The sequence below is a fragment of the Diadema antillarum genome, unplaced genomic scaffold (genome assembly GCF_040938485.1).
Source record: "Diadema antillarum isolate AM-2024a unplaced genomic scaffold, OU_Dant_1.0 scf00000065, whole genome shotgun sequence".
Lineage (NCBI taxonomy): Eukaryota > Metazoa > Echinodermata > Echinoidea > Diadematoida > Diadematidae > Diadema > Diadema antillarum.
In genome coordinates this window covers 1,010,580-1,113,521 of record NW_027270954.1, presented here as the reverse complement: position 1 = coordinate 1,113,521, position 102,942 = coordinate 1,010,580, and the positions used below count along the sequence as shown (strand labels likewise).

The window sequence follows — 102,942 nt, the reverse complement described above, 5'->3', positions numbered from 1 at the left end:
CCAGGACAGTCCTGAACGGCATGGAGTAGCAAAACACCTGAACTTTATGATACTCGTATCTTCGTCTGGAGAGAGTCTTTGGTTGAAGTATAACCTTTTTAAGCTGCTGTGGCGATTTGATTCCAGCTGAGCCTCCTATTGGAACTCCACAATATTTTGCACAATCCGCTTTCTCCATGGTTTGCCATGAATTGTTATCTATTCCCTGGGTAGGTCTCGGATGGCAATAGGTAGTTGCAATACACAGGATTGCTTCATGTGGAATGCATGTTGGGCCTCACAGTATGTCGAAGTTTTCAAGATGGTCCATGATGTCGCAGCTGTGGACTGTATACTCCAGGACCATGAGTCATTCATCGCGGTCATACTGTAACAACCCACCAGCTTTACACTGGCCAATACAAGCCCACCAGCTGGAAACTATGCAAATATTGCCCATGAGCTTGACACTTAGGCAAACCAGTCCCATAATGAGTCCGACAAATGGGGGAAAAGATCTATGAGACTTACACTGAATAGATTAAACACTCTGTATATCAGTCTCGTGGGCCTTGTTTTCCTCGAGTGTCGAGATAATGGCCATATTTGCCTATATTTGCTAGTCTACATAACTAAACTAAACATAACAGTTATATTTGAGGTCACTGCCATCACTCAAGAAACTTAAGCTTTATTTCTGAAGTAATTGACCTCTCACATTTCAGAGACCTGTTACTATAAACCAATGCTCTGTGGAATATGCATACATACTTTGATCAAAACGTCAATGCGTGATTTTTACATGATTAAGCATTTACGATTACACCAATGAAGCCAAACATCAATACAGGTAAGCCTACATATGTGACCTCAGTGACCTCTCATTATCCTGATAGGTCAAAGTTGGATATAATGCACAGGCTAATGACCAATGTTCCATGGAATGACAAGATTCTTCTATTATAGCATAAATGATTGTACATCGGGTATTACAAAGTTGACCATTGACTATACATAGAATATCAATATTCTGATATTTTGAGGTCATTGACCTGTCACCTTCCTCAGATGTCAAAGGTAGAGACACGTGAGTAATTTCTCTTGCTCTGTGGAATAGGAAAACAATTCAATTGTAATACAAATGAATATAACATCTAAATCATGTTTGTCATCAACCAATTGCACCAAATATCAATGTTCTGACATTTTGAGGTCATTGGCCTCATCATAGGTCATCTGAGGTCATCAGAGGTCAAAGGTAGAAATCTGACTCGAAAGGCTCAGTGGAACATTGAGGCAATTCCTCTTACAAAATTAGTTTTTAGTACATAATTATCGTGTTTCAGTTATGAGTGACGCATTAAAATATCAATTTTCTGCCATTTTGAGGTCATTGACCTCAGGAGGTCATCAGAGGTCAAAGATAGAAATCTGTCAGGGCTCTGTGGAATATAAGGACAATTTCACTATGACAAAAATTAAGTTTTAGTACATCATTACTGTGTTTTATCATTGACCAATGATGCAAAATATCAATTTTCTGACATTTTGAGGTCATTGACCTCTGGAGGTCATCAGAGGTCAAAAGTAGAAACCTGTCAGGGCTCTGTGGAACATAAAGACAATTTCACTGTGACAAAAATTAAGTTTTAGTACATCATACTGTGTTTATCATTAACCAATGACGCAAAATATCAATTTTCTTAGATTTTGAGGTCATTGACCTCTAGAGGTCATCAGAGGTCAATTCAGACTTACCTCCTGATCTTAAAATTAATCTTATAGCATGTACTAACAATGGTGAAAGTTTCACGCTTTAGTCAAATTTTGCACAATTCTTCGACTTATCTGCTCTACTATAAAGGGCATAAAGTTGGAGAGGTATCCTTTTTTTCAGTGATCTGAACTGCGCTGACTTGACATCAGAGGTCAACAGGTTAAAGATCAAAGATTGCGAAATCGAGCGCGCCAGCAAGCTGTGTCGATTGCAAGATGGCAGGGGAGGGAACTTTCTCTCGTTGGGAATCCCACCTCCGTGCGCTAATCCATGTCGACAGTCAGCTTAACTCTCGATTTCCTGTGAGAGGCCGTTATCTCTGAAAGTCGAGATAGGGCGTGGCATTACGTGATCGCCGAGAATTCCCAATAATCATAAGTATAATCATGATTACAATCATAATCATGATTATGATTATAATATTAGTTATAATAATAATGCTAATACAGAAAGTAATGATGAACACAACGTTGATAATGAAAATAATAATGATAATACAGTTACACTCATGAAATAAATGGTTATTATGGTAACGAGAAAGGACTGACATTGATAACTATATATCTATACGACTACATAATCATAATATTGCAGTAATACTACTTGGGAAGTCTCTTACTGTTTTATTAGAGACATCTGCCTGCTACTGATTTCTAGCTGTACCGTTGAACAAGTTTTGTCGCAAAGATGATATACGACAGAGCGTAAACTGAAGTGGTGTAAGCTGAAGATCCATCGTATTGATAAAATACTGTATCACAAACCTATTGTTCTAAAATGAGAGGCGCTTAAATCAAAACTAAAGCACGAGATAAGGATAACCAAAGTTGAGGATGAATTATAACTATCCTAGCGTAGCTCTCTGCATTTAAGTGCACGAATAAGATTTCTACTAATGAGTGTTCAATTAAAGTTCAACATCAAAAGAAATGGATAAGAGTTCTCCACTGAGAGCCCACAAAATGTGGCAATAATATAACTGAAAAGAATCCCAATTCAACTTATGCGAATGACGTATAGTGCGGCATTCAGGCTACTCTGGGTGAATATACACACCACATTAATCATTGTTAATCATAGTAGGAATTATAATCATCATGATGATAATAATCGTAATGACATTATGTTATCATTATTGTTGTTGCTAAGACGAATTATTGTTGCAAAATACAAATGTGATTAGTTAGCTCTGGAACCCACCTGATAAAAATCAAGGATAGATAAAAATAAGACAATTCAAATTGAAACTTTAATGTCTCTTTATTCGTTGTCGGATATACAATACCACAGACATATTTTTCTGTCCTACATGTCTGTCATATTATAATGTCCGCATTGTTTTGAATTACTTTGAATTTAAATTGAACAATTAAAAAAAGGTCCACTTTTTCGCATTCATTACTTGAGATATCCACAAAATACGAGCACAGCTTTTTCGAAGTTGCAATGAAAACATCTCGACGGAAGAATTTCATGAATTTGAATAACAAAGCAGTACCCGCTGCGTGTTGTAAGGATTAGAACCAGCGCTTGCTGTCGGGCGAAAGCTCGGTGATCTAGTGGAGATGACGCCTGTCCGGTGATCAGGAGGTCGTAGGTTCGAATCCTGCTTGAGTATCTACGCCCATGATTTTTTTTATCATGGCTACTACTAAAGCACTGATCAATTCAGTGCTTATTTACGTCGATGTAGGGCAATTTGTCAATCAGTTGCAATGAAAACGTCTCGACGGAAGAATTTCATGAATTTGAATAACAAAGCAGTACCCTCTGCCTGCTGTAAGGATTAGAACTAGCACTTGCTGTCTGGCGAAAGCTCGGTGATCTAGTGGAGATGACGCCTGTCCGATGATCCGGAGGTCGTAAGTTCGAATCCTGCTCGAGTATGTAAGCCCATGATTTTTTGGTTACAGCTCGTTATTCCAAAGGTTCGTTATTCCGAAGGTTCTTAGCTCCGAAGGGTTGTTATTCCGAAGATTCGTTATTCCGAAGATTCGATATTTCGAAGGTTCGTTAATCCGAAAACGTGATGAGATTTGTTTTAATCCGAAGGTTCATTAATCCGAAAATAAAATAAGGTTCGTTATTCCTAAGGTTCGTTAATCCGCAAATGAAAGAAAGCCGCCGTTCCGCAGGTTCGTTACGGACCCTACATCACTTCGGATCAACGAACCTTCGGAATAACGTACCCTATTTCATTTTCGGATAAATGAGCCTTCGGAATAGCGAACCCTACTTCATTTTCGGATTAACGAACCTTCGGAATAAAGCCACAAATGTTCGGATTAACGAACCCTTTTTCATTTTCGGATTAACGAACCTCTAGGTAGGAAATTTGTGTGTTTGGGATTAACGAACCCTCGGAATAACGAACCTTCGGAATAATGAACCTTCGGAATAACGAACAGCGCCCGATTTTTTATCATGGCTACTACTAAATCACTGATCAATTCAGTGCTTATTAACGTCGATGTAGGGCAATTTGTCAATCAGATGCAATGAAAACATATCGACGGAAGAATTTCATGAATTTGAAAAACATGAATTTGTTTCAGTACGGCTCTTTTTTCAGGCCTATATCTCGCTAATAAGATGCAATGCTTAATTGCTCACGTCACTTATGCCACTGTTCCCACTATGGTAACAAAACGTCTTTTCTTACGGTTTTTTTTTCTTTATACCCAACAAGACGATGTCATAAGTCTTTTTTTTTTTTCCAGCGTAATCTAAAAACGGGAAAAGATTTGAGTTCTACTGGACGTATGTGATCCAAGTGTCTAAATCTTATTACCTGCTGCCTGAAGTTGTAGAACTCTGAAATTCTTGTATCCAATTGATACAGCTGTGGACACGTGTGTTATACCCCGTTCCCACTGCCGATCAGATCAACTCGATCAAGCGAGATCAATCCCGAGCACCAATTTTTACCAGAGCAATTCCGACCAAATGATCGATCGTCCTTCAACACGATCCCTTCCCGACCGCTATTCGATCTTTTACGATCCACACCCGACCATTCTCGACATCTCCAGAATCTCTCCTCGACAACCACACAGATCTCTACTCGAACATCCCGATCTACACACAATCAATACACGATCACTTCACGGTCAATATTCGATTTCTACTAGACTTCTTAGACCAGGTCGACATAACTCGATCTGTGTAAGATCTTGCATCGAATGGGTCGGCAGGTTCGTACACTGATCGAGTACGGTAATAGAAGAATTGATTGCAGTTATTTGTTTGGTTATATAAGACAATTAACTCAGTACTTATGCTTGTATACTGCATGGCCCAAAAGAGTGCTATAAAACTGACTCTTAATTGCAAAAGCAAGATAGAACGAAAGAAATTATTATCTTTAGTAGTTGATAGACGAACACCTATTTTGAAACCACAATCATCAAATTCTCGTGCAGGCATTTCGATTCTACAGTAATTTTTCCTGAAAACTTGTGATTTGCATTTTTGATATTTTTGCCATCCTAGCCATTCTTGACAGAGGGACAAATTCGACAACTTTGCAAGATAAAGTTTCCGACAAAAATTGCTGCGCTGGTCTATAAATCGATGAAAAAAGACTGATCACTATTGTTTGGGAGCCACTCAAAAAGGTACAAAAATGCATTCAGTTGTATTCATTCATTTTATCCGTTTTCAGTAGCTATATTGGATGCATTAACCAGTAACCAATGACCATATTCACTCATACCCTACCCGTCGTTCCCATGATTTTCACTTAAGTAATCCGAAGCTTTAACTTGCTCAAAAGTCGATTAGACATCAAGGTCCGGATACATGGAACACTCTTCCTGAGGAGTTGCAACAGTGTGCCTCCTTGTTTTCATTTAAAGCAAACTTAAAGAAGTACATTTTATTACAGTATACTTCAAATATGAACTAAATACAAATAAATTATATAACTAATGTTGGTCTCCTGATAGCAACAGCGCATATCGTCCCCTCTTTCAGTAAACCAATTTCACTATTCTAAATTCCAGCCTATCTGCTATTGTGCACCCTCAAGCACCTGCACACACATTCACCACCACCACCACCATCACACACCAGAGTTTATTTTCCCCTGCTACCTTCGCAGCAGAATTTATATTGTTACGAATTTAGTACGTCCTTATCTTTTCCTCGGGCCGGTCATCTTTTCAAGCAATGCTTATAATGGCGGCCCTCTGCATAATCGTTTCTTAACTATAAATGTTATTCTTATCACTGCTGCATAGACATGCATACCGTATATTAAATTTCTTTCATATCGTTGTTTATGCAAGTCAAAAGACTGTGTTAAATCTATTTTACATATTTCCTACATGTTCATGATTATGTACTTATATGTATCGTGGTTTATGGAAGTCAAACGACTCTGCGTTGAATTTACTTTGTATTTCCTGCATTTTCATGACTATGAAACTTATGTATATTGATTTGCAGAAAATAAAGTATCTATCAAACAAACATTCATTATCAGTTTTATGGCTTCATTATTGCTCGGTCAAGTAGGATTATCATTGTGTCAAATAAAATTTGAAGTGTTCTTTCTATTAGATAATGCAACGATTTCATTCAGTCGCTCATATCTTTTTATATAAGAGACAGTTTTATAGCACTCTGTCTGCCGGGACACCATGACTTGTATGATATAATCTCGGAGACATGGGATGATGTATTGCTTTGCGCAGACCCAAATATTGCTTATGATACGTTTTGGAATATATTTCTTTCTTACTTTAACAAACATATCCCCGCAATTGAAAGAAAAAGTAATAGAAAAATTAAAAATCCATGGATAACAAAAGGAATTTTCCGATCAATAAAGAAAAGAAATATGTTATATAAATGCAGTTTACGGTATCCTAATAATGATAACGTTAATCGATATAAATTATATAGAAATAAATTGACACAAATTATAAGGCTTTCCCGTAGGATGTTTTATACAGAAGCCTTTCAAAATGCTACTGGAAATATGTCAGCCACTTGGAAAGTTATTAATGATGTGATTGGTAAGCAAAAGAATATGTCAACATTTCAAATTATGCGTGACGGTCAAACACTCTGTAACCCAAGGGATGTAGCATGTTGTTTCAATGAGTAGTTTGTTGCTATAGGTCCTAGTCAAGCTTCAAAAATAGATCCCACACAAACTGATTTTTCGCAGTATTTAGGTGCGTCAAATGATAATTCATTATTTTTTAAACCAACAGATTATAGTGAGATTCTTGACATTGTTCACTCATTAAAATCAAGTTATGCAACTGGTCATGATGAAATGAGTACGTATTTTTTAAAACAGATTATTGGTAGTATACTGACACCCTTAGTGTACATTTGTAATTTGTCACTCTCAACTGGTATATTTCCGAATGCATGTAAAATTGCTAAAGTTATTCCAATATATAAAAAAGATGACTCTTCTTTTGTATCAAATTACCGTCCTATTTCTATTCTTCCTAGTATTTCTAAGGTAATAGAAAGGCTTGTATATAACAGATTGTATGATTTTTTGACACAATATGATATATTTAACCAAGACCAGTATGGCTTCAGGAAATTTCATTCAACAGATATGGCACTAGCCCAATTATACGATAGAATGTCGACTGCCTTAGCTGAACAAAAACATGTAATCGGTGTTTTCATGGACCTAAGCAAGGCATTCGACACTCTTGACCATACTATCCTCATACGTAAATTGCAGTCCTATGGTGTTCGTGGCATTCCACTTGAATGGTTTAAAGATTACTTGTTAAATAGAAAGCAATATGTGTACTATGAATCTGTTAACTCTGAAGTATTACCTATACAATGTGGAGTCCCACAAGGATCCATATTGGGACCGTTATTATTTCTAGTGTATGTAAATGATATTTCAAACTCATCTAAGTCACTGCAATATATTATGTTTGCTGATGACACCAATGTATTTTGTTCCAATTCTGATTTTCATTCGCTCCTAAGAACTCTTAACACTGAATTACCGAAATTATAAGAGTAATAGATTATCACTTAATCTGAAAAAGACAAATTTTATGTATTTCTATAACAAGAAGCACAACAATGAAATGCAACATTTAAATATTATGGTGGATGGTGTATTATTGGAACAAAAAGAGAGTATTAAATTCCTCGGAATATATATAAATGAAAATATGAAATAGAATGTTCATGTACAATATATCTCTGATAAAGTATCTCGTAATGTTGGTATACTTCAAAAGTTAAAGTATTATGTCCCTCAGAATATTTTATTTATGTTATATAATTCATTGATATTATCGCACATTTCTTATTGCAACATTGTATGGGCAACATCAAAAAGCCACATTGATAGTATATTACTTTTGCAAAAGAAAGCAATACGTATATGCACCAACTCAGGTTATCGAGACCATTCAGATCCTTTATTCGCAGAATTAAGAACACTTAAGGTAAATGACATTAATTTTTTTTGCAAAACTCACTCTTTATGTTTCGCTTACATAATGGTCAGTTGCCATCTTCTTTTTACTCATTATTCCAATTAAATAAGGAAATACATTCTTATCCAACAAGACAAGCTGATAAGTTTCACTTGTATAATCCCAAAACAGTGATGGCTCTGAAATCTGTCAGACACACCGGACCCGATGTTTGGAATTCTCTTCCTTCTGAAATTCGCAGTTTAAAGTCCACGTATTCTTTTAGGAAGGCTGTAAAAACGATGTTGTTATCTGAATATCAGTAATTCCATTGTCATTGTTATATACACGAAATTCTTTTGTACAAATATCGACACAATTAATCTATTATGTAATAATGATTATGTAACCGACCATGACCTGTATCAACTGTCCACCTGTACCTCGTTGAAGAAATATTTTGTCATGTCTTGCTAATCAGTGATACAGGTGATTTTATTTTGCATAAACCTTTAGTGAAAGCAGACAAACCTCTCCCTTCCCTTTCTCCTTTCAACACAATCTCTATGCAAGTCATCCCTCCCTCCTATTCTCCTTCCGATGTACATTATAATATTATGTTATGCTACGGGGGCTGCACGCAAATCAAGCTACGCTTATGCTGTAGCCCCTCTGTATTATTCATTGTAGTATGTTTTGTTGTACTTTTGCTGTACATTGTACACAGGCAATGAACAAGAAAATACTAGGTGTTTCAAAAAACATTCCCCACTTTTGATCATAAATATTTCAAAAACTATTCATTCGATAAAACTGTCATTGATATGAGTAATAGCTGGATAGTGTACAATTTGGTTGGAGGTAATTTGCACGTGAAAGCATAAATCAGTTTCATTAAATCTAAGATTGATTTTGAAGTAAGGTTTCAGATTTTGGTCAAATTTTAACCCTCTGTACAAAAATTGAACTTCGCACAGGAACCAATGATGTGTATGTGAGTGTGTGCTGACAATGGCCCTGAACAATGGACATGCCTGAACCACCTGTTGACTAGGCGTCAGTCTGGCGCTCCCTGGCACATGAATGCTTAATCAATAATTCATGTGGATTGCCCTGGGCACTGCTAGTCTGAATTCATGCACGGTAAAGTGCTTGCAAACACCACATTTCATTCCAGCTGGCAATCATTTTCAAATTTTGCTTCTCACATATCACTAAATTTGGGATATAAATAAGCATGAATGATCAAAAGTTCCTCACTTTAATACAACTGCCTACTAATTAGATAGTCTGACAATTTTTTTTTCGATAAAAAGAGATCATTTTTGGTAAAGAGTTCAGCGGCATTTATCATTGGGGCGATTTGTTTCAGAGTAGATTTATTTAAGGCTCCATATACACAAGTGTATATAGGCCTATACTCTAATTGATTTTCTTTACTTCCTGTCACCACGTTTACGATAGAACAGAAGGTATTCCTTGTTATTTTGTTTTTCAGAAGTAGGGAGAGCACTGACGCGACTCAACGACAGTATCGACAGGCGTTTGACTTTACACAGATACTGCCAGAGGCTGAATAAAGACTAGCTGTGATAGTGGAATTTCTCATGAATGAATAATGAAGCATTCAAACCCTGGCCATTGTTCAGGACCATTGTCATGGTGTTAACCACACACTCTCATACACACCCATTGACCCCTGTGCAAAGTGAAATTTTGTACAGAGGGTTGAAAATAGAGCAAAGTCTGGAACCTAACTGTGAAATTAATCATGGATTTCATGAAACTGATTTCTGCTTTCATATTCAAACCACCTTCAACCCAATTGTACACTATTCAGCTACCACTCATATCAATGACAGTGTTATCTGATATATAGTTTTTGAAATATTAAGAATCAAAAGTGGGAAATGTTTTTTGAAACACCTAGTACTTATATATATTATCATATTTATGTTTGTACATGAATGTGTATATGTACAATGATGATACAGAAACCAATAAATCAAATCAAATAATAGGTTCGTTCACATGCATTCAATATTTGCAGTATATATAAGAACACCTCTCGGGTCTCAGGTTCGAATCCCGATGGAATCCCATTTTCTTTGCTCATTTTTTCACTAAAATATATACAGTATTCCTTCTGGTCAGTTCATTCTGTCTTTATTTGTTACATACTCAAAAAGCTGCATCGCTTCGGTGATCCCTCGCATTTATCCCAAAGTTAAATTATCCTTCGGGTTTATGCCAGGTTTAAGCGTGCGCGTGTGTGCCACACACAAACACACTGCTATACCTTCTGACCATCCGAGCATTGGGAATTAAGGTTTTTTTTTTTTTGATTTTTTTTTTGACGCTGAACTAGGGCTTTCTATAGATCAGTCGGTAGAGCACCGGGCTAGCAATCCCGAGGTTTCGGGTTCGAATCCCGATGGAATTCCATTGTCTTTGCTAATTTTTCCACTAATGATTTATATTCTTTCTGGTCAGTTTATTCTGTCTTTATTTGCTACATACTCAAAAAGCTGCATCGCTTCGGTGATCCCTCGCAATTATCCCAAAGTTGAATTATCCTTCGGGTTTATGCCAGGTTTAAGCGTGTGTGTCACACACAAACACACTGCTATATCTTCTGACCATCCGAGCATTGGGAATTAAGGGTTTTTTTTTTTGTTGTTGAACGAACACTGAACTAGGGCTTTCTATAGCTCAGTCGGTTGAGCACCGGGCTAGCAATCCCGAGGTCTCGGGTTCGAATCCCGATGGAATTCCATTGTCTTTGCTAATTTGTCCACTTATGATTTATATTCTTTCTGGTCAGTTCATTCTGTCTTTATTTGTTACATGCTCGAAAAGCTGAATTGCTCGGGTGATCCCTCGCATTTATCCCCAAGTTGAATTATCCTTCGGGTTTATGCCAGGTTTGAGTGTGCGCGTGTGTGTCACACACAAACACACTGATAGCTTCTGACCACCCGAGCATTGGGAATTAAGGGTTTCTGGGACGAGCCCTTCTTCTTCTCTTCTTGCTTATGAGGCAGCAGCAGCTAAATAATGTCCCTCAGTTGTTGTAGCCAAGTTACAGTCTGTGGAAGTAGGGTGTGTCAGGTCCATGTTGTCAGGAGGGCGGAGATCAGGGCACTCACTCAAGATGTGTTGAGCAGTCTGTTCTGGTGCACCACACTGGCAAGCTGCTGACGCGCGTAAACGATGCATGGCTGCATTGAAACGCCCAACTCCCGTTCGAATCCGATTTAGAGACACCCACTCACTCCTTAGGAGGTTTGCTCCTAGGGGGACAGATGTATTGGGCGTGACAACGAGTTGGGCAGGTCGTTGGGTGTCTTCCCAGCTTGTTCTCCATGTCTGGCAGATGTTGAAGTTTGATCCTCTCAGCGTTGCTGCATGGCGGGAGAAAGGGCGGCGAGACTTCAGTCGCTGATGCCGCTGACCCAGAGTTACAGAGCCCTCAACTACGTCGTGGAGGAGGTCGTCCGGGTTGCTGGAGGCCTTGGTGACCAGCTTATGTGTGTGATGTTCTCGGTGCACGGGGCCGGGAGCGATGCATGAGAGAACAGGCAGGAATTCTGTTGGTGTAGGCCGGAGACATCCTGTAATAAATCTCATGGTGTCATTCAGAACTGAGTCAAGTTTCTTGGTGTGAGAGCTCCTACACCACGCAGGGGAGGCGTATTCTGCGGCACTGTATACCAGTGCTAGCGCACTAGTGCGGAGAGTGGTTGCACTGGCACCCCATTTTGAGCCTGCAAGTCGGCGGAGGAGGTTGTTCCTTGAAGACACTTTTGCACTTGTGGCCTTGAGTTGTTCCTTGTAGGTCAGCTGCCTATCCAACTTCACTCCAAGGTAGGTTGGTGTAGCATTGTATGGAAGAGGTGTTCCATCAAGAATGACACTGAGCTGCCGATTAGCCTCCTTGGTGTTCAGGTGGAAGGCTCGGGACGAGCCCTAAACTAGGGCTTTTCATAGCTCAGTCGGTTGAGCACCGGGCTTGCAATCCGGAGTTCTCAGGTTCGAATCCCGATGGAATCCCATTTTCTTTGCTCATTTTTCCACTAAGATATATGTACAGTATTCTTTCTGGTCAGTTTATTCTGTATTTATTTGTTACATACTCAAAAAGCTGCATCGCTTCGGTGATCCCTCGCATTTATCCCCAACTGGAATTATCCTTCGGGTTTATGCCAGGTTAAAGTGTGCGCGTGTGTGTCACACACTACGTCGTTGACACCACGAAGTGGCACTTTGGCCAAAATCGCGTAGAAAATCAATTTTCTGTTTTCTTCATTTTTGTTATGTATTAGTTATTCTCTATCATTTCACAGAATCTCAGGTCAGAATTATGCTTATATATGCAAAAACTGGTATTTCTACAAGTGGCACAAGGCACAAAAACGCAGATCAGTAATTTCACAAAGGTGGCACTATCTTAAAATATATCGAATGTGCCGCTTCGTGGAATTAATTGCTCTGTGTGTTGGTTAGTTCACGAAGCGGCACATTACATAGACGCCCTGTGTTAAGACGTGCTACGCGCATCGTACGCGGACCACTTCCAGCCAAGCTACGATAATAATACGTCAATATCCAATGAAATACCAAGTACCATGTCATAAGAAGGTAAGAACTCTGGGTAGATTTTAGTCATCTATGATAATGGTGTTTATTTTGTCATACTTGAAATATTTGACTTGACATATATGCAACGCTATCAGAAACGTAAGATTAGAGACGTTCAAGACAAGTGTCTGATGTTCCTACTGTACAACGCAACTTTCAAGTTAACCTGGGCCCACGTACTGTGATCCCTGTATGCTATGAGTTATCAACACCCCCCCCCCCCCCCCCCCCCCGAGAAAACATATACATGTATTAAATTCACGCTTTGCCAGCATTACCATTTTTTTTTCCTGGACAAACGTCTGCCCATTTAGACTTTCCCCTTTTTATTTGCTTGTCAGTTGCGTAGAAGTAAATGTGTATGATGTTCGTGCCTGTAAAAACGTCTAGTTTGTAGGCCGAGATGAAGTATTAATACCTGTACGAGCTGTACGCTGTTATTAAGAAGGGCTCAGAGGGGTCCGTTTTATGGAGTCATTACATATTTGAATCTCTCATAGATGTGTCTTATGAGCGAAAAGTCTCTCCTTAATAGGCTTTCATGAAACGGATCACAATCTTGTAATTTACATAGACATGAAACTAATATGCCAGGGAGCAAAACATAATGTGATTATCTAGGCCTACACCCTCATTTGACCTAGTATCAAGATGTAGATAGACCCTAAAGCACGATGAAAGAAAACTCTAGACACCCATTTAAAAGGAAGCAAACAAAAAAAAAATCACAGGGCTGTTTCCTGGAAAAAGATGGATTCCTAGTGTTCAGAGAATTATGCATTCAGGTTTTCAGGGAAACATCTTCACAGTCTTGTGCTACTTCATCGTTGAATACATTTTGTGCAATTCTGGCAATGCATTTACCAATTTGAAACGTAACAGAGCAATTCAGAGTAATTTTGAAATTGTGTTTATTTTTTTTTTTGATAGAAAAGGCCCTGGATGTGTTAAGATTTCCAAGGTCACCAAGTCACATTATTCATGTAATAATTTACATGTCTGTGTTTCTGCAATTTAATTAATCCAGATACCAACAGTGCAGGGCACTTCATCTCCAGAATCACACCTCTACAGAAAGCAGTTCGGATTCAGAGGACAATGTTTTACCGCCAGTACTGTGTAACAAAAGTGTACTTCAGCAACAAGTGAAGAAATTATACATGCCAATCGTTGCAATGTTTTTCTTTTTTTTTTCTCTCGACTCTCAAGTATAAACACCCCTCCCTAACATCTTTACCACCAATGTTTGACAGTGATGTCAGGCCTTACTTAAACTCATGTGTCCATGTAATTATTTCAAATGGTCTTTAGGTTTTAGTTATCCTCTTGTCGTAAGATTGATGATGAGTGACATGTTTAGCAAACAAAAGCACATGCCTGGAGCAATGTGGTTTTCTTATTTAATTAAAAATATTCGAAGAACTATGAATCAAACAAAATTTGGTACTATGTTTCACCACTGTAAATGTGACCGTGCGTCACAAAGCGAACTAAAAGTTGCACCCCTTGATTTTACGCGAGGACTCAAAAAAAAAAAAGTAAAAATGGGTCAACCGAGTCAGTCTTGAGTTTTTCATATTTTCTGAAAGAGCAATACTTGTACATTATTCTTCAGTTTTTGGATCATAACATGAATGGGAGAGTGTATTTTCAGCAGTTTTTCTACAACCATTTTTTTTTTTTGGGGGGGGGGGGTAACTGAATGATCAGGTATGTCTTAAGGTCCTCTTTTCATTTCCTGAAATCCTTTACTCACTATTCACTTTCAAGCTTGATAACTTTTGAAAGGATAATTGTACTGCTTTGAAAATCGACAGTAATTGAGGGCAGAATGTGTTAATAGAACATGCGCAATTTCAGTTCAATCTGATAATTCCTTCATTGTTGTCCCTGTGGTTTACATCCTGCGTTTGTCCCTTTCATTGCATAGCTAGCCCGACTTGGTAAAGATTAATTGCTTGAATAGACCCTGTTCTTCAAAGCCTCTTTTCTCAGTTCAATCTTTTTTTCAGAGTGTGTGCTTTCTTTCTAGTATTTAGATAGGTTAGGGGAGACCATTTGAATTTAGTTATACATCATTTTAAAGCTCAGAGTCTGCTCTAAAAGAATCTGCCCTCAACTGAAAATCAATGTCTGGCGACTTTTTGTCGGTTTTGTGATGCAGGGTCACAATGTAATGTAGAATGCGCAACACATTACTGTTAACTCAATATTTTAAATCAGTTAGCTTAATGATAGTATCCATAATTTGTATTATATATGATATACGTTGTATATTATCTCTTGTGTATTTCAGTCAGTTAAAAAATCATTCCTTGAATCATTTCATCTTTTTGCCTTTCTTTCCACATTGAAAAATAATTCATTTGTTAAAAAAAGAAATGAAAATTCGTAAAGTGCGAATTTACTTATGCCATTCGATATACCGTTCCGTACCATTCTTATTGATTTAGTGCTTATCGATTCATATTTTGACAAACATTCTGAAACAGATATAATGAATTATTACATATCCAAGTGCACGAAGAGGGTCCGACTGATATACTGGGGAAAAAATAGAATATTTGCTAGGTAATAAGGGGCATGGTCAGTTTCTCGGAATTGTTCTGGTTTTGAGGTTGTCGTTTATATTTGACATTAAAAAAAGGGGTTGATTTATTCATTTAATTATTTAAGCTCCTGAGCCGTTATACAGCGCTCAAAGTCAGTGATCTAATTAAACGTAGAATTAGTGATCGTTGGTGCGTTTTAATGTGCTGATATGCAGGGTAATGGACGTTGGTGTTAATTAAGGGGACGCAGGTATGTGTTCCACAGAATTATTAATTTTCTTCCGCTTATCTGAATCTTAATCTGGCAGAGAGAAAAAGAAAGAAACTGTATACACTGTATTGTTATTTTAACCCGTTCCGCAGCTAGCCTTTCCTACAACGTGTGTATAGAAATATAATTATCTATGCTGTCAAATACCTTCAGAATATGATTATGTTATAACAATAAGCGGACAATGTATGTTTTGTAATACTAAATTTCGATTACATGTTTGAAATGTAAGCGCTTATTCAAGCCTGAAGTGGTATAAAAGATCATTTTCATTGCTTTATCAACTGACCATTTTTCTTTGTCAGTGAAGAACGAAATAAAATATGAAGTGTTTCAGCACTTAACAAAAAAATTGTGGGGATCGTTTTTATCATTTCTTTCGTATATTCTTTATTCAACCTTTATCATGTGGATTTGGTTTTGCTTTGCTAGTTTTTTTCTTGTTTAGACGAATGAAAGTAGTGAGTATTCTATTAGAATAATAAGTATGATAAAAAGAGACTGAATACGGGCAGTTGATGGGGTATGAGGAGGGCATGAGATTGCTTCCAGGAGAGAGAGAGAGAGAGAGAGAGAGAGAGAGAAATGTGAGAGAGAGAGGAAGTAGACTTAACTGTAAAATAAAGTCTGCATGTGAAGTTATGAGACGTTAATCATAACTGTGAGCATCGTGAAACATAGAATTAAGCAAGAAAAAAGATCAGTATACATTACAGTAAATGTACAGAAGTGAATAATTCTGATTAGGAATCAACCCCTTGTCATTATATAAACACAGAAAGCCCTGAACATAACAGCAACACTGCTTGTTTTTTATTACATGGAATTGTTCTTGTGATATATTGCCAAGAAGACATTTGGGGTTTATAATGAAATGGCGAAATTGTCTACATTTTTACTGTAAAGGCTGCACGAATGATTGCAAGTAATTTCGGAAATTGCAACACGCGCGAATACCTCATTGTTGTGAACAAGGCGCACGTACGGTACGTCGTGCGCACGTGCAATGTGCCACTTCGTGGAATTAATGAAACCTCGATTTGGGCGTGTGATTTCGTTCACGAAGCGGCACATATGATTGCAACTTTATGGTGCTAATATATTTTCTCCTCGATTTGAAAAAATCATAGTAGTCGGTGAGAAAAATACCCTTCTTGCTTTTCTGGTCAATAAACCATACATATATCCCCTAAAACCGATCGTAAGAGCAATTTCAAGATCGCATCTCAGAAAACCTCGTATTGTACTCGAGAATACACAGGACACAATGGGGCGCGGCCCAATGTGCCACTTCGTGGAAACAATCGAACCGCGGTTTACGCGCATGATTTATTCCACGAACCGGTACAATTGTTTCCTGCCTCGCCGTCGCAATATTTCACCTTCATTATTTAAAATTGGTATGTGACTGTAAAGAAGAAGTTCTCCTCTTTCCGTTCATGTACAATTTATCATGTTTAGTTACAGAAATCCACTCGATTTGACGATTTCAAAAATTGTAAAACTTTAATTGCGTTTTTCTCGAAACGCAGTATTCGTGAACCCCGCGCCAAAGTGCCACTTCGTGGTGTCAACGACGACTAACACACTGCAATAGCTTCTGACCATTCGAGCATTGAGAATTAAGGGTTTCTGGGAAGAACACTGTACTAGGTCTCTCTATAGCTCAGTCGATAGAGGCCGGGCTAGCAATCCGGAGTTCTCGGGTTCGAATCCCGATGGAATCCCATTTTCTTTGCTCATTTTCCACTGATATGATATACATGTCATGTATAAGAAGAATAGCAAATCTGCATGTAAGTTTGATGTCTCATTAAAAAAAAAAAAAATGTTACACCTCCACGCTTCGTAAGTGCATCAGATAGGTGGACTGAAATTAAATTGGTCTAAAATGAAACATAGGCCTATATGCCCATAAATGCATCATTATAGAGTTGAAAGAAATTGACTGTTCTACAACCCTAATGAGTCGTTTTCTTTGACATTATTGTTCTCATTGTTAAAAATGAAAAAGTCAATGAAAAAATATGTATGTATTCATTAATAAAGTATAGGCCCAAGAGTGTGTAAAAGAAAATATATGTATAATATCAATTTCTAAATTCATAAAGTGTGCTGATATGTGGAAGAGAGTATATTACTATTAAAATAAAGCATATATAACATTTCATATTAGCAAAAAATGATGAAAATCTTGGTTGTTTATTTTTTTTTTTGTCAACTCATCCCAGCCAATCGATATCAAGGTGGCCTTCAAGCAATGTATATACAACTCTCAATAACCAAAACCTTATCAAACGAAGCAAAAGTGTAACATCTACGTAAATAGAAGTAAAGTAAGTCACTGAGCATTTATGAATCTACGTTATACAACTCCTGTTTTAACAGGTCAGCGTAAGAAATAGATTTTACATCAACGTATCCAACTTCAACTTTGAAACACACAAGCAAGCAAAAGAATTCGAGAAACATTTCTCAGTTTATAAGTAAAGTAACTAATGTAGAAAATTTCCTTTCACGTTACAGTCATATTGCCAGTAGGTTCCTATACCGATTTTTTTATTTATTTATGTATTTTTTTTATAGTTTCAGTCGTGTTTCCTTTCTTTCTTCTGGTATTTTTGTCTGGAGAGTCTAAAACTGCCATGTCTGCTGTTTGTTGTCTTTTCTCTCTTCGTGGCCCTATTCTTTTCTTCAGCGGGCCAGGAGTGGCTGAAAATACTGACGATATTTAACTTTCTAACGTGGCCAAGGACTGCATGTAATTTCTCTTCATACCTGAACAATAAAAAATAAGTGCTAAGAAAGTACGTCTGCACATGCTGCAACCACTGTCAAAAAGTGTTCCGTATTTGATCGAGTGCCGGTCGAAGCGTAATCGAGTTTAGTCGAGTATCAATTAATAGCAGTCCTGTATCGGTCGTATAGCGGTCGAGTTATTCGTGAAACTGATGAATCCTGGATCGAGATGATCTGAAATCAATCGTGTAGCATTCGAGTATAATTCGAGATGATCGGGAACTGAGCTCGGGGGAAAATCTGTCCCGACCACACTAGATTTCTATACGATCGATTCCTGATCAGCTCGATCTCTTCTCGATCACTACCCGAGCTGTTGATGTTCGGGCTTCCTACTCGAATATTTTGGACATGTCCAAAATTATCGGGAAGGAAGCAGGAACGATGCCGATCAAGGTAGATCGACCCCGAATACCAATGCCGAGCGAGCCCGACCAGGCCAAAAAAGCTTGATCGGGATTGATCGAATTGATCTGATCGGCAGTGGGAACGCACCATTACTGTTTTTACAATTGTGATATATATACATATATATAAAATTATATATATATATATATATATATATATATATATATATCTATATATGTCCCTGGAAGATCGAAAACAATACACCTTCCTCTATCTTTATACAAGTAGTTTCCTCTTCAATCGAGGAAGCTGTGGCGTTCTACCGTTCCTTTAACGCCTCGGGTTATCCTTTTTTTTTAATTTCGCATGTCACTGTGCACAGTAGAGTTGTTTGCATAACAATCACATGATAGGATGGACCTTGTGTATTAATATGAGGATAAACACTATCGAGGAAAAAAAAATCGTTTGACTATTGGTAACGATATTTTACTGATCTTCTACTCGTGTTGACAAATATGACTGTAATCAACAATGCCGTATCATAGAATATAGCATGCTTGAATGTGCTTTGAAACAGAGCATTATGCAATGCATATTGCATCAAATACATACACACATGTGCTTCTTTGATGCACGTGTGCCTCCTTATTTAACTGTTTCTGTGTTCGTGCATGTGAAGTATCTGTCAAATACGAGTAGTCTTATAAGTATAGGCGAACAATTCATGTGTCTGGAAGTGCGATATTGCGATGTTTTAAAAAAAGAAGAAGAAGGGGAAAAAGATAACAAGAGGAGGAAACGGAGTGGAGGAAACAAGGTTTGTAAGGATAAATTTTGACGCTCACATGAGTTTATTCATCAGAGTTTTCCTAGATTCAGCCATAGAAACGCGTTCCACTTGACGTGTTATGTAGAAAAGAATGGACCCAAACCGGTTCATCTTTTCTGACATCTCCCTTACCTCTGTATCTAGCACACACACACACACACACACACACACACACACACACACACACACACAATAAATAAACCCACCTTTGATATCACAAAGTCCCTTCTTACTGCTAGGGGGTTAATTACTAATACGCACCGAACAGCTCAAAATAGTGAACCCAGCAGAGAACATGGGACATATGTCGGTGAAATTCAGTTGTTTCTTTGTTATTAATTATTTTGAAGGAAGGGGGAAGAGGATATTGCATCCAATCTGATTTGAAATTATTTAGAGTCACGAAAAAAAAGGAGTACTGAAATAATACAACGCTCATCTTTAAAAAGATAATTGTTTTAGAAAGTCCTAATCAAGGCCTGAGTAATTTGACATAAGTGCAGTAATATAAACCACAAAAGTACACGTTTTTCAATAAGCTTATATGTCTTAATTCTTGACTTTCAAGTAATTAGAGCATATTGGCATTTTCTCTTCTCGTCTTCAAGTTCGTCTTGTTAGTATTCTCACGTCTTCTTCTTTCTCTTCTTCGTCTTCTCCTGGTTTGATTACGTGATAACATCGGCACACGAAGGAGGGATGAACAAACATATTCACAATAAAAACACACATCCAAAGAATGAAAACCCTAACTTCCATCATTCCTGCAGCCCATCATTGGCTTGGTCGTGCCTCTTCCAACATTGTACATATATATGTATATATATTTCGACAGAACTGAACATCTATTCGCCCTCACATTAGCAAAAAAAAAAAAAACAACAAAACAAAACAAAAGAAACACCCCCCCACACACACAAAGGAATGGCGATGTATGTTACATCATGTTAACATGTTAGCTCACTCATTCGTCCAAATTAGGCCGTTTGACCACCCAAGATGAAATATACCTTTCATTAGAAAAGGGGACAAAATAAAATCCCCGGTACGTTTACTAATGTGCCTGCATTTGAAACATACATTCATTAATGTAATCACTGTATATTGCTGAATGATATTATTTTACAAGGCTAACTATCAACTCTTCATTCTACTTATTAGTTAGTGACAGCTTGGACAATGACATTTAATAACTATTTACGCCATTGACCTGTATGGTTTATCAAGTTACAAGCTAGTCTTTATCCAGACTTCAACTAAGGATGTTGTTCCAGTGTCCCAAAATGACCTTTTTAACAAAATTCAAGTACTGACTCAAGATCGAGACTCCGGAATCGCTGTCCGTCGTGAGTGGGAAAACAACGAAGAGCTAAACGTGGATAGCTTGGAAAGTTCAATGTCGAGGAGACAACGATGTCCTTCACAGCGGGGACGCTAGGTCGTGCTGCGGAGACGAATCCAGCCCCAGTATACCTGACTGGACGGGCCCAGCACGCATCGAGGAGAAAAGTCCTAGCACAGTGCCAGGCTGTACGAGAGACACCCGAGGTGTCTTAACCAGTGAAGGGATAAGCGTCCAAACTTGATAGTCATATGCATAGTACTCAACAGCTGTCTGGAAGAATAACCTATGTTTTAAAATTAAACAATTTACTGCCCAGACTATATACGTGTATCGGGAAACAACAGCACTGTCCCATTACATCAAACTAAATAATAACACGTTTGTTTTCCAGAGTACAACTTCCGCTAAATCATGGGTACTGTGTGTGTATTGCGAACGCACTCAAACACTGTTCTTCCTGAACTATTTGAATAAAAAATCTTTAATTTCACCCAATGTGCTTAATGCAATACGGCCTGATTTCGTAATGTGCATTGATTATAAAACCAACTCTCAAAACATCCTCATTACAGCAGATCACTACAAAGTCACAAAACGGAAAATACCTTAACCTGCAAAAACATACTTTCACATGTTACGATCAACGTTTGAAATTCATCTTATAAATTCACTCATTCATAGCACTCTTGAAAGCTACTTTCATACCGAGCTTGAATAAAAAACTAAACAAAACAGTATTTACACTCTCAAATTTTTCGATGAAAATCATATCTCCATGCCTCTCCTCCGACAAATATTGAGTAAATCACCTCCGAACAAGCTCCAGTGTGCACAGGGCATGACTTTAAGCCAAATAATACTATCAAGTACAAGTCGACTTCCCGACAAGCTTTACACTTGATTTCAGACCATTTTCCACAACTTAAAATTATAAAATGATAGAAACCTGCACACACAGTGTGGCCACGGACTCACCAGCCAAACCATCACTATGGCTACGTGGCGCCTCTGCCCTCTGGTATAATGACAGGGCGTGGCAACTTCGCTGTCTGGCCAATCTGCCTATAACATTGACTGCCAATGCGCGTATCCTCCAACTATCAGTGTGTGCTGAGAACACCAATAGCTCTCTTACACTTGTAAACAGACCATCCACTTAAGTAACTAAGTAAGTTACATATCTAAGTAACTAATTTATTCATATCTATTGGTTAATGAATGAGGAAGTTCATTTCTGCCTCTTCTTTTACTTGAGAGAACACCAGGTGTCAAAAAGAAAGCCCAATACAATGTACTTAACTAATTAATCTCCTTACTATGAATAACGACCTTTTTTGTTTTCTATTGTTGTGTGTGTGTGCAAACTTTAGCATATTGCATTATGTGATGGCAAGTATAACAAATCTCAGTAATATTATTGTTAACTCCCGAAGTCATGTAACTCCATCAGCTTCAAGAGACTGACAATAGTGACCTCAGGACACGACATAATATATGGATTTAAAACTGGATTCCACTGTAAGTACTGCCATGGCTTCCTTCTTCAGTTCCTTACTGTACTTTAAGACTGGAATGATACAACTTTATTGGTAATGAAGTACAATAAGGAACCTCTGTCATATTCTTCATTAATTTTTGTAATACCTAGTAAGAGTAGCTTAGGTTGTGTGTTGTACGTCATGCATATCTTAAGTAACAAATACTACAGAATAATAATTACAGTCCCAAAATGCCTTGATGTCATACAAGCTGAATAAACTGGACTTACAAAAAATGAATAAACGATTCAAAAATATACTTTTCCTGTTTAAAAAAAATGCATATCTTGGTCATTATACAAAAACACAAAGTGTCAAACCTTTGGTATTCCACTCTGCACAGAGAATGGACATTGTAAAAAATGATAAGGCTCTTAAGACATAAACTCATTAAACAAAACAAAACAAAACAAGCACATGATGTACGTAGACACTTTGAAACACTGTCTTCAAAATTTTTTGTTCTCACGCATCTTTCAAATATTATTTACCCTTGGCAGATGAAACAAAAACCCAACTTTAGAGCTTCAAAACAGTTATAAAATGTGAGTTAGGAATAGAAACAACCAATTAAAATGTAATCATTATTATCAATGCTGAATATTGTTAAATATACACAAAGTGAACAATAGTTGTAATAATTTGTTTTTCTAGAATAAACTATACATTTATGGCTTATTGAGAAAAATAGTGATATCTCCTTTTATTTTAGGTTTTATTGCGAAATTCTTAACTGGTACGATGTTTTGTGATACATCTGACCTATACATATTCATTAAATGTGATAACTCCAACTTATTTAATTAATCACTACACTCCAGCAAATGGTTAACAATGACCTTAACAGAGACAAAGAAATGCCCGAAACATAATGGTTTACTGTGACACAGACTCGTCTTCCAAATATCGAGTAGCCTATTGGTCAAGCCATCAGATGGCTTTTTTTGGGGGGGGGGGTAATTAAATCTTACAATTCTAATCAAGATAATAGTGACGGCCTTATAGATAACGATTTATACCAACAAACTGAGGACTTAAAAAATACTCTAAATTAGTACGAGCGAGTGAGCCGAAATTTGTATATTTCTGTGTAGGAAACATTGCACTTATCTCATAGTTCGTCTCGGTCCCGGTAGGGAGTTTTTGAAAAAAAAAAGTCCACATGATATGCTTTTTCAAGCACTTAAAAGGGGTCTTTTGAGGGTGATTTAAATGTCATAAATTTTGATAAATTTGGCAGTGAGCAAGCCGAAAATTTTTGTATTTCAGCTTACAAAACATGGAATTCTTGTCATTTTTGGGTTATTAAATCTTACAATTCTTATCAAGATATAGTGACGGCCTTATAGATAGGACCTAACAATTTATACCAACAAACTGAGGACTTCAAAAAATACTCTAAATTAGTACAAGCGAGTGAGCCGAAATTTGTATATTTCTGTGTAGAAAATATTGCACTTATCTCATAGTTCGTTGTACTTGTAAATCATACAATGCTGGCACACTGTAATATGGTGGCTTGCCCTGTATATAAAATAACAGATCATGCGCAGGGGTGTATCCAGGATTTTTTCTGGGTGGTCGTAATGAAAATTTTTGGACCTTTACCTTTGCGAGGGAGGGGAGCGACCGAGCGGGGGGAGGGTGTGGGAGGGGGGTGTCCCCCCTCCCACGGTAGGGAGTTTGTGAATTTTATATCTTAAAATGGGGCCATTTGGTGCATACAAAAGTGACTTTTTCGGCATGGCAGTGCGGCTTAGAAATACAGTATGGCATATTAAAACTAAGTTACGAAATTTACGAGGTTTTTGACAATTTGCTGGAACACCACCTAGTCACTTTTTTTTCCTGTTGTATATAGGGTAAAAAGCCCTCAAAAAACAAAAATGTCTTTCACAAAAAGTGGACCTTTTGATTTTTTTTTTTTTTTTTTGGGGGGGGGGGGGGTCGTACGACCCTCCCGACCCCCCTTGCATACACCCATGCTGCGACAATTGAATCCAAAAGCTTGCTAAAACTTACAACTCAGTGCGAGCATTTTCTGAACATGTTCGTATATATTCTATCACTCTTCTGTCGTATTTGGAGCTTTGGGAAGAAGTTGTCACTTTTTTTTTGTTCAAGCGGACCATGCTCGCAAGCGGGGGGGGGGGGGGGGGGGGGATTCGTTCGAGCCCCCTGAACCCCCCTAGTTACGGGCCTGCATCTGGAATGGCTGTTTCATTTTTGTCATTAAACATCCGCAGCTCAATATCGCTTGTCTTCTTCATCTTCTTGACGTTCCCTGACCTCGGAGTAGAGGACGAGTCATCTCTACCTCTCCTGGAGGAACAGAAAGATTATGATATTGGGTGAGAAAAAATTATCAACGTACCTCTATTTTCCACATCATTGGCAGATGAATAGACACACGGAAATAAAAGAAATGGGGTTCCGCACTACCAATGGATGTCTAATGACTAAGAAGCATATCGCATTATAGAATGGAATTTAGAATCTTTGCAATCTGATTGGTCAATTGTCATGCATTGATCTTTACTGATCCACACTTAGCCATGCGTCTGGTTAAATCTGATCGCATGGTCATGCGTCCGGTAAAATCCAAACGCATGGCTCAAGTCTTGCATGATGGGGAAAATGGTTGTATTTCATGAATTTACGGGCCCATTGTATAACACAAGTGATGCATAGGCCTATATCGTGTATAAGTGAGAATCGAATGTTCTCGTTTAACTTTGGAACAGTCTAAAATCCACTCGCTGCGCTCGTGGGTTAAAACAGTTCCAAAGTTAAACTCGCGCATCCAATTCACACCGATCCACTCTGTCCTGTGCATCATTTGTATATTATTACATGAATATCTGTCACTACCTGGACATTCGTTATGCTTGTAACTCTTGCATAACAGGAGGCAGTTTTAAGGATATTTCAGCGAATAATGATGCATGCTAATCTGCCGAATGTTTGCGGTAACTCAGAAGAAATGAACTATATAGGTGGGATGTAAAATATCCAGGGCTTCCTCTTATGCACGGATCAATGATAAAGAAACAATGCGATTATCAACAATTCGTTTGTGGTTTTGGCAAAAAACACCATATACTTAATCACTCAGGAAATAAAGAAACTAGAAATGTCGCTATGGCGACTGGTATGCCTCCGCCATAATGCATGATTCTCCTAACAGGTCTAGATAGTACATGTGGACCAAGTATGATTACCTTTTCACAAAATTGGCAAAATATTAAAATGACAAGTTTGTCACAAATGTGTTGAATGTTCACCTTCCTTGACCTAGGTTTAATTGGATGAATAGGAGAGCATGTATTTGGGATTTAAGGACTTTAACTTGACTGTGACCCATTCATACGTTTATGCATTGAGTAATTTTCAAGGTATGGAGAAAAAGTGCAATTTCTGTATTGAATAGTAAATTGTTACCATTTTTATCTGACCTTTGACCCTAAAGTTCATAAGATAATCACTGTCAGGCAGAACATGCATAAATATGTAGTACGTTTCAAGATAACTTGAGCCACTTCCGAGATATGGAGGAAAAACTTAGTTCAGCACTTTCACTTGATCTTTGACCTTTTGACCTTGGAGGCAAAAACAAAAGAAAAACTACCTTTCCAGAGAATCTCTATTAGGTTATACATGCATACACCAAGTGTACAAAAAAGATAATCCTGCTGGCATTGCATAAACATGACGGAAATAGTAATATTTTGAAGTGTTGCCCTTGACCTTTGACCCCATGAATCCTAAATTCTCTAGATAATCACTGCCAGTCAGTACTGATATACTATGTTCCATGAAGATACCTTGAACAATTTCCAAGGTACAGAGAAAAAAGGTAAAGTTTTAATATTTCTACTTGACCTTTTGACCTTTGACCTCATGACCCAAACTTTCACCAGAGAATCTTAATTGGATAATACATGTATACACTAAGTTTCAAGAGAATATCTTCAGGCATTGCATAGATATGGTGGAAATAGTGAAATTTTATGTATTTTACCTTGACCTTTTGACCTTTGACCTTGAGCATGTGCACCCAAAAGTTGATAGGCACAACTTCACCCCCTAATACACATACATGCCAAGTTTCATTAGGATACCTCAAAAGGTTTTGATAGTTACCCTGTCCACAAAATTCATTACGGACGGAAGGACGGACGGAAGGACGGACAACCCGAAAACATAATGCCTCCTGCACCACTTCGTGGCGGAGGCATAAAAAACCCCAGATAATGACAGTTTTCTCATGACAGTCGTGTATATTTGCTTGAATTACTAAGAGAAGCAATTAAATTTCAGGAATGGGGTTTATACTATCACACATGCAATTATATTACAGTGAATCAATACAAAGATATGATTCACAACTTCTCTGAGGATACGTTTTCTTTATCACACTTAAATACAAGGAGTCTGAATAAACATTTTGATGATTTAAAGCTTTTATTAGAATCTGATGAAAGTCAGCCGCTATCGGTTGTCGGATTAAGTGAGACATGGTTAACTTCCAATGCAGGAAATTCTTTTGCAATTGATGGTTATGATTTATTTGTTAACAATAGGGCCTGATAAGAATGGTGGGGGTGTTGCATTGTACATATCATGTTGCTTTGAAACTATTGTCCATGAAGGTATTTCTAGAATGGACAATACTGTTGAATCTTTGTTTATAGAAATTCTCATCCCAGGATGTAAAAATCGTATGGTAGGCATTATATACAGACCTCCTAATTCAAACGCTAATGATTTTTTAACCTATTACTCAGATTTGGCAAATTCACATGTTTTCCGAAATAAGAATTGCTTTTTACTCGGCGATTTTAATATTGATTTGCTGAAGTCTGAGTATGATAACTTTCTTCCGCTCATTTCTAAACCCACACGTATTACAGCTCGTTCTGCCACCCTCATTGATAACTTCTTTTGTAATATTCTACCACTCCCCGATTCTTTTATAATTCTTTCAGATATGACTGATCATTATCCAATAATGACTTATTTTTCTCTTAAAACACCATCTAATATTAAACCTTTTTATCTCCTTTGTTTAGTCGTAGAGTTTCACCCGAAAAGTTAGCTAGTTTTGATGTGGCTCTCGAGAATGCCGACTGGTCAAGAGTGTTTGGCAGCGATGATATCGATATATCTTTTCATAATTTCATGGAAATTTTCAATCATCATTTAAATGATGTAATTCCGAAACAAAAAAGTAGAACAGAGTATAAAAAAAAAACCACCCAGGTTACCTTGGATCTCAAGATCAATCCTTCGTTCACTTAATAGGAAAAATCGTTTGTATTATAAATATAAGCTGGAAAAAAACCGAGCGATCGAAGAATAGATATACATTATACAAAAATACTTTGACAATGATTTTACGTGCTGAAAAGAAAAGATATCATTTCAAGCAATTCTCGAGATATAAGTTTGATATGAAAAATACTTGGAAAGTTTTAAAACAGGCCATGAATGTTCCGAGTAAAAACTCTGACATTGATAAAATTAAAATGAATGATGAATTGATCAATGATCCTTCTCATATTGCAAATATTTATAATTCTTATTTTTCAAAAATCGGTGAAAATTATGCTCAAAATATTCCAGCAACAGAAACTCATTTTACTGAATTTTTAGGCCAGCGTAACTCTGATTCTATATTTTTTTACACCAACTAATAGATTTGAAATTATTAATATAGTTTCCTCTTTTGAGAACAAACGGAGTTCTGGTTATGATGAGATAGATAATTATATACTTAAGGGTATTATTTCTTCGATTGCTGATCCACTTGTTCATATAGTTAACTTGTCAATCCTTAACGGTGTATTTCCCAATAAAATGAAATTGGCTAAAGTAATCCCAATATCTAAGAAAGGCGATAAACTTGTAGTCAGTAATTATCGTCCAATTTCATTATTATCCTCACTGTCTAAGGTTTAAGAAAAACTTATTTACAAGAGAATGATCAATTTTTTAAAGGTACATGAAGTTTTTACGAACTCTCAGTTTGGTTTTCGCGAAAAACATAGTACTTCGCATGCTCTTTTACATTTCATTGATAGAGTAGTGCATGCAATTGATAATCATTCTCATTTAGTTAGTATTTTTTTGGACTTCTCCAAAGCCTTCGACACCATCAATCACGACATTTTACTTTATAAGTTATCGCATTATGGAATACGTGGGAAGGCCTTGGAGTGGTTAAAGAGTTATTTAGTTGATAGAAAACAATTTATTACAATTAAAGATAATGATTCAGTTATCAGAGAAGTCAAATGTGGCGTCCCACAGGGAAGTCTTTTAGGGCCATTACTGTTCATTACTTATATGAATGATTTTTGTCGTGCATCTGATGATCTCTCTTTTATTCATTTTGCAAATGATACAAATATATTTTTTGCCCATAATGATATTGAATTTCTCGCTCACAAAATCAACAGTGAATTGAATAAAGTGACAAACTGGGTCAGAGCTAATAAGTTATCACTCAATGCTCAAAAACGAAATGTATGATTTTTAGTAATACTGTAGACAGTTAAATACAAATATAGTTTTAGATGATTCTCATCTACAAAGAGTATCAAATATCAAATTCTTGGGGGTTATTGTAGATGATAAAATGTCCTTGAAATTACATGTTGATAATGTTTGTAACATAATATCGTGTAATATAGGTGTTATAAACAGATTGAAATTTCATATTCCACAAAAAAACATTACTTATGTCATATTCGTCGTTAATATTGCCTCATTTGAATTATGGAGTTTTAGTTTGGGGCAACACGCATCAGAATTTACTTGAAAGAGTGTCCCTCTTGCAAAAGAAAGCCCTCCGCGTTATCTGCCATTCCCCTGTACGTTCTCATACAAATACGTTGTTTGCCTCTAACAAGCTCTTAAAAATTCACGATCTGTTTTTGTATAATTTAGGGCAATTTATGTACAATTTATGTACAAGTATAGCAACAATTTGCTTCCGTCCATTTTTGATTCTATGTTCCTCAAAAATCAATCATTTCATGAATATCCCACTAGGCGTTCCAATGAATTTCACTTACCCCTTTTACGAACGATCCTTGCCAAAATACACTTATTTAGATAGGCCGAAATTATTGGAATTTTTTGAATCATGATATAAAAAACGCCCCATCCATATATTCTTTCAGGAGGAGACTGAAGTCCTTTCTATTGCAATCGTATGACTCCGCAGCACTGACCTAGCTATTTTTTTATTTTGGTCTTCTTTCTCACATACTGACTTATTAACTTTTTCTCCTCTTTGAAGAATAAATTGTAATCTTTTGGATGTCTGTTGTCATCTATGCTATTGCTTAAAGTGTCAAAGAGTTGAATTTCCTTCTGTTACTCCTGTTCATACGTCCCTCTATTTCATTGTTTTTTCTCTTTTCAGGCATTACAATATCGCTTTTTTTTTTCTCCACAACTATCATCTGTTTCTCTTGGCATGATTCTGCCGAAGATCGCTGTCTCCGTTGCGCGGTTTTTGTTTGTTTGCTGTTTTGTCTTCTGTCTGTTAGTCTCGTCTATTCCGTTTTGTTTCCGCACAGCCTTTTCCTTCAGTAGTTGTTTTGTCTAGTCATGTTTCACGCTTGTTCGCGTTTGTTAGTCTTGTCCAATCCGTTTTGTCCCGTACAGCCTTTCCTTCAGCATCTGCTTTGTTGTCTAGTCTTGTTTCATGTTTGTTCGCGTCTATGAAAGTAAGTGTATTTATCTGTGAACCTAATTCTCAGTGGGCTTCCAGATTTCTTCCTCTTCTTCCTTCTTTCCTTTTGTATTTATGATGCTCCAATTAATCTTCTCATTGATGTTTTTTTTTTTTCCCAGAGGAGACCACATTCTACAAGCTCTGTCTTTTTAGTGGGTCTCTCCATTTTTCGCCCTTTAAGCAAGGTTATACATGCACTTCATTTCGACAACTTCTGTTTCTTTTTTTCTATAATGTATAATTACTATAAGGTCCTCAATTATTGTACAGTCTTTTCATTGCATAACGTTCTGTTTACCTTATTCTCTGTTATAAAAGAAGTGTAACATATATGTTTTGTTGAAAAATGAAATAAACTTTGAATTGAATTAAGTGTCCGACCTGGTTTTGTCCGTCTTGTTGTCGGGAAACAGCAGCTGAAGATCGCTCGTCACCTTCCTGGCTTTTCCTTTCTTTGCAGTGAGGTCATAACTTCCTTTCCTGGACAAACAGGGTGGGGGTAGGGGGTATTGGACGAAAAGCTCTTATCATTATACATCACTCAAAGCCATGTAAATTGATAAACGCACGGTGCTGGAATTTGAGGATTCTTCAGAAATCTCGTTGATAACAAATATCTACGACGATAAGCATGCATGTTATATGATAACCTTGAAATTTTACCTTTGTGTTGCGAAAGTCATGGCAAACACGTTGATAGTTTTGCCGTGAATCCAAAGGAATGACGAGGATTTGTCAATGGAATCATTACGTGTATGATGACATAGACCAAACAGGAAGAGTTATGACAATTATTTTAGGTAATACTCGTAATCTCATTAATACTTAACAACTAATCTCTTTACAACACTGTGACATGGGTCAGTCAAAACATTCTGAACATACGAGTATTAGGTCTGCGACCTAGCCTACTGTAATTGATTACAGTGTATTGATGTTTGGTTTTGTTTGACGGAATGTAATTTCATTTTATCAGTCATCTTATCATACCTTGCTTCTTTCCTCATGAATACTACCACGAAACTGACAAGGATAATGAAGGCAATTATCGCAAAGACAGCTACGACGAAAATGAGAAACAGATTCGAATCATGAGAGGTTCCTCGACGGTCTGCAGAAATTGGAGTGAAAGGGGAAAAGGGGCAGTAAAGTGCATATGAGATCATACAGGATACTTACTCGACGCTCACATTATACCGCTCTTTTTGACATTCACAAATCTCTATCATCTTTATAGAATGCCCTGCGTTCGAACCTACGGATGTAAGGAACTCTACACGGGGCGTCAAGAAAAATTACATCTCAACACCAGAATAGCTATCATAATCATGTTCAATTCATAACTGCATATTATTCAAATAAAAATTGGACCTAAGATAAGGAAGCCATCTAACCTTACAGCTTTACATGGACAACAGTACAATGATAAAACACAGTATGCCTATCATTTCCTTTTCTTTCCACATACCACTGGGGCACTAAAGTCTTAAGACTGGCTGACATTACCACCTCAGTTAATCTTAACACATGGTGGGGGCCAATATCACTCGTGAAAAGATCTTAGAGATTCAAATTCCATAACTTTTCTCCTAGATTTCAAGTACATGTAATAAAAAAGAAAAAAGGTTTTACCATTTAGTTTGTATCATTTATTTCGAATACGCGTAGAAGCTATACAGTTATACTTCCAGCCCCTCACATTAAAATCTGGTCCTATGAAATTCCATTGCCAAATGAATGTGCATCATCTACTACTACTACTACTACTGCTACTATTATCATCACTACAACTACTAAAACAGTTTACACCGGAGCAGTATCAGTATCTTGCTTTAACAACAATAAACGAAAATCGAAGATGTCAGATATCCCAGAAACCATTTTACTAACTCTGACAGTCCGTGGAATTCTGTGAGCCTTCAGTCAGGGTAATGTGACCGGGCGGACAAGCAATACACTCTTCCTCTTGGTGAAGCAGTCTGTCCTGGTAGGTGTGGAGCGGACACGCCTGGCAGGATGGGCGGGGTGAATCCGTGGGGTGTAGGTACATTCCTTGACTGCATGCAACTAAATTTTTGCACAGAAAGCACATTAAAGCACCATATCATTCATGATATACAATTCATTTGTTAAATCGTAGTGGTAATTTCGCGACTACTCCGCCGCGCGAAATTTTTTTGACCGCGCCGCTCGCCGACTTTCTACTTTCAAGTCTCGCGCATCTTCTGACACCATTTTCGCGACAATCGCGCATACCGTTACGACGCTGCATAACGTTTTATACATGCCTGTTAGACCGAAAATTGCTCAAAAACGTGATTTTGTGTATAAAGTCTATGCAAATGGAGTTTTCTCTTCTTATTCATAAAGATATGATTATTTTCACTTTCATAGGCTGAAACTAATTAATTTTAGCATAATTATGCTTGAAATAGGTTCTGTTATAAATTTTGCGAGAAAAAAATGATAAAACAAAAGGTCGAAAAAACAAAGAAATACATAAGAAATTCATAAAACAATACATAAGAAATTGATTTTGATACCAATTTTTTTTTCAAGTACATCGTTAGGAATGCTACAAAGAATGTTTTCACCAAAAATTAGGATTCTAGGAGCTTTAATTTCTGATTTAGAGCAAAATGTATGATTTTATGCATATATTAGCATAATTAATTAGAATGACAAAAATTTCCATTTTTTTATGTATAGCTTGGTAAATTACGCCACAGGTAATGCACGTGCCAAATTTCATGGCGATTGCGCGATCGACGGCCGAGATCTCGGGGGGGGGGGGGTTGAATCAACCCCTCCCCGGCCACAGAACACCCAAAAAAGCCCGGCCTGGTTAGGGTTAAGGCATTATTGATATACAATTTATTTGTTAAATCGTGGAAGTATTTTTTGCTGTCCTCAGTATTCACCTGTCCTACGATCGGTTCTGAACGCAACCCTCTTTGAGTTTAATGTAGGTCACTTCAAAACTGACAACACAGTGGAACTGACCTAGATTTGGTTTGAATCAAAACTTCAATTTCACTTTTTCATACAAAACACAATACCAAAATATGTAGATACCGCTAACTAAATGAAAGACATTGAACTCCTGGTGTTTATATGTAAATATCTCGAAATCATGAAAAGAACAACAAACCGAGATAAATTATAGTACTACCACGATCACGGCAAAAAAAGTCCCCAGAAATTATTTTTCGAGAAAGTAAAGAATAAAACTTGTTGAGAGGTTGTATAGAGCGCACAGTCTGAATAATATTTCGCTTAAGATCTTAAAGTAACTATACTGTACTGTAATATGCAATTATAAAGCTGTTACACTGATCCAAAGTGTCAATATTTATGTACTACCTATCTTTTCATTGATTCTGTTAATATCTTTATGTTAACATGCTGTTGTGCACTCTGGATCTCTCTTACGCTCAGGAAAACCAAAACATTAAAAATAAAAAAAAATCCGACATTTTAAACTGGAAGATGAAAGACCAGAAATTTTTTAAACTAATTGATCGAAATACTTTCAATTGCAGTAAATTTAAAGAATACGAAAACCACTGAATATTTGACTCGTATATTCCCTAAGGGTTGATGACTAGAAACGTTAGCCGCTGTTGGAAATTCGCAGGCGGTAGTCAACTTTTTGTTATCTTGAATTTAAAAGATATAAGTCGATTCGGTGTATACCTATCTCTGCATTTAGTCTGGAGTCAAAAAACCAAACCTCCCCCCCCCCCCCAAAAAAAAAACCCTCTGACAAATGAAATGGTCAGATCAGTAAAACACAAAAAGTAAAGTGACTTGTCTCACCAACACAGTCAGTGACGTCTTCCGAACCAGATTGAAGAGTGACGTAACCCTCAGGACAACCGGTGCAACGCGCTTGCCCCGTCTCGTTCTGGTACGTGTTCCTGGGACAGGGTCGGCAAGGTGCAGCGTCCTCTACCGTCGGATTCTTTATATCATGATACATTCCCTCAGGGCAAGCCACTTTTTGGTGAATACAACAGGGAAAATGAAAAAGAAAATCAAGAAAAAAAAATGAGGACGACCTCAATAATAGTACTGATATTGTATACTTAGCGTAGTTCTTTCTTTTTAGAAAAAAAAATGTATTTGAATTTATGTCAAAATATCATCGGTCAAATTTTCTTCTTCTTTTTATTATGCTTGTCCTTTTTCGAATTATTCTTCCTGTCAGATAATCGTAACTGTCATTTTCATCATTACTGTCGTGATTATACAATTTGTCATCTGCTTCTGTTAATATACAGTTTGTTACCAATCTTCGATGCATAAGGTATTATCTTAAGATACTTTTAAAGACAAAGTGAGAGGTAGCATGTATTGAATAGTTATGAAATATTCGTACTAATACAATCGGATGACTTTGTGGACGAGAAATCGATGGTAATCATGCCGTCTGGGCAGGGAGAACATTCCGTCCGTCCCTCTTCATCCTGATAAGAGTTTGGTAGGCAAGGAATACAGTAGCTCCGCGTCTCATTCAGCACATACTGAAACGTTCCAATGGGGCACAGTGCTGAGAGAGAAAGAGAGGATGTTGATTATAATACACAACATTTGCACACTATTTGGGGGAGAGGAGGGAATGGGCACACTTGCGATAGATAAAAAATACATTCCTGAAGACAAATTTTGCTTTTTTCAGGATTTTAGTATGGTTATTTTGTTATATTACACAAAGGATTAATTCAGGTTCAACTGGTATGAGGCAGCAAGGATAGCAATGATTACAATCAATACTAGGAAAGTGGTAATAATAAAGTAGAACACAAAGAATCATAATATAGGTATGGGAGTATTTTGACATTATGTATGAAATTTATCTCCTTTCAACAATTTAATAGATCATGAATTCCTCAAGGCAGAGCTATGAATGTGTAGGAAAAGTGGCTTTCTTACTGAGAGTGGGTGTGCAGACTAAACTGAAATAATCAATGTAACGCTTATCTCATACCTAGGGAAATGTCTACGCCGTATGAGAATATCTTCGATTTGTGTCACTCCTTGCACTGTTTAATGTGCTTACATTGGATTTGTATAATCGATACTGTGTAAGAAATGAGACAAACTTTGTTGCAGACCTTACAGTCTTTACGATCAGAGTGCAACTATCTGGGAGACAACTTAATTAAAAACTTCGACATAGGTTTTGCGATGAAATTGTCAAAAAAAGTCTGCGTAGGCCCAAAATCAGAACACGTTGCCAAGGATGTCTATACAATGCAGTTTCAGCGAGATATTTACAGCAGCCACCAGTAGCAGTCTCGCCGAAGCCCTCGGGGCAGACGAGCTTGACTTGTCCCGTGACGGCGTCTGGATCAAGGGCATGCTGTCGCCCATTGATTGTCAATGTTAACGATCCGTTAGCCATGAGCGTGAGCAGACTTGAGCGCATTTTGTCGTATGTCTGCGCACCTGTTGACGGAAATTACATCGCAGTGCAAGACGATTCAACACCATTCTTCTCAAATTATTGACATGATATCTGTTTTGTTTTACCTTGAAATTTTGTTTACTGAAACATTCATGTACAAAATAAATGTCACATATGATAAAGACGATAAAGACAAATAATACAAATTTGACAGGCAGCTACGGAACATCTAAATAATATGAATACGATTCCGATTAATTTTAAAATACAAAACCTTTAGTTTTCTCAGACATATTTGTCTACTTTCTTCACTTGCTTAAAACTGGACAAAATTGGCTGAAACGTAATGATTTCTTTTTATTTCGGATAGAAAATATGATTTTAAGTATTTTGCAAACAAATAAAGCACGTTGTAACACTTCAGGTTTTCTGTAGAACCAAGTATAAAAGCACTTCTAGTAATTGGAGTTTGATTCTGTAACATAATTTCCTGAATTTGAGCAATATTTTGATATATCTTATTTTGATAGTTTGCTTTTTTTTAACGAACAATACTGTGACTACGGTGTATTTTGATTGCTTCGTCTGGGTGAATCAGAGAAAAAAAACCCAGCATGCAATGCTTAATACCCCCCCCCCTCCCCCCGCAACACCACACACACACACACACACACACACACACACGTGGGGGAAAAACAAAGTACAAAGTTTTTTTTTAAAGTCTGCCCACAAACTTCTCTTATTTCGGAGATGCTTTTAACCCATACCAGATTCCCCGGATGTTGACGAGAAATTCTTCTTGGCGACGACAGAAATCCTGACGGGTTCATCTACCACTGCTCGTTTTCTGCGATTGGCACAGTTGCTTATCTAATGAGTGTGTGTGAGGGAAAGAGGGAGATGAGGTAGAAAGAGAGAGAGAGAGAGAGAGAGAGAGAGAGAGAGAGATGGAGGGAGTATTGTCATGTTGGCTTTAATACGCAAATATACATTTACACATATTTTTGTATCACATATGATTATATATTATATACATACATATATAATGTATCATATGATTATGTAAATACATATATTATACTCTTATAGTGATATTTGCATCGATAATCAGTTCGCTTGACACCTTAACCCTTAAAGGGCCGGGGGTTGAATCAACCCCCCCCCCCTCGACGTTTTCTGCGACTATTCTGCCGCGCGAAATTTTTTGACTGCGCCGCTCGCTGAGTCTCAAGTCTCGCACATCTTGTCTTCATCTTACTTCGCGAAAATTGGACATAACGTTACGACGCTGCACGACCTATTATTCATGCTTGTCAGACCGAAAATGGCTCAAAAACGTGATTTTGTGTACAAAGTCTATGCAAATAGAGTTTTCTCACCTTATTCATAAAGATATTATTATTTTCACTTTCAATGGCTGAAATCAATTAATTTTAGCATAATTATGCTTAAAATAGGTTCTGTAATAAGTTTTGTGAACAAGAAACGAAAAAACAATAACAAAAGGTCCAAAAACAATGAAATACATAACAAATTCATAAAACAATAGAATACATAAGAAACTAACTTTGATACCAGATTTTTTTTTCAAGTACACTGTTAGGAATGCTACAAGGAATAATGTCACCAAAAACTTAGGATGCCATTAGATTTAATTTCTTAATTAGAGCAAAATTTATGATTTAACGCATATTAGTTAATATGAAATATAAACGATTAAAAAAAAATCATTTTTTTTCTTTTATAGTTTGGTAGATTACGCGACAAGTAATGTACTGTATGTGCCAAATTTCAGGGCGATTTCGCGATCGACGGCCGAGATCTCGGGGGGGGGGGGGGGGGGGGTTGAATCAACCCTCCCCCGGCCACAGAACAGACAAAAAAGCCAGGCCTGGTTATAGGATTAAACAAACATTAAAATGAGGCATTAATCTAAAATGAATAACTTACTTTATTTAGCAATCCATTAGAATATGGAGAGTGCTCTTTTTTTATTTACCTCTATATCTTCAATGTCACAGTCCAAGTTAAGGTCACAACTGAGAAGGTGCGACACATTGCGGAGAGTGGATGTGAAAGTCTGTTGCAGTTCGTCCCTGGCGGCATCCGAGGTACACGAGGTGTCGGGGTAGGTGAAAACAACCGATGCTTCCAGAGAGTTCGGAGACTCGATCTCTGCACGAGTTTCAAACACAACACAAAGTAAACTTGAGGTACAGCACTTGTTGAATATGGAAATATCCCACTTCAGAGGAACTAAAATCAAGGAGAGTTCTTGAACTGTTGCGAGGTTGCGACACGGGTCATCCATGACACTTCGGTTATACTTCGTTCCTAGTTCGGTTATGCTTCGGTTATTATGCGGTCATACTCCGACAGACCGAAGTGACATTTAAATGCAACACTGTAGTTCCCTGCTAAAAGTTACGTTGTTGTGGAATTTATGTAGGAGCGACAAGAGCTGCAGTAGTCGGCATTGGGACGCAAATCCCAATCCCCCCACCCCGCGCACATTTCGTGCAGGTTTTTCCCGTATAGGGAATCCTTCAGTCATAATAAATCTGTGATGACGATAATTTATGCTATCCACCGCATTCGTTAGAACATAATTATAAGCTTAAAATACTGACAGGTTTCAATGAAACTATAAGAAAACACCTGCAATGCCTTGCTTCCGGAGATGAAACAAGCCATTCCTTATCTCAAGACAATACACATGGCGAATGATGCGAAGTGTTTCAGTACATTAGTGAAGCACTTTGTGATGTGATCATGGCGTTTTGTTCCAAACCTAGTTACAAGCCCGTACAGAACTCACTTGGTTGAATGTTACCTCATCCTAGATGTGCTTTGGACGCCTGCGTAAAGTCTTTTGAGTATGTCTGGGGAGCAGTCATTACCATCATTATCATCAGTATTATTTTCATGATTAGGCCTAATAGTCGTTAGTAGTACTACTTCTGCACCAGAAATTACTACTAATCCCACCGCCTTTATACTACTACTACTACTACTACTGCTACGACTACTTCGACTACTACTACCACTACTACTACTACTACTACTGCTACTACTGCTGCTACTCATAACGTACTCCTGCAGGCCGGCAGGGTGCCAAGACGGTTGAAGAGACTCTGGTGACTCCAGGCAAAGTTGGTGGCGGGGCCGCACGTGTAGAATGGCTTGACAGGCTGAACAAAATCATGTTCTGAATCGTCGCATCGAATCGTACAGTTGTGTGTATTGTTATTTTTGATGCAGTGAACGCTGCCATTAACAGGAGCGATCAGAGGCGGACATCCTATATGGTGAGTAAAGAATTAGATAGTTGATAATGATCATCAAGTATTCACTTCCGAGGAGCCTGTAGCATAATACAAACTAGTGATGACAAAGTACAACATTTTTATTATATTCTCCCTGTGATCGCTGCTTTACAGCAATGAAGAAAGAATCAAATTAATCATATAACACGCGTAGGATCATTGCATTGTAACAGCCGTTGAAAAGCAAACATGCGCTCCAACGTTATTCTTACATCAACAAAGAGAGAAACGCAGTTATCTCAAAAGGAGAAATTAAGTCATGAAAGAAATCGCATCGTTCATATTACAGCAACCAGACTTTCCTGTTTTAGATGATCAACACATATCAATAATCAATTCAGTGCTTATTTACGTCGATGTAGGGCAATTTGTCAATCAGTTGCAATGAAAATATAAATATGAATTAGTTTTGAATAAAAAAATACATTAGTTTTGAATGTGAAGAAAACTCAATGTATGATTTGTACTAATAAGAAAATTGATATACTGAATTCAGCAATTCATATGAATAACAATCTTATAATTACGAGTTCATTGTCATTTCTTGGCGTCATTATTGATAATAAATTATCTTAGCATAAACATATTGATTCAGTCTGTAACAAGATTTCTTAATGTATCGGTATACAAATTACGAAATTTTCCTCACAATATTTAATGTATGATTTATAACGCTATTGTATTAAGTCAACTTCAATATGGTAACATTGCTTGGGCAAATACATCAAATTATTCTATGGTCAGACTTTTCCGTCTGCAGAAGAAAGCAGTAAGAATTATATGTCACGCCAATAATCTTGCCTCCACTAAACCTTTTTTTTAAAATGAAATGTAAGGTTTTAGATATTTTTGAATTGAACAATTACAATATTGGTGTATTTATGTGTTTATGTTTTACAAACTGCATTCCCCCAAGTCTCCCTTCCTTTTTTTTCAGTTAAATAGTGTTATTTATCGTATTGTTTGAGAAATCTTCTGAATGTTCATTTATCTCTTAATAAAACAATGTTGGTTTATATTCTGTTTTGTATAGAGGACCTTTAATTTGGAATAACTTGCCACAGCCAATTAAAATGAGTTCCATCTATAAATGTTTTTAAACGAAAATTTAAATTATTCTTATTGGAAAAAGAAAAGTAATCTACGCATTCGGGTACTACTCTGTGTTTGTATTTTTGTTGTTTTGTTTTTTTGTCTCTTTATGTGTCTGTTGTAGAACATGTATTTTCAATTACTTTGGCTTTAATATCTATGCACATTTATTTGTACGACTTAGTATGACTTTTATTATAAATGCTTTTGTTATGGTGGCAGCTGCTTATGAAACTTTGTTTTTCTTGCTGTCTCCACATTCTGTTACATTTGTATTGTCAATTTGAATTTATTTATATACCTTGTCTGAATGTTTTTATCTGTTTGAATGAAATAAACGCGAATTGAATTGCAAATTGAAAACATCTCGACGGAAGATTTTCTTGAATTTGGACATGTTAATACTTTTAGTTATTTTTGATACTTGAGTTTATCTGGGAGATTTTATATATCAAGAACTGATTATTTCACCTGGACATTCATTGGTGTTGCATTCCTCAATGGAGATGTTTGATCCTGAACATGACCTGCCGAACTCGTTTGGTGGAGGGTTGATACACTCCCGGCTCCTCTGACGCGTCCCTCCCGCACAGCTTGCCGAACAAACTCCCCACGTTGACCAGTTTCCCCAACCACCGTGCACTGCATGCCGAAAATCAATAATCAATGAAGAACTTAGTACAACGTGAATTATCTAATTAATTAACTGAACCTCCAGTGTAAAATAATTGCAAACACACCTAGGCCTATCTCAATAATTTCTCAGGAAAATTTGGATAATCAGAGTCAATTGAAATAAACATCATACTTTGATGTTTATTCATGCTTACATTTATTTATATTTATAGATCCAAGGCAATCAAATGCACTTGATGGCATGATTTGATTCGGGTATTACGCATTGTTCTGCCCAATTTACATTCTATGCTTTAGGACTTGCTTTGTATAAAAGCATGAAATCAATGTCATACACGGACCGACACATAATCGAACTGAAAATCTCAATAAATTATAGAATACATAAATTACCTATGGGGATTTCACAGAAGGTACCGACGTAGTCTTCAAAACAAGAACAGACGACCGTGCCATTGACTGAGGAACACGTCCCGCCATTTTGACAAGAATGGTCATCGCAAAGATCAGCGTGAGTCTCGCAGAGCGAACCGTTAAAACCCCGCGGGCAGATGCACTGGTAGGCATGGAGTTTGTCAAGACAGGTCCCTCCATTAAGGCAGGGCGAAGACAGGCAGTCATCGATATCTGAATAAACATATGGATGCATAAGTGGAGTATGTATTATGCACTGATCGACTGTAGCAAATAGCGTACCAAAATTTTACCATGTGTTTTTTTTTTTTTTCCACCATTGAGTTCTATACTTTGAGCACGTCTTGTTGTACGTTCTTTCTTTAGCGTAGTGCTAAGGATTCCCAAAAACAATGACGGCGTTAGGTTTAACGAGTTGTATTCCGAGTTGTTTTTACCAAGGAGGTACATTCTCTCGTACCTCCTTGGTTTTTACTCTGGAACTGATATCCAGTCTATGATTGCGGGAATCCAGGGCTTTAGATTTCTCTATGACACAATGTGAAACACTTCGGAGTGATTTAATACTGAGAAACCAAAGAACGCGTTCACAATTTTTCTTTGAGAACAAATTGCGGCAGCTGCAACAACAATAGAAAACCAAACGACAATGCAGAGCGAGTACGTGCTTGCTACTGTCATTGAACCCAACATGAAGAATACTTGGAAAAAACATGAAGAGAACTTGGACGAAACATAAGGTGAGGATAAACTCACCCGAGTTTAACTGCCTTACCATCACACTGTGAGGGTGCGTAGAATACATCTTGGTAGGCTTCATCTGTGGCTAAATCGGTCCAGGAAAGGACGTTGCCGAACACACCTGGATGACATTTCGCCTGGATTCTGGCCAACAACGAATCATCTACCAAGCCACTCCAAATATTGAAGCCTGATATCTGAATAGTCTCTGTGAGTTATTGTACAAAATTGGTTGTAGATAATTATGAGTGAGAAAAGCAAAGGCCTTAGTGACTATCACATATTTTGGATTATTATGAGATTGGCATTACAAAACAGAATTTGGTCCTAAAGTTTGACCGACTAAAGAATCTCCCCAAAAGTCATTATGTCTCATAGTTAATTGTTGCATGAAGCTCGATTCAGTCCACTTCATGAAATATATGTCGTTTGACCCTTGACCATCGACAGTTCTGCAACTCCACCCTCTGAAATTCACAACACTATCCTGATGATCTCTGAATAAAGTGTGATCATCACTTTCAAACTCCTTTTTTTTTTTAGATCGTAGATTACATTTTATATATCGACATCTACTTTGGTATGGCGGCCATTTGGTTTCGAAATTTATGATGTAATCACATCACCTTCTTATTGCCGTAATAGGAAAGCACGATCAGACCAAGTTTGAATGAATTGTCTCCACTGGTTTTCAAGTCCATTTGAAGTTTTTTCTTGAATGTTTTCTTTGATTTTTTTTTTATAGTTTAAAAGCACTGATACCTGGTACTTTTCCTGTGAATCTCGGTATGAAAACAAAACAATTGAGATAAATGTATGATGCGAATAACCAGGATAACGGATAAACGTTTGACGTCTTGCAGTAAAAGAACAGCTGATGAGGGATCCGTCAACAGAGGTAATTCAAGGTTTCAGTTGAGAAAAGGGACTCGAAATTCACAAGCTTTGGTTAATAGGACAACATGGCAGTTATTGATAGGAAACAGAATAAACGACACAAAACCGAGCACATGAATGACCCGGACATTGAAGGATTGTCTTTAGTAATATCCACAGACAGCATACCGTTAATGTTTAAACTTTCAGCTCCAATGGTGAACGCCAAAGGCTCGTTGAAATCATAACCCGTAGTTCCGAGACCCGTGGAGCTGATAGCAAGAAGTCTATCAATGTACAGGGCCCATTCCCCTGACCCGTCATACTGCAGAAGGATGGAATGCCATCGGTTGTCGCACAGAGCTGACGGTTCGCCTTCATCAATGTACCTGGTAAAGTGTATGCAAGACAAACAAACAAGTATTGTGTATTTGACTCCTCAAAACAATACATTTGAATCAATAAAATGGATAAATATATGCACACACACACACACACACACATAACATTCTTTGTAAACTTGAGACTCGAATAACGTATGTTAAGAATAGGTCAGAGATCAGATTCTCAACCTACTTTTGGACATTACCATTATGATTTACTGACTTCAGATAATTTCGTTCCAGATCGCTAAAGGAGTGGCAGCTTTGACCCCCACGCAGATATTGATTAAAGGGCTTATTTGAAACAAAACCAATTATACGTGATCTAGGTAGACGAAAGAATATTTATTCGACTTACATTGATTCAGAGGCAGTCATCTCGCAGTTGTCGTTTAAACGGAAGGTAAGATTAAGGGCACGCATCGAGAATATCTGCATGACCCGGTATTTTGAGAGGTTGACATGAATCCAAAAAGCGCTGGTGAAATTTGTTGCTCCGAGCGAATGAGTGGTCATATGATTAATAGATGGCCTACTGTTGTCCATGAGCAAGTCGTAGTTTGAAGGAATTTCTGTGGATCGGAATAAAAAAAAAAAACAGATTTGAGTGTCTTTGTCCAACGCCCATGTAGTGGCAAACATAACTCTTCACTAGCAAATAATTCATCTATGAATGCTTTCACAGTATGTTGTTCCTATAGGTATTATAACCAACACGTGACACCCAAACACTGTCTTCACGTATTTCTTCTGGAAATTCTGGATTAAGAATATTCATATGAAATTATGCTCCTGCTCGTTTCAAATCGATTGTCGTCCACACGTGGATTCCTGTGGTATTATGAAAAAAAAATCGCAAAACGCGTATTCTACATGCGAATGATGTACTGTACCTGCTGTAAGTTTACTGAGAAGCTGTCACCTCAAATCGAAAACGGGTATATGTTGCATACCTCTCTCGCATCTGTCTCCTGTATATCCGGGGAGACACATGCATGTGAACTGTCGGAAGCCGTCCACACACGTGGCGTTGTTCAGACATGGATTCGGCAAGCAAGCTGCTATCTGCTCTTCACATAACAAACCTCTGTGAAAATAACAACAGACAGAAGTTGTGAAGATTTAAATCATCCGTGCCATCGCTGTATCCACTGTCGTCACTGGTCGGTCTCTGACAAATGTTTGACACACACACACACACACACACACACACAGATATACGTGTTGCTTGCGTGTGTTGTGGTAAGTTTGTGTATCAAGTTTTGTGAATGTGAAGACTTATATCCATTATTACTATAGAAAATTGATTTATACATAGTACAGTTGGTGTATTGATAATACGATTTGACAGACAGCTACAAACAGGCTAAATAATATGAATAGGATTCCAGTTAATACTGAATGGAATAGTTTTGATTTTTGCTCATACTTCATCTATTTCTTGGCTTGTTTAAGAAATGACAAAATGAGAAAAAAAAACCTAGTGATTTTTTTTTTTGTTTCTGGTAGAAATTTTAACATGAAGCACTTCGCATTAAAAAAAAAACCGACGTTATTACATTTAAGGTTTTCTATAAAACCAAATATAAAGAAACTTACCAATTTGAATTGTGTATGTAACATGATTTCCTGCATTTGAGATATCAATTTTTTTGTGTAACATCACATTCCCAAATAATTGTGCAATTGTTTCATCTCAATGCCTGATAAAGTTGCAGAAATACAAGTTGCAAACCAGCTAAGGAGATATAGCTAAACAGAAAAGGCCATTTGATATTATTTTGTTCCCAACTCTACTGGTTGATTCTTACCAACTCCTCTCTGAATTTTTAGATCTATTGTACTGCTATTGTGAAATGAAAAACTTTTCGATGACAGTGAAACATGATATGGCATTCGGAATCAACATAGTCAATGTGGCCAATATGTGTATTTTGTACTCACAAATGCAGTTACTTCTTCCGTAGCTAATTGTGTATCATTTCAATAATTTCAGACGTACACTGTGTTCTGAATATCCTGACGTTTTTATTCCTTCCCGACTTCCTTCTAGGTTTCTTATCTCAGTCTTTGCTTCCTTCTATGAAAATATATCACTTTTACTTGAGTGCATAATATTCTGTGTCTCTAGGGGAACTTGATGAACTATATATAGCTCTGCTTTCTTTTAGGTCCCACACAGCATTTAATGTATACTTTGACTTGTTTCAATTTTGCTATTGATATACATTATATCTTCAATTTGAAATAACGCGTAGACATCTATGTGAGAATGCTGATTACATGAATGTTTGTGATATAGGCTGAATTGAATTGAATTGAATAGTGTCGAAATGCCTGCACTCCCGGATGCTTAAGAAAATTTGAGTACATCATAACTCAAAATTCTAATTTATATGTACAGTATGTTTTGTCCCGCTAATTTCCGTTTAAATAGCAGTCTTCTTTTTTAATAAGTGGGCTACGAGAATCACATGATAAAAACCCATGACTCCAAAAAATCAAAATCCAGTGACTTTAGATGACTTTGGTGGTGGCAGGTGAATACATAGTGAATTATCGTACCGATATCCTGGTAGGCAGTGGCATGAAAAGCCGTCTACTCCTTCTATACAGGTCCCATGGTTGACACAAGGGTTGGACGCGCACTCCTGAACATCCAGCTCACAGTAAGTTCCCTTGAATCCTGTTACAGTTAGGTGAGCAAGCATGATTAATGTCACGAGCAGTGACTTTCAATCTATGTTGATATCAAGTAAAATTACGATTTTGAAAGCAAAACATCACAGATGATCAATGGAGCGGGAAGGCTGGCCCGGCTCGGATGTATTCGTGAATCCCTGTAACTGTATACAGCTTAACCACTGATCTCTGCCGAAAAATATCCAATTGGAGTCAACCGTTGCCAGAGATGATGCACTTATTTACCGATCAATGCCGATAACCACACCGTATTGAATAATATTAGTGGTTTTCGACTGTAGGCCTACACCGGTGGGCAGCGAACGAATCGCGTCATCAATGAATCCACACGCTATACCGAGTCTTTAACTTTTTATCAGCTCATGCACTAATCTGTAACAATTTATTGAATTCACCCGTCTTTGATTACCTCCCACATGACCGATAAACTCTTCTTTGCAAACTGCATTCAGATGCCCGACTTAGTAGGCAGCTCGCTAACTTTGCAAATTTTGTTCAAAATTAATGCTCAACCAAATATAACTATGTCGTGCCGTATTTCTTTAAAAATGCTTTCCAAAAGGGCTTTTGCGTTTTGGTCTCAAAATGATCGCCCTGGGGGTTTGCACTGCGGCACACAAGGAGTTAAGTAAGAATGACAGTCCATCCAGGCGTAATAATGTCACATTCCCTCAAAGTCCTGTCCTTTGTACTCACACATTAATATGCGGTTCCAAGAGCATCCAAGTGGTAAACGTTCAAAGAAACAGACCCATGATATGCTTTACACCGATCCACATTTCTCTGTGACCACTAAACCAAATCGAATGGGATTTTCTGAAAAATGTAGGTTAGATGTTATATTTTTACACCTTGAAATTACATTTAGGCAGTTTAATCAGATAGAAAGCCATCAATGCGGAAATCGATTGCACTTTTTTTGGGACGTACTGTATGTCAATGCCGATATAATACCGATATAATTACTCTGTACCTGACACAGAACTGTGGGCAATGAACTAAAGCGTAGGCACCTACAAACACTGCAACATCGTTTTTCTTTTTTTTTAAAAGTAGAACACAGCAGACTACAATTCAGACTCCTCGTTCTTGAATCACCTGGTGGACATTGGCAGGAGAAGCTGAGGACTCTATCTTGGCAGGTTGCTCCATTTTGACACGGGTCTGACACGCACTCGTCAGTTTCTTCTTCACAGAATTCACCTGACAAACCCAGTGGACATCGGCACCTATATCCGTTGATCTGGAAATTGGAAACAGATTTGAGCAAAGAAATAACCACATGGTACTTTAATATGAATGACATAGCTTCACCTTTGGAATTCTTACGCAGATGATGTCACTAATTTGTATGGTGGCCATATTACATGTGTATCATGTTTCCTATGAATACTTGGATAATGTTTAAGTTGTACGAAACCAAAAATTTTAAATTCTACTTGTAATTTAAAAAATGAATGGACATGAGTTATTGACTCCTTCTCTGCCAATGAGTCAAATACGCATAGATTTCATACACGTAGGGTCTACTTATGGACAGGGATCAATGTGGCACTAAGAGGGTTTATCTAAGACGTCATTTTAAGCTCCAGTCAGCCCATTTTCTCACACAATCGGACATTCTTTTTGATGAGAGTTACAACACCAAACGTGCGATAAACGTTACCTTGTGGCAAACACGCAATGATATGAGTATCCTACCAAGGATGGACTAGGCTTGCCTGGTCCTAGTCATTATAGAACTTTGCCAGTAAACAATACGACTGTGGTCTAGACTGTGGCCTAGAAACATTGCTATTGCGCTCAGTACCTGGTCTTCACAAACGGATCCAGCCGCACACTTATGAGCTGCACAATCGTCGATATCAGTCTGGCAGTATGGTCCGGTGAATCCAGGAAGACAGTTACAGGTGAATCCGTTGCTCTCATCGAGGACACAGAGACCACCATTTTGACAGGGATTGACGTCACAGTGAGTGGTGTACAGCTGACATCTTGTTCCAGAAAAGCCTTCAGGGCAGCGACAGGAGAACCCGTTGACTTTGTCTATACAGGTCCCTCCATTATCACAGGGATCATCGTTGCAGTCGTCTGTATCAATCTGGTCAGTACACAGCAATATCGAGGTTTACACAACAATCGTAGACGTTGCCACTTTTTAAACGTCTCTACATTATATACAAATCACTTTAAGTTGTTCAAGTTTTTATTAAGAAAGAAGAAGATATTTCTTGATATTCCCGAACAGCATAAGATCGGTTTTCATACTGTAACGAGGACTCTGACATTATTCAACTATTTTTTTGTTTGGAATTATTATATGAGGTGGTGAAATGTTTCTTATTCCATTATTGGTTTATCTTCTTATGAAGTTATTTACTCATTTATTATTTATGTGAAATATCCCTGACAGATTGTGCTTATTTTCAGCACATTACGATCTCCAGAAAGAACCTCAAAATAAAAAAGAATTTTATGAATATGACACAAGTAATAGAATAATGTATCTGCTTTCTTTCAAGGTAGCCTGTTCGGTGTTACATCGTTTTGTGCTACCAAAGTGTAATTATTTTACTATTACCCCAGCAACATCAGATGGCCATTTATACATCAGGGTAAAGAGGGATATTGGATGGGCGTGAATCATCTTTCCAAAGATGAACGAACCCATGCAGGAGCCTATTCCTGTTTACAAATCCAGAGCCTTATTCACTATACTACAGTCCTCCCAAATAGGGAATACTACAAAGTAATTCAAATCATAAAGTTTAAAAAGTAAAAAATAAAAAGAAATCAAGAGAACTGAAAAAAGATAGTGGTAAACATGTAGTGCTCATACGTGGATGAGATAGCCATTTTCTGAACACAAATCTTCAATGTTATGAAACGTAAGTTAAGAAACATGCAGCGTTTGCCTTTCATTGTATGTAATGCTCAAAAATGACCTGTCACTGCACAGTAAAAATCGGGTGTTAAATATGAAACACCGAGCTGGTGTTAAATTTCTGGTGCTCATTTGTGATGTTGAATTAACACCTTCGGGTGTCACTTCAAAATATAAAACTGATTTATAGGTAAGTCATTGAATACTGTTTTTCTTGTTGATTTGGAACTTCAATAGACGAACAAGAACTTTCTGATAACGTATTTGATAACGTATTTGAAAAAAAAGATATAAACACACATTTACACCACAATAACACCAGTTGCTATGGACTCCTATTGAAACAAGGCTGGTGTTATACCATTGACATTAACATCAGCGATATCAAATCAACACCAGATAGTGTTATTGTTGAATCAACACCAGCGCAGTGTCAAAATATCACCAGCTACAGTGTCAAATTAACACCTGAAAGGGCCAGGTGAACACTTTTCAACACCATCAAAACACCACGCTTTTTACAGTATGTATAGATATAGTTGAATTTGATGATTGGTTTCTCTCTCTTACGGAACACAGATCGCCCTCATAGCCAGGTAGACATTTACAATGGTAGCTTCCCCAGCCATTCACACACTCCGCTGTGTCGACGCAAGGTGGTGGGAAGTCATTACTGCATTCATTGACGTCGCTCTCACAGTGTACGCCGGTGAAGCCAGGTTTGCAAACACACGTGTATTCGTTATTTCCGTTCAAACACTCCACGGTGTTTTGTGATAGACAAGGGTTACTTCGGCATTCGTCATGATCCCTGTGGCAATATTTCCCCGTGCTGCCCGGATAGCAGTCACATCTTTGGTAATAACAAAACATTCAACGAAATTTCAGATATCAAAAGGTCGGAGAGAAGAAGTGAAAAAAGAATTTAAGGGTAACAGGGTACACACATACACACACACTCACGCACTCACACACACACACACAAACACACACATACATACATATAATGCACAAAATCATTATACATTCATTCTTTTATTTGAATTTTTTAAGCGTTTACGTTACGAAAACGGATTTCTGGTTTCATATCCGCCCAGTTTTGCCATATCACATGCATTGGCAGATTTTTCTTGCTTGTTGGAATCGCTGTGAAGAAAGACAGACAGACAGGCAGACAGAAAGACGGACAGACAATACCTGTAGGTGGTTGCTAAGTTGAGACACAATCCATTTTCGCATCTGTTTTCCGAACAGAAGTCAATTTGCACGTTACAAAGGCGTCCTGTATAACCAGCCTCGCATGAGCACGTAAAGGTCAGGAGTCCATCAGTGCAATCACCGTGAGTACAGGGGCTTTAGTAGAGATACAGACACACGTTAGGATAGCAGTTGTCAGAAACAGAAATTAGCGGGCAGCAAGGTATAACTTTGTATAATTATTCCCTTTATTTGAACTGCTTATTCATTTTTATTTCGGGCTTTTATGAAATTATGCAAATAAGGTTATCATGCTAAATACGTGCGACTATTTTCACTTTGTATCGATGAATTTCCACTACCATCCCAAAGGAGCTCATCAAACGTTCTTACAGTCCTATTATGGACATCTTCAGGTTACATGATGTTTTGTACAGAAATAGGAGAAATGAAGGTCACATTTTAAACTTGTTTGTTCAGTATTTCATCATTCCTTTGATAATTTTGTTGGAAAGAAATTACTTGCGGTTTAAATCAACCCAACTCACCTATCTGCACACCAGTCTATGTCGTTCTCACAGTTGGTCCCATTATATCCTTCGGGACAGTGACATTGGTAAGAATCTGTGAGATCGCTACAGGTTCCTCCATTCTGGCACGGTTTCGACAGACATTCGTTAATTTCACTCTCACAGCGGGCTCCTATGAAAATGTCAGTCATTATGAACTGTAAGAAATTTACTTTCACATGAGCAGTACCTTTCATGAATGCCAGACTAAATGGTGCACAACATGAAATGCTTATAATACATTTCATACTTAAATGCCATACTGTATTCTACTGCCATGTGACTGCAGAAGTTTCACTAAGCGCCAGCGTAGCTTTAAACAGCTTTCTCATTAACGTAAGTAACACACAACAGCGACCATTCAAGGCGGACTGCAGAATAGTCAAATCAAAAATTGCAACAAAACGAAACAAATCGTGTCTTCATAGAATGTATACAAGAGGTCGTAAAGGTTCTCAAAACTAAAGCTGAAAATGGAAAAGAAGTTCACGAGTTTTCTCCCAAGCCTTTCTTACCCTGATACCCAGGTGGACAGTGGCATTCGAAACTGTTCTGATCCCCAGTGCACGTTCCGCCATTACTACACTGCGTCTTGGTACTGCAAAGATTGAGTTCTTCTGTACACCACTCCCCCGTCCAGCCCACTGAACAGGTGCACGTGAAGCCATAGGGAATACTGATACACACACCATTTGGTCCACAAGGGTTGTCAGTGCAGTCGTCAAGCTCATTCTCACAGTTCGGTCCTTGAACGAAAATGAAAGAGACAACCCTGTGATTACCGTATTTACAATCTGCGACATCAATTTGTCTTCTAACACGGTTCCCGAAATGTGATGGTGTTGCACCGAATGTTTGGGTAAGCTTCATGTATAATCGGCTTAAATCTTTAAGATCTCAACATGGACTATGTGAAACACTGTTAATGGGATATTTTCTGATTATTTCTAAGCACATACACATAACACGGGGGTATCCCCCTCCCACAGTAGGGAGATTTTTCATTTTTAGGGTTGCCAGCTTGCGATTTTAAGCATACTTTCATGCTCTATTTTTTATCTTTTTTTGCCGACCCTGGCTCCGCGGTCCCTGGGTTTGTGATGTCCCAATGGCGATGGCAGAGCATCGTCCACAAGGCGATGTCTGTGAGCCGCGTGGAGCCGCGTGGCGTCGCGCCGAATTTTTTTTTTTTTTTTTTAGCTATTTGAACCCCGTAAGTGATGTTTTCCTGGCATCTACTAACGTAATGGAGAACATAAAAAGCAGTCCATGATATTACGTCTTATTAGAATAAGATCAAATAACAGTTTAAAACAGGCGCGCCGGAAGCAGTTTTGGATTGGGGGGGGGGGGGGCAAACATTGGAGGGGGCTCAAGATTAGACCATGCATATGTTACACAATATACACATACACACACACACACACGCACACGCATCTATTATATATATATATATATATATATATATATATATGTAAAGTGGCGTACGGTGGGTCGAAACATGGGGGGAACCATAAAGTAATTTTGACGGTCTGTATGCTTGTGCGTGTGTGCGTGAGCAATAATGGGACTACAATACATTACGGAATGTGATACATTCAACAACGCAGTCATTGAGGAACATTGTAAGTTTTCCTTACATGGATTATGGAATGACGGTGTGAAACGATCGACAAATTATATACTGTCAGCAACATAAGGTGAATGGCATAACAATAAAATGCGAGCGAGCGAAGCGAGCGAGCTTGAAAATTTTGATATTCTGCAGTTCCAAAACTGGAGTTTTGTAGCTATATATTTCGTTTTGGAAATAAATGGGAGCGCATCGGGCGCAACTGCTGGCAATTATTGGCAGCAACATTAGGAGAATGGCATAACGATTCAATGCGAGCGAGCGAAGCGAGCAAGCTTGAAAATTTTGACATTCTACAGTCCCAAAAAGGGGTTTGTAGCTACAGTATATCTTTCACTTTGGAAATTAATGGGGCGGCGCATCGGGCGCAACTGCTGGCAATTACTGGCAGCAACATTAGGAGAATGGCATAACGATTCAATGCGAGCGAGCAAAGCGAGCGAGCTTGAGAATTTTGACATTTTACAGTCCAAAAACTCCCGTTTGTAGCTATATCTTTCGCTTTGGAAATTAAGGGGGGGGGCATCGGGCGCAACTGCTGGCAATTACTGGCAGTAACGTTAGGAGAGTGGCATAACGATTCAATGCGAGCGAGCTTGAAAATTTTGACCTGTTACAGTCCAAAAACTCCCGTTTGTAGCTATATTTATCTTTCGCTTTGGAAATTAAGGGGTGGGGGCATCGGGCGCAACTATTGGCAATTACTGTCAGCAACATTAGGAGAATGGCATAACGATTCAATGCGAGCGAGCTTGAAAATTTTGACATTCTAGAGTCCGACAACTGCCGTCGTAGCTATGTTTTTCGCTTTAGAAATTAAGGGGGAGGCGCACCTGTTTCAAGTTTGATAAAAACTAATATCATAGGGAAATTATACAGGTGAAGATAGGCAATCAAATAACGCGAAAGTTAACGTCTCCCTTAATTTGCAAAATCAAGCTATGTTCGTAAAATATGTACATTCTTTTTTTTGTTCATAAGTAAATAAAAGTGGGGAGTTTATTCCATTTCTGACTACCCACCTCAGAAATGTTTACGTGAAGGATTTATTCCATTGATTTGCTCAATTAACAGAGAACTTAGAATTGTTACCATTGAAACCGAGTTTACAGGAACAGGTGTAGCTGGTTCCATTATTCAGGCAAGTTCCATCATTAGAGCAGGGTTGGAACTGACAGTTATCCTCTGGGATTTCACAGTTCTGCCCAATAAATCCATCAGGACAGACACACGTGTAAGCCGAGTCCATGTCGATGCACACACCCCCGTTTACGCATGGCTCATCCTCGCAAGCTTTTCTGGTTTCCTCGCAGAAATCTCCTATAAAATCCATGGTACATAGACAAACTGCGGTACCTCCGAGTTCACTGCATGTTCCCCCATTCAAGCACGTTACATTCGCACAGAGATCTGCGTCTATGTCGCACAAGAATCCTGTGAGTCCTGGTGGACAAACGCAGCTGAAGCTACCAATAAGATCCAGACACGAAGCGCCATTTTGACATGGACTATTCTTGCATTCATTAATATCCACTGAACAGTTTATCCCTCTATAGCCTTTGGCGCATTGACACTCGTACCCACTAGGAGTCAGCTGGGTGAGGGAGCATGCTGCTCCATTCTGGCAGGGGTCAGGCTGACATGGGGTGATCTCGACGTCACAATCCTTGCCCGTAAAGCCATTTCGACATCGGCACTGATAATCCCCGTCAAGATTTATGCAGGTTGCATTGTACCTGCACGGTTCGACTGTCAAGCACTCATCGATGTCATACTCGCACCTTAAACCTGCAAAATTTGAAAGACACATCGAGTGACAGGGAGAGTGGGAGAGATAGAGAGTTTAGAGATAGAGAGTTTATATGTAAAGAAGGAGATGGAAATGACAGAAAACATAGGAAATATCAATTCTATGCAAACTCTGTGAGTGAGTGTGTGTGTATGTGTGTATAAATAGGGGAAATAACATGATTTGAGAAGAAATTACGTTTTGAAGTCTTTTGATGAATAGTTGATAATATTTACATCAAGTTACTTTAACCATGCTACATCAAATTTGGATGGTTCACTGTGGCATAGCTAGTTGACAAATCATAACTGATATTATTATTGATTCTATTTATTTGTTCATTTATCTATCTATCCTGTCTTCTTTCAAACACAGGGTAGTCTGGTTCAGAGCCGAGGGACCTGCTTTACAACAAAGTCCCGTGACATTAAACTGCATTGTACAATAATGAATTTCAGAAATAATGACAATGAACGACACATAGAACACAAAAACATTACTGAATAATTACATTATCTTTACAAAAGAATCGCCAACACACACATACCCGAGTAGCCTTGAGCGCACAAACAATCGAAGCCATTGAGAGAATCACGACAGGTTGCTCCATTAGCACAGGGGTTCGATTCACATTCATCAATCTCTTTCTGGCAGTTGAAGCCCGTGTAGCCAGCCATGCATAGGCAGCTGTAGGACCGACCAGTGTTCACGCAAGTAGCATTGTTCAGACATGGCAAAGTCTCGCAGTGATCAACATCTGCAAAATGAAGAATTCAAGGGTCGTCCAGAACTGTATATTCTTCGAAATTGCCTTTAACTTGAGTTCGTACACATGTCATGTAAAATCATATCACCATAGTTGATCAAAATGAAGATGATGCAAGAAAATACTCAATGCACAAGCAGTGGGCAAAATTTAAAAAGAAAACAATATTACAGAGCGTTTAAAGTTGTGAAGCATTTCCCTTACCACTACACAAGGAAGCTAGCGAGGTCCTTTCGTAACGAGTAGTGGTATTTCCTGGGCATGGAAAGCAGCGTGACTGTTGAGGCAAATGTTGGTAGCTACCCACTGGACACGGTGAGCAAGGGACGAATCCTGTCATCGAAAAGGTTCCAACTTCACATACCACTGTGTAAGAAAAAGAAAACAATTACTTGCGACTTGATTAGCCCAGTGCATGGTGTTAAACAACTAAGATTACTTCGAAAATCAGCAATCCTAGCCAGTGTTCGAAAATGCTATAACACACCAACACACCAACGCAAAGTTCATGAATCACTAACCAATATCATTCAACCATTCGACAGGTACCTAAATTGCATTTTTCTGAAGTTTTTAAACAAAATACATATAAAAGAGCATGCTCACCTTGGCACTGATCGACATACGTTGATCCTACGTGTGTAGTGGTTGTTCCAATCGGACAAGAAATACAGTCAGTCCCCAAGACACTGGGTTGGTAGCTCCCGATGCCACACGGGAAGCATGGCGTGACACCCGATTCAGAGCTGTGCCCGGGGTGACAGACATCTGGAAGCAGTAAAATTTTTAGATTATAACAATATTTCGCAACGTACCAGTATACAGTGTATAATAATAACTCTGCAAAATAACTCATTAGGCTGAGAGGGCAAGTTTTCATCTGGATATCTTTTGTGTCGTGCATTTCAAATAATGAAAAAAACACAGAGAAAGCAGAAAGAAACAATATTATCACTTCATCTGTGGACAGGATGAAGCAAATGATACTCTACTCCCCATCAATTGAAATGTGTTTCACGTAAACATGATAATTGTTTGCACCTGTAAATTCAAAGTATCTGTAAAGCTCCTAGATTCAACGATAACCACACATTTTCCTTCGGTCATAACTAGTCATAATTTTACAATTTGTGGAGTTGGTAATGCGTGCTGTGACTGAGATTCACCCTTCCCACCTTTGCATGCTGAAATGTTCTTTGCACCCTGTCCTTCTGTGGATTGTCCTTCTGGACACTGTCTGCAGCTTATCTGAGCCTCTGCGTCTTGGTACGAGCCCTTCTCACACTGTAAACAGTTTCTGGTCTCGTTCGAATAGTATGTCCCAGGCGAACATGGCACTATTGCATGTTGAATTAAGCAATAATATACCAAAGAGAAAGCCCAAACGTCTTTAAATGTATGTAATATATGCAATAGAGGGAAGGAGAAACAACGTCAAACAATGACTTGGATTACATGTTATATTGCAGAAGGACGTGAAGCCAATAAGAACTTTGAATATTTGTTGCTACGCAATAGGAGTGTTATATACTGTAAGACTGCCGATACCCCGTCTATGGCGAGTCAACGCCAGTCTGAAGAAGCCTGCAGAAAACAGTAGGCGAAAGCTCACACAAGGTAAGATATTTTTGATCGTGGACTAATGAAATTCGCTTTTATCAGAGATTTTACCAATCAGATGAGCCTCTTCAAACATAATATTTAGTACAGGTTTTATTAAAATCAGGTCTGGCAGCCAAATATTGAATTGCACATGTTTGCAAAAATGCATAATCCTTTATACACGTAGATATTACAGTACTCTGAAATAATATTAATTTAAAGTTTTGGGTTGAGAGTTTACCATGACGGACCTGCACACAAACAAAAAACTCAAAATACGTGGCCAGTAGATATAAGTCAGCAACCTAGATAATGACAGGTGACCCTATTAAAGACGGGACACTGAGGGCAGCATCAACAAAAATAAGGTGAGTTTAGATTTGACCATCATCAACACATGCTACTTGGCATACACGGGACATCAACCAAAATATGACCGGGCAGAAGTTTCCAATCTAATAACCACTGAATTCACGGTCGTATTCACGCTGGACTTTTGCTCAAATAGCCACAGGTGTTTCAGGCCAAATGTGTAGCTAACTCGAAAATTGCCCCGTCTGAAATTGTTCTTCAGCACAGTTGAGATGATAACAAAGAAACAACAGCAACAAGTATGAACAAAAATTCTGAGTTTCGAAAACGGTTAGAGACAAAATGCCTCTTTCAAATAAGACGAGGAAATCTGCAACTTATATCTGATGCACAAAAATGATTGCTTTGTTCGTCATTGCTGTGTAATGATGATAGTCGATGTCCTGTATGTTAAGATCTATGCGTTGCTTACGAAAAATTTTATTTACAAATAACTGTCGTATCAACTTCTTAAACTGATATCATCAACAATTTTACCTCACTACACAACGATCTGTATCATTTCAGCCGACTTTTGGTGATTTGGAAAGTTATGAAATTGTTAAAAAATTTACTCCATACCACAATTATAGTCATGATTGTTGGCCCAATATCCGGCATCACATTCGCCATGGATGAAGGTGTAGTTGAAACTGGAGAAACCTACGTCTTCTTCATCCGTACCAAGGTCTAGTTCGAACACGTCCTCATCTATCATTTCCTCAATGACGTCAAGCAGATTTTCCTCAGTTTGCAGTGATGAGTGGTAATTCGTCTCGTTAGCAACGGCGATGAAATTTGTCGATATTTCGAATTCAACAAGGATTCTGTGAAATAAACGTAAACGTTCCTTTTTTATCCAATCAAGATTTCGCAGACTTGATCGAATACAAAGACAACTGATCTAGAAAGATAAAGGTAATAATATGTCTGTCAATATTGTGAGAAACAGAGGGGTTTTGAAATAGCCTCTCTTAATTTCAACATGAACTGATCGTTAAAAATGTCAAGAGATGTATATAATTAGCAGAGTAAGGTAAGCGATGTACCTCTATGTCTCTTAAATGAAAAGGAAATGGACCAGCTAGTATAAGGTCATTTATACCAACATAGGTAAAGAGTTCTCAAAACACATCCAAAAGTTGTATTTACCTGCGACAGTTTCGACGACGGGCTGTCATCTTTCTCAAACGATGGCTAATTGGCAACTGATGATTTGGCGCTATCACTCGGATGTCACACCTGGGTGATTGCTGATTGGCGACATTTCATCAGTTGCCAATTAGCTTTCGTCTGAGAATGATGACAGCCCGTCGTCGAAACTGTCACTGGTAAATACAACTTTTGGATGTGTTTGGAGAACTCTTTACGTATATTTATCAACCATCCAAATGCGAAAACCATGATTTCGCATTTGTACCAATGTTTGTTGTTTTTTTCTTTTTTACTTTATATCATGCGAGGAGAGTCTTACTGTTGTGCTGCCTGTCTTCGGTGGCGTCCATTTACGTTCGTCACGTGATAACGTCGATTCTTGGACCTCTCATACAACTCCCGGAGTTCCGGCGACACATTCCTCCGTCTCCGGTTGATGTTAGTTCCACATCTCACTCGAACATTTTCCACCAAGCAGCTATTTTCAGCCGAGCATACGTCTCTGGTAACCAACGAAGATCTGATGTTCCTTAAGAATGCCTCTTTTATGAGTCTACTCGTGTCATTATCTACGCAAGATCCCTCAAAGTAAAATTCAACTGGAAGTTGCAAGCGCCTCACATTTCGGGATTCTAGGAAGTAAATGGTGCGTTTAATTTGTTGAAAGAAATATACAAAGTGAGCCAATAAAAACTACGGACAGAGCACAAATCATTACACTTCTAAAATATCAGTCTTTGTTTGTTTTTTGGTGTAGAACTGAAAACAAAAAAGAAAAAGATCATTAAAACAAAAATAGTCACAAGAAGTATATACCAAAGACGTGCAATTACGAATCTAGCGAGTTCAAGACATTAATACTGGATAAACGCAAGTGTTTCATCCAAAGGGTATCCTTATAAAGCTGTTGTGGCTCCGATTAAGCGGTGAAAACAACACGTAAAAGTTTGTTACATTGATGTTTAATTGCTCGGTGTTTCCGCTTGCTCGGTTCTTGCTTTAATCGGATGAGCAATGAATTAGGCTACGTCAGCACATGTTTTACTGTTGTTATTTTTGGTCAGTCTCTTGTAGTTTTTTATATTCTCTAAAGTTCTCTCCTAAATTTGTTCAAAATTTCCTCTATGTCATTTCTCAACGACGATGTTTAAATTTTGAGGAGCCATCGCAAAATATTTTGTTTACTTCTGAAAATATTACACTCTGTACACGTACAACATGACATTACAGTTATTTTTTTACCCTTTATATGTTTTACCTGTGCAATCTAAAACCGTGGAGTGTGGTTGCCACACGCCAGAATGGGTACACACATACTGCGTTGTTACGGTTAAATCTCGTACGTAGGGCACGTCGTAGCGATCATTGCACAACGTGTTACAGAACACGCCCCCAAGCCAGCCGTCACACACGATAGCCCCATTTGCTGGGGCGTCAAGGCTCGGACAGGGGTGTGCTAGGACAGAAAAGTTGGACACACAAATGGATAAAGAAATTGTATCCCAAAAATGGTCTCTCGTCAGTTAAGGAACACTTCACAATAACAACGCCAAATAACATCTAACAATTACGAAAGAAACAAGGACTCAAGCCAGCTAGAGTACTGCCAAGTGAGACGTAAAGTAAGGTTGATATTATGTTTGTCTTAGATAGGCTACTTACGGTTTTTGTTGAGAAATATTTTCCATGTTGATTTCAGGAAATGGGCAACGTAATCTTCTTCTTCTCTTTTTAACTGGGGAATAAGTGTTGGTTCTGTTCGTTTCCAACTCAGTGTCTCTAAGTATCATTATTGAATGATACAATTGTTTTTGCACTATCAAGATTATTCGTATGCTACTTATACGATTTTTAAAAATATGTTTATAAGTTTTGTTTTGTGTCAATCGATGTTAGCTCAACGTATTTCATTGGTAGAGCAAATTGCTACGTAGCAAATTGCTACGAATCCAAGTTGGGTCCAACTCCATGATATAATTTGCAAACAAAGGGGTAAAATAACCCATATTTGGAACCAAACATGAAGAACAATATAACAGACAAACTTTTGATTCATTCATCACGTCCATTTCTACAAGCTACAATATTCTTGAGACTAGCATCAAACTCTGCCATTCCAGTTTTGTTGCAAATTTAATTCTGGTAATAATATTTTGATATTGGTGATATTCGTGGTATGATTTTAATCTTTCGCATCAAAACTTCCTGTTTCTAACCTGAATGTATCCATGCATTTATGAAATCATAGAATGATCATACTCACGTTCAATTTCTATGCGGAAGCTGCATACAGCAGTCTTTCCGTTGTCTAGATTGGTTGCGCTGCACGTGATTTGATGATTACCAAAACGGAAACACCCTTCACCGTTGTCATAGTTACAAGTGATGTCCAGGTCGTCTCCAGTGATCTCGTGGAAGACGGGTTGTTCCCACGTGACACAAGTCGTCTGCGTGTCGCTCATTAAACTCATATTCGATGGGCAGGAAAGCAATACTGGTGACAGCTCGTCTTATATGAAAAAAAGAAAATCAACGACATGAAAATGAGTAAAATCATCTATTCACCTTTTGCTGCCAAATATGTAGGCCGTATATTTCATACTCAAAAGAATCTCAAACATGGATAAGAACCAATCATGTAATCCCTGCAGTTGCTAATATCTGCACAACATCCCTTCAAAAACAAACCTAAGACAAAGATAAGCAGCAGGATGATTTGTCCAGTGATTTGATACCAGGACCCATATGTGTAACTTATCATTATCATCACTTCGATATCAAAGATATAATGATCTCTCATAGAAGTGATTCCGTGAAGCCTAGTCATACCTTTGACTGCAACATTGAATTCACAGGTGGCGTTGTTCCCTGCTTGGTCCACAAAGGTGTACGAACAGTGGGTATCTTCAGTGAAATTGTAGGGAGAGGTCAGACCAGGGGGCCAAGTGATAACTTGGAGTGGTTGTCCCCCTGTGTCAATTGCTGTAGGTTCTCTAAATGTGACCTCCACGCCCCAAGCTTCGGTGCGATCCGCTATCAGCGTTAGAGGACAATAAGTCAGTTGTGGCTTGGTTTTGTCTACATAAACAGAGAAATTGTAAAGAAGTTATTATCTACTTAAACACATATACTGCACACTGCCTACGCATGTAGTGATTAAAAACAATGTCACACATATCTTTTTCGAAAATCTGATATAAATTTATTTACACTACCATTTTATCATCTCAATTATTATGAATTAGTTTTCTTGGGGATGCAATCAGTTAAGCCCTATATTCAAATTGATTTGGTACTAAGGCGGAAAGCTCCGCTCTTGGTACTGCACACATCGGTCATTAATACCACCATTAGACCCAATGGAAGTGCACTAAACAACCTTGCTATAGTAATTGTCCAAAGGTCTGCGTTACATACATCTCGGTGTGCATGTCAAGTTACAGACTGGTATTTGAGCGCACGTACACAATAGGGAGCTTTAGATTTGCGGTGCGGACGTTTGAGACGACGAGTGCGTTGGACGTTCTCCTCTCCCCTTGCGTCTTGCAGAAAAGTAGCTTTAGATTACGCTGGGACACAACGCATAAAAAATAAAATGGCACCCCCATATGATCGGTGCATGAAGTAGCTCTCTACGTCGTGAATTGAACGGACGTAATAACCACGAACGCGCAGTGAAAAACTGAGACCACGAGAGTTTAAAATAGATCGACTTGACTTGATGCGCGTTTTTGCGCATGAGCAGAACACGTTTTTTTTTTTTTTTTTTTCCTCTGAACGTCCCCGTCGTGAAAATCTAAAGCTCCCTAATGTCATGTTCTGGCACAAGCGCACATTCCTTGACTTCTACGTGCACAAACATTTTGACACCAAGTGGATAGGTATATACAGTCGTGTACAAGTATCGTAAAAAAGAGAGATCTGTCTGGAGTTCTCTGTAGTCACTGACCTTCGCACCGTGCGGTGGACAAGGCATCGAGTGTCCTGGTCCACTGTCCGTCTTCTCGGCACATCAACACGGCCTCGTCATCTATCAGAGTGAGTCCGACGTGACAATAGAGGGCGCACTGCGTGCCTTGCCTGACACCTGTCGGGTCAAGGCAGGTAAGTGGGTTCACCTGAACATCCGCTGGAAGATGGAGTGGCGGGCATCTCACGTCTGACAAATTGATGACATAAAACATATAGAAACAGATGGTCGTCACAACTATGATGTCAATGTTTACAAGGACAACAGATTGTCTTTCAACTTTTGGGATAGCTGATCAACTGACTTTGCGAAGTATTGTTATTAGGGTTAAAGTGTATGATTTCTTGTATTCAATCAAGCATCTACACGAATTTCTTGCATATCCTATTGCATTGTGTCTGTGTAGTGATCTCTCTTTGTTGTTAAATTTGGTGTTAAGTACTAAAAACTGCTTTTTTGTATTTGTTTACGCAAAGCTTTCTAAAAAGAGTTTCGTAATCTGTCAAAAAGACGTGTCCCCCTAATTAGATTCAGGACAAAACTTTTTTGCAAGCAGCACAATAACGTACTATATGGAACAGCGACAAAATTCGTCATTCGGAGTTCGGCAGCTGGACTTCATTTTTATTTTTCATTATTATTATTACTTTTTTTAGGGTGTAACAATATTCTGTACTTGATATAAATAGTCAAAGGCTAGCCATGAATGACTTTATCTAATGAGAGGACCTACAAGAGAAATTACTATCTGAACTGATTTAAACGGTAAATGTGGATTATCTAAAGTTATTCAAGAACAATCGACGTGTCTACCTTGGCATAATGGTGGTTCTTCCATGTCCCAGTACATCATGGTTCCATCAAATTCACAAGTGATGACACTGGAACCAATCAGCTGATAACCACGTGAACACGCCACGTGACAACTTGAACCCCAGGCTGTACTGCAGGTGCCGTTGAAGAAGCTCCTTGCGGGCAAATCGTACCGACGACATCTGCGCACTGTATTTGAAATCAGATACAATAATCATTATGAAAGTAGACGCCCAAAGGATATGTCCATTAAAGACATCAGCTCAGCAGAGTTTAACTAGGGAACCTTTCAGGTTTAATACGTTGTGAACTGATGGGACTCTATTATATCTCAAAATAGAGATGCCTGTAAGCAGACGGCCTTGATATGACGGAGTTTATATCATGCAGTCACAATGTTGAATACTTGAAAGCGAACACTTTTCCTCCAGAAATTTTTATTGGACATGATGTGATAAAGACTCGGTCGCTCTAACATTGGACAAAGCAGGCCAACTCACAAAAATTAACAAGAAAATGACAATAACAAATAACAACTTATGTGATTTAAAGTTCCTTAAAATATCATGTATTCATGTAAGCGTTATGTGTATTGCTTTGTATTGCTTTATGCGGAATTAAAAAAAATCACTTGAATTGAATTGAAGAGAACTTTATCATGATATGAGAATTCCGTTTTATCGTCTAATAGTCATTTAGACTAGCCATGTATCCTGTCAAAAATGCTTTTTTTTTCCGCAATCTAATATCAAATTACCGATGATGTATTCAGCGACAATCATCAATATCTCAAGAAGTAAATTTGAAGATAGAAGCGAAAAGAATAGGTCTCTTTGACCCCGTTTACAGTGTGGGGCTGGGCCGAGCCGTGGCCGAGCCGCGGCCGAGCCCAGCCTCAATTGCGAGGCCGAGCCCGCAATTTTGTCCGTTTACACTGCGGGGCTCGGCCGCGCTTTTTCATTCATTCATTCATTCATTCATTCATTTCTTTCCATATCAAAACATAACATCTACAAATATCAAAATACAATTGCCTTAGAACATTTATACATTTTGAATGGAGGGATCATAGAAAGCATACAAGAGGCTTGTTGGAAATGATCCCCTACAAACAATTATCAATACATTTCAACTAAACAATTATCATACAAATTCATTTGATAAAACAAATGTCAAAGATACAATGAAAAGAGAAGAAAAGAGGCAGAGGTGGAAACAATGCATACTTATACTTACAGTTTCAGATACATTTCATCAAAAAAATGTTTTTTATAAAGCCTTTTAAAATGACGTAAGGTCTTACTACTCTTGACTGTTGGAGGAAGAGTATTCCAAAGAATAGGGCCATGGTAAAAAATGGAGGATTGAGTTTTTGAAATCCGGTTTAATGGTGTGTGAATATTTTTTGCATTCCTGGTATTATAATTGTGTATAGAACAATTCAAAGTGAAATGGTCGTGAAATACTTCAGAAAGAACATTGTTGGAAACTTTAAACATAAAAATCATACTTTCCAAAGAAATAAATTCTTGAACAGGTAAAATTTTCATCTTAAGAAATAATGGCTTACTGGGAGCTAAATATGAAGAGTTGGTTATCAAACGAATACTGCGTTTATGTAATTTATGAATACGATCAATATTTTTCTTTGTAGTAAAACCCCAAACAATACTACAATGTTTTATGTGAACTGAAACAAACGAATAATACAGCATCTTCAAAATATTCTGTGGAAGAAATTGTAATTTGTACAGAACACCAATACTTTTCGATATTGTTGAACATATATGATTCACATGAGAATTCCAGGACAATTTATCATCAATAAAAACACCCAAAAATTTTATATCATATACTCGTTTAATTTCCTCATCTCTATACATCAATTTCAAATTACTATCAATTTTAGTTCTTGTTCCAAATAATATATAATTGGTCTTATCAACATTCAAAATCAATTTGTTTACCGACAACCAATTTCTTATACAATCAAGTTGAACATTCATATTATAAAATAATGTCTTTGGGTCTGTGCCTTTACAAAATACACTTGTGTCATCTGCAAATAATATATAATCTACATCATATGTTGAATACGGCAAATCATTTATATACAATAAAAAAAGAAGAGGCCCAAGAATAGATCCTTGTGGTACTCCACATTTTATTTCTTTAAGATTAGATGGGACATCATTAATATTTGTTAATTGCTTACGATTTGAGAGATAACTTGTAAATAATTTTAATGGAGTACCCCTCGAACCATAATAACATAATTTTTGTAACAAAATGAAATGGTCTATAACATCAAATGCTTTGGTTAAATCAATAAATACCGTTAAAGCATATTCTTTATCATCTATAGCCTGATTTATCTTATTAATCAGTTGTAATATTGCCGTTTCTGTTGAATATCTCTGCCTGAAACCATATTGATTACTAATAAGTATATTATATTTATTCAAAAATTCTCTTAACCTATTATAAATACATTTTTTCTAATATTTTCAAAAATATAGGCAATACTGATATTGGACGATAATAATTCACATCAGTTAATTGTCCTCTTTTATGTATAGGTGTGACTCGTGCAATTTTCATTTTTTCATGGAAAGTACCAGTACGCAAACATTCATTAACAATAATACATAACGGAACACAAATCAATGAAATAACACATTTAACCACCTTGATATCAATATCATCAATACCAGAGCTGATGTTGTTCTTCATGTTATTAACTATAGTTATTATTTCATCGTTTGTTATTGGCTTCAAAAAAAGAGTATTACTATTTGGCATTTTCAAATAATCTTGAAAAGACTTATTCTCATTTACATCATTTTTTAAATCTTGCAATTTTGAACCAATATTAACAAAGTATTCATTGAATGTGTTCACAATATCTTGACTGTTGGTAACTTTTTCATTACCGAAATGAAGAGACTCAATAACTGTATTTTTCTGACTTTTATACAAAATATTATTAATCAATTTCCAAATACTTTTCATATTACCTTTTACTTTATCAAATATCCTATTAAAAAAGCTGTTAAATCATCTCTTACAAAACATTTCAACGACTCATGTGTATACACACCTGTTCCACCACCTCTCTTATTTTTCCTATTATTAAAAAAAAAATTATAACCATCAAGGGAATACATAATCTATTGATGAGGATGAATTCAACCCTGTTTCTGTTACTCCTATAACTTTAAATCCATGACTAATACTACTGAGACAGACATTCATTGCAAAATTGCATGGTAAACTTCTGCAATTAAAATGAACTAAGGAAAATGAGTTTGAATATGCATCCCCATACTTTAGATTAAATTCAGAAACATCAAGGTAAGTATTTAACAAATCATTACTACTCATTGCATTGGCATTATCGATTTTGAGGTGATTGGGGGTTACTGAGAATAAGACTTTTTACACTTTTTGGGTACTGACAGTAAGACTTTCGACATTTTTTAAGGCAAAATTTCATACAGTGTAATTGTGCATAGATGAACATGCATGTATCATGACTAACTGAGTTTCCAATAGAACAGAGGTTAGAAATAGAATGAAGAGAAAGTACACTAAAAACAAAATATTGACACATTAAAAAACTGTTATTTTAAACAAACATTACAAACTAACAACCAAATTGTGATCTCAGAAATGACAATGGTAAGCTGGGTAGGAGCACTGGATTGATCATATTTTAAAGTTTACCAGGAAAATCAATAGCAGGAGGCATATCAGAAAAAAAAGAAAAGAAAAAAATCACGGTTATATTTCTGTGAAAATACCCTAACGCAATTTCTTCAGGTCCTCTTCGCAGGTGATCAGCTTTGTTATGTTTTTCCCCCCAGATGCAGCGACAAGAGCTATTATGCGTCCGTCTGAAGACCAGGCCGATTTGACGTTTTCTGCACTGCGAGCCATCGATAGAAGTTTTTGATTTTTCAGGGTCAGGTCTTCCACAATCACAACTCCTGTTCCTTTCAGCTTTCTGCGGTTGGCGATGATTTCCCTCCTTTTTCTGTAGCTGGACAGCTTGACGATGATTGGGCGGGGATGGGCTTTTCGGTTGGATGCTCCTTCCGAAGGGTGGACCATCGTTGAGGGTGATGATGCGTCCGCACTGATCCTGTGCGATGAGAGCGATCGATGTCCTTCATCGGATCCAATGACACACCCAGCTTTGACCTGATGATGTCAGCAGCTAACGTGTCAGTATTCTCCCCTTTTCTCTCTTGCAGGCCGAAGATGCGGATACATGACCTCCTGGAATACTGCTCCTCATTGTTCAGAGAGTTTTCCAAGCGTGTCTGGTTGTTTTGTTCCAGCTTGGCTATCTTATCCTCCAGGACTTTCACTTCTTTGTCTTTTTTTCTCCAGATTTTGTTTCAGGTCAAAGACTTCGCCTTGAATGGTTTCCACTTTTGTGTAGATTTTATCAAGTTTCTTTTCGATGGCATTGCAGACAATGGACTCCAGCAGGCTAGCAAATTCTTGATTCTTGACAAGGTCTGTCGTCACTTGGCTTGCAATGGCAGCTGTTTGCCTGGAGTTCAGCTGAGTTGCCATTGTGCTGGATGTGAATGGCAGGATTTATAACTACAGCAGGAACAAAAGCTTCAGTGGAAAGGCGATAAGCTGGCTTCCAGAGAGAAGGTGGCTTGAAATCCTTACATGAAGATCAGTATATGGGACCAGCACAGAAATTTCCTTTAATCATTGCTGTACCCTTGCCTCAAGTTCCAATCCAGAATAACTCCAAATGGGAAAGAATTAGAGATCCAACATAGTCCCTGCCTGTCTTGGTGTTATTCCTGATGAAGGTACAGTTTTCAATTTGTTGTTTAGGGCAGATAAACCAAGTAAAGTTGAGCTCAATTACAGACACAAAAATTACAGGACTTCAATGAAGGCCGCCTATAGCAAAATTTGATTCAAACCTTTCAATATTTTGTCGTAGTGGCGCTCCGCTTGTAAACAAACGCAATTTGGTATTGTCTGTTTTTCCAGACCCTTTGACAACTGAATTCCGTGGCGACAAAGTCGCCGTACGGGCAAAGGCCTTTGCCGAAGGAAAAAATCCTTTGCAGGACAAAACCACCTTAAAGGGGAAGGCTAGTACCTGATCAGTGGGAATCAGTGCGAATGCTGGGGGATGATTGTTCCAATCCCTGTGGGTTTCATTTAAGAGTACATTATATACCTACTGTTGTGTGAAAATTATTTGCTTCAGAACGGTTTCATATTCAAGTAATGTGCAGATTAATGCCCCGTCACTGACCAGGGACGCTTACCTGGAAACATTAAACTGCACATTACTTGAATATGAGACCATTCTGAAGCAAATAGTTTTCACACAACAATAGATATATAATGTACTCTTGAATGAATCCCATAAGGATTGGAACAATCATCTCCCAGCATTTCCACTGATTCCCATTGATCAGTTACTAGCCTTCCCCTTTAAACTATACTAGTTTTTGACGTTGAGGGGGTTAATATCCTGAATAGGCGAAAGATATAGGCAGAGGGTTTGGAAGCCAGACTAAAATTGGCCGCGCATTTGGCCCAGTTTACGTTTACAATGAGAAAAGGCCGGGCTCGGCCGCGGCTCGGCCGCGGCCGAGACCACCTCCAGAGCGAGGCCAAATGCGAGGCCAATTTTGGCCTCGCATTTGGCCTTTTGCGCGTTTACACTGAAATGAAGGTAGACTCGGCCGCGGCCGAGCCGCGGCCGAGCCTCGCACTGTAAACGGGGTCTAGGTTAGTTTTTAGCAAACAGACTGTACACTGCGAAGCCATGAGAAAGGGGTAAACTATAACATTGCGTGGGTAGCGTATCAAAAGAATGTGTGTTCTTTCAGAGGCTCACTCCATCGAATGTGAAGAATTTCACTGGCCAACAGATTTAGAGTTAGCTTTATAACATCAGCTGTCCAACGAAAGTTCTAAATTTTTGAAATATTCTACCTTCCACCTAACTGAAAACCAAGTATTTATTATGTATGACACCACAGGTCATTGAAGGTGTATGTCAATTCATATGTAAAAGAAAGATATTGAGAATAGTGCGAGGCTTAAATGAAAAGCTTTCTGTTTTTGCATAAGATCCCATATCAAGACGCTCTGCTTTCAATAATCTACCTCGAACGTCGACATCAAAGGAACAAGTGGCTTCATTGTCCGCCTCGTCTTTAGCCCGGCAGTTGACCTCGTAGTCTCCCTCAGTGAAGACACCTTTTTGCCTGTCACAGGACAGCGAGGGTGACGTCGGACCATTATCCACGGCGGACACATTCCACGAGACACTGACCTCAGTTGACCCACGTGGAACGTACGTCACGAAATCGGCAGGGCATGGTGTAAATTTGGGATCTTCGACATCTGTAGTAGGACAATCAACCCATTCAAAAGGAAATACCTCATTCAAATCCAATTTAAAGAGTAGCGATAATAATACCTTCAATGATGATGACAAAGATTATGATAATGATAAATGCAAAAAGATAAGAATGACAAAAATGACTTCATACAAAATAAAAAATGTAAACAGTAACAACGATTAACATACTGTCTGTGCCTAAGTGAGTAACGATATTTAAATGAAATAAAAGGGAATGTTTGACTATTGAAGGACAATGCTATGTCATTATCATATTATTTGCAACTGTTAGGGATAGTGTATTTGAGAGCTTAACGTTTAACAGATTTGATATCGCCGCTTCAAATGATAGCCAACGAGTAATTAATAAAATTGACACAAAAAACGCGACTGACACTAAAATTCCTTTACCTCGAATTATAATATAGTAATAGCTGGTTTTTATATAGCGCATTTCACATTTGTTAAGTATCTACCCTAATAGCTCACTGTACCACAAAGATCTTCTGAACATTTCAAAAGCATGGAGTACGTTTCTCTGTAATGACAGTGATGTGATTCAAACATCGATCAAGTTTGAAGAAGTTCAATGACTCTTCACTGGATTACGATTTATTAAGTGACTAATTCAAACTACAAATTTTGTACATTGCCCACAACGGAAATTTGGGAGGTTTGCTACAAATCTGCATCAGAATTGTTTGCTTGCACCAAGGATATCGGAAGCTAGAAGCATTACCACTCCATTCCTCTCCTTACCCTCCTTCTCACCCTTGAAAAATAAAACGACAGAGGACTTTCAGGTTTGTAGAAAAATATCCAACGACCAAATACTCCCAGATTATTCGACTGATGTGCAATGAAAAATAAATTGGTACGAAAAGTGATTACGGGGTTAAACATAGAATCCAGCAAAAATACACTGGCATGACCGTAAGAAAGAAGGTGAAAATTACAGTGATTTTAAGTAACCACTGAGCGATACCTTGGCAGGTGACAGCCGAAATGTCGGTTGGAAACCACAAGCCGTTACCCTGACAAGTTAGGATCGACGATGATAGTGGAGTAACTCGGAAACCTTTAACATCGCAAGATATCATGCAGACTTCACCGAAACTTGGATTCGTCGAGCACTGTCCGACAGTAACACCTCTCTTCGCGGCGGGGTTTAAAGCTGGACATGCCGTGGCTGTGTAATGTCAGATTAAGGCGAGTAGTAGTGAAAACGTGTTTTGTCCCGTTTCTTTCTTTGTGATTGATTTAAATCTGTCTCTTTTCCGCTCTAAAATGCACCTACACATATACACACAGTCACCAAAACACCGCCCCCAAACAAACACACACAATACACACATTATGATATCAACTTTCTTTTTTGTCAGATCTTAAAGAGAAACTGTATGAAGAAGCTCACATTATTATTGCACATTACTCGATAAGCTGTTTGACTAATATCAGAAATGTAGGGCCTACATATATGACATCTGAACGCACTTCACAGAAAAAAATGAAACAACAATAAAACTGTACTATTCAAGACAACTGATATATCAACGAAATATACGATATACCTCGCCATTTTCTACACAAAAGGTGTAATCTGCATACTAGTAACTGTGAAACAGTTTACGAATCAACCATGGGTAATTATAGTTCATTATTAACCTGGTATTTATGGATTTTGAGAACTTCCCCTAAGGATACGACGACGAATGGTTCATGCTTGACTTGTTTGAGGACTATAGAATCCTGCTTTTAGTAGCACGCCCTCACCTCGGCAAGAGAAGTTATTACTTGACCACGTGCCGTCTGCTTGGCAGATGGCACTACTCTCACCAACACCCTCAAAGCCGTAGGGACAGTAGAAGTAGCAGCGGGTCCCGAACACCTCAGGGTACCGAGGGCTCCGCGGGCAGCCAGACTTGATGACGTCAGGTGGCAGGGCGAGGGCTGGACAGGTTTTAGCTGATGACAGATGCGAAACAAGATGTATGTTAATCGTTTCTTTGTTTGCAAAACTCACTTTATTATAGTAAAAATACGTGGCACTGTCATTTTTCATCGTGTTCAAAACGTAGCTGTCGTGTCTTGCTGATACCTTGATAGCCTTCACAACAACTTTGGTTGTTAAGACATGGTCCTCGACATAAAGCTTACTTGCCAGTGCTTGCAGGTACACATGTATTCAGTCTACTATGGCAACTTTGGCTAACAATACCGCCTCTCACACAGTGTCTATTTAGTTTGAGGTGTTATTGCGAAGAAGATATTTCAGCCACTGATCACCTAAGTCTCTCTGGTAAACAAGTACTGCGTATACATTACAAAATCTGACAAAGAATGAAATAATTAATGATTGTTGTAATCGTTATGAATATCAGTCTGTGCATAGCATTCTATTCGTCAAAACTCTTCTAAAGGTTGATTTGCTTTATGTCACGACTGGTTAATGTTCTATTATGTTAAGTTGTTTTGAAAGTTTCGCATAATGTATCGTGGTAATGTACTATAATTAAGAGGACTACATCATACAGTCAGCTTTCTACCAGCTCCTCAACTTGCATTTACAGTCTTTTATGAAACAAGATGTGTTTTAATATGATATTACATGTCTGTCGCATGGAATATACTAGTCGTTTGTAATTGTACATGTATACGTATCGTTTGGACTTGAAAACAAAGATAAAAGAAAAAAAAAACGAGTCATCCATAGAATAGAGAAGACACATGTGAGTGTCTCTCCGTGTGTATAATTAATTTGAACATGTCCTCTAACCCTTGCTGATTTCCTACCTTGACATTTTGGCTGAGTCCCATCCCACGAGGCAGGTGCTTGACCGCCATGCAGTTCGCACGACCTGTTTGAGGGTCCAGTCAGCTCGTAACCCTCGTTACACTGGAACCAGCAAACTGAGCCGAAGATACGCGAAGTGCAGTCGATGAGAGAACCGTGTGAGGGCGCTTGCAGAGGCGAACACCTGAAAACTGTACGAACCATCATCAAGGGTCATAATTTTTATAGTTATGTGTGACTTATGGCGTGTATGTACCAGCATTAATGAAAAAGTAAATATGACGAAACTATAGCTCATTCAAAGTTGAATGAATATGAGCTTATTTAAAAACAAGAAGGACTAACGATCATGTAAAGGTCCTATATCAAGTAAAATCGAAAACACGATGTAGCTTGCAATATTTTACAAAAATCTTGAAAACGAGTAAAAGAGGAATCTCTTTATCTTGTCTAGGCCTCTATTACATATCTGTATGCGATGTGTCTGTGCTAACTAACTAACTAACTAAAATGGTTGCTGGATGTCATTGCCTCTTTAAAATTACATCCTGACACCCGGGATACAAGAACGCACCCGTAACGGAGACATAGATGTCACAGATAGCGGAGTTTCCTTCCGGGTCAGTGGCTGTGTACGTGACAGACGTTGCTCCTTCTGGATATTCGCTCCGAGGTAAAACACCAGGAAGGCTAGAAAAACAAGGTTTATTTTGGTCACAGTCTCTTGAATGTATGATTTTTACTGAACACTAACCATCAATTCACAATATTTTCTATCGGAGAAACCAAAATCTGATATCACAGTATAGCACTCTCATTTTTCATTTTACATACACATGTATTGACGGTTGACGGAATTTGTAAATAAAGAGCTAAAAGAAACACAAATACAATGTCTGTTAGCTAGATATTTTAACGAGTTGCACGATACTTTCCTCTATCCTATATTTCCTTTTAGCAGGTATTCATCACAGTTAACGGTCCTATTAAAGGAGAATGGAACTAAAATGCATGTACACATGTGGATTGAGTGAATTCAGTAATATTGATAGAACACTTTAGACAATCCGTTGAAAAGTTATAGGCCTAATAAATGTTTACAGTTTCGTTGCAACCATCGTTGGATGAGAGGACTACTACAGTTCGTGACGTCACGTATGTGCAAAGATATAAAGAAAATAAAAAGACAATGTTATATGATTTCTTGTTTTACATACATCCCCTCGACTTGATACTGACATAATGTGAATGGTAATATTATTCCCCCTGCTTTTTTGAAAAAGGTAGTTCAAGGGCTTTTTCATTATGCAAGAAAAGTAAAAATACAATGAATTCCTTTATATCTTCTTATATCATTGTAAATAGATAGCGTCAAAAAGTGTTGTATAGTCTTCTCATTCAGTCTTTAACGTTAAAAATTCATAATTTTGTGAATGGGTTGTCCGATTGTCCTCAAACTTTGCTGATGTGTTCGACCAATATAGCTACATTCCCTTAATTCACATATATCTTTGGTTTTTTTACTTTTACTTGTATGCTTCATTCAAAATTCACAACTACGAAATCATGAAGTTAAGAGATTGCCACACTCACAGCTGAACAGTAACATTGCCCGAGTTATCGGTGGCCGTTGGAGTAGGAATGTTCATTCTGACGCTTGTGTAGCCTCTATCGGCTTGATAGCTTGAAAATGACGGACAGGGAATGTCAAACACTGGTGCTTGGATATCTGTAAAATGTTCGAGGGTATAAGAAAGTTACTAGAGACCATTTTCTACAATGTATACGGCAAATGGACTAAATAAGGAAAAACAGAAAATATGAGCGCATATACAACACAATTCATTATACACATGGATGCAACTACATACTTAGAAAAAGAGCTTTACGAAGAAGTGTCTATTGACTCTGTGCTCGGCTCCCTGCTTAATCTCAAAGCCATTTTTAGTGGCATATGTAGTGATCTAGCTTTTGGAAGTCGTTCCCCCAATTTTATGCCCCCACATTGGATAGAGGCTACACCAAAAAGATTTAAGACAAGACATTTTACACAAAATTGAATAAATCAGGGGAGCTGAAAAAGAACATAACCATACGTACGAAACAAATGTATGATTACGTTTAATTGCAAAAGTTGTATCTGCATTACCCGCTATTAGATATCTATTCTATTCGTGTGTGTTGGGGGGGGGGGGATCCCCCCTCCCCGCTTCGATAGGAAGAATCTCCTGACGGAACCCTAGGAATGGGTTTTGTTGTGATTCATCTGGTATATTGCAACCAAAAATACACACAAATACACGCATCAAAACGCAATAAACTCCGACGGGCTCACCTTGACATACGACAGCTCGAGAGTCGCTCCACCTCCCCGACGAAGCACAAGTCTTTTGAAAGGGTCCTACCCGCTGAAAGCCTACGTCACATAGCAGGGAACAGGTAGTGTCATACGGGACACTAGCGGCCTGGGTACACTCTTCTGGTGTCACAGATCCATGCATCAGTCTTTCTAGTGGTGGGCACGTTATTGGCACTGTACGCCACCATCACCAGCAAACACCGATAAAAGATAAAGATTCGCCTTTGAGCTTTTATGGAAAGATATCGAGTCATAAACTTCAGACTTTACGCTCACATGTTAGTTTTTGAGCAAATGAGCGAATTGACTATGAATTTCATTCCCCCCTCATCATAACTGCCTTTACTTTTTGGGGGGAAATGCGTACGAGAATACATAAAAATCTTTACGATCGACTCGAACACCTTTAGATCTAGTGACTCATGAAATGATAACTACACACTTAATTTACAGACAGTTTAGTGTCATCTATGCGCATGCAGAGTATGTTATTTTAATCTTATTTGCGATGGCATTCAATTAGTGAGCAAGTGAATATACTCTTAGAGAAACTAAAACATGTGGAATAGATTTGCAAAGTAAGGCCAAAATTTCTTAATTTAATTTTTGGTGTCCTATTTTTTTTCCAATTTGACAATTTATGATAAGAGGCACTACTTTAAACGAAAATGTTAGGAATGTATTTTGATGGTAAGTGAGGAAAGTGACGAACCATCGCACGTCAGATTTTGCCCCGACAGCGTCCCGTCAGCCTGACACCTTCTGGTGGAAGACAATCTCCCGTCGGCAGAAGAATACCCTTCGATACATGACAATTGACACACGTCACCATAGCTTGAAGCCTCTGAAGGACAGCCGGACACAACTCCGTTGGGTAGGTTCGGTAATCTACATGTGACAACTGAAATAAGGAGTATGGCAACTTAGCTCTTTTGCCATTAACATCCTTCGTGAAAACAGTGATAATAGTAATGGCAATGATGGTGATGATAATGATAATACTGCTATTTCTATTATAGAATTGAATTTTGTTCAAGCGGACCCTGCTCCTAAGCGAGGGGGGGGGGAGGGGGAGGGGGAGGGACGGTGCGTGGATGTATGTTTGATTACCGCGGTTCATCAGGTGTCATGGTCGTAACATTAGTATTGTGGTCGAGGCAATGCAGTAACATTCCGCTAAGAATGACCCTCCAATAGACTGACAAAATTCTACCAAAAATATCGGAAGTGTAAATTATCAAAACAGATTGATGATGATCACATCCTCAAACAATTGAAACACTCCTTAAAAATTACGAGATTACCCCAACCACCCCACAAAAAAAAAAGAGTGAGTTTGCAATTTTCCGTCTTTCCTAAGGCTGGGAAAGAACAACAAGTATAATAAGGTTTCCAAGGATTACTACAGGCGATGTTGATTTCAGCTTGTATGATTTTACGTCGGTGAAAATTTCATGCTAAAAGGAAAAGAAGATAATTTCTTTCAAACTTACTGTTACATGTCGGAGTGGGTTCATTCCACGCGCCAACAGTAGACCTTAACCCGGTACGGTTGCACGTCATCGTGTACGCCTCATCATCGACAGCCGGTGAAAGTTCATAGCCCTCGTCGCAGGAGACGGAGCACCTCGAGCCGTAGACTGCGCCATTCTGGCAAGCACCATGACCTTCGTCCAAGATAACATCACCATTGGCAGGGGCGTGTAACGGCAGGCATCTCGTCACTGAAAAAAAGATTATATATATATATATATATATATATATATATATATACATATATATATATATAATATATATATACATATATATATATATATTTATATACATATATATATATATATATGTATATATATATATATATATATATATATATATATATATGTTGATAAGGTAGTCCACGTGTTGGCAAGATAAAAAGATAAGTAACAAAGCTGCAACAAAGTTCATGCTGTATTCACCAACGGTTTATTTCTTGACACAAATTTTCGGGCGTCTCGCCGCCCTTTCTCAAGTGTTGATACTGAGAGAACAATAACAAAATTAAGCCATAACAATATATTGCAACCGTGTTACTAAGGATGCGCGCTTTAACGCATCCATGCTAGGCATCCTAACACCCAGCGCGCATCCTGGCAACAGTACAATGTTACGTCATAATGAAATTACAATGAGTATAAAGCATACATGAAAAAAATTGGCACGACTGATACAGAAGTAATTCCTCTGAATACGCAGCTGCGGTGGTAATGTAAAAGCAGTGCATTATTTCTTTCAAAATTCAACATACACATAAATTAACTTTAATTCTAGTGTATAGATAATCTTTACATAATCTGAAATTATCATGATCAATATAAACATTCGATTTTTTTTAAATCAAACTGAATCGTCACACTGATGGTTATGCAAAATATGTGCAAGCAGTTTACCATTCCTTTCAAACTTCAGCATACACATACATTAACTTCCAAATTCTGGTGAGTAGATAGTCTTTAAATAATCTGAGACTATAGCATGAATATGAAATACGTGAAAAATCATATTTTTCTTCTTTTGATTAAATAGATACGTCACAATACGTCTCGGAGTGGAAAAAAGACTGGTTCCAAGAAATGGTTAAAAGGAGCGTCAGCATTATATCACTCAAGCAATATAATGATAAGATCTATTGCAGCGGGGTAAACGGGAGAACATACAACAATAAGCGGCGCACCTACTTGTAAAAAGTGTAGTTCGTGAGCCATGATAGATCTATGTTCATGCCCTGTCCCTGGAAGCTTCGTGTGCGGATGATTGTTTTTAGTTCTTTCACGTGTCTTTCTTCAAATGCTTCCATGTCCTTGTATAAAATGCAACATTGCAGATCTGTTAGTGTGTGATTTGGTTTGTTGAAGTGTTGTGCGACTGGATGTTGTGTTTGACTTCTAATGATTGTGCTTTTGTGATTGTTGAAACGCTGTCTAAAATTTGTTGTTTCTCCGATGTAGACAGCCAGGGGACATTGCTTGCATGTAAGGCTGTATACTACATTCTTGCTGTTGCAGTCCCCTGACGTCGGATGGAGGGTGTGGCCGGAGCCAAGTGTGATATCTGTATCTGTGATTAGGTGAGCGCATATTTGACATCGTTTGTTTCCACATTTATGATTTCCAGTAGGATTGATTGTTCTGTTGACTCGAGATCGTGTAAGCAAACTCTTCAGGTTGCGTGGCTGTCGTTGTGCATGTAAGGGACGTGCTGTTAACTCGGGAGCTACCGATTGGACTTGTTTGAGAGTAGGCCATTCTTTCCTCACTTCCTTCATGAACTGTTGTGATGTGGGATGATATGTTGTTACAAAGACTTTGCGTGTGTGTGAGTCTTTGGGTTTCAGATTATCATGATGTAGTAAGGATGAGCGTCTTTTTGCTATCGCGCGGTCCCTACCTGCTTGCACAATGTCTAACGGGTACCCCGCTGCAACGAATTTTTGCCCCAGCTTCAAAGACGCATCCAGAAATTCCTTGTGATCAGAAATGATTCGTCTGTAGCGGAGCATTTGACTGTACACAATTGACCTCTTAATATGATTAGGATGGAAGCTGTTGTACGTAAGATACGTCTGTCTGTCTGTAGGTTTGTGGTAAACAGACGTGTTCAGCTTCCCTCCTTCTTTGCGGATAGTCACATCAAGAAAGTGTACTTCTGACCTAGAGCTGTCCATAGTAAATTTGATGTCGGGATGAACCATGTTGAGCTTGGAGTGGAACTCCGACAGCTGTTCGTCAGAATGGGGCCAAATGAGAAAAATGTCGTCAATGTAGCGGACGAACATGCTAGGTTTTAGAGTTTCTTTCGAGAGGAATTCTTCCTCGAGTACGGCCATAAAAATACTGGCATACGCTGGCGCAAATTTAGTACCCATGGCAGTACCCTGAGTTTGTAGAAAGCATTCATCATCAAATGTGAAGTAATTATGTTTCAAGATGAACTGGGCAAGACGACAAATGTCTTCTATGGGCATGTCAGAAGAAGGGTCGTGTTTGGTCAAAAATCTACGCAATGCATTAACCCCATCGGAGTGAGGAATGTTCGTGTACAGACTGACGACATCCAAAGTGACTAGAGTGCAATTTGGAGGAAGCTGAATGTTGTCGAGTCTATTAAGAAAATCATTGGTATCTTTTACATAGCTCTCGACGTTATGTAAGACCCCTTGTAGATACTTGTCAATGAAAGCTGACATCGGTTCAGTAAGTGAACCTACACTGGAAACAATTGGCCGTCCAGGCGGAATGATCTTATGTTCTCTCGATAACTCAGTAATTTCGGAAGTTTCCAAATCTTCAGCATTTTTGTCAGTGGCATTTGCTACCATCGTCGGAAGTTTATGGATCTTAGGTAATGTGTAAAATCTACTAGTTACCGGCTTACTTGGTACAAGTTGTTTCGCTTCTCTCTTATCGATGTGTTTCAGGTTATTACAAAGAGTCTCAGCTTCCTTCGTGAACAAGCTCGTAGGGTCACTGTCAAGCTTCTTGTAGAATCTAGTGTCGGACAGTTGTCTTTCCGCCTCGTTGATGTAGTCCGCTGTATCCTGGATGGTGACGGCTCCCCCTTTGTCAGCAGGCTTAATCGTGATGTCAGCGTTGTCACGCAGGGATCGGATGGCGTCTTGCTGCTTCCGTGATATGTTCGATGAGGGTTCCCGTTCAGTCTCCTTCAGCAGCTTGTCGAGGTGTCTCTCCACATTGCTCACAAACGAGTCGATGAAGGGGTTTCTTCCGCTGGGAACAGCAGGGCGTCGCTTTTGATAGACTAGTTTCCTCGTCGGCCTAGGTTGCGACGCTTCTTCTTCCTCTGCCACTGCCTCTGATTCTGGGCACCTGTTTGCCGCGCGGAGTTCGGTTCGGCGGATTTTTTGCGTGAACTGGAAAGTGTCGGCACACAGCATCCAGTCGCACAACACTTCAACAAACCAAATCACACACTAACAGATCTGCAATGTTGCATTTTATACAAGGACATGGAAGCATTTGAAGAAAGACACGTGAAAGAACTAAAAACAATCATCCGCACACGAAGCTTCCAGGGACAGGGCATGAACATAGATCTATCATGGCTCACGAACTACACTTTTTACAAGTAGGTGCGCCGCTTATTGTTGTATGTTCTCCCGTTTACCCCGCTGCAATAGATCTTATCATTATATTGCTTGAGTGATATAATGCTGACGCTCCTTTTAACCATTTCTTGGAACCAGTCTTTTTTCCACTCCGAGACGTATTGTGACGTATCTATTTAATCAAAAGAAGAAAAATATGATTTTTCACGTATTTCATATTCATGCTATAGTCTCAGATTATTTAAAGACTATCTACTCACCAGAATTTGGAAGTTAATGTATGTGTATGCTGAAGTTTGAAAGGAATGGTAAACTGCTTGCACATATTTTGCATAACCATCAGTGTGACGATTCAGTTTGATTTAAAAAAAATCGAATGTTTATATTGATCATGATAATTTCAGATTATGTAAAGATTATCTATACACTAGAATTAAAGTTAATTTATGTGTATGTTGAATTTTGAAAGAAATAATGCACTGCTTTTACATTACCACCGCAGCTGCGTATTCAGAGGAATTACTTCTGTATCAGTCGTGCCAATTTTTTTCATGTATGCTTTATACTCATTGTAATTTCATTATGACGTAACATTGTACTGTTGCCAGGATGCGCGCTGGGTGTTAGGATGCCTAGCATGGATGCGTTAAAGCGCGCATCCTTAGTAACACGGTTGCAATATATTGTTATGGCTTAATTTTGTTATTGTTCTCTCAGTATCAACACTTGAGAAAGGGCGGCGAGACGCCCGAAAATTTGTGTCAAGAAATAAACCGTTGGTGAATACAGCATGAACTTTGTTGCAGCTTTGTTACTTATCTTTTTATCTTGCCAACACGTGGACTACCTTATCAACATGGATATTCTACATGCGAATTGCCTCCACGCTCGAAGGAAAACCGAGAGAACTGTGACAAAACTAGCCCAGACACATTCGGATATATTTTTCCTTTCTACAACGAAGAAACTTGGCCTGATACCGAAAGGATTTCGTCTGAAGAACCCAATGCGATCAACGTACAACAGCCAGCGCGCTACCAACATCGTCAACAAGGCCTCAGCTCTTCTGAGAAACGCCGCTCTCAAAGATTCCTACGAGAGGAAAAAGCGTTTGACGGAGACATCACGAAATCAGAAAGAACTACTCATCAACATCCTCCGTAGCGAGAACTCTGACGCGACAAGAGTCATTACACAAATAGACTCGCATTACAATAACCACCTGAGAATATGCATGGCCCGCAAAAGAAAAAAGCTGGAGAAACTACGCGAGGAGTCAACATTCCTTGCTGGTACAGGTACTAGATCTCCTGCTAGTGACAGTGAGAGGAATAATAGGCCTATTGTTAACTTATCGAGTTACACTTTGTCTGAAGGGGAGGAGAGCGTACTTGGTCTCGGTATGTCTTTCTGCCCTAACAGGCAACTCGATAAAGTGCAACTGTGTGCCGACACTTTCCAGTTCACGCAAAAAATCCGCCGAACCGAACTCCGCGCGGCAAACAGGTGCCCAGAATCAGAGGCAGTGGCAGAGGAAGAAGAAGCGTCGCAACCTAGGCCGACGAGGAAACTAGTCTATCAAAAGCGACGCCCTGCTGTTCCCAGCGGAAGAAACCCCTTCATCGACTCGTTTGTGAGCAATGTGGAGAGACACCTCGACAAGCTGCTGAAGGAGACTGAACGGGAACCCTCATCGAACATATCACGGAAGCAGCAAGACGCCATCCGATCCCTGCGTGACAACGCTGACATCACGATTAAGCCTGCTGACAAAGGGGGAGCCGTCACCATCCAGGATACAGCGGACTACATCAACGAGGCGGAAAGACAACTGTCCGACACTAGATTCTACAAGAAGCTTGACAGTGACCCTACGAGCTTGTTCACGAAGGAAGCTGAGACTCTTTGTAATAACCTGAAACACATCGATAAGAGAGAAGCGAAACAACTTGTACCAAGTAAGCCGGTAACTAGTAGATTTTACACATTACCTAAGATCCATAAACTTCCGACGATGGTAGCAAATGCCACTGACAAAAATGCTGAAGATTTGGAAACTTCCGAAATTACTGAGTTATCGAGAGAACATAAGATCATTCCGCCTGGACGGCCAATTGTTTCCAGTGTAGGTTCACTTACTGAACCGATGTCAGCTTTCATTGACAAGTATCTACAAGGGGTCTTACATAACGTCGAGAGCTATGTAAAAGATACCAATGATTTTCTTAATAGACTCGACAACATTCAGCTTCCTCCAAATTGCACTCTAGTCACTTTGGATGTCGTCAGTCTGTACACGAACATTCCTCACTCCGATGGGGTTAATGCATTGCGTAGATTTTTGACCAAACACGACCCTTCTTCTGACATGCCCATAGAAGACATTTGTCGTCTTGCCCAGTTCATCTTGAAACATAATTACTTCACATTTGATGATGAATGCTTTCTACAAACTCAGGGTACTGCCATGGGTACTAAATTTGCGCCAGCGTATGCCAGTATTTTTATGGCCGTACTCGAGGAAGAATTCCTCTCGAAAGAAACTCTAAAACCTAGCATGTTCGTCCGCTACATTGACGACATATTTCTCATTTGGCCCCATTCTGACGAACAGCTGTCGGAGTTCCACTCCAAGCTCAACATGGTTCATCCCGACATCAAATTTACTATGGACAGCTCTAGGTCAGAAGTACACTTTCTTGATGTGACTATCCGCAAAGAAGGAGGGAAGCTGAACACGTCTGTTTACCACAAACCTACAGACAGACAGACGTATCTTACGTACAACAGCTTCCATCCTAATCATATTAAGAGGTCAATTGTGTACAGTCAAATGCTCCGCTACAGACGAATCATTTCTGATCACAAGGAATTTCTGGATGCGTCTTTGAAGCTGGGGCAAAAATTCGTTGCAGCGGGGTACCCGTTAGACATTGTGCAAGCAGGTAGGGACCGCGCGATAGCAAAAAGACGCTCATCCTTACTACATCATGATAATCTGAAACCCAAAGACTCACACACACGCAAAGTCTTTGTAACAACATATCATCCCACATCACAACAGTTCATGAAGGAAGTGAGGAAAGAATGGCCTACTCTCAAACAAGTCCAATCGGTAGCTCCCGAGTTAACAGCACGTCCCTTACATGCACAACGACAGCCACGCAACCTGAAGAGTTTGCTTACACGATCTCGAGTCAACAGAACAATCAATCCTACTGGAAATCATAAATGTGGAAACAAACGATGTCAAATATGCGCTCACCTAATCACAGATACAGATATCACACTTGGCTCCGGCCACACCCTCCATCCGACGTCAGGGGACTGCAACAGCAAGAATGTAGTATACAGCCTTACATGCAAGCAATGTCCCCTGGCTGTCTACATCGGAGAAACAACAAATTTTAGACAGCGTTTCAACAATCACAAAAGCACAATCATTAGAAGTCAAACACAACATCCAGTCGCACAACACTTCAACAAACCAAATCACACACTAACAGATCTGCAATGTTGCATTTTATACAAGGACATGGAAGCATTTGAAGAAAGACACGTGAAAGAACTAAAAACAATCATCCGCACACGAAGCTTCCAGGGACAGGGCATGAACATAGATCTATCATGGCTCACGAACTACACTTTTTACAAGTAGGTGCGCCGCTTATTGTTGTATGTTCTCCCGTTTACCCCGCTGCAATAGATCTTATCATTATATTGCTTGAGTGATATAATGCTGACGCTCCTTTTAACCATTTCTTGGAACCAGTCTTTTTTCCACTCCGAGACGTATTGTGACGTATCTATTTAATCAAAAGAAGAAAAATATGATTTTTCACGTATTTCATATTCATGCTATAGTCTCAGATTATTTAAAGACTATCTACTCACCAGAATTTGGAAGTTAATGTATGTGTATGCTGAAGTTTGAAAGGAATGGTAAACTGCTTGCACATATTTTGCATAACCATCAGTGTGACGATTCAGTTTGATTTAAAAAAAATTTATATTGATCATGATAATTTCAGATTATGTAAAGATTATCTATACACTAGAATTAAAGTTAATTTATGTGTATGTTGAATTTTGAAAGAAATAATGCACTGCTTTTACATTACCACCGCAGCTGCGTATTCAGAGGAATTACTTCTGTATCAGTCGTGCCAATTTTTTTCATGTATGCTTTATACTCATTGTAATTTCATTATGACGTAACATTGTACTGTTGCCAGGATGCGCGCTGGGTGTTAGGATGCCTAGCATGGATGCGTTAAAGCGCGCATCCTTAGTAACACGGTTGCAATATATTGTTATGGCTTAATTTTGTTATTGTTCTCTCAGTATCAACACTTGAGAAAGGGCGGCGAGACGCCCGAAAATTTGTGTCAAGAAATAAACCGTTGGTGAATACAGCATGAACTTTGTTGCAGCTTTGTTACTTATCTATATATATATATAATATATATATTATAACGATCCCGTGCTACCATCGCTTAACCTTGTTAACAGAGCACATTGAGCATGATTTTATCTTGTCCGGATGTCAGGATGTTTTCAGCAGAACGCAGTGAGTGACATTTCTAAATTTTACTTGATTTCAAGACTTTCCTTCATAACACTTATCCGTTTGTACTCTATCTTCGCTTAACAGAGCTGTGCAGTCAGTGGAGGTCGAGTGTAAAAAGAACAGCTGTTGGATATTTTGAAAATTTGGCCGAGAAGACATTTAACCCCCATCGGGAAAATTGTTATAATGAAATTTTTGGCTCTTTCCCAATTATTGTTTCTGTTTTCGGTATTACCTTCTCCACCAGCACAGTTTATAAAAGAAATAGAACAAATAGTATTTTCTTTTATCTGGGATGATAAACCAGATTAAATTAACCGACGAACAATAATTGGAGATTATTGTCAAAGAGGTTTAAAGATGTTTCATTTTCTACCCATAATTTCTGGATTTAACATCACCTGGGTGAAAAGAATACTAAAAGAGCAAAACAGAGGAAAATGGAATTCTTTTGAACATCATCTAGATAATTTAGGGGATAATATAACTTGGTATTGTAATATGGCCGGAACAGAAAAAAAGATCAGTTTGAATCAAAGCTGTTTTATACGTGAAATTCTTAAGGCTTGGTGTGAACATACTTTTTCCCTTAATTTACCTCTAGAACAAGTGAAAAAACCAGTGTGAAAATAATGAGATTGTTTTCAAGAAAGCTATGTCTCAAAGGGGTGTATTAAAGATTAAACAAATATTGAGTGATGATGGTTCATCTTTTTAAAGTTTTGAACAGTTTTGGGCTAAATATGGTGTTTGTTGTAATTCTTAGAGTATTTTTTAGTTATTCATGCAAACCAAAACTTAACCTGGATTTAAATATATCATGTTCCTTATATACCAACCCTGAATCAAACGCTTCGTTCTTTTCAGTATGAACTTACTTTTTGCAACGGGACTATCTAACACAGACCTCTGTACGTTTTGTTCGAGCTCCACAGAAACAATTGAACATTTGTTTTGGGAATGCGATGTTACTCAAAGGTTTATTGCTCAAATACAGGAAATTATGTTACAGAATGAAACTCAAATTGCTAAAAGTGCTTTCATACTTGGTTCTCCGAAAACCCAGTGTTACAACGTGGTTTATCTGTATGCAAAATACTTTATATATTCTGTAAGAAATAAAAAGAAACTATTACATTTTAGCCAATTTCGTCCATTTTTAAAGCAAGCGAAGAAAGTAGACGAATATATGTCTGAAAAAAAAAAATCCTAAAGGTATACTGTATCTAACATCACTTGGAATCGTATTCATATCATTTAGAGGTTTTGTAGCTGCCTGTCAATTTTGTATTATTTGTGACATTTATTTTGTACCTGAATGTTTAAGTGAATAAAATTTCTTTGTGGAAAAAAACACATAGAAAGAACAGCAATTAGCACCTTACGTAACATAATGTATCTACGGCTTATCTTCTGTTTGTCTGCTTCCGATTTGGTTGTTCCGTTACAAAAAAAAGGCAATTGTACATACCTTTGACTTCAACGTTGAAAGAACATGTTTGAAAATTTCTTGACAAATCCTCGGCTTTGTAGACAAGGGTGTGGTCACCTTCTGTGAGATTGGTTGGTGGACGATCACTCACTTCTTTGGAATCAACGGCATGAAGGTTAGCCCTTATTTGACGACCTGCGTCCAATGCCTGCAGTGCATAATTATTGATAAAACCCATAACCACTTAATCTAACGTGAAAATACCGACGCAAAAACATGTCAATCGAGGTTCACGAAACCTCTATACTTTCATTTTCACCCCATTACCCACTCCTCAGCGAGTGACGAGACCAATGCATGCTATCAATTAATGCAGCCCGACCAGACGACGTGCAAAGCACGGCTGTCGCGACATGCTGTGCAGCGACAAGGGTGTGTATATCATTTATATGTAATGCAGTCTGGTTATCCAGTGTGTACCTGTTTAGTTGATGCCAATACCAATTTACAGAAAGGTATAACTATAGTTCCTCCTTCATGATACCAGTCAGCAACACATCAGTAGTGTGGCGCTACCCTCGTCGTAGGTGTATTGTAGAAATGCAATGGATGCTCCATATAGGAATTTCTTTTATTTCAAAAAGTTTTCCGACACTACACTGGATTTTACTCGTGACTTGCTAAAGACATTACGTATTATACAACACCTCAGAATGATCTCGAATTGTGATTGGCCAAGAACATGTCACATGACATTCAATAGAAAATACCTACCAAACTCATTGAGAGTGACAGCCATACAATAGGCCCCTGGCATGGGCCTATTGCATGGCTCGAAGGTACTATAGCACGGCTTCGTGGGGGGCTACTAATGCATGGCCGCTCACAGAGTTCTGTGGCTCACAGCAGCAAAGCGCCAGCAAACTACATTGTACGTGCTGGCCGGCTGCGCTGCGATGCGCTGCCGATAAACAGACCAGTCGCGGCGGAGTACTGCAACATTAACGTGTACGCGCAGCTACTTTACCTAGCTATAGTTGCATGTATTGCGGCCTACCTAGTTACCTACTGCTGTGTTTTTAGTTTTGACTCTGATCTGCTACGTGGACCACAGTGATCCCAAAATCAAGACTTCATTTCAAGTTGAGAAACCGTAATTTGATTATTTTTCTGTGTTTTTATACAAAATCATTTTCGGAAATAGAGAAAGCCTAGACCTACTACTAGATCTACCGACATCTCAGGTAGGCTTAACAGTCAGGCCTAACTCGATCTAACGTTAGGGTAGAATGGGTATAGACCCTGCGGAGTTTGTGATTCCTGTGACTGTGTGGTCGAATCATGACGAGTGTTTGAAAGCAGTACACAGGGTGGTTTACAATTCTCGGCCTAATTGTTACATTTAATTTTGGGCCTTCCTGAGTTAGCGGTCACTAATTTAGTACTGTGATTGTGGACAAGGTGTTGTATAAAACGAATAATTTATGATTTTGTTCGTGCATTGGGGCACGTAATACCGCACTCGGCGCGAGATTCGCCACTGGTCTATTCAACGCGGCGTTACGCGCCTTGTTGAATAGACCAGTGGCTTATCTCGCGCCTCGTGCGATATTCGTGCCCTATGCACTCACAACTCATAAATTATTCGTATACTAAAATACTCACAATGATTGGTTCCCATTGGTCATATTGTACGAAAGCAGTAAGCTGACCTTCACTGGCAAACAAGACTTTATCAGAAGGACACTGTAGGTCTGGATCTGTGTCGTCTGAAAACAACAACAACAACAACAAAGGATTAGGATAGAAACGGAACCCATCATCATGAGATGAAATATGATCGATGTTTACCATTACTCTGCAGCAGAGTTTTTTTTTTCCATAACCTTTTTATTGATTCCATATTCGAAACAAATTCATGACAACTCAAATCACATACAGCTGTATATTACAAAATCCACGATTCAGCATAACACAATTATAGTGAAATCAAGCAAAGCTGTACTTTCAGCAAAACAGTACATTCGTAAAGAATACTTCAATCTATCCACACACAAAAGTGGGTTTAATAGAATATGAAGAGTTTAATGGAATATATGATCGATGCTTATCATTACTGTGTAGCTGAGTTTAATGGAATATGATCAATGCTTACCATTACTGTGCAGCAGAGTTTAATGGAATAATGATTGATGCTTACCATTACTGTGCAGCAGAGTTTTCATTTTTTTTTTGTATTCTAACCCTCGTCTCTTCTCTTTTGATACTTTAAAACTCAATTTACAATGAAGTCTCAAAGAGATTATAAGACAGTACAAAGAAAACATTCAGAAAAAAAAATGATTTCCAGATGAATACAACCAATAAATTAGTAAGAAATACAAACGTGACAAAGCATGTTAAGACAATGACGATTTGATGTACATCTTCTCTTCAAATGCAATGTCACCTTTTTTTCTTATCTTTTATTCTTTTTTTAAGTCTCAGTCTACTTGATGTTGACATTCATAAATAACTTCAAAGAACTGATTTTTTATTTCAATCCTCCTTATTGGTGACAGATTAAGCAACAGAAAATGTGGACATGTCTTTTGTTGTACATCGTGTATAGGCCAAAGGTTTTTGAGTTTTGAATAAATCTGAATTACAGGATTAAAACATTTCGGCGATGATTATTTTTGATTCAACACATCATACAGAATAGTAAGGTGTACAGTGATCATTGGGTGAGCATTGCCATTCGCTTTTCATGAGGATGATTTGTCTCGTTACCAACGCAACGCTGATCTACACCATCCCACGTGCCGTCCTGTCGGCATCGCCTTGACTGACTGTAGAGGGCGGTATAACCTTCATCACATCTCGATTGGCAGACGCTGTTGAACTCCTGATAGCCTATTACGGAAAAATTGTTCCCGTTCTTACTGCACGATGCGATGAATCCATTGGAGGGATGCTGCAGGGGATCACACCTCACGACTAAAAAAGATTCCATGAATAGTGCATACAATAAAAAGCAAGTGAAACCAAACCTACAACAGTGTAAGGAATGTTTCATTATCCCTGATGCAACGATTATAATAAAGTAGGATTTACTGAAGACAAATTTTCAATCCTACGCAAAACCAACGATTTTATAAAGAGTTCTACCATAACCATTAATAACATGGTCAGCAACAATATATGATGAATGGCTGTTCATTACTTTGGCTAACCACGAAATGACATCTATCATTCCTCGAGCGAGGACGGGTGTTCAAAACGGAATGTCATAATGTCCATACATGGGAGCCGGCAAAAATAACATTCTACTGGTCTTAATGGTACACTGAGATAAAAAACCTCTATTCCACTTATTCTTACTGAATAGATAACATCACTCACTGTCATGACAAAATACATAATCCAAGCAAGAGTTCCTTCCCCTCCTAAAAAATAAAAGCAAAAATAACCAACCAACCAACAAACAAACAGACAAACGAACAAGCAAACAAAATCAAACTACCTAGGTGAAAGGCACTGGGATGGAGAAAGTAATTGATTTAATATGGTCTCCCTCCCATCTCCAATAAACCTTTAAGTATCCCTTACCTGAACAAGAAATAGTCCCCCCATTCCAGACACCAATGTTATGTTCATTGGCAATACACGTCCGAGCTACAGGCACGGCCGGGCTGTAGCCTACATTGCAGTATAGTGTGCAGGTCGTGCCGTATCGCTCCTTTCTCGAAAAACACCCGGATTTGCCCCCGTTTGCCGGTGTTGGTAAAGCGTCTGCTTCACATTCAATCGCTGTTGGAAATGTTGGTCAAAAGAAAAATGTTGGTCAAAATGAAAGAGCACTTGACTAATCGCTTTCAGAAAGCAGGGGGAATAATTGCTACCTTTAACATATGTCAGTATCAAGTTCATGGAATGTATAATTTTCATGAAAAAAAAATGAATTTTTGTGGAATTCTCTTCATATTTTCTTTAGATTGTCTTCCACACATGACGTCATGACCTCTAGTAGTCTCCTCATCCGGTGTTTTCAACACCAAAACTTTAAAAATTCACAACTTTTGCATCGATTGTCCGATTTTCCTCAAACTTTCACTGATGTGTTCGACTAATGTTGCTGCTTTCACTCAATCCACATTTCTCTTTGGTTTTTGGTTTCCTTTAAGTGGTACAGCGCCTCAATACCTCGTACCTTCACATGTAGGTGTTGGCTGCAGCCAGGAGCCGTACTGACCACACCCGATGATAGCTTGCCCCGTCATGACGTACCCTTCTCTACAGGTCAGCTCACAACTTTCTCCAGCAGGCACTACTGACGACATGGCGCAGGATGAGTTTTGATTGGAGACTATCAACCCACCGTCCAGGTAGGGGACGGCGCATGTTTGCACTGGCGTGCAAGAAAAAAAAAAAGTAATAAAATACAGGGTTCTCTGTTACGTGGTATAGTTCCCTATGCGAATTCCAGTCCGGGAAAATGTTATTATAATGGTTTCAGCATGGTTCTCAAACTTAAAACAATAACAACAACAAACAAACAAACAAGCATGTGATATCTTGATCATAAAAAGACATTATCGTCGATGATGACTTTTAAAACATGAGCTGACTCATTTGATAATAGCAACTGAATCAGAAATGAAGAAACGCAAATATTTGTAGATCATCATTATTCCTGTTTGTGTGTATTACAAGGTACTTTATCATATATCTAATCAAAGTGATTATGTGTTTGTAACTCATAGTGGTATCCCTATGTCAGACTCATCCCTATACTCAAGAAAGCATGTGGCTAGTCCCCTGGAACTCCAGTGGTGTATACATACATGATTATTGTATATAATATAATATATATAATAAAAATATACATACACACACACACACACACATATATATATATATATATATATATATATATATAAACCATATCATATACATTATAATATTGTATAAGATATATATATATATATATATATATAGAGAGAGAGAGAGAGAGAGAGAGAGAGAGGGAGGGGAGGGGAGGGGAGGAGGGGGCGGTGGGGGGGGGGGGGGAGAGACGTCTGTATGCCTGTTTGTTTGTATGCAGAAAATTGAGATAACTGTTATCACCTTCACAAATCGGTTGCTCCCCAATCCAGTTGGCTTGCTCCGAACCGATCTGCGCAGCGCACTGCAACACCCCACTGACGTCATTTGCAATCCTGTACCCTGGGAGACATTCCAGGCAGCAGAGGGCGCCATGCACTGTGGGGCAGCGCACTCCCTGGCAGAAAAACCCGTTCTCTGGGGGCGCTATGTCCGTACAGTGTAGTTCTGACGGTAGGATTCAGCACAACAGAAATCATTAAAAACAGTTAAGTTATGTGAATTGTTACATTGACGTTGCTTCATGGCACAGTTGTTGATGTCACTGTTTTCTTTGGGACAACCATTTTATGGAATGCTTAAAGGAAATAATGCGAGGTGAAAATGTATAGGCCCTCCTACTGTAAGTGTCTCATTCCATCACACACAAACACACACACACACACACGTACACAAGTAGAAGTAAATTATTAATTTACATTGGATAAATTAAGTCATTTCAAAAGTTTAATTATTACTTGCGATTTTGCTTACGTTGCTAAATTTCTAGAATGACGTTTTATTACAAAATGTCATAATCACGATTATATCGACATGATGAATAATTACTCTCTGAACACTGTTGCATAGTTATAACATTCTACAAAGTTACTTATAGATCAGCCTAATGATATCGGTACAGATCGCAAAAAACCCCAAAGAAACAAAATTGATCATAATTTTAATGTGACTAAATAATTAAAGAGGGATACATAATGTGTATGTTAATGAATGTACAAACCTATGTATTGTGCATAGAGTTATGTCATCTTGCTATGAACACGCGATTGTCACATAAATCATGTCCGGACATTGAAGTATCAAATCAAAACATTTTTGGCTCAGGCAGCGAGAGTCGAGCTCCTGTTTGTCTTCCGGGCGGTTTAGATCACTTAGCTGACACTGTTGGCAAACCTTTTATGAAACTACCCGTATAGATTCATCAGGCATACCAGAATGTGAAAGCACACAAAACAGACTGAAAAATTTGAAAGACAGAACTTTCAGTGACAAAAATTTACTTTTCTAGCATAATGAAAGAGCACTTGACTAACCGCTTTCAGAAAGGAGGGGGAATAATTGAAACCCTTAGCATATGTCAGTATCAAGTTGATGAAATGTGTAATTTTCATGAATTTGTTTTTGTGTGGAATTCCCCTTATATTTGTCAGGCTCAGGCAGCGAGAGTCGAGTTCCTGTTTGTCTTCCGGGCGGTTTAGATCACTGTAGCTGACACTGTTGGCAAACCTCTTATAAAACTACCCCTATGGATTCATCAGTCAATGTGAAAGCACATTGCAATGTGACGTGTGTATGAAATAAAAAAATCACAAGGGAATCATAATTATACTAGTTAATAGCCCCTGCTTGGTGCAACATAGCAAACACAAATACATGCTGCACAGTTCAAGGGAATACACGCCAAACCATTATAATCTGTTATAAGTGAAAGTGGGTAGGCAGCCCTTATATTTCTATAAGCCCTGTGGTCATTCCGGGTCAGTCAAGGGTTATTCCACACACACACACACACACACACACACACACACACACTCTATACTATATGTTACTTAGAATAATGTATGCTACAATTTTGACATTAGTAATATACATGTTGTATGGAAATGAGATTAAAAAGAAATGGATGAATAAATGAACAAAATAATGAATAAATGAAAGAAAACTGTACCAGAAGTGAATCAACAATAATCTTGAAAAATACTTTACAAAGCCTTTTTAAAGAATTTCATACAAATTCAAAAAATGTAAGTGATGATGGTGATTGATAATAACAAAGAAAGCAATAAAATGTACAATTCCGTACGCGTCATACACGTCGGTGATATTATATGCAGGGCATATTTTTCAAAACCCCATTTAGGCAGATTTGTCGTTCGAGTCTGACCTACCAAGGCACTCGGGAGGTTGGTGTGTCCACTCCCCTCGTGTGTTTCGCTTCTCGCATGTGGTCGAGCTGTGACCCTCAAGTCTGAAGCCAGTGCTGCAGGAGAATGTGCACTGTGAGCCGCGGTAAGTACTGGCGCTACAGTATGTTTCTAGTCCAGGTCGAATCGGTAATGGACTACACTGGATTACTGCTTGGTAATAGCCACATACAGAAGAAACACGGCGAGACAACAAGGTTATACTTACAGCGTGCGGAGAAGTGTTTTTATAGGACAATTATTTTCTGACAAGTTAAACGTTAGTCTGAAAAGAAAGAGCAATAGTTCAAAAGTACCGGAGTGAAATTTGATCAAACACGGATACAAATTAGGAAAGTTGTAAGTTTTGCTAATTTTCACAAAACAGTTTTAATGTTAGACAGTCAATACAATTTTGGCTTTTCAAATGTGTGAGTTGGTTTGGTTTGGTTTGGTTTGGTTTATTTCTGCATTTGTATTACCCTTTATTGTATTTATTAATTTGCCAGTTGTAATAGCGTAGCAACTACTGATTACGATTATGCTCCTTTAGAGTAAACAAGTGCGTAATTTGTAATCATCAAAATATGAAGTATCACATAATCGTTGCTATATGAATATGATACTATTTGAAATGCGACTGTTGTCATCATTGCTATGGTTGTAACTGTGATTTATGATTATAAGTAGTTATCATTATTACCTTATTGGAAAATATCACATTAGTACCGTTGTTGTGGCTAATGTATGATTGTAAGTAGAGATTAGTAGCATTATCGTTAACGGTTTATTATGGTTTCTATCATTTTGCGTTAGGCATTCTCATAATCAACGTTTCTATTACTGTTACAGTAACCGTTTCAAAGTAAGAGGTTGACGTACGCTGAACAATTCTAGTAAAGGCACACTCGGCAACGTTCCCCTCTCCGTCTTCGGCCGTGTATCGAATCGTGTAGATGCCCGGATCGAGCGCCGTTCCTGGTGGCGGACCTTCGACTTGGATGACATCAACAGTCGCCACTGAATTGTCAGTTGCTGAGGGCACTATCCAGTCAACAACAGCTTGGGTTTGTCCTGGCGGCGCGTAAATGGGGGGTTCGCTTCCTGGACAGTTGTTAAACGATGGCCCGGTTGTGTCTGTCGATGAGGATAAAGGAAAGTGGGGGTGGGATGGGAGCAGTCTTGAGTTAAAATTCCAGAACAGTATTTGCTTAATTTTGCAATCTCATGCGACTGGGAAAAGAAAACTATTAACTGACATTGATTAGCGTTCAGGCTGCAGTCATATTATTTCCCTTAAAACCGCTAAAATTGCCACGTTTGAAAACATGTCACTTGATTTAATCCTGAAATGTTTATAACTACTATTGACAAAAAAAAATCAATATCTATTTCATTGTCAGACTATATAGTATGAAAGTTCTGGTTAGCGACATGAAGCTGAAATGCGGTACTTGCAATAGATTGATTTTGAAGCTAATGCCAAGACAAACTCTGTAACGATGAAACAAAATAAATAAAAACCGAGTTTTGTAGTAAATTGGATGTTTGTTTGCCTAATTTCTTTTGTATTTCGTCAGTGCTTCTCCAAATAAGATCAAACTATGACTTTAAACAAATCCAACCAATACTCACCTGTACATTCAGACACACTGACACCTGTCCATCCGTTTGCCAAACACACCCGATCTCTGGAAGAACCCAGCGGGAGCGAATAGCCGTCATTGCACCGAGTGGAACAGATGCTGTTATAGACTTTTGAATTCGTGCATGTCAAATGACCATTCAATGGCGCCGCGAGAGAAGGGCACGATATTTCTGGGGAAGAACGAAAAATTCATCAAGTTTATATATTGTCATCTTCTTATCATTTATTTATCATCATTATCATTATTATCATTATCACAGTTCTATTATCAACACCATTATTGATATTATCATTATCATGATCATCATTATCATTTCCATTATTATCAGTATTCATGAAAATAACATTCAGACAAAATGAAGAATGACTAAAAATACTGGATGAAAACGATCATCTCGCGATACCCGTTCCTATCAACAGCGATCAGCAATACCTTGGCATGTCGGGGGGTTGGAGACCCAGTCAACAGTGTTGGACGTCCCAAATTCAGCGCACACTTGATCTCTTACGCCCTCTAGGGTAAAACCCTGTCTACAGCTGTAATGGCAAACAGTGTCTACCGTAGCATCATATGTAGAGGAACAATCATGGTAGCCATTTGGTGGGTGTGGACGAGCAGGACATTTCAGAACTGTAACGATTAACATGTAAAACATGGCCACAGTGTAGGCATGTAAAGGCAAACACAAATAAGAGATGTAGCAAAAGAAAATGGCAGAAAGGCAGAGAAAGAATATCAAAAAAAGAAAAGAAGAAGAAGAAGAGCTGTGCAGTGAATACCATTCGATCACGTTTTGTGAAGTCAAGTTCCACTCATTCGTTCGCACTGAATGATGACACTTTTTCCGAAATGTATATTAACGTGCCTTTTGAAATTACAATAGATAATCAGTGGAGATTTATCCTATATAAACGAAACGAGATAAAAGCAGCCGGTCAGGGACAGGTTGGGCCTCCTGACAATTAATATTGAGGATGTGGAGACCGCGCCATCCAACATGTAGTGCTCTCTGTCCCTCTCCGAACAGAAAATGCGATTGTGACGTCGCTTGCGCTTCAGGGCTCACACCTGTAAATAAAATGGACTGTCCCAGACCCCTTCACAAATTCGTACCAAAGATACCAAAATAAATGAAGAAAAAAAATAATTAAAAATCAATGACGTAGTTTGGCAAAAAACTGAATAGCTGTAGATATTGAGTATGAATTCCTCTACAAACTGCATTTTGGTTGGAAGATGAAAGCTTTTCTGATGGAATTTGAGGGGACTATATTTCATTGGGTACGTGTACGGAAAATAGGTGATTTTTTGAGTGACAAGAACTCGTAGTCTGGCTTTGCGGACCCCTGGACAGAATTAGAGCAGAACAACCCACCCTGGCAATCTGATGGATGAAAGGTAATATCTCACTTATTCAGGTTAGTGAAAATGAAACACCTCATTTCTCCCAGCTATTTTACAGAATTTTTTGAAATTTGAATTTTAACACACGTCTCTGTGGGGAATTATTTACCCGTGTGAGCCCTTTACGTCTCGCTGTTTAGTGCTTGAAATTGTAATTTCTTCACATACATGTACACATGTAGGTAGGTTCGAAGGGCTGCACGTCACAAGTCCGACACCCAGGAGCCATACAGCCCACGAGACATACACGTGGCCCACGAGTCACACAGCCTATGAGACATACAGCCCACGAGACACACAGCCCACTAGTCATACAGCCCACGAGCTCGACACTAAGCAAATAAGGCCCATGTGTCCGACCCATGAGTCTGTCACCAGGCAAACAAGGCCCACGAGTCCGACACTGTTTACATCACGAGCTTAATGTATAATATAAACTGTATCGATCTCGTGGGCCTTTTTTGCCTAGTGTCGGACTTGTTCGTAAGTTCAAAGTCTCAGAAAACTTTAATCCCTTTTTCCGTTAATTTTCATTTTGTCTATGGGTCGTCTCTTTGCTATAACACACACACACACACACACACACACACACAAAGAGAATAATAATAATAATGTAATAATGTAATAATTTGCAATGGAAAAAAAAAGTATGTGTCACTGTTTGCGAAAAATCAATGAACGTGTGAATCAGTAGAGGAATACAGGAATGACCATAAGACTCGACGAAGTAGGCCTCTTCTACTTATTCCTATGACTTGGCTTTCAAAGGGAGAATACAAATGTATGGTTCATTATGAGACAGAAGTGGATGAAAATGTAGGACCACTAACTTTCTACTTCAAACACCAAGACACAGATGGCTCGATTCGGCACAGGAGCAGAGTCTTGAGCAATGTACGAGACCGCGTGGAGTCCTTCGCCGAATTCCTCCGGTAAGGGGATTAACAACCTGCGGCATAGAGACAAAAAAGGAAGCGGAATAAAAGTAACTGAATTTTCAGTGGAGATGTGGGAAGGATAATGAAAGTACAAGAGTGGGGAACGTAGAGATGATATTAATCATTCTTAGAACCTTTATATGCCTAATTTAGCATTCCATTTGTGTCCGTGTATAACAAAACCAACGGAAAAAACACGATTTTCCGTGAAAACTCAAAATAGATGAAATAGGTCAACCTCGTCAGCTCTTACGTTCTCATATTTTCTGAAAGAACGATAACTCTTCTTCTACTGTCTGTTTTGCAGTTTTTCTAGAACACTTTCTTTTTTCTCGAATTGTGTGATTAGATATATCTTAGAGGTAACTTGTCATTTCTAAAAAAAGACACTACACACTTTTCACCTTCAACTCTATTGTAACTTTTAAAAGGACATGTAATTGTGTGGAAAGAAGGTATCAGTTATCAATAGAATGTGCTTAATATGTATGCAAACTTTCAGCATGACGCAATAATTAATTTACAATGGTTTCTACGGAGTTTCATATCCTGCTTTTTTCTGTCCTACTCAATGTGCAGAGCACTATACTGGGTGAGATAAAATTACGGAGACCCTATACTTCACAGCCTCCCTTCTCTTGTCGAGAATGTACATAATGTATTACATGGTTGTCTAAATGTGTGCATACATGTACACACATTGGACTGACCAAAATTGTGAAGAAGTTTTTATTTGCATGGCCGGCGCAACGGGGGGGGGGGGGGGGGGGGGGGGGGGGCGAGCCCCCCACTTTTTTTCTTTTTCTTTTTCTTTTTTTTTTGCAGAAGATATGGGGTCTCACTTTTTGGGCCCCGACTTTTTTTTTCAGGAAATAATTATAGGGTTATACAATTCTCTTTTTTTTCTCTCTCTCTCTCTTTTCTGCTTGTCAGGCGATGTCAGTAAACAGTCACCCAAAGTGTCACCAGAAAATGTCAAGTCCCCCTTTGTTTTTGCCAGTCAGCCGATTAATCCCGGAAGTGGCGCTAGAAAATGTTAAACCTTTTTTTTTGTAATGCTTGTCAGCCGATTAACCCGGAAGTGGCACCAGAAAATGTGGCAGCAAAATTCCCCCCCCCCCCCATCATCAAAAGCGAATCGAAAGCCCTGCTCCCGTAAAGTTGGTCCCGTCACTTTGGAAAATTTAGCGCCACCCCTGATTTGTAGAGCTACACATGCATGCATGTGAAAGAATAGAGCTCACACAATACAGATCGTTCCCTTCACCCGTGTATGTACAGTAGTTGTGTATATAAGAATTCCTTAGTATGTTATGTGTGTGTATCAATACACACTGTGAGTCAATGCATACACTGTACAGTACATACTTAAAGGGACATTCCAGACGATTTTCATAATTTCACATCGTGTAGTACATAAATCGACAACTCCATGTATAGATTTGTGGAATTTATTGTGGTTTTTGATCAGAGAAACAATACTTTGAAAAACCTTAAACAAATTACACTGAACAAGGATGATGACATAGGAGGTTCACATATTTCAGAAATGTAGCAGTGTAATTCCACTACAATGCCGCTTGCTTGCGAGTTCACCTGTGTATAATCTATGCATGCCTTCTTCTTTTGTTCTGCTTCCTTGAGCCCCAACTCATGCATACTTATGGTGACTCTGCCATGTCATCATCCTTGTTCATCGCAATTTGTTCGAAATTTTGAAAATATTCTTATTCTTCATCCCAGTTATCATAAAATCTGAAACGCTGTCCTCAGTATAACTATCAATTGTGACCGTGCACCTCAAAACGAACATAAAGTCGCACACACTGATTTTGCGTGAGGACTGAAAATAAGTGAAATGGGTCAACCTAGCCGAACTTGACTTTTTCATATCTTCTGAAAGAGCGGGTCTTCTTTTACATTATGCTAAAATTTGGTATCATAAAACGGGCAGGAAAGTGTGTTTTTTAGCAGCTAATCTCGAACATTTTTGGTAGAATAGTGTGATTAGGTGTGTCTTTAGAATCCCTTTTTTACTTCTGAAAAACCTTGTCCACACTCTTCACTTTCAACTCTAATAACTTTTGAAAGGATAGTGCTAATGCTATGAAAGTTGGCATTAATTATGGACAGAATGTGTTAATGAGGCATGCTTAATTTCATTTTAATCTGATAATCCCTTCATTGTTGTTACTCTGGTGGTTTACTTCCTGTTTTTTGTCCCATTCATCGCACAGCCAGCACGGTTTGGTAAAGATTAAGCGCTTGAATAGACACTGTATACTTCAGAGCCTCTTTTCTCAGTTCACACTTTTCCTGAGTTTGTGCTTTCTTTCCAATATTTAGATAGGTTAGGAGAGTCCATTTGACTTGAGTTATAGATCATTTTAAAGCTTAAAGTCTGCTCTTTCAGAATATGGTCTTAACTAAAAATTCATGTCTGGCGACTTTTTGTTTGTTTTGAGGTGCAGGGTCACAATTTATAATTGTTCAAATGCAAAAATCTGAAAATCAGCCGGAGGTCTCCTTTAATTGCAGTGTGTAGGCCGGTTTTCTGTGTTCGTTATGTTAGGGATGATGTCATACACATAACTAGACAATGAGCTAGGGTGTGTGGAAGGACATAGAACTCACAGGTATATAGCCCTGGTTTGGAGATAGTAACAGAATATTCAATAATAGTTAAAGGGAATTATATAAGCTACAGAAATTACGAAGTAGTCAAAGTACCTAACACCTTTGCTCTGAGAGTTTCGTCACTTCTGGCTCTGAAGTGACTTGCATTATTTAGTACCTGTATTACATGCAGACTTGCTACATTATGTGGAGATAAGACCTAGGAGACATTTTGCTGTGGACAGTTGATTCGCCTATATTGCATTATTTGCTGGATTACTTGCTGCATAATTACCTGTTGGATTATTGCAAACTGACTGGACACGGTGGTCTCAACATTTGGATACGACACGCTTCACCGTAGATTTATACATGGATTACCGTAACCTGTGACCTCTGAGAGTTCATCTGGGAGGATCACTTACTCTGCATCGAGAATCATTCATCTGTGCATTAAAGGCATTATTTACCATTTGCAGATGAAACAAAAACCGAGCTGTAGTGTTTCAAAATTGTTCTGTAATGTGAGTTAGGGATAGAAACCACCTTCGCAAAAAAAAAAGTTAATCAGTATAATTAATGTTAAGCATTGTGAAATAAACGAAATGTGAACAATAGTTAAGATAAAATTGTCTCTAGACTAAACCGCCTATACAGTTATGGTTTAATAGGCAAAGTAGTGATATTTCTCCATATTTTAGGCTTTATTGCAAAACTTTTATATGGTATAATGTTTAGTGATACAACAGACCTACACATATGCATCACGTGTGATAACTTGAACATTTTTTTAATCACTGCTCTCGAAGGTAAACAATACCTTTAACCCTATAAAGCCCAAGCTACTTTGACACCTTCCAGGCCCAAGGGGGGGGGGGGCACATTGTGCCCCCCTATATAACTTCTTTATTATGTGATGTATGACCGTCATATTTGGCACCTGGATAGAGCAACTCATACTCTACATGACCCAACATTTGAAATTTCTCAAGGTCATCCACTGAGGGCGCTATTTACCAAAATATAAAGAAATACATAGGAAATACGCTAAAATCATTTTTTTTTCTTTGTATTTCTTTATCCCCAGCATATATGTTTTTATTTCTTATCAATCATTTTAATATTTACCACAAAGGAAAAGCAAGTCAACCTTCACTATTTGTTATGGTTGAAATTTCTCAAGGTCAACATATGGGGGCGCTATTCATTACAATATAAAGAAATATATGAAATCTATGATGTATTGCTTGGAATGGATACATATATTGGCGTCACATTTCATATTTCCAAATATTGAAATTTTAAGTTTGCAAATTGATAATATGATAAACAAATGATATCCCAGGTAAAGCTTGTGTGAAGATAACACAAAATAAAAGGGTAGTCTTTGGAAAATGCTGTATTTTCAATTATTTCTATTATATCTATTGTTTGATGCCTATGTCATATGAAAATAAAGGAAATAATAAGAAAACCATTTCAGAGTAATTCACAACCATAATTACTTCACTGTTTGGTCCTTTAGCAAATTACAGCCAAGAAAACTCCCATTTCATCAATTATTATATTGTTAACTGAAATTGGAAAAGAAAATATGCAAAATCTGACGAACATGGTTGTCAGTTTACGGTTGCCATGGCAACCAGCAATATCGGATATTGCTAAATTATACATCAAAATGTTTGCAATAAGATTTAAGGAAAAGTCACCAAATTTGGTTGAAATCGGGTAAAAGGTGTAGGAGTGGCAAACGAAAATATGGTAGAGGGGGCACAATGTGCCCCCACCCCCTTGGGCTTTATAGGGTTAAGCCTCATCTCTTGGACATTTCCAGGGGATTACATTCAGCTGTAACATATAATTATAATTATGTAAGTGATCATAGGCCTAATTGTTGATTGTACTAGGATAGTGATTTACAGCGAAAATACTGTTCTTGATAACGTGCCTGAACATTAATTTATTGTTCTTTGGTGCGATCATTTTTAGTGTGATTTTGGTCGTAACACTCTGTAAGCACTTTTCCAGAACCTTTCCAGCACCTTCTTTCTAATGTTTGGATAGGTTGGGGAAAGTCCATTTCATTGAGTTATACAGAGTCTGTTGTTTCAGAATCCGCCCTTTAGCTTAAATTCCATGATTGACGACTTTTTTTTTTGGCGGTTTTGTGATGCAGGGTCACATTAATTTTGTAATCACTTTAACTCTTCGTCCAGCCCAAACTCCAAAATCTTGACATCCCTTCCCTCTTGTGAACATTCACAGTTCTAGTTTACCATGGGATTGCGATGTGGTTACATGACTCTTGTTCAAATCCTTTGGAACCGTCATTGTGGTACAAACTATTTGAACAGCATCTCAAGTCGTCAAGATGTTTTATTTGTACAAAATTTCACGCTTTGATATGTTCTGAGAGCCACCACACACAACATCATGATATCCCGTTTTATAATCATAAATGATGATATTGTTGACGTCACTGGTACTTCTGTCATTTACATTGACATTGTTATTCTTTTACTGTTGTAATATTTTCGTCATCCAAATTCCTGACTGTTATTTCTCTGGTGATTTTCTCAATTTCCCTGGTGTCTACTGGTAAGTATCTCATTAAATTTGAATTTGAATTTGTAAACATGGTAAGATTCAGCAATGTGTATCATTCAATCACGGTAAACGTTGACAACATTTCAGTCTCTCCGGCTTCGTCTTACATTACTACTACGCTGTTTGTTTGTTTTTTTTTTTTTTTCAGAGAATGATCATATCAATACTCACTCTACAGTGACGGGGTTACTTTCGGCGTCGGCAGCTGAAGGTTCCGGCCAAAAGCGTGTGCTGATTGGTTCAAGGACCGTCTTCTTTTCTAGGTTTGTGACTGGGTCCTCTTCATTACACTCTTTGTAAGGACTTTCAAACGTCGGTGGCGAAGTGTCAACTACATATTCATTGAGGGAAAGAAGTAAACGTAACCAAATCTTTTAGCCGCGTTCGAGGACCATTCAGTCATGCACATTAAGGGTTAGACTGTGCTGATGAAATAATGCAGAATGTAGTCCCTACTGACTTTTGGCCCATATGTAAAGGAAATCTTAATGAATTGCTAAAGACATCAATGTTACCACGAGTCGATACGTTCAATCAGGAGCCACAGGAAATTAACCCATGGCTTAAGAGCACTAGTTGTACATATGAGTTAAGATGTCAATAATAATAATTATTCAGATGTTCAGCTAGTTTATTACAAAAAAGTTGTTTCAATATCGGAGTGAATACATCAATGAGTACAAAATAAATGGGGTAAATCCGCTGAGTTTGGACGATTTTTCAGCCAATGCTGTATGATTAATTTCTCTTTTTTTTAAACATTCTGTTCACCGTTCTATAAAACAAAAGACGCGATTTTTTTTTGTCGTCCCATGGAACAGAGTGCAATCGATAATTATGGAAACCAGGTTTAAACTCGTTAAAATCGTTGGTTTAGCATTCCATTGTTACATTATGTACAAAAGTCTAAGCAACACACTCTGACTGATGCATCCTACTGACACTGATTATCAGCGGAAACATCTCATGGTCATTTGGCATCCTAGAGATTTGAAGGAAACATAATTTTCCGTCTGTTGGTTTTACAACGTTAAGCTGTTGCTCTCTCTCTCTCTCTCTCTCTCTCTCTCTCTATATATATATATATATATACTCCTAGATGGGTCATTTGGAAGACATTTCCATTTGTTTTATATGCAAATTTTAAAATACATGTTCAATGGCAATTTACGCAATGGAGACACGAAAATTGTCTCCTTAATGACCAGTTGTCTCCCTAATGAAGACACTTCTCCCCAATATGTCTCCCTAAGGTGCCAACTAGGGATATATATATATATATATATATATATATATATGTGTGTGTGTGTGTGTGTGTGTGTGTGTGTGTTGATTTACCCACGTATTGACGTTTATACATTGATAGTCAAGAGAAAAACGGTTGATGCATTCTACAGCCATCAATGACTTGTTGAATCAATGACTTGATTCATTAACCGTTTTTTCTTCTCTTCTCTTTCTCTCTCTC

At 38.3% G+C, this 102,942-nt stretch overlaps 1 protein-coding gene across 1 annotated transcript; it reads right to left on the bottom strand.

Annotated features, from left to right (window-relative positions):
* Positions 1–24,671: 24,671 nt before the first annotated feature.
* On the bottom strand, positions 24,672–102,455 carry LOC139716421 (uncharacterized). Its single transcript, XM_071627967.1, has 58 exons — positions 102,413–102,455; positions 101,646–101,805; positions 96,144–96,262; positions 94,342–94,539; positions 93,896–94,078; positions 93,143–93,397; positions 92,246–92,431; positions 90,321–90,524; positions 89,404–89,601; positions 88,803–89,003; positions 87,984–88,190; positions 86,877–86,980; positions 85,251–85,419; positions 75,599–75,829; positions 74,818–75,006; positions 74,082–74,279; positions 73,340–73,475; positions 72,321–72,436; positions 71,746–71,937; positions 70,726–70,917; positions 69,938–70,141; positions 68,715–68,954; positions 66,365–66,724; positions 62,556–62,744; positions 61,722–61,931; positions 60,602–60,850; positions 60,036–60,281; positions 59,031–59,228; positions 58,092–58,404; positions 57,200–57,444; positions 55,840–56,001; positions 55,271–55,432; positions 54,869–55,030; positions 54,446–54,655; positions 53,202–53,897; positions 50,992–51,222; positions 50,456–50,609; positions 49,908–50,063; positions 49,281–49,563; positions 47,637–47,927; positions 46,925–47,069; positions 45,689–45,809; positions 44,077–44,210; positions 43,482–43,695; positions 42,930–43,129; positions 41,899–42,072; positions 41,103–41,336; positions 40,545–40,715; positions 38,750–38,956; positions 37,655–37,830; positions 36,423–36,525; positions 35,526–35,696; positions 34,627–34,797; positions 34,065–34,244; positions 32,136–32,312; positions 31,236–31,356; positions 30,627–30,725; positions 24,672–24,820 (listed from the first exon to the last, which is right to left on the bottom strand). The coding sequence occupies exons 1-58, from the start codon at positions 102,453–102,455 to the stop codon at positions 24,691–24,693; spliced, it is 11,370 nt and encodes a 3,789-aa protein (XP_071484068.1). The 3' UTR covers positions 24,672–24,690.
* Positions 102,456–102,942: the final 487 nt, after the last annotated feature.

Bases quoted from the DNA above. Each gene is read 5' to 3' on its own strand.
- LOC139716421 (XM_071627967.1), bottom strand. From the start codon at position 102,455: ATGCCAAATGACCATGAGATGTTTCCGCTGATAATCAGTGTCA. The intron at 94,540-96,143 runs GTTAGTGGTCCT...TAATCGTTACAG, and splicing joins CTTGGTGTTTGAAGTAGAAA to TTCTGAAATGTCCTGCTCGT. The intron at 35,697-36,422 runs GTATGGGTTAAA...TTCCGTCAACAG, and splicing joins GTCAACATCCGGGGAATCTG to GTGCGCAGACATACGACAAA.